Source organism: Amblyraja radiata, chromosome 11 (genome assembly GCF_010909765.2).
Source record: "Amblyraja radiata isolate CabotCenter1 chromosome 11, sAmbRad1.1.pri, whole genome shotgun sequence".
Lineage (NCBI taxonomy): Eukaryota > Metazoa > Chordata > Chondrichthyes > Rajiformes > Rajidae > Amblyraja > Amblyraja radiata.
In genome coordinates, this window is record NC_045966.1 from 65,066,159 (window position 1) to 65,202,881 (window position 136,723).

Here is a 136,723-nt window from a genome sequence, read left to right on the forward strand (position 1 = left end):
TTTGCGAGTTAAACTTCCAGAACGATTTATTCATAGACATTCCTTCTAGTTTTAAAACAAAAGTTAACGGAGAGTGGTCTGAGATCGCATTAGTGTGGTATTTAGGGTTCATAGTGTGCGGAATTAATTTTGTATCCACAAGAAAATAGTCTATCCGTGAGTATGTTTTATGCACCGTTGAATAAAACGAATAATCCCTTCCCGTCGGGTTTGCAATCCTCCACACATCTACTATATTTGTGTTTTCCATATATGTATGTAAAAGTTCACTGGTTTTAGATTTCCTATTACCTTTTTGTTTTTGCATCGATTTATCTAGATAAGGGTCTAAAACACAGTTAAAGTCTCCTCCAATTATAACATTTTGATAATTACATTCTGCAATTATATTCAGAATTTTATTTAAAAATTGAGGGTTATCAAAATTGGGCGCATATATGTTTACCAACGTAATTGGCATATTATTGATCTCATCTGCTACTATAAGGTATCTCCCTTCCTTATCTGAAATAATATTCTTTGATTTAAATGGAATTCCTTTACGAATAATGATAGCAGTACCTCTAGATTTGGAAGTAAATGAAGAGTGAAATGTTTGGCCTATCCAGTTCGCCCTCAGTCTCGTCTGATCTTGATGTTTAAGATGCGTTTCCTGTAGAAACGAAATATCCGTGTTGTATGATTTCAACTGAGCTAGTATCTTGCCCCTTTTAATAGGTTCATTAATACCCCTTATATTCCAACTACATAGTGTGATTCCTCCCATTTTCTTTTGATTGTCGTCATACATTTCTACCTATTTTGATGACCTTATTTATTATGGTGCATTCATACCTCAGGACTCTGGTTATTTTGGGAGCATTTATATTATAGACTTCCTTGGTAGTTCCCCTCTGCGATTGTCCTTGAAAAAAAAACACATAGATGTGACATATTGTGATTAAAAAAAAAAGTATATCAAATATATTTATGGTGTCTGAGTTTCGGACACCGTAGTGAGTGGCCCACTCGTCTGTGGGGTACGACATCGATATCGCTTCCGGCGTAGATGTTATAAGGTTAGCCCCGCTGCCTTTATTACCCAAAACCTAGGGGGTCGGTACCGTTTCCAAATCAGTTCTATTTCACCCAGTTGCAGTATATATATATATGTTTCATTCCGACTTATCAAATCTAATCATGCATTCAGTTACATATATTCCTCACTCTTTATCTCTTAACTATTTGTAATTGGTTTTAGTATTGTTAAAAGTGAGTTGTTCGCTGAAAGGGTTAACCGAAGTCAGGCTCCTGGAATTATGCCAGGTGCCCGAGTCTCCTCCCCTCCCCACTCGAGCTGCGGAACATATGTGATTACGGTTGTCTGCGTTATAAAGCAGGCAACACATTTTTATCAGTTTCAGTTGCTATTTCTATATTAGTATTGTTAATTATTAATTATTATTAATTCTCAATATTTTGTAAAACTATATAAGCCATGTGATGTTTTTCGCTCTCAGCTCAGCAGATTCACTCCTATGTTATCAGTCTTTCCTCATTTGAGCACAGAATGTCCTTGAGTTAGATTCCGCAATGTTCAAGGCGAGATAATAATGTCTAGACACGTCTCGTGGAAAATCTGTTGCGTGTAGTAATTTTTAAAGATTGGTGTTGTTCACTTATTTCACTTTTCTTGTGATATTCTTGTTGGGGGAATAAGCAAATTAATTTGTTCATGACGTCTTGGTGATCAATCTTCAATTGTTGCTGCCTTGGCCACGATTTCGTGAGCGTATTTAAGAGATTCTACCGAGTTAATGAATGTTTTTGAGATTCCCATGAAAGTAATACGCATTCTGGCCGGATAATACACTCCACATATGACACCCTTGACACCGTAAAGAGCTTCTCTGGTCTGTGAGAACTTTCTTCTCTTTTGCACAATCTCGTGAGGGTAGTCCCGTAGGAGTTTAATAGAATAATTTCTGTACATCATGTTCTCTCCGTATTTGATCTTTTTCATCAGCGCTTCCATTGTTGGGATATCCCGAAGTTTGATTATGATCTGTCGTGGGTAGGCATGTTCTCCTTGAGATCTTGGTTTAAATCTGGGTAGTCGATGTGCTTCTTCAATTACAGGTGCCTCAGGTAGATTGAGCACGTGTTTAATTAGGTTGGCAGTGTACTCACGAGCATTGTCCCCCTCAGCTCCCTCTTTTACTCCACGTATTCGTATATTTTGATGTCTTGAGCGAGCTTCTAGGTCAACATATTTATCAGAAACCTTTGTAAGTTGGCTCTTGAGGCTGTCTATTTCTAACTTAATCGTCTGCATCTCTCCAGCCATCTCTTCCACAACAGCTTTCATATCTTTCACTGCAGTTACATTTGCAGAAACAGTTTCATGCACAGCCTCAAACATCTTTGTGGTCTCTTCTGCCACCTTATAATTTTCCCCGTTAATTCTTCTTGCACATCATCAACTCTTTTTTGCAGAGCACCAATGCCCGCAAGTATTTTTTCATTACCGGCATTAATAGATTGCATGTTTTCCATCAAATTTAAGTTTCCAGCTTTCAAATCATTTTTCAAATCTCTTACCGAGTTCTTTAACTCCTCCATTTCGGTTTTCTCTTTTGTGGTCATCTCAGTCTTAGATCGTGTAGCCATTCCAGAGACCACTCCAGAGGTCAGTTTTGCAGTTTCTTGATGTTCCTGAGTCTTCAGCAGGTGTTTTGTAGCTTTCCTCTGTGGGCTCTGACCTGGAGACGTACTTTTCATTTTAAATGCCTTTCCCTCCGTTAAATTCACGGCGCTTACTGATGACGTCATCAGCACCACGACATGAGACTCCGGTAAGTTTTTAAAAACGGTCCCGACCTCCAGACCCGATTTTAACGCGAAAAATCGCGATTTTTTTCAGCGGAGCTAGAAAGTTTGCGACTGCTAACAAAGCATGTCGCCACCGGAAGACCGCATCCTCGCCATCTTCAACAGCTCTCTGGCCACTGGCACTGTACCTACCTGCTTCAAGCATGCGGTGGTCCAACCACGCCTGAAAAAACCTAACCTCGACCCCACCTTGCCAAGCAACTACAAACCCATTTCTAAACTGCCTTTCCTCTCAAAAGCCCTTGAAAAGGTAATTTTAAGTCAACTTATACCTTACCTTCACCAAAACACTATCCTGGAAACTTTCCAATCAGGTTTCAGGGCTCACCATAGCACAGAGTCTGCCTTGTTGAAGGTACACAATGACCTACTGCTCACCGTTGACTCCGGCGACTGTGCAATTCTGCTCCTTCTCGACCTCAGCGCAGCATTTGATACTGTCGACCACACCATCCTAATTGACCGTCTCCGGTATGGGGTTGGTATTGATGGCACTGCCCTGAGCTGGTTCATCTCCTACCTCACAGGTAGGAGTTTCTCGACTAACATAGGCAACTCATTCTCCTCCCCAGCTAATCTCTGCTGTGGGGTTCCACAAGGGTCCATCCTTGGCCACATTCTCTTCTCCCTGTATATGCTCCCATTAGGCCAAGTCATTGAATGGCACGGCATTTCCTTCCATTGCTACACAGACGATACCCAACTCTATCTCCCCCTGAAGCCCAAAAACCAATCAAATCTGTTTAACCTTACCTACTGCCTCGAGGATATAAAGTGTTGGATGGCCCAGAACTTCCTCCAACTAAACGAGAGTAAGTCTGAGGTCATCCTTCTCGGCCCCTCGGACTCAATCAAAATGATGGCAGGCAGCCTTGGAAGCCTTACCCCACTACTCAAACCTCACGTCAAAAACCTTGGCGTGATATTTGACTCAGCACTGAAATTTGACAAACAAATCAATGCCGTGGTAAAAGCTAGCTTCTTTCAGCTTCGGACGATAGCTAAAATAAAAAAATTCCTCCAGTTTGATGACCTGGAAAAGATCATCCACACATTCATCTCCTCCCACCTAGATTACTGCAACTCCCTTTACACAGGCATCAGCCAATCTTCCCTGTCCCGCCTACAACTGGTCCAAAACGCCGCAGCGAGGCTCCTGACGGGCACCCGAAAAAGGGACCACATCACCCCGATCCTGGCCTCTCTCCACTGGCTCCCTGTACGGTTCCGTATAAGCTTCAAGATTCTCCTCCATATCTACAAAGCCCTCAATGGGCTTGCCCCCACCTACATAAAAAGTCTTCTCACCCACCACTCCACCTCAGATCGGCCGACTTGGGGTTGCTGAATATCCCACGGTCTAGGCATAAGCTCAGGGGCGACCACGCCTTTGCGGTTGCAGCCCCTAGACTGTGGAACAGCATTCCCTTTCCCATCAGAACTGCCCCCTCCATCGACTCTTTTAAGTCAAGACTAAAGACTTATCTATACTCCCAAGCCTTTCCTGACGTCCTCTGAGTGAGGGCTATATGTATATATGTATGGAGTTTGTTTTGTTGTGCTATTCTTATAACAAATATAAAGCACTTTGGCCAACGAGAGTTGTTTTTTAAATGTGCTATATAAATAAATGTGACTTGACTTGACTAAAGCCCTCTAAACCCCTCTAAAGCCCTCTAAACACATCTAAAGCCCTCTAAACCCCCCCCCCCTAAACACCTCGAAACCACTTGAAACCCTTCCAAACCCCTCCAACCACTTCTAAACCCCTCTAATACCTCCAAATACCTCAAACCATTCTAAACCCCTCTAAACCCCTCTAAACGCCACTAAACTCCTATAACCCCCTCCAAACACCTCAAACCCATCAAAACCCCCCTGTAAACCCCTAAACCCCTAGAAGCCAATCTAACCCTCTCCAAACCCCCCCTCCAACCACCTCTAACCCCTCTAATCCATTCTAAACCTATCTAAATATTTCCAAACCCCTCAAAACCCCATAAAACCATCTAACCCTTTATACCTCTCCAAACCACTCTACACTCCACCAAACCCCTCTTTAGCCCTCTAAACCCCACTAAATCCCTCTAAACCCATCTAGACCCCACTAAACCCGATGTAACCCCCTGAAAACCCCTCTGAACCGATATAAACCCCTCTAAACCACTGTAAAACCCTCTAAGTGCCTCTACACCCCTGTAACCCACTCTAAAGCCCTTTAAATCCTCTAAATAATAATCCCCGCTAAATATCTCTAAACCCCTCTAAACCCCACCAAACACCTCCAAACACCTCCAAACCACCCCGCCAACCTCCTCTAAACCCCTCTAAACCCATCTAAATCCCTCTAAACCCCTCCAAACCACTCCAGACTCCTCTAAGCCATTCTAAACTACTCTAAACCCCTTCAAGTACCTCAAAACCTCTCTAAACCCCTATAAACACATCCAAATACCTCTAACCCCTTCCCAACCAAGTTCAGCACCTCAACACCCCTCCACACCACTTTAAACCACTCTAATCCCCAACAAACACCTCCAAACACCTCTAAATCCCTCTAAACCACTATAAACCCCTCCAAACCACTATAACCCCATCTAAACGCCAATTTTGGCCTCCCTTCACTGGCTCCCAGTGCACTTTCGAGTTCATTTTAAAATTATTTTATTTGTTTTTAAATCGTTGAATGGGCTCGCCCCGCCTTACCTCTCTGAGCTGCTCCACCTATATGCTCCTGCCCGGTGCCTCAGGTCAGCTGATCAGCTGCTCCTTGAGGTACCAAGCAAAAAGATTTGGCGCCAAATGGTTTTGGATTGGCGTCAAAAAAGAAATAAAGGGCTGGAACGGGAAGCAATAGCTCAGGGAAGAGCGAAGGAAAACAACTAGGGCAGTAAGGCTCACCGAGCACAGCTGGAGGCTAGGAGCGACGGTGTCAGCTTACCTGGAACGTTTTCCAGGGCTGTGCAGCCCACAGCCAGCCCCAGTAGCAGCCACAGATGTCGGGTGAGTGCCTAGTACCATGAAGGCCACAGACAGGTCCGTAAAAGCCACCGATGAAAGAGGACCGTGTAGCCCACGGCCAGCCCAAGTAGCAGCCACAGACATCAGGTGAGGGCCTCATACCGTGTCGGCTGACACAGCCCGGTCGCGGGAGACGGCCGAGAGTGGAGTAGGCCGACCACGAGAGAGGCACCGTCCTGACGCTTGGAGCAGCGGGGACCAGCAACAGAAACTAGCAGCGATTCACCTTCTGCAGAGTGTCCACGGGAGCCGAGCAGCGGGTCCAGTAGCATAGGGCTGTGGAGCCAGCAGGCAGGCAAGTGGGAGTCAACTTGGCAGCGAGCCAGCAGAGGCAACAGCAACGGCTGAGCCAGCTAAAGCAGCAGTGGAGGTCCGGTGAGGCCATCAGCAGAAGTACCGGTGGGGACACCTCGAGAGGTCGAGGATGCACCAGAGTCCACAGGCCGCAAGCTGGAGCAGTGAAAGCCTTCATAATAAAAGCCCTCTGTGAATGTAATGCATTGTCACAGTAATGTTGAGGATATCATATCCGGAAGTGGCGGCGCTGCCTTGCAGCTGCGGCTCGCATGCAGTCCGTTTGTCTTTTCTTTTTTTTGTTTTCTTTTGTCCCGTTGTTACAGTTTATTTTGTTTTATTTAGTTGTGGGGGGGTGGGTGTAACATGTTTTTTGACTTCATTTTTGGCGCGTTTGAGGGGGGGGGGGGGGCGCCGGGAGGGGGGGGGGGTTAAAACGGGGTTTTTTCCCGACCTGGTCCTGAATTACATTTGTTGCAGTGCAAGATGTTGCTAAAGAATCATTCCTACGGCCGTTCTGTGTGCTTTAAAAAAAAATTCACCCGTCAAGTTAAGCGCTGGAGTCATTTTAAAAGCAGCTTCTGAAGCCGTCAATGCCGACAACTGGGACGGATTTTATGGAGGACCAGGTAAAAGAAAGTAGTTTATTTTTATGTATAAAAGTGTTGCTTAAGATGTATTTAATTCACATTTTACGTTGCGAAACGGTGATTTCCCCCCCCCCCCCCCCCGAAGAGCCGGCAGTGTATTAGCTGCAGATATGGGGGTATAAATTCACCGCATCTGAACGTTCTAATTGGTCCCGTTCCAGTAAAACCCACTCGCAAGCTGATTTAAATGGCCATTAATTTACAGGTATTAAACATTAAATTCCTTCCATTTGGCCTATAAACCCATGACAATGAGATTTAAAAATTAGGTTATATTCTGAATTATTGTCTGAATGTTATTTGGACACTTAGGCTATTTAAAAATGTTAATCTATTCTTAAGAAATGGATAGATGTTTAGATCTAGTAATTGAATTTTGTAATTAGCTACAATTAGGTAACTAACTAATTATATGCTTTAATTTCAAGTCATCTAAGTAAGATTGTTTCATATTTGTTTCAGAATGCTTCAATCTATAATAACTGAAAATTTCTTTCAGTTCTCTTAAATTTTAAGAAAGTTATCGGCTTTTAAATGTTCTCGATCACAGCTTTTGTGTTAAGTCGATGAAAAAGCAATAGGGAACAAGATGCCAATTTCCGAGTATGAAAATGGCCATAACTTTTTTAATACTGAAGATATGAAAGTGAATTAGGTGTCAAATTAAACTTATTTGTATGCTTTATCTGATGGGATAAATTAAAGACTTTTATAATCTCAAAATTTTGTAACATTGCTATATTATGACATCGGTTGGAAGCTGCATACCAAATCTCGTTGCGCTTATGTGCAATGACAATGAAATATATTATTATTATTATTATTATTATTATTAAGAATAAGTGTTCGGCGCGGACTAGAAGGGCCGAGTTGGCCTGTTTCCGTGCTGTAATTGTTATATGGTTATTATTATTATTATTGAATCCAATCCAATCCAATAACGCCCCCATTCTCTGCCATTGGTTGCAGGGGATGTCAGTCACCGGAGATAACCATTTGCGGAGGTTGGAACTCTCGATGACGTTAGGGTGCGTATCCTCCCATTCGATCCCATTGGCGGTAATGAATGTCAATCCCCGGCGGATACCCAATAACAGGAGAACCTTCTGCATGACGTTTGGGAGGCGGGTCATAAAGGGCCTAATCGGCCCCCCATTGGTTGGGGGGGAATACCGATCACCGGGGAACAACCAATGGCGGAGTCCTGTCCTCCGATGACGGATGACGTGACGCGACCCGAGACAACAAACGTCACCTCCCCCCCACCCCAGCCGCGGATGCAACGCTTCCATTGGTCGCGGGGAACATCGATCACCGAGCGATAAGCAATGGCGACGAAGGAGAAGGGGGCGGAACATGGCCTCCCGCCAGATGCCGCCAACCGTCACTCCCTGCCGACCAAACATACCACGGGACGGGACGTAACTGCGAGCAAACGTGGCGCGGATGAAATAATCTCCTAGGAGAAGAGCAAGGGATCTTTGGAGAAAAGCCCGGGCGGTCGGAGAACCGCTATCCCCGCCGATTGATGAAGCGGCTCCCGCGGCCGCAAACGTCTGGTGAGTCCCCGAGTTTGTAGAGTGGGTGCGGCCATGATGGGTGTTGAGAGGATTTTTGAGGGGGTGGGGGAGGGTGATGAGAGGGTTCAGTGGGTGAGGAGGTCTTTTTCTGGCTTCACAGTTTACAGACCCAACATGTTTGAGAAGGAACTGCAGAAATCTGTCTACTTACAGACCCAACAATCTGTTTATCATCAGCCAGCGGTCGAGCTACTACCTTACAGTAGTAATGTTACAAAATTTTGAGATTTTAAAAATCAAGTCTGTAATTTATCCCATCAGATAAAGCATAAAAAGAAGTTTAATTTGACACCTAATTCACTTTCATATCTCAAGTATTAAAAATGTTATGGCCATTTTCATACTCGGAAATGAGCATCTTGTTCCCTATAGGGTGATTTCACGAAAGGTCACTGGAGCGTAAATCCCCACCCACGTGACCGAAAATTTTAACTGGGGGACAAGCGTCACTTCCGGTACATGTTAGTAGATGGGAAAACACGCACTTTCACACCCGTTAAAAACATCGAAAACGGCCCGGTTTTGAGCTGCAATTTACGGAGCCAGTCGGGGTGACCGTGAGGAACAGCTACCTAAATTTACAGTTTAAAAAAAAGATAGAAACTAAGGTAAATACAAGAGGGAGCTGAAGGTGTAAAAAAGGCGGGTTGATTGTAGCAATGTTACAAAATTTTGAGATTTAAAAAATCAAGTCTACAATTTATCCCATCAGATAAAGCATAAAAATAAGTTTAATTTGACACCTAATTCACTTTCATATCTCAAGTATTTAAAAAGTTATGGCCATTTTCATACTGGGAAATGAGCATCTTGTTCCCTATTGATTTTCTATGGACATAACAAAAAAGCTGTGATCGTGAACAGTCAAAAGCCCATAGCTTTCTTAAAAATTAAGAGAACTGAATGAAATTTTCAGTTATCATAGATTGAAGCATTCTGAAACAAATATAAAATTATCTTACTTGGATAACCTGAAATTAAAGCATATAATTAGTTAGTTACCTAATTGTAGCTAATTTCAGACTTCAATTACTAGATCTAAACATCTATCCATTTCTTAATAAATGATTAACATTTTTAAATAGCCTAAATGTCCAAATAATATTCACAAATAATTCACAATAAAACATGATTTTTAAATCTCATTTACATTAATTTATAGGCCAAATGGAAGGAATTTAGTGTTCAATTGCTGTAAATAAATGCCCATTTAAAATCAGCTTTCCAGTGGGTCCCTGTGGAACGCGCTGGTTTAGAACGTTCACATTGCGGTAGATTTGTGCCCCCAAATGCCCAGAAAAATACTGCGGGATATAATGGGCCCAAAATGAGCTACTCGCAATATTAAACTTTGTATAAAGGGATCTTAAGAAGCCCTTTTTAATGTAAAAATATACAGCCTACCTTCAGTTGTCTGCTTTATGAGACCCTGCGGTTGCTGGTGGTCGCGGGTTTATAGATTGATTTTTAAACTACTATAACTATTATTCAAGGCCTTTAAAACTAATAATAGCTTTTGCGACGGGGTCTTTCAGCGATTTTTCGTTAATAATTTACTAGGCTGAACATCTCCGATTGGAACAGCCTAGAGAAAATCGCGTTTTAAACCCGCCCCCTCTAAACGGCGCCAAAATCGCGCACACCCGCAGCGACAGATTTTCAGCGACGCTTCAGGTAGGCTTTGCAACATACCTACTTACAGCGCCAGAAACCCGGGTTCGATCCAACACACACATAGAACCATAGAAAATAGGTGCAGGTGTAGGCTATTCGGCTCTTCGAGCCTGCACCGCCATTCAATATGATCATGGCTGATCATCCAACTCCGTATCCTGTACCTGCCTTCTCTCCATACCCCCTGATCCCTTTAGCCACAAGGGCCACATCTAACTCCCTCTTACATATAGCCAATGAACTGGCCTCAACTACCTTCTGTGGCAGAGAATTCCACAGATTCACCACTCTCTGTGTGAAAAATGTTTTTCTCATCTCGGTCCTAAAAGACTTCCCCCTTATCCTTAAACTGTGACCCCTTGTTAGGGACTTCCCCAACATCGGGAACAATCTTCCTGCATCTAGCCTGTCCAACCCCTTAAGAATTGTGTACGTTTCAATCTTCTAAATTCTAGCGAGTACAAGCCGAGTCAGGACAATTTTACATCTTTATCAAGCCAATTACTCTACAAACCTGTAAGTCTTTGGAGTGAGGGAGGGAACCAAATATCTTGGAGAAAACCCACACAGGTCACGGGGAGAACGTGCAAACTCCGCGCAGATAGCACCCATAGTCGGGATCGAACTGGTCTCTGGCACTGTAAGTAACAATGTTACAAAATTTTGAGATTTAAAAAATCAAGTCTGCAGTTTATCCCATCAGATAAAGCATAAAAAGAAGTTTAATTTGACACCTAATTCACTTTCATATCTTCAGTATTAAAAAAAGGTTATGGTCATTATCATACTCTGAAATTAGCATCTTGTTCCCTATTGCTTTTCCATTGACTTAACACAAAAGCTGTGATCAAGGACAGTCAAAAGCCCATAACTTTCTTAAAAATTAAGAGAACTGAAAGAAATTTTCAGTTGTGATAGGGAGGTTTCACGGCAGTCGGGTCACGACCCATGACCCGTACTGTTTCTACGCTACGCCAAGTAGAGTACACGCGATGAACTGCAGGTAGGCACTTACCATTGTTTCCAACGTAGCGAGCCCGTTAAACCCGCCAAAATTGGCAATTTTTGCGCTGTAAATAATTATGGAAATCGGGATAAGCGTGAGAGACATTTCGCCTACTTCAGAATTCCAAAAGTGAGGAGAAATGATGGTAGATAGAAGCGAGAGCTGAAGGGACAACAACAGCCAGAGTGCTTGGCGAACATTGGCCGTTTGCTCACTGCATTTCATCAACTAAGGCATTATTTGTGTTTTTTCTTGATTCCTTTGGCATCTAAAAAGTTTCTGAAGTGATAAATCTGGCTGTAAAATTTTGAGATCGCCCATGGTTCTCAAGTGGGTTTTTACATACAAAAAGAAAACGCCTCGTAAGCAAAATTTACAGCCAGATTTATCACTTCTGAGACTTTTTAGATACCAAAGGAATCAAGAAAAACCACAAATAATGCCTTACTGTTGATGAAATGCAGTGAGCAAACGCGATAATTCCCAATATTTTCAATTACGACATCTGCACGGCCAATGTTCGCCAAGCACTTTAGCTGCTGGTGTCCCTTCAGTTCTCGCTTCTCTTTACCCTCATTTCGCTTCACTTTTGGAATTCTGAAGTTGGGTACATGTCTCTCACACTTACCCCGGCTTCCACAATTTTTTACAGCGCAAAAATTCAAAATTTTGGCGGTTTTTAACAGGTAGGAAAGTACGCGTTTTTTGCATTAATAACATATACCGGAAGTTACGGATGTCCTCCAAATGGATTGAGCGGCTCTATGACCCAGTGACCTTACGTGCAACCCCCATTATTGCTTTTCCATTGACTGAACACAAAAGCTGTGATCGAGGACAGTCTAAAGCCCATAACTTTCTTAAAAATTAAGAGAAGTGAAATACATTTTCAGTTATTATAGATTGTAGCATTCTGAAACAAATATGAAATAATCTTACTTGGATGACCTGAAATTAAATCATATAATTAGTTAGTTACCTAATTGTAGCTAATTACAAAATTCAATTACTAGATCTAAACATCTATCCATTTCTTAAGAAAAGATTAACATTTTTAAATAGCCTAAGTGTCCAAATAACATTCACACAAGAATTCACAATATAACATGTTTTTAAATCTCATTGTCATGAATTTATAGGTCAAATGGAAGGAAGTTAGTGTTTAATTCCCGTAAATTAATGGCCATTTAAGTCATCTTGCGAAGTCGCGCACACGGCCAGTGGCAGAACAACAGCGCCGCTGAAGGTAAGTTTTGTAACATACCTACTGTAAGGGAGAAACTACCTCTGCGACACTGTGCCGCCCTTATAACTGTGCCGCTCATTTAAACAGACTTTACATCAGCCTTCCCAATTACTCTCTATGCCTGCACACAATTTTATTTTCCGTCTGGCAGAACTTGCAGATCCCTTGGTATATTCTCATATTATTTAGATATTACATTGTTTCTTCCAAATTGGATAATATCGCAATGAACTACATTATTCTCTATCTGACATCTTCTTCTCCTGTTCTTGACCTATTTTATCCCTTTGTAGCTCTTTCTAACCTGAAGGTTTATGAAAGTGGCATATGGAATATTGTGCAGCAAACTGTGGAGTCATGCTTTTTGGTAGTAGTAATAAAGGCGTAGACTTTTTTCTAAATGGGGAGGGAATCCAAAAATCGTGGGTGCAAAGAGACTTGGGAGTGTAGGTGCATGTTTCCCAAAATGTTGAGCTGCCAGTCGAATCGGGAGTAAAGAAAACAAACTCAATGCTAGCATTTATTCTACCGCTCCCATCCATTCTGGGCATTTTCAACAAAAGATGGCTCTGAAAAACCTCCACCATTATAAAGGACTCCTTCCACCCCTCCCATGGACTCTTTACCCCTCTGCCGTCTGGCATGAGGTACCGGAGCATCAAGGCCAGCACCACCAACAGCTTCTTCCCCTGGCTGTTAGAATGATGAATACCCTGCTGCCCCCCAACGCACACACACACCTCACCCAAAAAACACACATACTCGCTGCACTAGCATCTTACATCAACATCAACCACTATGCACCTTGCATTTCGGCCCCGTGAGGAACGACATTTCATTCAAATGTATACTTATATGTTCGAATGACATATACATTATTATTATTATTCCAGAGGGCTTGTATATAAAATCAGGGATGTAATGCTGAGGCTCTATGAGGCGCTGCTAAGGCCGCATTTGGAATATTATGAGCAATTTTGGGCACCATATTTGAGGAAGGATATGCTGGCCCTGTAGAGGGCCCAGAGGAGGTTTACAAGAATGATCCCAGGAATTAGTAGGTGAACTTATAATGAGTGTTTGTCGGCATTGGGCGTGGAACGATTGCTGTGTAATCTTTCCTGCTGCTCAGGTAAGCTGTCACTGGCAACTGAGGAATCCTGAACTTTCAGCGACATTTTCTCAACATGAAGCAGCAATTCCAATGTTGCTTTTACCCCCACCAGTATAGAAGTTGGGGAAAAGGGGTTTCGGCCCGAAACGTTGCCTATTTCCTTCGCTCCATAGATGCTGCTGCACCCGCTGAGTTTCTCCAGCATTTTTGTGTACCTTAGAAGCTGGGAGGTCATGTTGCAGTTGTGCAAGACATTGGCTAGGGCGCATTTAGAGTATTGTGTGCAGTTCTGGGCACCATGTTATAAGAAAGATGTCAAGATGGAAACGGTACAGCAAAGATTTACTAGGATGTTGCCCAGCAGGACTAGAGGGTCTGAGCTATTGGGATAGGTTGAGTAGGCTTGGAGTCTATTCCTTGGAGCGCAGGAGGATGAGGAGTGATCTTATAGAGGTGTACAAAATGAGAGAATTCCAATGTTGCTTTTACCCCCACCAGGGTAGAGAGAGGCCCAGGGAGCCGTTGGTGCGAGGGGAGGAGTACCTGCGCTGTAAGTATAAAATACATCGCGGGGCTTGCTTTCACAGAGGCCCAGGGAGCCGTTGGTGCGAGGGGAGGAGTACCTGCGCTGTAAGTATAAAATACATCGCGGGGGTTGCTTTCACAGAGGCCCAGGGACCTGACACCAAAATCGGCAACGTTCCAGAGAAGGAGTCTGGTGGAAGCCGCTGATTGGTGGAAGAGGACCGGGTTTACATTTTTACATTTCTGCCTTCAGGTTAAGGATTCTGGGAGTTAAGGATTCTGGGAGTTAAGTGTACAGTATTTATTAGTATTTATTAGTAAAGTTTAAAGGATAAAGTTTTGTGTTTTTTAATATTTAATATAGAGTTAATTTGGGAGTAAGATATGTCAGTGGAGATTGGCCCCGTGGTTTGCTCAGCCTGCAACATGTGGGAGATCAGGGATATGGTCGGTGTCCCTGGTGACTACGTTTGCAGGAAGTGTGTACAGCTGCAGCTCCTGGCAGACCGCATTGAACGATTGGAACTGCGGCTGGATTCACACTGGAGCATCCATGATGCTGAGAAAGTCGTGGATAGCACGTACAGCGAGTTGGTCACACCGCAGGTAAAAGGTAAGAGGACAGAAAGAGAACGGGTGGCCAATAGCCAGCAAAGCAGTAGGCAGGTAGTGCAGGAGTCCCCTGTGGTCATCTCCCTCCTAAACAGGTATACCATTTTGGATACTGTTGAGGGAGATGGCTCATCAGGGGAATGCAGCAGCAGCCAAGTTCATGGCACCATGGGTGGCTCTGCGGCACATGAGGGGGGGAAAAAGAGTGGAAGGGCAATAGTAATAGGGGATTCAATTGTCAGGGGAATAGATAGGCGTTTCTGCGGCCGCAAACGAGACTCCAGGATGGTATGTTGCCTACCTGGTGCAAGGGTCAGGGATGTCACTGAACGGCTGCAGAACATTCTGGAGGGGGAGGGTGAACAGCCAGTTGTCATGGTGCATATTGGCACCAACGATATAGGTAAAAAAAGGGATGAGGTCCTACAAGATGAATTTAGGGAGCTAGGAGATAAACTTAAAAGTAGGACCTCAAAGGTAATAATCTCTGGATTACTACCAGTACCACGGGCCAGTCAGAGTAGAAATAGGAGGATATTGCAGATGAATACGTGGCTTGAAAAATGGTGCAAGGGGGAGGGATTCAAATTTTTAGGGCATTGGAATCAGTTCTGGGGGAGGTGGGACCAGTACAAACAGGACGGTCTGCACCTGGGCTGGAATGGAACCAATGTCCTTGGGGGAGTGTTTGCTAGTGCTGTCGGGGAGGATTTAAACTAATGTGGCAGGCGGATGGGTACAAGAGCAGAGAGGCAGGGGGGTGTAAAATGAGGGTAGAAGCAATAGGTAGCAAGGTGAAAAGTAAAAGTGGCAGGCAGACAAAACCAGGGCAAAAATAAAAAAGGGCCACTTTTCAACATAATTGTATAAGGGTTAAGAGCGTTGTAAAAACAAGCCTGAAGGCTTTGTGTCTCAATGCAAGGAGTATTCGTAATAAGGTGGATGAGTTGAACGTGCAGATAGCCATTAATGATTATGATATAGTTGGGATCACGGAGACATGGCTCCAGGGTGACCAAGGCTGGGAGCTGAACATCCAGGGATATTCAATATTCAGGAGGGATAGAGAGAAAGGAAAAGGAGGTGGGGTAGCGTTGCTGGTTAGAGAGGAGATTAACGCAATGGAAAGGAAGGACATTAGTTTGGAGGATGTGGAATCGGTATGGGTAGAGCTGCGAAACAGTAAGGGGCAGAAAACGCTGGTGGGTGTTGTGTACAGGCCACCTAACAGTAGTAGTGAAGTTGGAGATGGCATCAAACAGGAAATTAGAAATGCTTGCGACAAAGGCAAAACAGTTATAATGGGTGACTTCAATCTACATATAGATTGGGTGAATCAAATTGGCAGGGGTGCTGAGGAAGAGGATTTCTTGGAACGTATGCGGGATAGTTATCTAAATCAACATGTAGAGGAACCAACGAGAGAGCAGGCTATTTTAGACTGGGTATTGAGTAATGAGGAAGGGTTAGTTAGCAGTCTTGTTGTACGTGCCCCCTTGGGCAAGAGTGACCATAATATGGTTGAGTTCTTCATTAGGATGGAGAGTGACATTGTTAATTCAGAAACAATGGTTCTGAACTTAAAGAAAGGTAACTTTGAGGGTATGAGACGTGAATTGGCCAAGATTGACTGGCAATTAATTCTAAAAGGGTTGACGGTGGATATGCAATGGTAGACATTTAAAGACTGCATGGATGAACTACAAAAATTGTTCATCCCAGTTTGGCAAAAGAATAAATCAGGGAAGGTAATGCATCCGTGGATAACAAGGGAAATCAGGGATAGTATCAAAGCGAAGGATGATGCGTACAAATTAGCCAGAAAAAGCAGCATACCAGAGGACTGGGAGAAATTCAGAGACCAGCAGAGGAGGACAAAGGGCTTAATTAGGAAAGGAAAAATAGATTATGAAAGAAAACTGGCAGGGAACATAAAAACTGACTGCAAATTTTTTTATAGATATGTGAAAAGAAAGAGTAGTTAAAACAAATCTAGGTCCCTTGCAGTCAGAAACAGGTGAGTTGATCATGGGGAACAAGGATATGGCGGACCAATTGAATAACTACTTTGGTTCCGTCTTCACTAAGGAAGACATAAATAATCTGCCGGAAATAGCAGGGGTCAAAGGAGTTGGAGGAATTGAGTGAAATCCAGGTTAGTCGGGAAGTGGTGTTGGGTAAATTGAATGGATTAAAGGCCGATAAATCCCCAGGGCCAGATAGGCTGCATCCGAGAGTACTTAAGGAAGTAGCTCCAGAAATAGTGGATGCATTAGTAATAATCTTTCAAAACTCTTTAGATTCTGGAGTAGTTCCTGAGGATTGGCGGGTAGCAAACGTAACCCCACTTTTTAAGAAGGGAGGGAGAGAGAAAACGGGGAATTACAGACCAGTTAGTCTAACATCGGTAGTGGGGAAACTGCTAGAGTCAGTTATTAAAGATGGGATAGCAGCACATTTGGAAAGTGGTGAAATCATTGGACAAAGTCAGCATGGATTTACCAAAAGGTAAATCATGTCTGACGAATCTTATAGAATTTTTCGAGGATGTAACTAGTAGCGTGGATAGGGGAGAACCAGTGGATGTGGTGTATCTAGACTTCCAGAAGGCTTTCGACAAGGTCCCACATAAGAGATTAGTATACAAACTTAAAGCACACGGCATTGGGGGTTCAGTATTGATGTGGATAGAGAACTGGCTGGCAAACAGGAAGCAAAGAGTAGGAGTAAACGAGTCCTTTTCACAATGGCGGGCAGTGACTAGTGGGGTACCGCAAGGCTCAGTGCTGGGACCCCAGCTATTTACAATATATATTAATGATCTGGATGAGGGAATTGAAGGTAATATCTCCAAGTTTGCGGATGACACTAAGCTGGGGGGCAGTGTTAGCTGTGAGGAGGATGCTAGGAGACTGCAAGGTGACTTGGATAGGCTGGGTGAGTGGGCAAATGTTTGGCGGATGCAGTATAATGTGGATAAATGTGAGGTTATCCATTTTGGTGGCAAAAACAGGAAAGCAGACTATTATCTAAATGGTGGCCGATTAGGGAAAGGGGAGATGCAGCGAGACCTGGGTGTCATGGTACACCAGTCATTGAAAGTATGCATGCAGGTGCAGCAGGCAGTGAAGAAAGCGAATGGTATGTTAGCTTTCATAGCAAAAGGATTTGAGTATAGGAGCAGGGAGGTTCTACTGCAGTTGTACAGGGTCTTGGTGAGACCACACCTGGAGTATTGCGTACAGTTTTAGTCTCCAAATCTGAGGAAGGACATTATTGCCATAGAGGGAGTGCAGAGAAGGTTCACCAGACTGATTCCTGGGATGTCAGGACTGTCTTATGAAGAAACTGGATAGACTTGGTTTATACTCTCTAGAATTTAGGAGATTGAGAGGGGATCTTATAGAAACTTACAAAATTCTTAAGGGGTTGGACAGGCTAGATGCAGGAAGATTGTTCCCGATGTTGGGGAAGTTCAGGACAAGGGGTCACAGCTTAAGGATAAGGGGGAAATCCGAGATGAGAAAAACTTTTTTCACACAGAGAGTGGTGAATCTCTGGAACTCTCTGCCACAGAGGGTAGTTGAGGCCAGTTCATTGGCTATATTTAAGAGGGAGTTAGATGTGGCCCTTGTGGCTAAGGGGATCAGAGGGTATGGAGCGAAGGCAGGTACGGGATACTGAGTTGGATGATCAGCCATGATCATATTGAATGGCGGTCCAGGCTCGAAGGGCCGAATGGCCTACTCCTGCACCTAATTTCTATGTTTCTAATTAGATCGTGTAGATGCACAGAGTCTCTTGACCAGAGTAGGTGAATCGTGGACCAGAGGACATGGGTTTAAGCTGAAGGGGAAAACATTTAATAGGAATATGAGGGGTAACGTTTTCACACAAAGGGTGGTGGGTGCATGGAACAAACTGCAGAGAAGGTAGTTGAGGCTGGGACTATACCAACATTTAAGAAACAGTTAGACAGGAAGGGTTTCGGACCGAAACGTTGCCTATCTCCTTCGCTCCATAGATGCTGCTGCACCCGCTGAGTTTCCCCAGCATTTTTGTGTACCTTAGACAGGTACATAGGTAGGACAGGTTTGGAGAAATTTGGGCCAAACGTGGGCAGTTGGGACTCGTGTAGCTGGGACATGATGGCCGGTTTGGGCAAGTTGGACCGAAAGGCCTGTTTCCACGCTGTATCACTCTATGAACTAACGGGGTGACTGTGAGTGCTCCATTTAACTCATGCTTTGGATGTTGGAAGTGTTCTGCAGCTACTAAGTACTTGTTGATCAAGATCAAAAGAAGTGCAGAAGTTGCAAATCGTAAACGAGGTAAAGACAAATAGCTCTTCGATCAGACAGCATTAGTGGAAAGGACCAGCTCTGCTGAAGGGTCTGTATGGGAGGGAACGGCAGATACTGGTTTATACCGAAGACAGACACAGATTGAAGTAATAGGTGACGTTTTGGCTCGAAACCCTTCTTCAGACTCTTGTAGTCTCGGGCCGAAACGTCACCCATTCCTTATATCCAAAGATGCTGCCTGTTTGCTGAGTTACTCCAGCATTTTGTGGCGATCTGTTGAAGGGTCTGCCTTTCACCTGAAATGTTAACTGCTTCTCTCTTCAGATGTTGCCTGACATGCCAGCTTTCCATTTTCGTAAGGTCATAAAGAATAGTACAATTAGACTATTCGGCCCATCAAGTCTAATCCGCTAATCAATTGTGGCTGATCTATCTCTCCTTCCTAACCCCATTCTCCTGCCTTCTGCCCATAACCTCTGACACCAGTAGTAATCAAGAATCTATCTATCTCTGCCTTAATGTCCACTGACGGCCTCCACAGACTTGTGTGGCTAAGAATTTCACAGATTCACCACCCTGATTTCTCCTCATCTCCTTCCTAAAAGAACGTCCTTTAATTCTGAAGCTATGACCTCTAGTCCAAGACTCTCCCACTAGTGGAGACATCCTCTCCACGTCCACTCTATCCAAGCCTATTCAATATTCTATACGTTTCAATGAGCCCTCCCCCCTCCTCATTCTTCTATACTCCAGTGAGTATATGCCCAGTGCTGACAAATACTCATCATTGGTTAATTAACTCATTCCTGATGTTTCTCATGTTCTTTCATATAAAAACCTGCTGGTCACTGCTTCTATGGAGGAAAATGGTAGATAGCTGGGCTATGCAAGATCCCCCATTACAATGTTAATAATAACTAGATTATATGCTCAATTTATGAGTGTAAGGTTGTTTAAAAATGTTGGGGAATATTCTGTGTAACTGGCACTGATAGTGGAATTACTGAATGCACTGCGGTCTGGTGGGGTAAATGTAACATTGAAATTGCTGTTTCATGTTCTGAAAAATGTATCTGAATGATCAGGATTGCATTTTGTTGCAATGAAGCTCAGAGCAGGGATTGTTGACATTTTCTTTCAGTTTGTTTGTGGTGATCAACTTCCTCATTTGTCCCAGTAACAGCTTGCCTGAGCTGCAGTTCCTTCCCACACAGTGTGAAGGAATAGATCGGGTAGATGTGCAGAGTCTCTTGCTTAGAGTAGGTGAATTGAGGACCAGATGACATAGGTTTAAGGTGAAGGGGAAAAGATTTAGTAGGAATCTGAGGGGTAACTTATTTTACACAAAGGGTGGTGAAGGTATAGAACAAGGTGCCAGAGGAGGTAGATGAGGCAGGGACTATCCCAACATTCAAGAAACAGTTAGACAGGTACATGGATGGGACAGGCTTGGAGGGATATGGTCCAAACGCGGGCAAGTCGGACTAGTGTATCTGGGACATGTTGGCCGGTGTGGCAAAATGGCGAAGGGCCAGTTTCCACACCTATGATTCTATGGCAAGTGACTGAAATGTCCTTGAGTGAGCCTTTTTGGGCCAGCAATTACTGTTCTATTGGCTTTAATATGGTAAGAAGGGCCAGGTAGGTCAGGCGGACTGAGCGAAGGTGTTCAGCGAAACAAAACATTGGCGAGGCCAAATGTAGACTGGGCGATCGTTTCGCTGAACAACTTCACTCAGTCCACCTAAACCTACTTGAACTCCCTGTAGCTAAACACTTTAATTCTCCTTCCCTTTCCCACACTGATCTTTCTGTCCTAGGCCTCCTCCATTGTCAGTGAGGCTAAACGCAAATTGGAGGAACCGCATTTCATATTTCGCTTGGGCAGCTTAAAACCTAGTGGTATGAATATTGATTTCTCTAACCTCAATGTTCCCGATGTTGGGGAAGTCCAGAACAAGGGGTCACAGTTTAAGGATAAGGGGGAAATATTTTAGGACCGAGGTGAGAAAAACATTTTTCACACAGAGAGTGGTGAATCTCTGGAATTCTCTGCCACAGAAGGTAGTTGGAGCCAGTTCATTGGCTATATTTAAGAGGGAGTTAGATGTGGCCCTTGTGGCTAAAGGGATCAGGGGGTATGGAGAAAAGGCAGGTACGGGATACTGAGTTGGATGATCAGCCATGATCATATTGAATGGTGGTGCAGGCTCGAAGGGCCGAATGGCCTACTCCTGCACCTATTTTCTATGTTTCTCGTTTCCCTTTAAAGTGATTTTCAGTCTGAAGATGGGTCTCGATCCGAAATGTCACCCATTCCTTCTCTCCAGAGATGTTGCCTGTCCCGCTTAGTTTCTACAGCTTTTTGTGTCATTCTTCGGAGGATGTGGTGTTAAGCTTGTTATATCCTGTTGCTGTTATTTTCGGTGAGCCACTTCCTCCATTGCCTGAGTAACAGCCCGCATGAGCTATGCTGCCCTAATTTGACAAAAGGAAGCAACTGACAATTTTGTCAAAATTGAGTTATTGCTTGTTTTAGGGTATTTGAGATATGCGCTACACAATGGTAAACAAAATAAGTATTTTCTGAGTACAATTTGAAAATATTTATACCAGAGAAGTAATTCCATCACAGAGAGCTGAAAGAAAAACATGTTTTCCTCATTTACAAGAAAACTCCTTTCTGCTTCCTTTTGTCAAAAGTAGGGCAGTATAGGGAGTGTCACACATTTTTATCGCTCTCTGGCCACAGTTCCTCAGCAGGGAGTGTGATCAACGATTGGATGAACCAGAATTTTCTCCAATTAAACAAAGAAAAAACTGAAATAATTGTTTTTGGAGCCAAGGAAGAACGATTAAAAGTTAGCACCCAGCTTCAAATGGTAATGCTAAAAACAACAAACCAAGCCAGAAACGTAGGAGTAGTCATGGACTCAGACCTGAACTTCAACAGCCACATAAAAACAGTCACAAAGTCAGCCTACTATCACCTAAAGAATATATCAAGGATTAAAGGACTTGTGTCTCAGCAGGATTTGGAAAAACTTGTCCGTGCATTTATCTTCAGCAGGCTCGACTACTGTAACAGTGTCTTTACAGGTCTCCCTAAAAAGTCGATCAGACAGCTGCAGTTAATTCAGAACGCTGCTGCTCGAGTCCTCACTAAGACCAAAAAAGTAGATCACATTACTCCAGTTCTGAGGTCTTTACACTGGCTTCCTGTCTGTCAAGGAATTGATTTCAAAATACTACTGTTGGTTTACAAAGCACTGAATGGTTTAGGGCCAAAATACATTTCTGATCTTCTGCTTAGCTACGAGCCACCCAGACCTCTCAGATCGTCTGGGCCAGGTCTGCTCTGTGTCCCCAGAGTCAGAACTAAACATGGAGAGGCAACATTTAGTTTTTAAGCACCACATATCTGGAACAAACTCCCAGAAAACTGCTGGTCTGCTGCAACTCTCAGCTCTTTTAAATCTAGACTGAAGACTTTTCTGTTTGCCGCTGCCTTTCAGTAAACAATACAATTTATTAATTACCTATACTGCACTGTAACTTCTATTCCTGGTTTTATTCTATTTTTAATATTTTATTTGATTGCTTTTAATTTTGTAATTTTATCTGAATAATCTAATAATCGTTTTACATCTAAATGTCATTTTATATGTGTTTCTTTCAAATGCTTTAAATGTTTTATGTAAAGCACTTTGAATTACCTTGTTGTTGAAAGGTGCTATACAAATAAACTTGCCTTGCCTTGCCATAGGAGCAGGTGCGGCAGAACGATAGCATGAGGACTTTGAGGATTTGTGGTAAGGAATCCATTTTGAACGAGTCCGCACCGACCAGCGATCTTTGCACACTAGCACTATCCTACACACACCAGGGACAGTTTTACATTGATATTAAGCCAATTAACCTCCAAATCTGGACGTTTTTGGAGTGTGGGAGGAAGGAAGATCTTGGAGAAAATCCATGCGGTCACGGGGAGAATGTACAAACTCCGTATAGGCAGCACCCGTGGTCGGGATCGAACCCAGGTCTCTGGCACTGTAAGCGCTGTAAGACATCGTGCCGCAACCCCTAATAAAGAAGTGAGTAATTTTGAATAATGAAGTGAGGTCCATCGGGTAGGTGTGTGAGTGGAACTATGACTTTTGCCTAAATCTATAGACCACTTCAGGATAACGGATAAGTGTATTTTGCAACCAGTTAATACTTTTTGGGTATCAAAATTGAAAAAAGAACAACATTTGTGGAAAATCGGAAGGAAAAAGAGAAAATGCTGGAAGCACTCAGCAGGTCAGCCAGCATCTTTGACAGTCACAGCAGCACGGTGGCGCAGCGGTAGAGTTGCTGCCTTATTGCACTTACAGCTCCAGAGACCTGGTTTTGATCCTGACCACGGGTGCTGTCTGTATGGAGTTTGTAAGTTTTCCCTGTGACCGTGTGGGATTTCTCAGCGATCTTTGGTTTCCTCCCACACTCCAAAGACATACAGGTTTGTTGGTTAATTGTCTTGGTATAAATGTAAATTGTCCCTAATGTGTGTGTAATAGTGTGAAGGTGCGGGGCATCACTGGCCGGTGCGGACTCGGTAAGCCTGTTTCCACGCTGTATCTCCAAACAAAACTAAAAATAAGTTCTGATGAATAGTCTTCCAGTAATTCACTTTAAGACATTTCAGCATTTACAATTTTAATCTTTAAATACACTTTTTTTCCATTACCCTGTAGGAAGTATGGCAGTCATTTGTACTTGAGAGTTTGAACAGAGTGTAGCAGAAAGCAGAAGAGAGGAGAAGCAGCAGTTGAGCAGCATTGAATTGAATCCTTTATTTGTCATTCAGACCTTTCGGTCTGAACGAAATGCTGTTGCAGTGCTCAAAAGGCTAGCAGTTTGTGTGTCTTTCCTTTCAGTTTAAAAGCAGCGATAGAGTCTGAACAGAGGGCAGTTGTCCAGGACAGCTTAAGGTAAGAGGTAGACAAAATTTGTAGGAAGGAACTGCAGATGCTGATTTAAACCGAAGGTCGACACAAAATACTGGAGCAACTCAGCAGGACAGGTAGCATCTCTGGAGAGATGGAATGGGTGATGTTTCAGATCTGAAGAGGTTGTTTCGACATGAAACGTTGCCCATTCCTTTTTCTCCAGAGATGCTGCCAGTCCCGCCGAGTTACTCCAGCATTTTTTCCCTATCTAAGGTAAGAGGCAGGCCAATTTAAAGCTAATAAAGGCAGTTTAAAGGTAACCAACTTTTGAATTGGTTGCAGCATCAAATTAGTTAATTGAGCAGTAAGTAAAAATAAGGCAAGGTGAAGCAGAGTGGTTGTGATGGGTGAGAGGTTGTGTTGAGGATAAGTGTTGTGGAGCGGTAAAGTCTGAGTCTTTAGATCAGGCAAGGAGGCTCTCAGCAGCAGATAGTCAGAGTGAGCGTGGAAACAGGCCCTTTGGCCTGACTTGCCCACACCGGCCACCATGTCCCAGCTACACTAATCCCACCTGCCCATGTGTGGTCCGTATCCCTTCAAACTTGTCCCATCATATACCTGTCTAACTATTTTTTAAATATTGAGATAGTGCCTGCCTCAATTACCTCTGTTGGCAGCTTGTTCCATACGCCCACCACTCTTTGTATGAAAATGGTACCCCTCAGATTGGGGTTGGGGATGATCAGCCATGATCGCATTGAAAGGCGGTGCTGGCTCGATGGGCCGAATGGCCTACTCCTGCACCTATTGTCTAAATCTTTTTCCCTTCACCTTAAGCCTATATCATCTGGTCCTCGATTCACTTACTCTGGGCTAGAGACTCCATCTACCTCTTATGATTTTATACACTTCAATAAGATCACCCCTCATCTTCCTGTGCTCCAAGGAATAGAGTCCTAGCCTACTCAACCTCGCCCGGTGTATCAGACCCTCTAGCCCTGCCAAAACCCATGGAAATCTTCCCTGTACCCTTCCCAGCTTGACAACATATATTCTGTAACATGATGCCCAGGACTGAACACAATACTAGGCTCTTAATACTCTTAAAGCGTCCTCACCAACGTCCTATACAACTGCAACATGACCTCCCAATTTCTAAACTTGCCGACCGTTTCGCCGAACACCTCCGCTCGGTCCGCATTAAACAACCTGACCTCCCGGTGGCTCAGCACTTTAACTCCCCTTCCCATTCCGTATCCGACTGTCCTGGGCCTCCTCCACGGCCAGAGTGAGCAACACCGGAGGAACAGCACCTCATATTCTGCTTGGGGAGTCTGCATGCTGGTGGCATGAACATTGAATTCTCACAATTTTGGTAGCCCTTGCTGTCTCCTCCCCTTCCTACCTTTCCCTCAGCTCTCGGGCTCCTCCTCCTTTTTCCTTTCTTCTCCCCGCCCCCACCCCCCATCAGTCTGAAGAAGAAGGGTTTTGGCCCGAAACATTGCCTATTTCTTTCGATCCATAGATGCTGCTGCACCCGCTGAGTTTCTCCAGCATTTTTGTGTACCTTCTATACTCAATACTCTGACTGATGAAGGCCAATGTTTCTAATGCCTTTTTGACCACCCTATCTACCTGCAACTCCACCTTCAAGGAACCATGCACTTGTACTCCTAGATCCATCTGCTCTACACCCCTCCCCAGAGCCATGCCATTCACTAGTCTTCCCAAAATGCAACACCTAACATTGTTGTGTATTAAATTCCATCAACCATTCCCCGGCCCACCTGGCCAATTTTCATGATCCTGCTGCAATTTTTCACAACCAGCTAGGAGAAAAAGGTTCAATTTGCTCTGTGAGTATGTCTTGTTATTTAATTAGAGATTTGGCTGCAGTGGTCATGGCAGGCAAGTTGCTGCATTGCGTCTCCAGCAGTCAGGGGAACTGCTGGTTCCCCTGAAGACCACACCTGAGGGAATTGTTTCCAGGTGCAGTTCCTGAAGGACTGCGTTAGGGAACTGAACCAGCAGCTGGATGACCTCGGGGCCATCCGGGAAGATGAGAGCTTCCTGGACAGGGCCTACAGTGAGGTAGTGACACCGAGGGCACAGGAAGAGCAAAGGTGGGTGACAACAAGCAAGGAAATTAAACGTGGAGTGCAGGATACCCAGTGGCAGAACCTCTTCAAAACAGCTTCTTGGGAATCTGTAGGAAGGAACTGCAGATGCTGTTTTACACCAAAGATAGACACAAAATGCTGGAGTAACTCAGCGGGACAGGTAGCATCTCTGGAGAGAAGGAATGTGAAGTTTCGGGTCAAGACCCTACTTCAGACTAGAATCGGGGAAAGGAACTGTCAGACTCCAGTCTGAAGGTTCTCGTTGTTGCTCCATGTTGCTCCAGCTTTTTGTGTCTATCTTTGGTTTAAACCCGCATCTGCAATTTCTTACTACACATCTGTAGTTCCTTCCTACACACCCTCTTGAGAGCTGGAGAGAAGGAATGGGTGACGTTTCGAGTCGAGACCCTTTGTCAGGCTGGCAGTCGCAGGAAAGGGAAACGAAAGATGCAGACAATGATGTGGAGGGTTTTGCAGAACTCTCGTCGGAGAGAGGAGGAGAACTTCATCAAAGGAGGCATCCTTTGCTGAGATTTTGCAGTGGAGCAGACAAAATGTGTAGGAAGGAATTGCAGATGCTGGTTTAAACTGAACATAGACTGGAGTAACTGAGCGGGACAGTCAGCATCTCCGGAGAGAAGGAATGGGTGACATTCGGGTAGGTCTTGACCCAAAACGTCATCCATTCCTTCTCTCCAGAGATGCTGCCTGCCCTGCTGAGTAAAGGACCTGTCCCACTTTACGAGGTAATTCAAGAGTTCTCCCGAGTTTCCCCTGATTCAAACTCGGAGAATTACGGTAATAGCCATTTGTAGGTACTCGGGGCTCTCGTGGACATTTTTCACAGTGCTGAAAAAACTTCACGAGTTACCGTGTTTCTCGAGTACCTGCCGTTAGCATTACGGGCCGCTATGGGACATTCACGAGCTCCGACGTAGCTGCTACGTACTTACCACGAGTTTGATTTTTTAAAAACTCGGGAGAGCTCTTGAATTACCTCGTACAGTGGGACTGGCCCTTTACTCCAGCATTTTGTGTCTATATCCAGCTGTATGCAGGTGTGGACCTGGTCTCCCTGTACAGTCTAAGTATTACAAGCGATTCTGCTTTTCAGGCAACAGGAGCAAGTGGATAATGCATCGGACAGTGTCTGAGCTTGGAAGGGTATGTCCCAGGTGGTGTGTGACCCACGAGAGAGAGGGTCAAGAGTGTTTTATTGTCATATGTCCCAGATGAAACAATGAAATTCTTACTTGCAGCAGCACAACATAATATGTAAACATAGTACACTGTAATCAATATCATAAACAAGAGAGAGAAAAAAAGTTGTGTGTCTGTGTGTGTATATATGCACATATTCACAAATACGCATGTATATAGATCATATATATATATATATATATATCCATATACGTACACTCAAAAAAACAAACGATAATAGAGAGGAATAGAGAACAATAGAGAGGAAATTGCGGGAGCCCTGGTTTAAATTTATGTCGTCCATAAATGCAAGAGAGGTGCCGGAAGACTGGGGGGTGGCAAATGTTGTACCTCTTTTCAAGAAGGGCTACAGAGAAAATGCTACGAACTATAGGTCGGTGAGCTTAACAGCTGTAGTTGGTAAGTTACTGGAGAATATTCTGAGGGATAGGATATATAGGCGTTTGGGTGGGCAAGGGCTGATTAAGGATAGTCAGCATTGTTTTGTACGTGGGGAGGTCGTGTCTCACAAATCTGATTGATTTGTTTGTAAACGTGACCAAAAAGGTTGATGAGGGCAGGGCTGTAGATGGTGTGTACATGGACTTCAGTAAGGAGTTCGACAAGGTTCCGCATGGCAGGCTGCTCTGGAAGGTTAGATAGCATGGGATCCACGGAGAGATAGCTGAATGGATAGCAAATTGGCTCCATGGAAGGAAGCAGAGGGTAATGGTGGAAAGTTGCTTCTCAGAATGTAGGTCTGTGACTAGTGGTGTGCCTCAAAGTTTGGTGCTGGGCCTGTTACGTTTGTCGTCTACATCAATGATTTGGATAAGATTAGCAAATTTGCTGATGGTACAAAAGTTAGTGATTTGGCAGATAGTGAAGATGGTTGTGAACGATTGCAGCAGGATCCTGATCGATTGGCCAGGTGGGCGGAGGAATGGTTGATGGAATTTAATACAGAGAAGTATGAGGTGTTGCATTTTGCGACGTTGAACAAGGGCAGGACCTAAACCGTGAATGGTAGACCTCTGGGTAGTGTTGTAGAGCAGAGGGATCTAGGAGTACGAGTGCATGGTTCCTTGAAGGTCGAGTCGCAGATAGATAAGGTGGTCAAAAAGGCTTTTGGCACTTTAGCCTTCATCAGTCAGAGTATTGAATGTAGAAGTTGGGAGGTCATGTTGCAGTTGTATAAGACGTTGGTGAGACTGCGTTTAGAATATTGTGTTCAGTTCTGGGCACCATGTTATAGGAAAGGTATTGTCAAGCTTGAAAGGGTTCAGAAAAGATTTACAAGGATGTTGCCAGGACTAGAGGGTGTGAACTATAGGGAGAGGTTGAGTAGGATTGGGTCTCTATTTAATGGAGCACAGGTGGATGAGGGGAGATCTTATATAGGTGTACAAAATCACGAAAGGAATAGATTGGGTAGATGCACAGAGCCTTTTGCCCAAAGTAGGGGAACTGAGGACCAGAGGACATAGGTTCAAGGTGAAGGGGAAAAGATTTAATAAGAATCCGAGGGGTAAATTTCACACAAAGGATGGTGGGTGTATGGAACAAGTTGCCAGAGGAGGTAGTTGAGACTGGGACTATTCCATCGTTTAAGAAACAGTTGGACAAGTACATGGATAGGACAGGTTTGGAGGGATGTGAACCAAGCAGTTGGGACTGGTGTAGTTGGGACATTGTTGACCGGTGTGGGTGAGATGGGCTGTTTCCTCATTGTATCACTCTATGACTCTAATAGTCTATGTAATTCAGAGCTTATTTGAAGTTGTAGTGTTTAATAGCCGAATGGCTGTCGGGAAGAAGCTGTTCCTGAACCTGGACCTTACAGTTTTCAGGCTCCTGTACCTTCTTCTTGATGGCAGGGGTGAAATGAGTGTGTGGCCAGGGTGATGTGGGCCCTGATGATGCAGGCTGCCTTTTTGAGGAAGCGACTCCGGTAAATCCCTTCGATGTTGGGGAGGTCAGAAACCATGATGGACTGGGCAGTGTTCGCAACTTTTTGCAGTCTTCTTTGCTCCTGGTCATTCAATTTACCGAACCAGGCCGTGGTGCAACCAGTGAATCTGTTTGTCAACCAGTTTAACGCGATAAAATACAAGTGGCAGGCTTTCATGCCGATATTTCTTTCTGATGGCAGAGGTGAAATGCCAGGGTGGTGTAGGTCTCTGATGATGCTGGCTGCCTTTTTGAGGCAGTGACTGCGGTTAACCCCCTCGATGGTGGGGAGGACAGAGCTGGTGATGGACTGGATAGTGTTCACAACTGTTGCAGTCTTCTTCGCTCCTGGGCATTCAAGCGAACCAGGCTGTGATGCAACCAGTCAATATGCTTTCGACTGTGCCCCTGTAGAAGATCATGAGAATCCTCTCTGACATACCGAACCTCCGTATTCTTCTCAGGAAGTAGAGGGGCTTTATTTATAATTGCATCAGTATGCTGGACCCAGAGAGAGAGAGCCAGGACCATTGGATCTGACAACATGTATGCTGGTTCATAATGTTTTCCTTCATATTCAATTCCTGCCTGAAGCTTCTGTTAATATTGTGTATTGCAGAGCCACAGAGTTTGGAAACGCCTGTCGTCATCATGGCTGAAGGTGACGATTTGGACTGGGGTCCATCATGGGGAAAAAGAGGTTTGTGGAGCCTTCTGTGAAATGCCTTTCAGGCCTTTGAGCCTCAGATGGTGAAGATGATTGTGAAAAATGGCAGCAGGATCTTGAGTGATTGGCCAGGTGGGCTGAGGAATTGTTGATGGAATTTAATGGAGAGAAATGAGAGGTGTGGCATTTTGGGAAGTCTAACATGGAAATGGCCTGCACAGTGAATGGTAGGGCTCTGGGGAGTGTTTTCGATCAGAGGATTCGAGGAGTGCGGGTGCATGGTTCCTTGAAGGTGGAGTCACAGGAAAATAGAATATAGTCAAGTCAAGTCACTTTTATTTATATAGCACATTTATAAAACAACTCTCGTTGACCAAAGTGCTTTACATTGGTGGAGGTACTAACGTTATACAACAGTGGTCATAGATTAAGTACATACATATAGCCCTCCCTCAGAGGACGTCAAGAAAGGCTTGAGAGTAAATTCTCGACTTAAAAGAGTCGATGGAGGGGGCAGTTCTGATGGGAAAAGGGACGCTGTTCCACAGTCTAGGAGCTGCAACCGCAAAGGCGCGGTCGTCCCTGAGCTTGTGCCTAGACTGCGGGATGTTCAGTAACCCCAAGTCGGTCGATCTGAGGGACCTGGAGGTGGTGTGGTGGGTAAGCAGACGTTTGATGTAGGTGGGGTGGGTAACTTTTTCACACAAGGTTGATGTATGGAACAGTGTAGGAAGGAAGTGTAGGTCCTGGTTTAAATTGAAGATAGACACAAAATGCTAGTGTTACTCAGCGGGACAAGCAGCGTCTCTGGAGAGATGGAATGTATGGAACATCGAAAATAGGTGCAGGAGTAGGCCATTCGGCCCTTCGAGCCAGCACTGCCATTCAACATGATCATGGCTGATCATCCAAAATCAGTACCCTGTTCCTTCTTTCTCCACATATCCGTTGATTCAGTTAGCCCAAAGAGCTAAATCTATCTCATGTGAAAACATCCAGTGAATTGGCCTCCATTGCCTTCTATGGCAGAGAATTACACAGATTCACAACTCTCTGGGTGAAAATGTTTTTCCTTATCTCGGTTCTAAATGGCCTATCCCTTATTCTTAAACTGTGACCCCTGGTTCTGAACTCCCCCAACATCGCAACCATTTTTCCTGCATCTAGCCTAACCAATCCCTTAAGAACTTTATATGTTTCTATAAGATACCCTCTCATCCTTCTAAATTCCAGTGAATATAAGCCCAGTCGATGCATTCTGACATCGTATGTCAGTCCCGCCATCATGGGAATTAACCTGCTAAACCTACGCTGCACTCCCTCAATAGCAAGAATGTCCTTCCTCAAATTATGAGACAGGAACTGCACATAATACTCTAGGTGTGGTCTCACCAGGCCCCTGTACAACTGCAGTAGGACCTCCTAGCTCCTATACTCAAACCCTCTCGCTATGAAGGCCAACATGCCATTTGCTTTCTTCACTGCCTGCTATACCTGCATGCTTACTTTCAGTGACTGGTGTACATGGACTCCCATGTCTTGTTGCACCTCCCCTTTTCCTAATCTGACACCATTCAGATAATAATCTGTTGTCTTGTTCTTGCCACCAAAGTGGATAACCTCACATTTATCCACATTATACTGCATCTGACATACATCTGCCCACACCCAATTTATCCAAGTCACCCTGCAGCCTCATAGCATCCGCCTCGCAGCTCACAGTGCCACCCTGCTTTGTGTCATCCGCAAACTTGGAGATGTTGCATTTAATTCCCTCGTCTAAATCGTTAATATAAATTGTAAATAACAGGTACCTTGCGGCACCCCACTAGTCACTGCCTGCCGTTCTGAAAAGGACCCGTCAATTCCTACTCTTTGCTTCCTGTCTGTCAACCAGTTCTCTATCCATGTCAATACCCTACCCCCAATATCATGTGCTCTAATTTTGCACACTAATCTCTTGTGTGAGACCTTGTCAAAGGCTTTTTGAAAGTCCAGAAACACCACATCCACTGGCTCTCCTTATCCATTCTACTTGTTACATCCTCAAACATTCCAGAAGATTAGTCAAGTTTTCCCCTTCATAAATCCATGCTAACTTTGACTGATCCTGTCACAGCTTTCCAAATCCCCACATCTTTAATAATCTTCCACACCGCCGATGTAAGGCTAACTGGTCAATAATTCCCTGTTTTTCTCTCCCTCCTTTTTTTAAAATTGGGGTTACATTACCTAACCTCCTGTCCACAGGAACTGATCCAGAATCAAAAGAACATTGGAAAATGATCACCAATGCATCCACGATTTGTAGGGCCGCCTCCTTGATTACTCTGGGATGCAGACTCTCAGGCCCTGGGGATTTATCTGCCTTCGGTCCCAACTTCTTCCTTCTGCCTTCTTCCTAACACCATTTTCTGACTAATGTGGATTCCCTTCAGTTTCTCTCTTCCACTGGATCAGGGGTGTTTAAACTCTGGCCCGGGGCCACATCCTGCCCACCACAAGATTTTTTCCGGCTCGCAGCAAGCTCTGAACACGTTCTGTGCGGCGGCCTATTTAGTGGGTTCTGTGGTAACACGGGGTCAGTTTGCCGTAGGCCAGGGGTCGGCAACCTTGTTCTGCCTAGGGGCCAGGATCTATGTCTGTGAGCGGATGGAGGGCCACATCTTATCACCTCCAAAGCGCTGCAGGGGTTACGGATTGGTGGAAGGAGAGATTTTGCGAGGCGCTCGCTGGCTTAGTGGTGTGGAGCAGGATAGAGTCGGGTCTGTGCTGGTGCCAAGCCTTCCTTCCCTGGCTGTGCCTCCAGTGTCCCACCGGGGGATCAGCTCGGCAGCTGACAGAAACCCGAGAAGGAGGGGAGGGTGAAGAAGATATTTCAAACAAATTCCCCCTCCTCCACCTCGCCCCGAGAGAAGCCGGAGCCTCCCGCCTGGAGAAGCGAGTGATAGCAACCCTCCGGCCACCGTGCAAATCCCGCAATCGCTGTTGCCTTCGGTGTCTCACACACTCAGACCTCAATACACAGACACACATGCCACATGCACAGGGCTGGCTTCTGCTGCCCGAAGCAGGAGCCCACCTCCCAGGAAAAGCGCTTGTTGTGATTCCCGAGGCGGATCCCCTCGGGTAGACTGAACTTCGGGAGGGTTGTGTTTACAACGAGAACTGGAGGATTTCCCCACCACACACATGGGGCCCGGCCCCAGTCGGCAGCGCAACCACTGCCAAAATCAAAAAAGCAGTTCCATCCTTCCCATTAATGTGGTTGCATAAAAAGTTATGATTTTGTTGGTTAACTTTGATTGATGGCTACAAGTTAGGTTTTGAATTTCTTTCATTTGTTTTACTTGAGTTCTTTTTTGAGTTCATTAAGTTTATAAAACTGACATTTAATTATTTTTTCCTATGGCCCGCAAAAATGTGTCAAATATATAATGTGGCCCTCGTGCTGAAATGTTTGGAGGCCCCTGCACTAGATTTTCTGTCCCCCAATGTGAGATTGTTTGAGTCTTCCTTAGTGAAGACAGAACCAAAGGACTTGTTTAACTGGTCTGCCATTTCCTTGTTTGCCATTATAAATTCACCTGTTTCTTACTGAGGGACCGACATTTGTCTTCACTAATCTTTTCCTCTTCACATATCTAAAGAAGCTTTTACAGTCAGTTTTTATATTCCCCGCCAGCTTTCTTTCATACTCTTTTTTCCCACCTCTTAATTAACCCCTTTGTCCACCTATGTTGAATTCTAAATATCTCCCAGTTTTCTGGTTTGCTGCTTCCTCTGGCCAATTTATTAAATCCTTGGATTTAGCACTATCCTTAATTTACCTCTTTAGCCACGGTTGAACCGCCTTCCCAGTTTTATTTTTTCACCAAACAGGGGGGAACAATATTGTAGTTCATTCATGCGATCTTTAAACCTTTGCCATTTGTCCACCATCAACCCTTAGTATCATTTCCCAGTCTATCCTCCTAGCCAATTCCCGTCTCATACCGTCAAAGTCTCCTTTCTTGAAGTTCAGGAGCCTATTCCACCATATTATGGTCAATGTTGCCCAAGGGGCTTGGCACAACGATTGCTATCTAATCCTTCCTCATTACACAATACCCAGTCTAGGATGGCCTGCCCTCTAGTTGGTTCATCTACATATTGGCTAGAAAATCATCCCGTATACATTCCAGGAAATCCTCCTCCTCAGTGTTGGATGATGCTATCCCCAACCTCCCTACTGCTGTTTGGTGGTCTGTATACACAACTCCAACAAGTGTTTTCTGCCCATGGCTATTATTACAGTTCTACCCATACAGATTCCACAGCATCCAAGCTAATGTCTCTCCTTACTATTGCATTAATCTCCTCTTTAACCAACAATGCCACCCCACCTTTCTGTCTATCCTTCCTGAATATTGAATACCCCTGCATATTGAGCTCCCAGCCTTGGTCACCCTGGAGCCATATCTCCGTAATCCCAACTATATCATATCCGTCAACTACTAAATGCGCATTCAATTCATCCACATTAGTATGAATGCTCCTCGCAATATGGCACAAAGCTTTCAGGTTTGTCTTTCTTTTCTCCTTTCTGTCCTCATTTTACAGCCTTCTGTCTCCTTGCATTGGTTCCCATCCCCCGGCCCTTTTAGTTTAAAAGCGACCTTTCCTACATTATTTTCCCGTTAACTGCATGCATGCGTTTCCACGTTGTTGACCCCCCCCCCCCCCAGTATTTACTTTAAACCCACCCGTGTAGCACTAGTAAACCTGCCTGCCAGAATGTCGGTACCCCTCCAACTAAGGTGAATCCCGTTCCTTTTGTACAGGTCCCCCTGTCCCAGAAGAGATCCCTGTGGTCTAGAAATCTAAATCCCTGCCGCCTGCACCAACTTCTCAGCCACACATTCAGATCCCCGATCTCGCTGTTCCTACCCTCATTAGCATGAGGTACTGGAAGCAAACCAGAGATAACCACCCTAGATAACCACCCTGCTTTTCAGCCTCATATTTAGTTCTCTATACATGTTGCAGAACCTCCTTCCTCTTCTTATCCATGTCATTTGTGCCTACATGCACAACTACTTCTGGCTGCTCCCCTTCCCTCTCGAGGATGTCCTGAAGAGTTCAGGTTCATAAATTCTAGGTGCAGAATTAGATAAGTTTGCCTATCACGTCTACACCGCCGTTCAAACAATTCCCTCTCAACTCCATTCACCTGCCTTCTTCCCATAATCCCTGACACCCTTCCTAATCAAGAATCTGTTAATCTCCACCTCAAAAATATCCTTTGACGTGGCCTCCATAGCTGTCTCTGGCAATGAATTCCAGTTTTGTCACCCTCCAATTGAAGAAATTCATCCTCATCTCCTTTTTAAAGGTATGTCCTTTTATATTCTGGGGCTGTGGCCTCTGGTCCTAGACTCTCCCACTGGTGGAAACCTCTTCACTTTATCCAGGCCATTCGCAGTTTGTAAGTTTCAATGCAGATCCCCCTCATCCTTCTAAACTGCAGCAGATTCAGGCCCAGTGCCATCAAACGCTCATGTATTTATTCATTCGTTCCTGGGATCATTCGGGTACTGAGTGAAGGGCAAGGCAAGCTTAGAAGAGGAGAGAAAGTAAGGCTTTGGTCAGGAAAAAAGAGGCATGAGACAGGAATAGGAAGCTGGCATTGTGTACCCCTGGAAAAGATGGGATATCGGTGGGGCCTTGTAGCTGACAGAACCTCGTTGCGGTCGATGAGGACGAGGGGGAAACAATGGAGGACCCGGTGTGGGGGGACCGCTGTGAGGGAGAGGAAGAACAAGGAAGAATGGAGGACCTGCCGTGGGGGGAACCCTTCTTCAGTCTGAAGAAGGGTCTAGACCCGAAATGTTACCTGTTCCTTTTCTCCAGAGATGCTGTCTGACCCGCTGAGTTACTCCAGCTTTTGTGTCTACTGTTTAAAACAGCAAATGCAGTTCTTTCCTACACAATTGGGCAGGCTAGAAGACTGAGGGTGATCTTGTGGCGGTGTATAAAATCATGAGGGGAATAGATAGGATGAATGCAGAGTTTTTTTTTCACCGGGTTGAGGTAAATCAAGAACTAAAGGAAAGAGATTTAAGGTGAGATGAAAGATTTAATGGGAACTTGAGGGGTACCATTTTCACACAGGGTGATTGGTATATGGAACAAGATGCCAGAGGAGGTCACAGTGGTGCAGCGGTAGAGTTGCTGCCTGATAGAGAACGCATCGCCAGAGACCCGTGTTCGATCCCGACTACGGGTGCTGTCTGTACGGAGTTTGTACGTTTTCCCCGTGACTTGCATGGGTTTTCTCTTAGATCTTCGGTTTCCTCCCACAATCCAAAGACGTACAGATTTGTAGGTTAATTGGTTTGGTAAATATACTTAAAAAATTATCCCTAGTGGTGTGGGATCGTGTTGATGTGCGGGGATGGCTGGTTGGCGTCGACCCGGTGGACCGAAGGGCCTGTTACCGTGCTGTATCTCTAAACTAAACTAAACTGAGGTGAAATGGCTACAATAAAAAAACATTTAAAATATATTTGGGAAAGTACATGGGCAGGAAAGGTTCAGCGAGATATGGCCCAAACGCGGATGAACGGGACTAGCTTAGATGGACATTTTGGTTAGTGTTGACGAGTTGGTCTAAAGGGCCTATTTATAAGTCATAAAAGATACAAGCAGAATTAGGCCATTCGACCCATCAATTCTTCTCCGCCATTCAATCATGGCTGATCTATCTCCCTCTTAACTCCATTCTCCTACCTTCTCCCCATAACCTCTAACACCCATCTCAGTGATGGGATGGTGCGAAGAGCCTATTTCTGCTCTATCTCTGTGGGCACTCTTCTAAGATGGTGCCCAACCCAGGTGACATTTTGCATGCTAGCCACAGAAGCAGATCTGTAAACTTATATTGCAATCGCTCCACACTCTTAAGTCTTTACTGGCTATACTTTGCACTTATCGTGATTCCCTTATCATGTATCTGTATTCTGTAAATAGCTCAATTGTAATCATATACTATCTGCTCTACTGGATAACACGCAACCAAAGCTATTCATTCTACCTCGCTACACGTGACAACAAACTAAACTGAACTGAATTGACAATAAGTGAGTTCGGTATTCCCACTGCGCATGCACAAGTCATGGGTCGCTCGGGATATACACTCTCGGCGGCCGTGCCGCTGCATGGGTGCAGACCTGCGTCTTGTCCCTAACCAGCCGCCGCTGGGCTGTCCCTGTCCCCGTCCTCTCGAGCGACCAGGCCAGCGGGTGCGGGGGTGGGGGGGAGGGTCGGCTCCAACAAGCGGGGTGGCGGCCCGTCGTAGCGGTGGCCCAGGCCCGCAGGCGGCGCGGAAAAGAAGCACCATCTCCAGCTCAACCCCGCCCGTCCCGCCGGCAGAAACAGGCAGTCGAGCTGGGGCCAGCGCCTCTCCCCCCCCCCCCCCCCCCCCCCCCGCGTCCACGGACCTCAGGATAGAAGACCCTCTTTCAAACTTCCTACACATTAGACTTTTGCGCCATGGTTTAGGACAGATTACCTAAAGTTTGCTTTGAGTGAACTGAGCATTCTTCGCCGTACACGGGCATCTTGTGAGAGTGGCTGGATCCATTCTTTAACTCAGCCAACACACCGCCAACATCGGTCACATTATCCAGACAGGCGGCAGGGGATCAGGAGCTGATGTGAGGTATCGGCGATGCTCTGGAATCCTAGCCGGCCTCTGCCGAGCAGCGAGGTCGAGGAGGCAGCGCCCGACCCGGGGAGTAGAGGTGTCAGTTCTTCCAGCGGCATGTGGAAAGGCATCAGCTGTCGCGGGCCGCTCACCTGTCGGGCGCTGACTCCTCGATTCTGCTGCTCGACGGAGACTGACTAGGGCTGAGCTGAAGATGGGATCCAACCACTCTCACAAAATGCCGGTGTACAATGAGGACGGTAAGAGCACTCCGTTAACTCAACGCAAACTTTAGGTAATTTGTTCCTTGCGCCCGTGGAAATCTCCAGCTAGGTCGAGACGAGGGGGTTCTGAAGTTGCATTCTCTCGATTGAGGACATTTTCTCAACTCCTTGAGGCAACTAGCCATGTCTTTTACAAGTGGATGTCTGTCTAACTGAAACCTCTCCCCCTGGCTCCCACTCGCATCTACCCCCTCTCTCTCGCTGTTACACCCTGCTCTCCCCCGCTACCAGGCACTCCGTTCGCCTTCTTTATTCTCGAAAGACCTTTGAAAAATCCCATGATCCCTTGCGTTTTTCGGAATACCGAACTCTCTTATTACCCACTTTCTCCAGCTCACCGAGAACCACAACTCAAATGCGGCCAACTTTTCTGAATCATGTGGGAAGGAACTGCAGATGCTGGTTTAAACCAAAGATAGACTCAAAATGCTGGAGTAACTCAGTGGGTCAGGCAGCATCTCTGGATAGAAGGAATGAGTGACATCTGAAGAAGTGTCTTTACCTGAAACGTCACCTATTGTGTCTAACTTTTCTGAATGCGCGGTTTTCTAAATTTGAGATTGCTTTAACTGACAATTCATGATTTTTTTTTTTTCAGATGGGAAATTAACTCTTATAGGCAAGGTTTTCAAAAAGCTCCGGCCAGTCGTCACAGCACCAATACTAAAACAAGTTCAGACTGAGTGCAGAGTCCCTATTGAATGTGAACTACCTCATTCTGGAGGTAGTTGCATGGGAGATGCGGTTCTGGGCCCTGGAGCTGATGGAAGTCGAGAAATCCCTCCGGTCCAAGTTTCATCAGGCAAGGAGTCGCCAAGTCTCGGCCAAGCAAGAGGTGAGTGCAATGCGAGGAGGAGTGGGGGCTGGTGTGGGGAAGACAGGGAATGGGAGGGGAGAGTGAAAGTGAAAAGCTGGCCTGGAGGCACGAAACCAGAGAAGAAATTTTGACTCAGCGGTAGAGTTGCTGCCTCACAGAGCTTACAGCGCCAGGGACCCGGGTTCAATCCCGACTACGGGTGCTGTCTGTACGGAGTTGGTACGTTCTCTCTGTGACTTGCGCGGCTTTCTCCAAGATCTTCGGTTTCCTCCCACACTCCAAAGACGTACAGTTTTGCAGGTTAATTAGCTTTGTGGAATTGTAAAATTGTCCCATATATAACAATTACAGCACGGAAACAGGCCATCTCGACCCTTCTAGTCCGTGCCGAACACGTATTCTCCCCTAGTTCCATATACCTGCGCTCAGACCATAACCCTCCATTCCTTTCCCGTCCATATAACAATCCAATTTATTTTTAAATGATAAAAACGAACCTGCCTCCACCACCTTCACAAGAAGCTCATTCCACACAGCCACCACTCTCTGAGTAAAGAAGTTCCCCCTCATGTTACCCCTAAACTTCTGTCCCTTAATTCTCAAGTCATGTCCCCTTGTTTGAATCTTCCCTACTCTCAATGGGAAAAGCTTATCCACGTCAACTCTGTCTATCCCTCTCATCATTTTAAAGACCTCTATCAAGTCCCCCCTTAACCTTCTGCGCTCCAAAGAATAAAGCCCTAACTTGTTCAACCTTTCTCTGTAACTTAGTTGCTGAAACCCAGACAACATTCTAGTAAATCGCCTCTGTACTCTCTCTATTTTGTTGACGTCCTTCCTATAATTTGGCGACCAAAATTGTACACCATACTCCAGAATTGGCCTCACCAATGCCTTGTACAATTTTAACATTACATCCCAACTTCTATACTCAATGCTCTGATTTATAAAGGCCAGCACACCAAATGGGTGTAGGATAGTGTAAATGTGCAGGAATCACTGGTTGTTGTCAACTCTATCGCTGTGTCACCGTGCCGTCCCATTCCACCAGTGGGTGGGTGTAATGGGATGGGTGAGAGAATGGAAACATCATACCAGCTCTGGGAATTTTTAGGAAGTGCGTTCAAAGAAAGGCCGCACAGATGAAGGGAGTATTTCCCGGCGATGTTGCTGAAAGAGGGTATTTGGAGGGATCCTGTCCCTACTATACATTCAGAAACCAGAGAGAAAAATTCCAGTTGTGTAGCCGAGCTTTAAAATGTGCTTAGTTATCGAATCAGAGGAGGAGGAGGAGGAGGAGGTTTGTGAACAGTAGGTAAGTTTGAAGATGATAGAAATGTTTGGATTCGTACAGAGTGAGGAAGACTGCCATAAATAGAACACGGCACGGTGGCGCAGCGTGGGGTTGCTGCCTTGCAGGTGAATTGGCTTGGTATAAATAAATTGTCCCTAGTGTGTGTGGGATAGTGTTAATGTGTGGGGATCGCTGGTCGGCGTGGACTCCGTGGGCCGAAGGGTGTGTTTCCTCTCTGTACCTCAAAACTAAAGGAAACATTAGAGATCAGTAGGAAATACAGAAAAGTCAGAATGGCAGATTGACTGAATCCGAAGAAGAATGAGGGTTTGCACTTTGGTGCGGTCAAATGTAAGAGGATAATATGCAGTTAATGACAGGAATGGTTGATGTACAGAAGGCTGTTGGAATTGAAGGTCACAACTCCCTGAAAGTTGTATACGTTGGATGGGGTGATAAATAGACATAGCGTGTTTGCCTTCAGCGGGCAGGATGTTGAGTATACAAGCTGGCAAGTCGTGTTACAATTGTGTAAACATTTAGTCAGGCCACATGTGAAGTACTGGGTGCCGTTCTGGTCGCCTCAGGACAGGAAGGATGTGGACGCATTGGAGAGGGTGCGGCGGTTCACCAGGATGTTGTCTGGATTAGAGAGTGCGATTATCAGGAGAGGTTGGACATCTATGGATTGTTTTATCTGGAGCATTGAAGGCTGCGATCATGTTCATAGAGTGATAGAAGCAGAATTAGGCCATTCGGCCCATCAAGTCTAATACGCCATTCAATTGTGGCTGATCTATCTTTATCTCTTAACCCCATTCTCCTGCCTTCTCCCCATAACCTCTGGCACCCATACCAATCGGGAATCTATCTCTGTTTAAAAAATATCCATGGCCTTGGCCTCCACAGCCTTGTGTGGCAATGAATTCCACAGATTTTCTACCCTCTGATGAAAGAAATTCCTCCTTATCATCTTAAAGGAATGTCCTTTTATTCTGTGACTACTACCTCTGGCTCTTGACTCCCCCATTGGTGGAAACAGCTTCTCAACCAGGCACGGAAATCGATATCAAAGACACACACGCACGCACGCGCACACACACACACACACGCACACACACACACACACACACACACACACACACACACACATACACACACCCCCCCCCCCCCCCCCCCACACACACCCACACACCCCCCCCCCTACCTTCAGCGGCTCAATCCAGCGCTAAATGCAGCACAACTCTGCCTGTGTCTGCCTGTCTCTAACCTACAGCCCTGCTTCTCCATGCTGGCCATATTTCCTGCAAGCCCAGGCAGGTTCACCTGGCGGGACAGGCTGAGTTGAGCTGGGTTTAGCGCTGCTTCTCTGCGCTGGCTGTGGTCCGGGTGAGGGTGTTGTCTGTTGTCTGCAGGTCTGTGCCGAGAGTGCTTTGGCACGTCTCCCTCCTCCAATGATCGCGCTGAATCATCATGTCCCGCCCCCATTGCCTGCTGACCTACGTCTCTAGTACAATCGGCGTCCTCGGTCAGCAGTCCCACACCCACTGTCTTGCAGAAAGTGGAGATTTCAACAGGTTTTAAAATCTGGATTACAAAAACTTGGGGGGGGGGGTCCTCCACCTCTCAAAACAGAGGGGGGGATGTGTGTGTCCTGCCCCCTCCCAGGGTTTCCGCCCCTGTTCTCAACATCCACACTATCCAGGTTTCTCACTATTCGGTAAGTTTCAATGAGGTACCCCCTCATCCAGCGAGTAGAGGCCCAGTGCTGTCAAATGCTCATCATATGTTAACCCACTCATTCCTGGGATAATTCTTGTAAACCTCCTCTGGACCCTCTCCAATGCCAGCACATTCTTCCTCAGATATGGGACCCAAAATTGCTCACAATATTCCAAATGCCGTCTGACCAGCGCCTTAGTGTTGCATCCCTGGTCTTGTATTATAGCCCTCTCGAAATAAATGCTCGGCCACATTTCGGGTCTCAACCCAAAACGTTACCAATTCATTTTCTCCTGCAACTTTTTGTGTCTATCGTTGGTTTAATCCAGCATCTGAAGTTCCTTTCTACACATCCCTTCTGCAGAGTCCCTGCTTTCTGTACACTACCTGCCCTTCACCTATCTTTGTATCATCTGCAAACTTGGCCACAAAGCCCTCGACCCCCTCATCCTGAGTGGTGACCAGATCGAAGTATATAAAATAAGGGGTATCAAATGAATTGCTGCCTTCCCAGTGTGGAGAGGTCTATTACTGGAGGGCATGGGGTTAAGATGAGAGGGGGTAAATTTAAAGCGGACATACTGGACACGATTTTTTTCCACACAGAGTGGTAGGTTCCTGGAACTTGCTGCCAGAGGAGGTGGGCTGAAGAGCCTATTCCTGTGAAGTGCTATTCTATAGATAGACACTAAAAGTTGGAGTAACTCTGCTGGTAAGACAGCATCTCTGGAGAAAAGGACCAGGTGACGGTTTGGGTCGAGACCCTTCTTTAGACTAAGAGTCAGGGGAAAGGGAAACGAGCGATTATAGGTGGTGACATAGAACAAATGAATGAAAGATATGCAAAAATGTAACTATGATAAAGGAAACAGGCCATTGTTAGCTATGGGTTAGATGGAAACGAATTACAGACAATGAGGCTCAACTAGACACACCATCGCTCCCCCACCCAAGTCGAACTAGCTTCAAAATCAACTCGTAGAGTCTCATTGTAACTGGTTTTCACCTAGCCCACAGCCAACAATGGCCTGCTTCCTTTATAAGCATTACATTTTTGCATATCTTTCATTCATTTGTTCTAATCTCTCTATATCACCGTCTATATCTCTCATTTCCCCTTACCCTGACTCTCAGTCTGGTCTCAAACGAAACATCATCTGTTGCTTTTTCCAGAGATGCTGTGTCACTCCAGCTTTTTGTGTCTATTTTTGGTTTAAACCAGCATCTGCAGTTCCTACGCTGTGCTCTGCACACCAGGAAGGCAGGCTCCGTCCTGGGGGTGGGGTTGGATTCACTGGAGATGGTCATGGAGGGGAGGATGCTCCTTTCAGCTCACCCTTTCCATGGCACACTGGTCAACCTGAGAAGCACCTTCAGCAACAGACTGGTCCATCAGGCTGCAGCACAGAACACCACAGGAGATCCTTTTCCCCCGTGGCTATCATTTTACAACTCTGCCGTGAGGTAGATTGATTCCCACCCCTCCCCCCTGCCAATCTTTTCACATCCACAATCTTGGACTTTCCATTCCTCACTTTACTTTCATGTATCTTGTTGTGTTTTATGCCAGTTGGCAGACCAATTTCCCTCTGGTGCATAGTTCCGTGAAGGTGGTCGCAGGTCGATCGGATGGTCCACATTATCCATCACCAGAGTATAGATATTGGGAGGTCATCTTGCAGTTGTATAAGACATTGGTGAGGCCGCATTTGGAGTATTGTGTTCAGTTCTGGGCACCGTGTTGTAGGAAAAGATTTAAGGAACAGTTAGACAGGTACATGGACAGGATGGGTTTGGAGGGATATGGGCCAAATACTGGCAGGTAGGACTAGTGTAGCTGGGACTTGTTGGCAAGTTGGGCTGAAGGGCCTGGTTCCATACTATATCATTCTATAACTCCACTACAGAGCCTCAGAATTTGGGAATGCTGATCGACACCATGGCTGAAGTTACAAACAAGACCTGCACCCCCGGGACCTCCACATCAAGAGAGAACACGGGTATGTTGCAGAAATCTTTAAAGAGAGAGTTAGTGTCCACAGCCTGTGGTTGAATGTCTGTGTATGTCATTTTTTGCCCTTTGATTCGTTACTCCGCCAAAACCACACGCTTAAACGCCGAGATTTTTACCATTTCGCTAGCGATTTCACTTTTACATTCGCTCATCCACTCCAGTCAAATTTCATCATTTTTCTGTACACATTTTTAATAAAATCCTCCCCCCCCCCCCCCCACCACTCACTAATTTTTTCGCCTCCTGCTGGCCAGCGACCATAACGGCTGCTGCTGCCCGGCTCTCCTCCAAAAACGCCGAAACTTTTCCCATTACGCTAGCGATATCACTTCCTCCACTTCCCCCCCCCCCCCCCCGGCCCGGCTCTGTCACGCTGGCCGAAGCCAAAGATCACCTGCTCCCCTCGCCGCTTTTTGCCGTCCTCACTGGTTTGCACTCCGAAAATCCCGCGCGTCAACAGCCTGTCATCCCGCAGGCGCATTGAGGGCGTACGCAGCGTCTCGACGGGCGTACGCAGCGTCTTGACGTCGTACGCCTAGCGCGTGGCGTTGCGCCATGACGTCAGGTCTGCACTTGGTCTAGTTGAACTTTAAAGTAGCCCTTGCATTCGCTCTCTCTCCGTCCCTCCCCCACCCGTGTCATTGTACTGTTTGAATGTCGTCCTGTTGAACCTCATTGTCTGTAACCCGTTTTCACCCAGCCCACTGACTGAAGTCATCCATCTCAGTATCCTGTACCTGCCTTCTCTCCATTCCCCCTGATCCCTTTAACCACAAGGGCCACATCTAACTCCCTCTTAAATATAGCCAATGAACTGGCCTCAACCTGGACAAGCACAATTTGTGTTGCTACCCATGATATTGTAGATGGCGGAGAGGGGAGTTAAGATGGAGGTCCAGTATATTTCACTCCGTTTCTAATCATGGTGCACGGTGGCGCAGCGGTAGAGTTGCTGCCTTGCCCGTTGAGACACTTGTTCGATCGTGATTATGGGTGCTGTTTGTGGTAAAAGTGATGGAAATTGAACAGATTCTTGTTTAGACAAGCGTTATGAAGGTAGGAGAATGGGATTGAGAGGGAAAGCTAGATCAGCCAGGATTGAATGTTGTTGTGGACTGAATAGGACGAATGGCCTTATTCTGCTTCTACAACTTATGGAACTTATGAAAATTGTAAGTTGTCCCTAGTGTGTGTAGGATAGTGTTAGTGTGTGGGATCGCTGGTCGGCGCGGAATCGGGCCGAAGGGCCTGTTTTCATGCTGTATCTCTAAACAAAACTAAATCATTATGGCAGTGAAAAGGTTGCTGAACTGAAGGAGAAAGGCATTATTATGGAGAGCGAATGGTGAGAGTAGTTTAGTTTGGTTTATTGTCATGTGTTCCGAGGTACAGTGAAAAGCTTTTGTTGCATGCTAACCATTCAGCATAAAGACAATACATGATTACAATCGATCCATTTACAGTGTATTGATACATGATAAGGGAATAACATTTAGTGCGAGGTAAAGCCAACAAAGTCCGATCAAGGATAGTCCAGGGTCATCAAAAAAGTAGATAGTAGTTCAGCACTGTTCTCTGGTTGTGGTAGGATGATTCAGTTGCCTGATAACCGCTGGGAACAACCTGTCCCTGAATCTGGAGATGTGCATTGTCACACTTCTGTACCTTTTGCCTGATGGGAGAGGAGAGAAGAGGGAGTGCCCAGGTTGCAACTCGTCCTTGATTATGCTGCTGGCCTTGCCGAGGCAGCGCGAGGTGTAATTTGAGTCAAATGGAAGGGAGGGTGGTCCTTTGGGTATGAGGCGAGGGTTGAAAGTGGGACACATGAACCTACAAAGCTATTTTTAAAAAAAAATTTATGTTCAAACATCCAGAGTCTGCAGGAGCTGAGCTCTTGAAACGGTGTGACGATTACCAACTGTTCCAGTTGACAAATTTCTACCGAGAAAGACTAAAACCTGCGATGGAACAAGGCGTTGAAGAGCTCAGCATCATCATGAGAAAGGAGGGATATTTCAATAGACAAGAACATGAGGTGAGTGAGAGGAACAGTGAGTCCTGTTTATTGTCACAGAACTATGCGGCATGGTGGCACAGCGGCAGAGTTGCTTCCTTGCAGTGCGAGAGACCCCTGTTCGATCTTGACCAAGGGTGTAGCCTGTTCGGTGATTGTCCATTAGGTCACAAGTGATAGTAGTAGAATTAGGCAATTTGTCCCATCAAGTCTACACTGCCATTCAATCATGGCTGATTTATCTCTCCCTCTTAACCCCATTCTCCTACCTTCTCATAACCCCCGCCAGCCGTACTAATCAAAATCTATCTCTCTGCCTTAAAAAGGTGAATGTGGAGAGGATGTTTCCACTGGTGGGAGAGTAGGACCAGAGGTCATAGCCTCAGAATTAAAGGTCGCTCTTTTAGAAAGGAGCGTAGGAGGAACTTTGCTCAGAGAGGGTTGTTAATTTGTGGAACTCATTGCCACAGAAGGCTGGAGGCCAAGTCAGTGGATTTTTTTAAGGCAGCGATAGAAAATGTTTTGATTAGAATGGGTATCAAGGGTTATGGGGAGGCAGGAAAATGGGATAAGGAGGCCATGTTGGAATGGCGGTGGACACAATGGGCCGAATGGCCTAATTCTACTTTAACTTTTGAAATGCTGGAGTAACACAGTGGGACAGGTAGCATCTCACAAAATATCCACTGTTTTTGCACAGAAAGTCTCTGAGCTGGTGGAGAAGAGAAATCGGGCAGATGGTTCCAAGCTCTTCCTCAGTCTGGTGATGGAAAAAGGCTCGGGGTCCCGGAGAGTGATGTGGGAATCCTTTGTGAAAATGCGCAACGATTTCCATAAACTGGACAAAATATTAAAAGAAATCCAGGAGCTTGGTACGGTAAAGTCTTCAACAGAAAATCACATTGAAACATTCTGGACTTAACATTAGCAGTCAGATCGGGTTTCATGATACCTTGTTCATTACACAGGTCCTAATCCATACGAATACATGAACATCGTACAAAATCTGTGTGTTTTATCGTCACAACTGATGGGTGAGTGAAAATAAACAATTTACTAAATTACCGGACAGAAGGGCAGCAAGGTAGCGCAGCGGTAGAGTTACCACGCTTACAGCGTCAGAGACCCTGGTTCCATACCAGCTATGGGTGTTGTCTCTATAGAGTTTGTACCTTCTCCCCGTGACCTGCGCGCTTTTCTCCGAAATCTTCGGTTTCCTCCCACACTCTAAAGGTGCATAGGTTTGTAGTTTAATTGGCTTGGTGTAAATTGTCCCTCGTGCTCGAGTAGGAAAGTGTTAGTGTGCGGGGATCACTGGTTGGTGCAGACTTGGTGGGCCGAGGGGCCTGTTTCCGCGCAGTATCTCTAAAATAAAACTAATGTTTTGTCAACTGGATTTCCAGCTGTTACCAACCTCTGAACAAATAAATGAGTTCAATATCTATTCTATCTACAAAAGGACACAAATTGTGCAGGAAGGAATGCAGATTTCCTGTTTTAACTGAAGATAGACACAAAGTGCTGGAGTAACTCAGCAGGTTAGGTAGCATGTCTGGAGAACATGGATAGATGATGTTTCGGGTCAAGACCCTTCTTCAGTACCCGTAGTCTGAATTGAAATGGGTTGCACTGTAATACCCCTGCCCCACTTAGGAAACCTGAACGGAAACCTCTGGAGACTTTGCGCCCCACCCAAGGTTTCCTTGCGGTTCCCAGAGGTTTTTGTCAGTCTCCCTACCTGCTTCCACTACCTGCAACCACCTGCAAGTGGGGCATTAGGCAGCAACTCTACGAACGGTCCATGGATAATTTCTAAGTTCAAGTTCCAAATCAGCCAGTTCCTGGCACTTCATGCAAATGTCTAAATTCAAAATTTCATCCAAATCAACTGTGAGCTTTTTAAGGCCTCCACATCTGGCAGGGTGCAGATACAAAGAAACCTCATCAATTGGGGAGAAGACAGGAACGGGGTGCTGATTGGGGATGATCAGCCATGATCACATTGAATGGCGGTGCTGGTTCGAAGGGCCAAACGGCCTACTCCTGCTCCTATTGTCTAATTCATGTTCAAATGTTAGTTCATAAGTTCATAAGTTATAGGAGCATAATTAGGCCATTCAGCCCATCATAGAAACATAGAAAGTAGGTGCGAGAGTAGACCACCAGGTCCGTCGAGCCCGCACCGCCATTCGCTCATGGCTGAACACTAAACAGACACACTTACCCACAAACAGTAGACACAAGACACAGAACACAAGACACTACCCTCCCCTTTATACCACTATCACCCCTCTCCACCCCAAAAACCTCGTGATCTCCTGGGGGAGGCAAAAAAACGGATAAAAACCCAGGTCCAATTCGGGAAAAAAATCCGGGAAATTCCTCTCCGACCCCAATCCAGGCGATCGACACTTGTCCAGGAGATCACTCAGGTCTTACTATACTAACCATACCTAGGTCCATATCCCTGCCCTCTCCCCGTAGCCCCTTATCCCCTTGGCAGCTAAAAAACCATCTATTTTAGTCTTAAATATATTTAAAGTTTCTGCTTCCACTGCTCCCTGGGGCAGTGAATTCCATAAATTAACCACCCTCTGGGTGAAGAAGTTCTTCCTCATCTCAGTTTTAAAAGAGCCCCCCCTTATTCTGCAACTATGTCCCCTAGTTCTAGTTTCCCCGATCATTGGGAACATCCTCGGTGCATCCACCCGATCAAGGCCCCTCACGATCTTATATGTTTCAATGAGATCGCCTCTCATTCTTCTAAACTCCAAAGAGTAGAGTTCCAGCCTACTTAACCTTTCCTCATATGTCAATCCCCTCATTGCAGGAATTAATCTTGTAAACCTTCGCTGCACTGCCTCCAGGGCTAGTACATCCTTTCTTAAGTATGGACCCCAGAACTGTACACAGTATTCCAAATGTGGTCTCACTAATACTGTGTACAGCTGCAGCAAGACCTCCGTGTTTTTATACTCAATCCCCCTAGCAATAAAGGCCAAAACTCCATTGGCCTTCCTGATTGCTTGCTGCACCTGCATACTAACTTTTAGTGATTCATGTACTAATACCCCTAGATCCCTTTGCGTTGCATTACAACGCAGCTCCTCCTCATTTAGAAAATAACTTGCCCTATCATTTTTTTTCCCAAAGTGAATGACTTCACATTTATCACGTCTACTCCGCCATTCAATCAAGGCTTCTCAACCCCATTCTCCTGCTTTCTCCCCATGACACAAACAAATCAAGAATATATCAAGTGTTTAAGAAGGAACTGCAGATGCTGGAAAATCGAAGGTACACAAAAAAGTCTGAAGAAGGGTTTCGGCCCAAAACGTTGCCTATTTCCTTCGCTCCATAGGTGCTGCTGCACCCGCTGAGTTTCTCCAGCTTTTTTGTGTACCAAGAATATATCAATCTCCGCTGTAAAAAATATCCATTGACGATCCCCACAGCCTCTTGTGGCAATGAATTCCACAGATTCACTACCCTCTGACTAAAGAAATTGTTCGTCATCTCCTTTCTAAAGGTATGTTCCTTTTATTTTGAGGCTATGACCTCTGGTGCAAGACTCTCCCACTAGTGGAAAACTCCTTTTCACATACACTCTATCCAGGCCTTTCCCTGTTCGGTATGTTTCAATAAGGTCCTTCCTCATCCATCTAAACTGCAGCGGGTTCAGCGAGTAGAGGCCCAGTGCCGTTAAATGCTCGTCATATGTTAACCCAATCTTTCCTGGGGTTATTCTCGTAAACTTCCTCTGGACCCCCGCCAGTGCCAGCACATCCTACCTCCAATATGGGGTCCAAAACTGCTCACAATACTCCAATTGTGTTGCGAGGGGAGTCAACTTCAAGTGAGTCAGGGACAAGTGAACTGTCAGCAGAACCTCAGCTTCACAGTGCAGGTACTGTCAGGATACGAGTGTCTGATGATTTTCTCAGCCACAGCTCACTGTTGATCTATGAGTTTGTAACCCGGTTTCACTTTCTGCACTAAAATCCTTTGAATATTTAATTCAACAGCATTGAATTAATTCTTCAGTCTCTAACAATGATTTGGAATGAGAACATACACTGCAAGATTAGCAAGTTTGCAGATTATACAAAAGTGGGTGGTTTTGCAGATATTGAAGGTGGTTGTGAAAAATTGCAGCAGGGTCTTGATTGATTGGTCAGGCTGAGGAATGGCATTAGGCTGAGGAATGGTTGATGAAATTTAATAAGGAGAAATGTAAGGTGTTGTATTTTGGGAAGTCTAATATGGGTAGGACCTACCCAGTGAATGGTAGGGCTATGGGGAATGTTGTGGAACAGAGGGATCTAAGAGTGGAGGTTCATGGTTCCTTGAAGGTGGAGTCACAGGCAGATCGGGTGGTCAACAAGGCTTTTACACATTGGCCATCATCAGTCAGAGTATTGAGTATAGAAGTTGGGTGGTCATGTTGCAGTTGTATAAGATGTTGGTGAGGCCGTATTTCGAGAATTTCTGGACACCATGCTATGGGAATGATGTTGTCAAGCTGGAACAGGCACGGAGTCTCTTGCCCAGAGTAGGTGAATCGTGGACCAGAAGACATAGGTTCAAGGTGAAGGGGATAAGATTAAATAGGAATTTGTGGGGTAACTTTCTCACACAATGGATAGTGTATGTATGGAACAAGCTGCCAGAGGAGGTGGTTGAGGCTGGGACCTTGCCAACATTAAAGAAACAGTTAGACAGGTATATTGATAGGACAGATTTGGAGGGATATGGATGAAACGCGGGTCGGTGGGAAGAGGGTGGCTGGGACATGTTGGCCGATGTGGGCAAGTTGGGGTGAAGGGCCTGTTTCCACACTGTATCAGTCTATGACTCTATGTGAATCCTGAGTTTTGAGTTGAACCATCTAACATTTGAATCTTTTTTGTCTGTTCCCGTGGAAGACGTTCAACAGAAGCACAAGGAGACCCTGCAAGCACAAACTGAAACACTGACCGTGAAAACTATGCAGATGAAGAAGGAGAAGGTTGAGGTTTTCCAGCTGATTGATCGATACGCTGAGCTCACAGTCATCTCCACTATTCGAGATCGGAGACTGGTGGAACATGAGCTGCTGGCAAGAGGCCGGGACCATGAGGAGTGGAGAGAGAAATGCCTCCGGAGAGAGTTGGAAAAAATCCGAACTGACCAATTGTTCCAGAGTAGCTTTTCCCGGAGGAAATCCAAATTGGGAAGATCGGCCGTGGTGGCCGGAGTCGCGGGGATAGGAAAAACGACAATGGTGCAAAAGATTGTTTATGACTGGGCCACGGGGAAAATATACCAACACTTCCAGTTTGTCTTCATCTTCAAGTTCCGGGATTTAAACTCCATCAACTGCAGAATAAACCTGAGGGAATTGATTCTGGATTCGTATCCCTACTTTGTGAATATCCTGGGAGAGGTCTTGAAGAACCCGGAGGGATTGCTGTTTATATTCGATAGTTTGGATGAATTCAACGGCAGAATCGATGTTGCTGACAGTGGGAGAGGCACAGAATCTCAGCACAAGTGCCCAGATCCCGAATTCCGGTGTGAAGTATCTGACATTGTGTCCAGTCTAATCCAGCACCAGCTTCTCCCAGGGTGTTCAGTGCTCGTCACCACCCGCCCCACTGTGTTGCATTCGCTGGAAAAGGCTGAGATCAGCGTCTGGGCTGAAATCCTGGGGTTAGTCGGTGAGGAACGGAAAGATTATTTCACCCGTTTTTTTGACGATCAGGCGGTGGCAGCAGCGGTTTTCAAACACGTGGAGGAGAACTACATCCTGTCCACCATGAGCTACAACCCCTCCTACTGCTCGATCCTCTGTATGGCACTGGGCCCCTACTTTACGCAAAGGCACCGGGACCCGCAGCGAGTCCCCAAGACCATCACCCAACTGTACTCCTACTACATTTACAACATCTTGAAAAACCACGGGCGTGAGATTGAGAGCCCCCGTGAGGTGTTACTGAGGCTTGGTCAGATGGCCTTCATGGGAGTAGCCAAGAAAAAGATTGTGTTCACAGATGGAGATTTGATCAAGTACAACCTGCAGCCTTCCCAGTTCCTATCTGGGTTCCTGGTGGAATTTCTGGAGCGAGAGGATTGTGCCCGGAGCGTGGTGTACACCTTCCCGCACCTCACCATCCAAGAGTTTGTAGCCGCACTCGCACAATTCCTGATTCCACATCCCGGGGATATCCTGAAACTCCTCACTGAAGCCCACAGCACGACAGACGGACGATTTGAGATATTTCTCCGTTTTGTCGCTGGTCTCTCCTCCCCATTGTCAACTTGGGGTTTGACGGAGTTTCTGGGTCCATTTCCCCACCAAACAATCTGCCAGGTGATTGACTGGGTGAATGCAGAGGTTAAACGGCAGGCTGGAAACACATGGAGCGAGGCTGGTAAAAGGAGCTTCCTGAACACGCTGCACTACCTGTTTGAGTCTCATAATCCTGCACTGGCTCAGAAAGCTCTGGAATCGGTGGAAATGATTTCGTTGCGTCGATTGCGTCTGACCCCGATTGACTGCGCCGTCGTGTCTCATGTCATTAAACTCTCTGATACGACCAAACACCTTGATCTCTGGAACTGCTACATTCAGTGCGAAGGACTCCAGCGGCTCGGACCGGGGCTGCACAACTGTCAGGAATTGGGGTAACTGTTCTATTTGTCTCAGAGGCGGAATCACAAGTTCACTTGTTATATGAGTAGAATTTGGTCATTCGGCTCATGTCTACTCCGCCATTCAATCAAGGCTGATCTCTGCCTCCTAATCCCATTTTCCGATCTTCTCCCCATAACCCTTGACACCCGTTTAAATCAAGAATCTAAAAATATCCACTGACGGCCTCTGTGGCAATGAGTTCCACAGATTAATCCTCTGAGACTAAAGTTCCTCCTCGCCTCCTTTCTAAAAGAATGCCCTTTAATTCTGAGGCTAAGACCTATGGTCCTATCATCATTCTGTTAGTTTCAATGGGGTCCTCCCCTCAACCTTCTAATTTCCAGCAAGTACTAACCAACTCATTCTTGTAAAAACCTCTTTACATCTCTATTTTTGTATTCTAGTCTTCTTGATATAAATGCTGGCATTGAATTTGCCTTCCTTATTACCGATTCGACTTGCAAATTAACTTTTTGGGAGTCCTGCACCAGCACTCCCAAGTCCCTTTGCACCTCTCTCGATTTTCTCCACTTAGAAAATAATCGACACCTTTCATCTCATTATCAAAATGCATGACACTGCCCTTTTCATCTGCCACTTATCCTCCCACTCCCCAACCTATTCCAAGTCCTTCTGCAGAGTCCTTGCTTCCTCTACACTCAGGTGCCTGCCCCTCCACCTATCTTAGCATCATCTGCAAACTTGGCCACAAAGCCTTCAAACCCCTTGTCCATATCATTAATATACAACGTGAAGAGAAGCGACCCCCGGCACCGAGCCTTGCAGAACTCCATTAGTCACTGGCAGCCAACCTTTTATTGCAACTCTTTGCCTTCTAGCAACCAGCCAACCCGCTATCCATGATAGTATCTTCCCTTTAATACCATGGGCTCTCATCTTCCCTAGCTCCCTGACGTTTGGCACCTTATCGAATGCCTTCTGAAAATCTAGGGAAACAACATCTACAGCCTCCCCTCTGTCCTGCTATTAACCTCCTCAAAGAACTTCAGCACATTCATCAGGCAAGATCTTCTCACCACAAACCATGCTGACTTCAGCCTCTTTTATCATGATCTTTTATTTACTGCGTAACCTCATCCTTTATAATTGACTACAAAATCTTACCAATCATTAAATAGTTCCAAATTCCTTTTAGTTCTGCGGGACTTCACATCCTCTGTCCCCACTACCTTCCGCCCCACCTTCGTGCTTGGGGTACGCTGCAGTGCCCTCCTCCACTCTCCCCGTTTCCTCTACCACTTCTATCCCCTCTGCCCCCAAATCTCTCTCCCCATCACTCGCCCAAAATCTTTGGTTTCCTCCCACACTCCACAGACTAGGTAATTGACTTGGTATAATTGTAAATTAGACAATAGACAATAGGTGCAGGAGTAGGCCATTCGGCCCTTCGAGCCAGCACCGCCATTGTGATCATGAAATGTGATCATAGCTGATCATCCCCAATCATTTCCTGCTTTCTCCCCATATCCCCTGACTCCGTTATTTTTAAGAGCCCTATTTAGCTCTCTTGAAAGCATCCAGAGAACCTGCCTCCAACAGAGAATTCTCTGAGGCAGAGAATTCCACAGACTCACCACTCTGTGAGAAAAAGTGTTTCCTCGTCTCCATTCTTAATGGCTTACTCTTTATTCTTAAACTGTGGTCCCTGCTTCTGGACTCCCCCCAACAACGGGAACATGTTTCCTGCATCTAGCTTGTCCGTGTCCAAACCCTTAACAATCTTGTATGTTTCAATGAGATCCATTTGTCCCTAGTTGGTGCAGGATAGTGTTTGTGTGTGGGAATCGTTTGTAGGTGTGGACTCGGCGGGTTGAAGGGCCTGTTTCCGTGCTGTTTTTCTAAACTAAACTAGAGACAATTTACATTTATTCCAAGCCAATTCTCCAGTTTAGTTTAGATAGAAGGGCTTGGATACAGGTCTTTCGGCCCACCGAGTCTGCACCGACCAGCGATCCCCGCACACCAACACTATCCTACACACACGAGGAACAAATTTACATTTACACCAAGCCAATTAACCTACAAACCTGTACATCTTTGGATAGTGGGAGGAAACGAAAGATCTCTGAGAAAACCCACACAGGTCACGGGGAGAATGTACAAACTCCGTTTCATAACAAGAGGATTTCAGTATAGGAGTAAAGAGGTTCTTCTGCAGTTGTATAGGGCTATGGTGAGACCACATCTGGAGTATTGTGTACAGTTTTGGTCTCCTAATTTGAGGAAGGACATCCTTGTGATTGAGGCAGTGCAGCGTAGGTTCACGAGATTGATCCCTGGGATGGCGGGACTGTCATATGAGGAAAGATTGAAACGACTAGGCTTGTATTCATTGGAGTTTAGAAGGATGAGGGGTATCTTATAGAAACATATAAAACTCTAAAAGGACTGGACAAGCTGGATGTCAGAAAAATTTTCCCAATGTTGGGCGAGTCCAGAACCAGGGGCCACAGTCTTAGAATAAAGGGGAGGTCATTTAAGACTGAGGTGAGAAAAAAACTTTTTCACCCAGAGAGTTGTGAATTTATGGAATTCCCTGCCACAGAGGGCAGTGGAGGCCAGGTCACTGGATGGATTTAAGAGAGAGTTCGATAGAGCTCTAGGGGCTAGTGGAGTCGAGAGTTATGGGGAGAAGGCAGGCACGGGTTATTGATAGGGGACGATCAGCAATGATGACAATGAATGGCGGTGCTGGCTCGAAGGGCCGAATGGCCTCCTCCTGCACCTATTTACTATGTTTCCGTGCAGATAGCACCTGTAGTCAGGATCGAACCTGGGTCTCTGGCGCTGTAAGGCAGCAACTCTACTGCTGCGCCACTGTGCCCCCCCAGTACGTGGGATAGTGTTAGTGTGCAGAGATCGCTGGTCGGTGCGGACTCGTTGGGTTGAAGGGCCGTGCTATATCTCTAAATTAAAATAAAACTAAACCTGGATTCGCATTAGTTTGTTTCTCACTCTCTGTCTCTGTTTAGTCTGGACAGTAACAACCTGGGTGATCCTGGAGTGAAACTGATATCTGTGGCTCTGCGGAACCCAGCCTGTAAAATACAGAAACTGGGGTAAGTACCAGACTGCGAGAGATTGTGTTCACGGTCACTTGGTGCCTGACGCTAGATATTAATATGTTCAGTAATCATGAAGGAAGGAATATTTTTTAGCAGAAGGATTTGGAGGGGGATCAGCAAGAAAGGATGTTACAGAACCCTCGTCGAAGAGAACTTCTTCAAAATTCAGTAAACAATAGAATAAAGGAGAAAAAAAGTTTGGTGTGTACATATACACACCCATAAAAACACATTTATACAGACTATATATAGGGAGGCGGCATGCAGCGTCACACACTAACTATCTCCCGCCCCCCCCCCCCCCCCGCACTCGCGCTAATTACCCCCCTTGATATTATATTAATATTATTAATTTGCTCCTTTTACCCCATAACCACCCTATCTACTGATGCATAGCCCCCAACTTGCAGTCACATCTAGAGAGGGGGTGGGGCGGGTGGGGGTAGAGAGTGAGGGCAGAGAGAGAAGGGGCAGAGACAAAGAGAGACAGACACAGAGAGAGGGGCAAGAGGGATAGGGGGGTGGAGAGGAGGATAAGAGGGGATGGGTGAGGGGGGAAAGGTGGGGGGGGGGGAGGGGAGGAGAGAGAGAGGGAGGGGGTGCTGAGAGGGGGGTGAGGTGGGGAGCAGGGAGGGAAGAGGGGAGGGGAGAGAGAGGGTGTGCTGAGGGGGTGAGATGGGGAGGGAAGGTGGAGGGAAGGGGGTAGGGGTGTGTGGAGGGGAGGGGGGTTTAGGGGAGGGATGGTGGGGGAGGAAAAAGAATGGAGAGGGAGGGGGGGGGGGGAAGAGGAGAGGGCTGAATGGAATCTTGGGCTGGCAGCTCAGTCACTCTGGCCGGGCAGCTTAGTCACTCAGTCTGTTGTGCACGGAAGGGACTGGTTTCCAGAGGGCTAGTATGGACATTGTGGACTGAATGGATTTTTGGACTTGCAGTTCACTAAGTCATGGGTGGTGGGCTGGCACTTCAGTCACTTACAGCTGGTGGGCTGGCATCTCACTTAATCATGGCTGGTGGGCTGGCAGCCCAGTTACTCACAGCTGTGGTGGCAGTTCACTTAGTCACCCCTCTTCCCTTCTCCCCCCACTCTGCTCCATGCCATTCCCCTCCCCCACACACATTGAGTCTATATTCCCTCAATCTCCCCCCCATGCACTCTTTGCTCTCCGACAGCGCAACCATTCCTGCCTATTAGGTTACTATTGTGATGAAGAGCACGCAGGCATGGCAAGTGGAAAAAGGGTGTATTAAAGTTTAAAATGTGAATGACTTAAAATATAACAACAATTTAAATGTTAAAGATGAGATTCATTTTTTGTTGTGTCTCTTGCTGAGTTCTGCTGCTCACTGCCTCTTGATATTAAGAAAAAGACAATTTTAATATAGAGAGATGATTTTTGACAAAGAAATTCTGAGAATTCACCTCAAAAGTCATGGAGTGCAGGCCGCAAGCCCAACCTCCCAGCACTCCAAGCCAATCTCACAACACACACACACGCGCACGCACACACGCACACACACACCCCAACTCATACATACGCACGCACAGGCAGACGATGCGCACACACACTTTAGAAGCAATAGAGATACTATCTGCAAGCATTTTAGAACCAATAGACATTTTTTTGCAAGCTTTAGAACCAATAGACATTATTTTTGCACGGTTTAGAACCAATAGTCTTTTTTTTTGCAAGCTTTAGAACCAATAGGCGTTTTTTTTGCAAGCTTTAGAACCAATAGACATTTTTTTGCAAGCAATTTAGAACCAAAAAAGACACATTTTGCTAGCATTGTAGAACCTAAAGAGACACTTTTTGCAAACATTTTAGAACCAATAGACACATTCTGCAAGCATTTTAGAACCACTAAGGACACTTACATTTGAGTAGGCATGTGTTCAGTGTTATTCTCAGCTCAGAGAAACGTGACCCTCTGCCTTCCTCCATCTTGAAGAGACTGTGAGGGACACTACTTCCGGGTTTTATAGTCCCTCCCCCTCCCACCTTTGCAATCATTTTAGAACCAATAGACATTTTTTCTGCAAGCTTTAGAACCAATAGACATTTTTTGCAAGCTTTACAACCAATAGAGATACTTTTTGCAAGCTTTAGAACCAATAGACATTTTTTTGCAAGCTTTAGAACCAATAGACATTTTTTGCAAGCTTTAGAACCAATAGACATTTTTTGCAAGCTTTAGAACCTAGACATTTTTTGCAAGCTTTAGAACCTAGACATTTTTTGCAAGCTTTAGAACCAAGACATTTTTTTGCAAGCTTTAGAACCAATAGACATTTTTTTGCAAGCTTTAGAACCAATAGACATTTTTTGCAAGCTTTAGAACCAATAGACATTTTTTTGCAAGCATTTTAGAACCAAAAAAGACACATTCTGCAAGCATTGTAGAACCAAAAGAGACACTTTTTGCAAACATTTTAGAACCAATAGACACTTTTTGCAAACATTTTAGAACCAATAGACACATTCTGCAAGCATTTTAGAACCCCTAAGGACACTTACATTTGAGTAGACATGTGTTCAGTGTTATTCACAGCTCGGAGAAACGTGACCCTCTGCCTTCCTCCATCTTGAAGAGTGAGTGAGGCACACCACTTCCTTGTTTTATAGTCCCCCCTGCTGCCAGCGGGGTCAGCAGAGAGAATGGGGAATTTTGTAAAAACATTAATATCTCTCATTTTTCATCGCCGGGAAAAATCCTCGGCACACATGCGGCGGAGAGGGGCTCTGAGCAAGGTGGCCAAAAATGACGGCCGTAGGTGGCGTCGTTCTCTCGGAAATCGCAGCACAGATGGCCAAAACCGGTCAAGAACAGACTTTTAGTAATATAGATATATATATATTACATACACACGGGCGCACGCACTTACATATACGCAAGCACAATACGTAGACTCGCACACATTCTGTACATACAAAAAACAAACAAACAATAATAGTGCAATATCACCATTAATAGTAACATAGAAACATAGAAAATTTGTGCAGGAGGAGACCATTCGGCCCTTTGAGCCAGCACCGCAATTCATTGTGATAATAGCTGATCGTCCCGTATCAATAACCCATGCCTGCCTTCTCCCCATATCCCTTGACTCCACTAGCCCCTAGAGCTCTATCTAACTCTCTTAAGTTCATCCAGTGATTTGGCCTCCACTGCCCTCTGTGGCAGGGAATTACATAAATTCGCAACTCTCTAGTGATCTAGTCTGTAGTTCAGAGCTTATTTGATGTTATAGTGTTTATAGCCTAATGGCTGTAAGGAAGAAGCTGTTCCTGAACCTGGACAGTACAGTTTCGTGGTCCTGTACCTTCTTCCCCATGGCATGGGTGAAATGAGTGTGTGGCCAGGGTGATGAGGGTCTCTGATGAGGCTGGCTGCCTTCGAAGGTTGGGAACACTGGGGATTTGCACCGTCTCCTGCCTCTCTGTGTCCCTCACCCTCTCCCTCTCCTCTCCAGGCTGGGTTATAACGGTCTCTCGGAGTCTGGTGCCAAGGAACTTGCCTCTGCCCTGAGTGCAAACCGCTCACTGACAGATCTCAACCTGAGTGGTAATAAACTGGGAGATTCTGGAGTGAAACTAATATCCGCAGCTTTGAGACACTCGGACTGTAAAATACAGATACTACGGTAAGTTTTCGAATGTGAGCGATTGTATTTACTGGGTGTGATCACATGATCATATGTGAAAGGTTTATAATCAGGCCATTCGGCCCATCTAGTCAACGCTGCCATTCAATCATGGTTGATCTACCTACCTCCCAACCCCATTCTCCAGCCTTTCCCCCATAACCCCTGACACCAATACTAATCAAGAATTTATCTATCTCTGCCTTAAATATATCCACTGACTTTGCCTCCACAGTGGCGCAGCGGTAGAGTCGATGACTTACAGCGCCAGGGACATGGGTTCAATCCTGACTGCGGGTGTTGCCTGTGCGTTCTCCCCGTGATCGTGTAGGTTTTTCAAGCTTCGCAAGTTTCCTCCCGCACTCCAAAGACTTGTAAGTTGGTAGCATAGTGCAAGTGTATGGGGAGAGCTAGTCGGCACTGACTCGGTGGGCCGAAAAGCATGTTTCCATGCTGTATCTCTGAGGTCTAAAGTAAAGTTAAACGTCCCCCCCCACCCCACCCCTCTCCTTAGAGATATGCCCTCTAGTGCTGGGCATTTCTACCCTGGGAAATTTTCTGACTGTCTACCCCATCCATGCCTCACATCATTTTATATGCTGATGTTGAAAGACCCAAAGCACCTAATGACCCCAGGTTACATCACTGATGATATGTTCAGGGGCATCAATAGATGTATTTTTATCAATCACTTAAGGTCATGTGATGGGAGCAGAATTAGGCCATTCGGCCCATCAAATCCTTCATTCAATCATGGCTGATCTATCTGTCCCTCCTAAACCCATTCTCCTGCCTTCTCGCCATAACCTCTGCCACCCGTACTAATCAAGAATCTATCTCTGCCTTAAAAATATCCATTGATTTGCCTCCACAGCCTGCTGTGGCAAAGAATTCCACAGATTCACTGCCCTCCGACTAAGGAAATTCCTCCTCACCTCATTCCTAAAAGAACGTCCTTTAATTCTTATGCAATTAACTTTTCCCTAACGTCTCACCCATTTGTCGCACTCTTTTGTTTTTTGTATAAAAATCCAAAAATTCTGGAATGAAATATTTGAAATCTTCACAAAACTATTTAAAATAAAACTCGTACCAAAAGCCGAATGGATTATTTTTGGAATAACGGAAGGTAGCCCTGAACTAAACGTGTTTCAAAAGAATTGACTTAATTATGGGCTAATAATGGGGAAAAAGCTTATACTCAAATTCTGGAAAAATGCTCCTATACCAACAATAAAAATGTGGATTTCAAACATGTTCGAAACATTACATCTGGAAGATGTAATTTGGCAAGTAAGGTGAAAGTAAACCCAAAGGGTTTCTACAGCTATATTAATAGCAAAAGGATTACGAGGGATAAAATTGGACCATTAGAGAGTCAGAGTGGACAGCTATCTGCAGAGCCAAAGGAGATGGAGATATTGAACAATTTCTTTTCTTCGGTATTCACCAAGGAGACGGATATTGAATTATGTGAGGTAAGGGAAACAAGTAGAGTAGCTATGGAAACTATGAGATTCAAAGAAGAGGAAATACTGACACTTTGAGAAATGTAAAAGTGGATAAGTCTCCAGGTCCGGACAGGATATTCCCTAGGACATTGAGGGAAGTTAGTGTAGAAATAGCAGGGGCTATGACAGAAATATTTCAAATGTCATTAGAAACGGGAATAGTGCCGGAGGATTGGCGTACTGCGCATGTTGTTCCATTGTTTAAAAAGGGGTCTAAGAGTAAACCTAGCAATTATAGACCTGTTAGTTTGACGTCAGTGGTGGGCAAATTAATGGAAAGGATACTTAGAGATAATATATATAAGCATCTGGATAAACAGGGTCTGATTAGGAACAGTCAACATGGATTTGTGCCTGGAAGGTCATGTTTGACTAATCTTCTTGAATTTTTTGAAGAGGTTACTCGGGAAATTGATGAGGGTAAAGCAGTGGATGTTGTATATATGGACTTCAGTAAGGCCTTTGACAAGGTTCCTCATGGAAGGTTGGTTAAGAAGGTTCAATGGTTGGGTATTAATGGTGGAGTAGCAAGATGGATTCAACTGGCTGAATGGGAGATGCCAGAGAGTAATGGTGGATGGTTGTTTGTCAGGTTGGAGGCCAGTGACTAGTGGGGTGCCACAGGGATCTGTGTTGGGTCCACTGTTGTTTGTCATGTACATCAATGATCTGGATGATGGTGTGGTAAATTGGATTAGTAAGTATGCAGATGATACTAAGATAGGTGGGGTTGTGGATAATGAAGTAGATTTTCAAAGTCTACAGAGAGATTTATGCCAGTTGGAAGAGTGGACTGGACTTCCGGTTGGCGCCACGATGTGAGTGGAATCGCGCCATTACAGCTCCGAAAAAAACTGAATTTAAAACGGGGGTAAAAGGGTCAAACAAACGCACTTACCACAGGAGATCGATTGCGAACGGCTCCGGCAGCGTTTAAAAGGTGCGTGACGTCATCAGGCGCGCGATTTTAAGAAGAAATTATGACCCAGCGCTCCCCCACCCCCACCGCTGGAAAAAAATCTATGAGAAGGGAAACTGGCCTCAGCTCTGGAGCTGCTGCTGCTTCTGCTTCTCAAGAAGATATCTCACAGAGGAAAGCTGAAATGGAGGAACTTAAGACTACCATTCTAGGTGAGATAAAGAAGCAGAGGAAGGAGTATATGGAGGAGATAAAGAAGCAGAGGAAGGAGTATATGGAGGAGATAAAAAGTTTAAAAGCGGATATGCTGGTGTCTCACGAGAAAAATAAAGAAGATAAAGAAGACTTAATAAACAAGTTATAACGACGGTAAAAAGTATGATGGATGAGTGGAAGGAAAAGGCTAATGCCGAGTTACAAACTCAAATTGAGGATGTAAAGGAAATAGCTGCTGGGATGGAAAGAAAGCTGGATGACAAGATAGATCCTACTATAATTTCGCTAGACCAACAAGGCGAAGCAATTAAAGAGCTAACTAAAATTGCTGAAGTGAATACTAAGGAGACCGAAAAACTCCGTGCCGAGAACAAACGCCTCTTAGAATTATTACATAAAACAAACGAGAAATGTATCGATCTGGAGGGACGCCAACGCCGTAAAAATTTGCGTATAGTTGGTCTGAGCGAAGGTCGTGAGGGGAGTCAAGATCCTCGAAAATTTGTTGCAAAACTTTTAATGGATATTTTGAATTTGGATCATGAACCCCTGTTGAGTCGTGCACATAGGGCTCTAAGACGGGCCCCTGGGATAGGTTCACCGCCCAGACAAATGATTGTAAAAGTGGCCTTTGACCATGTCTTCGAAGAAATGATGAAGATAATAATAAAAAAGAGAAACCTGAAATACGAGGGAGACAACATCAGTATTTTTAGAGACTTCCCTGCAGAAGTGGCCAAGAAAAGAGCTCTATTTAAAGAAACAAAAGGTATTCTGAGGAATGTACAGAATACTAAGAATCTGAGATATGGCTTGATGTACCCAGCAATACTGAGAGTAACTTATGATGACAAGGAATATCGTTTCGTTAAGCATACTGAAGCATTGAAATTCGCCCGAGGCATACAGCAGAAGCCAGAAGATGAAGAGAGAGAAGATGCGGAGGAAGAACCCGAGGGAGAAGGAGAGGACTGAACTTTTATCATCGACCTGTGGTTATGAAATACTCACTTAGAAGGAAGTGGAATAATGGGCATTTAGTAGTAGTTCTGTATTAATTATTAGAAAATATTTGATTATTCCATGATAATAGTATTACATATTATAGTATTAAATACAATTGATATTAGTAATTAGCAAATAGTAATATGAATAATAGAAATAATTACTAAGTACTAAGTATATAAAGTTAGTACCCCACCCCAATATATATAGCATTTGAGATAGGAGCTGGTATAATCAACATCTTTTTTTATTAAAAAAACGGAAGTCTTTAGATTAATGGCCACGTTAGTGTGGCTTTCACCTTCACATACTACACACTATACAAGTGTAGTTTCTTTTTTTTCTGAGCACCCTATTAACACCCTTTACTTTTTTTTATTATTGATATTTCTTATTGTTTTTGTTTTTATTGATCTTATATTATATATTATTTGAATGTAGATGTGAAGGATATTGTGTATTTAGTTTAAGAAGACATAGATGTGGATTAAGGTGGAAAGAAATTCTCATTGGATTGATGTCCGGGTGCAACGGGGAGCTGGGTGAGTCAAGAAGGCTACTCCAAAAAAAGCCGCCCTAATAGTAAAATGCATGATATAAAGGTGAAGACTGGGGGTGATGGAGTAACCTTCTGCAGTTGGAATGTAAAAGGCATTAATGAACCAATTAAAAGGGGAAAGGTATTAGCTCAGTTGAACAGATTGAAGACAGATGTCATTTCCTTCAAGAGACTCATCTTAAAAAAGATGCTCAACATAGATTAACAGCTAAATGGATTTCTAAGGTGTAACAGTCTACATTATTCATAAATCTAGAGGAGTTGCAATAATTATTCGCAAAGGTATACCTTTCATACAAAGTTCTATTATAGAGGATAAAGAAGGCAGATATGTAATAATTACAGGGGAATTATATTCAAAAAAGGTAATTTTAATGAATATATATGCCCCTAATTTTGATAATTCATTATTTTTTAAGAAAATATTTAATAATATTCCTATATCCACTCAACACAATTAATAATTGGAGGTGATTTAAATTGTACTTTAGATAATTATCTAGATAGATCATCCGCAAAAAGGAAAGCTGCCTCGAAATCAAGTAAATTCATAAATGCTTTTATCAATACATCTAATATTAAAGACATCTGGAGGTTAGATAACCCATCCGGACGAGAATATTCTTTTTTCTCGCCCGTACATGGAACCTATTCGAGGATAGATTATTTTTTAATAGATTCTAAATTACTTCCCTTTACGTATGATGCAAAATATCATAATATTATCATCTCGGATCATGCGCCATTAACATTTAAGATAAAATTAAAAGATATATCTAATAAAACTACTACCTGGAGATTTAACCCTCAGATATTAAAGGACAATGACTGTTGTAAATATGTGATGGATCAGATTAAATTATTTTTTGAAACTAATGATAATCCTGAAACTTCTCCATCACTATTTTGGGACACATTTAAGGCATTCATGCGTGGCGCAATAATATCCGCACAAGCACATCTCAATAAAGAAAATCGAAAAATAGAACAAAATTTAGAAAATGAGATAAAACGTCTAGATAATGAAAATATAAAACAGCCTTCCAAAGAGTTAAGTAATAAAATTGCATCAGTAAAATATAGATTAAATAAAATATATTCTAATCAAGTGATTAAACTTTTTCAACAAACTAAGCAAGTGTATTTTGAATTTGGAGATAAGCCACAAAAATTACTAGCACGACAGCTTAGAAAATTAGAAGATGAGAAGATGATACACGGAATTAGATCTGAGTATGGAAATATATTAATTACTCCAAAAGATATTAATGATAGATTTTTACAATATTATAAAAATCTTTATTCGTCAAAACTAACAGGACAAACAGATAGTATGGAAATATTTTTACAAGAATGTCAAATCAATAGCTTAGATCAGGAAGGTAGAGAATTGTTAAATGCTGAAATAACAGTAAAAGATATTATAGAATCAATTAGTTCGCTTAAGAACGGAAAAGCAGCGGGCCCAGATGGCCTGAGTGCAGAATTTTATAAAAAATTTCAAGATCTGATTTCCCCAAGATTACAAATAATGTATAGATATGCATATGACCAAGGAAAATTACCAGAATCTTTAAATGAATCCACAATTACACTCATCCCTAAAGTAGATAAGGATTTGGAAGATCCTGGATCATATAGAGCGATTGCCCTTTTAAATACAGACCAAAAAATATTAACTAAGGTCTTATCTAGGAGATTAAGTTTAGTGATCTCTAAATTAATACATTATGATCAAACAGGTTTTATCCCAAAACGTTACTCATCCCATAATCTCAGACGTTTGTTTAATATTATATATTCAAAAAGAATACGAGATACGGAACTAGCGGTTATATCACTAGATGCAGAAAAAGCGTTTGATCAGGTGGAATGGATGTATTTATTTAATATAATGGAAAAGTTTCAATTGGGGGATAGATTTTGTAAATGGGTAAGAATTTTATACTCGAATCCTATGGCAAGAATTTTGACTAACCAAATTTTATCAGCCAAATTCAAACTCTCTAGGGGATGCAGACAGGGATGTCCGTTATCACCCTTATTGTTCGCATTGGTGATAGAACCATTGGCGGAAAAAATTAGATCTGAACCTGAAATATATGGCTATAATACTGATACAACAATTAATAAAATTTCTTTATATGCAGATGATGTTTTGATTTATATTACAAAACCGGAAATTAGTATTCCCAACCTGCTAAACATTATAACTAAGTTTGGTGCATTTTCTGGGTATAGGATTAATTGGGATAAAAGCGAGATTATGCCAATAACAGGAATAAATCTTAATACATTACAACAATACCCATTAAAAGTAGTTACAGACAAACTTAAATATTTAGGGATTAACGTAACTAAAACTCATAACTCATTAATAAAATCCAACTATCCTCAACTATTAGATAAACTTAGAAAAAATATTTTATATTGGAAAACACTGCCTATATCCATGATTGGTAGAATAAGTGCCATAAAGATGGTATTTCTACCGCAGTTGTTATATTTGTTTCAGGCTATTCCTTTTTTTCTTCCGAAAACTTTTTTAAAAAAAATTGATAATATTGTCAATAGCTTTATTTGGGATTATAAAAATCACAGAATAAATAAAAAACATCTATGCAAAGCTAAGATAAATGGAGGATTAGCACTTCCCAACTTTTTATATTATTTTTGGGCTGTTCAGATTAAGAATATGAATTTCTGGTGGGTAAATATGGATCATGAACCGACATGGTTAAATATAGAAAAGGAGGACTGTCTACCTTTCAATGTAGGTTCGATAATTTTTGCACCAACGGAAGTACAAAAAAAATATTATAAAGACAACCTAATAATATATAATAATAGACGTATTTGGAAACAAATAGTTAAGACTCTACACTTGGATAATCTCTCATTTAGATTACCAATTATGAATAATCCATCGTTTAAACCTGCTATATTAGATGGGGGGTTTAAACAATGGGATGATTTAGGAATTACAAGGATAGAACATCTGTATAGAAAAGGAAAATTTCTTTTATTCCAGGAGTTACAAGATATTTATGGATTGTCTCCACAACATTTGTTTAGGTATTTACAAATTAGAGATTATATTAAATCCAATACACAAGATTATAAAAATAAAGAAGCAGGATTGTTAGATGAACTGTTTAATTTATATCCAAATACAGAAAAATTAATAGCCTATATATATAACATCATTTTGGATAAGGAGAATCCAATAACGGAAATATATCGTCAAGCATGGGAAAATGAAATGGGATTGGCTATAACAAAAGAAAACTGGGAAGAAAGTCTACAACGAATACACCGGTGTTCATTAAACGCCAGACATATACTGATACAATTTAAAGTATTATATAGGTTACATTATTCGAAAACTAAATTAAATAGTATTTTTCCGAATCTCTCCGCTATTTGTGATAAGTGCAAGAAAGCAGAGGCAAATTTAATACATAGTTTCGTTACATGTCCTAAATTGAATTATTACTGGACAGAAATCTTTAAAGTTATTTCTGAAGTCATCAAAGTTAAATTGGACCCTAACCCAAAGCTAATAATATTTGGAATTCCGGATTTACATCTATCACTTACAGTAAATCAAAGAAATTTCTTTGATTACTGTTTAATAATTGGAAAAAAAATCATATTGAAATTTTGGAAGGGAACATTATCCCCCACAACCAAAATGTGGGCAACAGAGATGATGGAGACGTTACATCTGGAAAGAATTAGATTTGTCCTATTGGACAAGTATAATTCTTTTGAACAGATATGGTCTCCATATATACAGTATTTAGAGAAGTAGCTGTTCTTGGCAACACAGCTCGACGTGCACCCTGCGGGATTTGGTGAGAATAATTCATTTTTATATTGGAATTACATATATGTCTTTATTGATACTATCACTTGTAGTAGTGTTATTAATAATACATATTGTGGTTACTAAAAATGTTTTTTTTTTTTTGTTTTTTTTTTTTTCGTTTCTCTTTTATTTGCTATATATAATCAAATTATTATTTAATCACTCTCTTAATGATTTATTCTTTCTCTATTCTTTCTCTATCATTATTTCTAAAAAAACAGTAGATAAGTATTACTAGTGTTTTACTTAATGCAAATTGAATTAATTTGATATAAAGTTGTTTGAAGCATTGTAATTGATTACCTTTAATAAAAAAAATATATTACGGAAGAGTGGACTGAAAGATGGCAGATGGAGTTTAATGCTGATAAGTGAGGTGCTACATCTTGGCAGGACAAATCAAAATAGGACGTACATGGTAAATGGTAGGGAATTGAAGAATGCAGGTGAACAGAGGGATCTGGGAATAACTGTGCACAGTTCCCTGAAAGTGGAATCTCATGTAGATAGGATGGTAAAGAAAGCTTTTGGTGTGCTGGCCTTTATAAATCAGAGCATTGAGTATAGAAGTTGGGATGTAATGTTAAAATTGTACAAGGCATTGGTGAGGCCAATTCTGGAATATGGGGTACAATTTTGGTCGCCTAATTATAGGAAGGATGTCAACAAAATAGAGAGAGTACAGAGGAGATTTACTAGAATGTTGCCTGGGTTTCAGCAACTAAGTTACAGAGAAAGGTTGAACAAGTTAGGGCTTTATTCTTTGGAGCGCAGAAGGTTAAGGGGGGACTTGATAGAGGTCTTTAAAATGATGAGAGGGATAGACACAGTTGACGTGGATAAGCTTTTCCCACTGAGAGTAGGGAAGATTCAAACAAGGGGACATGACTTGAGAATTAAGGGACAGAAGTTTAGGGGTAACATGAGGGGGAACTTCTTTACTCAGAGAGTGGTGGCTGTGTGGAATGAGCTTCCAGTGAAGGTGGTGGAGGCAGGATCGTTTTTATCATTTAAAAATAAATTGGATAGTTATATGGACGGGAAAGGAATGGAGGGTTATGGTCTGAGCGCAGGTATATGGGACTAGGGGAGAATACGTGTTCGGCACGGACTAGAAGGGTCGAGATGGCCTGTTTCCGTGCTGTAATTGTTATATGGTGTTAGGCGCTCCCCCCCCCTGGTGAATGCTATGTACTTACCTCTCTGTTTCTCTCCCAAGCACAGGCCTCGTGGCTGTGAGTCTGGAATCGAGGGGTTAAAGGCTCCTGTACCCGATTGGCCCAGCTGCGTCAGGTGACGGGTGACTCATCTGAAGTATAAATACGAGAGCTTCCCAGGATCCTTCTCTTCGTCGTAGACTCTGACTGATGAGCAGACTGTTGGTGGGGGCCGAGGCAGCCTGACCACATGGCATAGAACTTTGTGTATTTTCACCATTCCTTGTTAACATATATTGAATTGGGACGGATAAGGGCTGACCTTAGAGTTTTCGTGTATTTTGGTTTCAGGGTTGTATCTCTTTGGGCAGGTTTTGGAATCTCCGGTTCGACGGCCCATGGCGTGGCTGGCTGGAGCATTGTTAAATTGTTTGTCGGTTTATCCATATCCCTGACTAGGTTGTAAAAACCAGGTTCAGGTTCAAAAAACAGTTTTAATTATTCATTGGAACACAAAACTCAAACCTGATTTAAACAACCCAGTCAGGGATATGGATAAACCGACAAACAATTTAACAATGCTCCAGCCAGCCACGCCATGGGCCGTCGAACCGGAGATTCCAAAACCTGCCGAAAGAGATACAACCCTGAAACCAAAATACACGAAAACTCTAAGGTCAGCCCTTATCCGTCCCAATTCAATATATGTTAACAAGGAATGGTGAAAATACACAAAGTTCTATGCCATGTGGTCAGGCTGCCTCGGCCCCCACCAACAGTCTGCTCATCAGTCAGAGTCTACGACGAAGAGAAGGATCCTGGGAAGCTCTCGTATTTATACTTCAGATGAGTCACCCGTCACCTGACGCAGCTGGGCCAATCGGGTACAGGAGCCTTTAACCCCTCGATTCCAGACTCACAGCCACGAGGCCTGTGCTTGGGAGAGAAACAGAGAGGTAAGTACATAGCATTCACCAGGGGGGGGAGCGCCTAACATATGGTTATAAGAGATGAGACTCCTCCTAGCAGGCAAAGCAGACCACTTCCAAAAGACGTGGTCTGCATTCATGGACTTATTACAAGCATAAGGTGCAATAGTAATTTAAAAAATAAAAGGTGCCAAGATCTGGTAACGGGGGGTGAAAAATACGGTTGGTATATCCCTTTTTGCGGAGTTTTAAAAAAATAATAGAGCGATTGTTACTCTTTCTTTCTTTTCTAGGGTCTATTTCTTAACTTTCTTCTCGAACTCCTTTTCTAATGGGCTTTCTTTTCCCAACACTTTCCTGCACCTTCATGACTCTTTCTCACTTTCCTTACTTCCTTTATTTCTATCTTTTTTAAAGTTCAAAAAATGAAGGGGTACAACAAATATAATGAGATATATGTGGTGTGTATTACTGCAACTTATTGTACTTCTAATAAAAATTTAAAAATAAATAAATTAAAATAAATAAATAAATATTCTTATGCAATGACCTCTCGTCCTAGACTCCCCCGCCAGTGGGAACATCCTATCCACATCCACTCTATCCAAGCCTTCTATCTAGTCTCCCCTCAGCCTCTGACACTCCAGAGAAAACAGCAATTTTAACTCGCCTCTTTGTAGCTGAAACCCTCAAATTCAGACAACATATTGGCAAACCACCTCGAGTCTTCACATCCTTATAGAGTCATAGAGTGACACAGTGGGAAAATAGGCCCAATTTACCCACACTGGCCAGCATGTCCCAGCTACACTAGTCCCACCTGCCCCTGTTTGGTCCATATCCCTCCAAACCTGTCCACTGCATGATCCTGTCTAACTGTTTCTTAAATGTTGGGGTAATTTCTGTCTCAACTACCTCCTCTGGCAGCTTGTTCCATACACCCACCACCCTTTGTGTGAAAAGGTTACCCCTCAGAATCCTATTTCCCCTTTTTTTCCCCCCTTCACCTTAAACCTATGGCTTCTGGTCCTCGATTCACCTACTCAGGGCAAGAGATTCTGTGCATCCATCTGATCTATTCTACTCATAACTTTATACACTTGAATAAGATCATTGCTCACCCCCCTGCGCTCCAAGGAATAGAGTCCCAGCCTACCCAACCTTTGTCTACAGCTCAGACCCTCTAGCCCTGGCAACATCCGTGTAAATCTTCTCTGTGCCCTTTCCAGCTTCACAACGTCTTTCCTATAACATGTTGCCCAGAGCTGAGCACAATACTCTAAATGCCAACGTCTTATACAACAGCAACATGACCTCCTATCTTGTATAATCAATACTTTGACTGATGAAGGCTAATGAGCAAAACGCCTTTTTGACCCCCTGCAACTCCACCTTCAAGAAACCATGCACCTGCCCTCCTATATCCCTCTGCTCTACAATACCTACGGGGGCTCTACCATTCACTGGGTACGTCCTGCCCATGTTAGACTTTCCAAAATGCCACACCTCACATTTCTCTGCATTAAATTCCATCATGCTCTGCATAATAATTTTGTGACTCTTATACACAATGCTGCCTTTACCACCCTATCTACATGCGCTGCCACCTTCAGTGGGCTATGGAATGGGACGTAAACATCCTTCTGCACATTAATGCTATTCAGGGTCTTGCCATTAACAGTATACTCTCCCCTTATGCTGAACCTCCCAAAGTGCAACACCTCACTCTTGCTCGTATTAACCTCTCTCTCTGTCACACTGAAGTTTTGAGGTGCAATATTGCAGGTAGCTCTAAGAATAAATGTCGGCATGGTGGAGTGGCGGTAGAGTTGCTGCCTTGCAGCACCTGCTGTGGCAGAGCCCCGGGTTCGATCCCGACCACGTGTGCTATCTGTGTGGAGTTTGTACATTCTTCCCGTGACCGCCTGGGTTTTCTCCGAGACCTCCAACACTCTGAAGACGTACAGGTTTGTTGGATAATTGGCTTGGTATAAAAATGTAAATTGTCCCTAGTGCATGTAGGGTAGTGTTAATGTGCAGGGATCGCTGGTCGGCGCGGACTCGGTGATCCGATGGGCTTGTTTCTGCGCTGTATCTCCAAACTAAACTGAGCTAATCTGGAATCTTATTCTAGTCCTGCTCACTGGCACACAGTGGAGATGTTGCAAGGGAAACCTTTGTTACAGTGCAGCCTGTACAGCTAGTGAGAAACTGTTGAACTGGATTGGATTCGTAACAGAAATAGCTTCCATTTCACATTAATTAATACCACTGTTCTCTGAAAGAAAGTGGAAGCTGCAGTAATTTTCATATAAGTGCACCAAAGAGCAGCTACTCAAAAAAGTCTACGTCTTTGCAATGTGGGAGGAAATCGGAGCACTAGGAGAATGTACAAACTCCGTACAGACAGCACCCGTAGTCAGAATCGAACCCGGGTCTCTGGTGTTGCAAGGCAGCAACACTACCATGTGCCACCATGCTGCCTCGGTGTGTAGGATAGTGGTGGTGTGCGGGGATCTCTGTTCGGTGCGGACTCATTGGGCCGAAGGGCCTGTTTCCACACCGTATAACCAAACTAAATCTCACTCTTTCTCGGATTAACCTCTTATCTGTCTCACTGAACATTTGAGGTGCAAGATTGCAGGTAGCTCTAAGAATAATTGGGTCATCATGGGTGATTTTTAACTGTCCTTAACCTCCAGGCTGGATAATGTCGGACTCACACGTTCTGGTGTTGAGGACCTCATCTCCGTTCTCGGTACAAACCGCTCGCTGACGATCTTGGAACTGTGCAGCAATAATTTGGAGGATTCCAGAGTGAAACTGGCATGTGAGGCCCTGAGAAACCCGGACTGTAAAATACAAAGACTGGGGTAAGTCCTGGACTGAGAGCATGATTACATGCACAGAGTCATAGAGTGATACAGTGTGGAAACAGGCACTTCGGCCCAACCTGCCCACACTGGCCAAGAATAACCCAGCTACACTAGTCCCACCTGCTCGGGTTTGGCCCATATCCATCCTGAACACCCTAGAACATAAGGCGCTGGTCAGACTGCGCAAATGTGGGATCTATATCTGAGGAAGGATGTTCTGGCTATGGAAAGGGCCCCGGGAACATTTCACAAGAGTGATTCCAGGAATAAATGGGTTAGCATATGATGAGCGCTTGACAGCACTGGGCCTGTACTCGCTGGAGTTTAGAAGGTTGAGGGGAGACCTCATTGAAACAAACAGAATAATGAAAGGCATAGATAGATTGGATGAGGAAAGGATGTTTCCACTAGTGGGCGAGCCTAAGACCAGAGATCATAGCGACATAATTAAAGGACTTACCTTTAGGAAGGAGATGAGGAGGAAAATCTTTGAATAGAGGGTAGTTATTCTGTGGAACATTGCCACAGTGGGCTGTTGAGGCCAAGTCAGTGGATATTTGTAAGGCAGAGATAGACAAATTCTTGATTAGTACGGGTGTCAAGTGTTATGGGGAGAAGGCAGGAAAATTGGATTAGGAGGCAATGATCAGCCATGATTGAATGGAGGAGTAGCCTTGATTGGCATAATGGCATAATTCTACTTACGAGTAGAGCTTGTGAAACCTGTCCTATCCATGTACCTGTCCAACTGTTTCTTAAATATTGGGATAGGCCCTGCCTCAACTACCTCCTCTGGCAGCCTGTTCCATACACCCACCAACCTTTCTTTTTAAAAGTTACCCCTCCGATTCCTATTCAATCTTTTCCCTTTCTCCTTAAACCAATGTCCTCTGGTCCTCAATTCTACTACTCTGGGCAAGAGACACTGCATCTACCCGATCTATTCCTCTCGTTAATTTATACACCTCTATAAGATCACACCTCATCCTCCTGCATTCATAGAAACATAGAAACATAGAAAATAGGTGCATTAGTAGGCCATTCGGCCCTTCGAGCCTGCACCGCCATTCAATATGATCATGGCTGATCATCCAACTCAGTATCCTGTACCTGCCTTCTCTCCATACCCCCTGATCCCTTTAGCCACAAGGGCCACATCTAACTCCCTCTTAAATATAGCCAATGAACTGGCCTCAACTACCTTCTGCGGCAGAGAATTCCAGAGATTCACCACTCTCTGTGTGAAAAAAGTTTTCCTTATCTCGGTCCAAAAAGAATTCCCCCTTATCCTTAAACTGTGACCCCTTGTTCTGGACTTCCCCAACATCAGGAACAATCTTCCTGCATCTAGCCTGTCCAACCCCTTAAGAATTTTGTAAGTTTCTATAAGATCCCCCCTCAATCTTCTAAATTCTAGCAAGTACAAACCGAGTCTATCTAGTCTTTCTTCATATGAAAGTCCTGACATCCCAGGAATCAGTCTGGTGAACCTTCTCTGTACTCCCTCTATGGCAAGAATGTCTTTCCTCAGATTAGGAGACCAAAACTGTACGCAATACTCCAGGTGTGGTCTCACCAAGACCCTGTACAACTGCAGTAGAACCTCCTTGCTCCTATACTCAAATCCTTTTGCTATGAATGCTAACATACCGTTCGCCTTCTTCACTGCCTGCTGCACCTGCATGCCTACTTTTAATGACTGGTGTACCATGACACCCAGGTCTCGTTGCATTTCCCACTTTCCTAATCGGCCACCATTCAGATAATAATCTACTTTCCTGTTTTTGCCACCAAAGTGGATAACCTCACATTTATCCACATTATACTGCATCTGCCATGCATTTGCCCACTCACCCAGCCTATCCAAGTCACCTTGCAGTCTCCTGGCATCCTCCTCACAGCTAACACTGCCCCCCAGCTTCGTGTCATCCGCAAACTTGGAGATGTTGTATTCAATTCCCTCGTCCAAATCATTAATATATATCATAAATAGCTGGGGTCCCAGAACTGAGCCTTGCGGTATCCCACTAGTCACTGCCTGCCATTGTGCAAAGGACCCGTTTACTCCTACTCTTTGCTTCCTGTCTGCCAGCCAGTTCTCTATCCATATCAATACTGAAACCCCAATACCGTGTGCTTTAAGTTTGTATACTAATATCATATGTGGGACCTTGTCGAAAGCCTTCTGAAGTCTAGATATAACACATCTACTCGGTTCTCCCTTATCCACTCTACTAGTTACATCCTCGAAAAATTCTATAAGATTCGTCAGACATGATTTACCCTTCATAAATCCATGATGACTTTGTCCAATGATTTCACCACTTTCCAAATGTGCTGCTATCCCATCTTTAATAACTGATTCTAGCAGTTTCCCCACTACCGACGTTAGACTAACTGGTCTGTAATTCCCCGTTTTCTCTCTCCCTTCCTTTTTAAAAAGTGGTGTTACATTAGCTACCCTCCAATCCTCAGGAACTACTCCAGAATCTAAAGAGTTTTGAAAATTCCAGCCTGCTTGACCTCTCCCAATAGCTCAGACCCTCTAGCCCTGGCAACATCCTCATAAAATTTATCTGTACCCTTGTACCAGTGCCTGACACTAAACATGAATATGATCAGCATTAAGTATAGAAGTTGGGAGGTCATGTTGCAATCGTGTAAGACGTCGGTGAGGCCGCGTTTCGAGTATTGTATTCAGTTCTGGGTACCATGTTGTAGAAAAGGTGTCAAGCTGGAAAGGGTGCATAGAAGATTTACTGAGCTTGCTGCCAGGACACGAGGGCATGAGCCATAGTGAATCGTTGAACAGGTAATTGTATTCCTTGGAGCGCAGAAGAATGGGGCGATCTTGTAGAACTGTGCAAAATCATAAGAGAAACAGATCGGGGAGACGCGCAGTTAGTTATCCTGAGTAAGGGAATCGCAAACCAGAAGACATGGATTTAAGGTGAGGTCGGGGAAGATTTAATAGGAATCTGAGGGGCAACGTTCACGCAAAGAGTGGGAGGTGTAGGAAGGATCAGTCGGAGGAGGTTGTTGAGGTAGGTACTATCGCAATGTTTTAGCAACATTTAGAGAGGTACCTGAATAGGACAGGTTTGGAGGGATATGGACCAAACGTGGGTAGGTGAGACTAGTGTGGATGGGCCATGTTGGCCGGTGTGGGCAAGTTGGTCCGAAGGACCTGTTTTCACGATGTAAGGGTAGCACAGTGGCGCAGCGGAGGCGTTGCTTCAATGGACAATAGGTGCAGGAGTAGGCCATTCGGCCCTTCGAGCCAACACCGCCATTCAATGTGATCATGGCTGATCATCCCCAATCAGTACCCCATTCCTGCCTTCTCCCCATATCCCCTGACTCCGCTATTTTTAAGAGCCCTATGTAGCTCTTCCTTGAAAGCATCCAGAGAGCCTGAGGCAGAGAATTCCACAGACTCACCACTCTCGGAGAAAAAAGTGTTTCCTCGTCTCCGTTCTAAATGGCTTACTCCTTATTCTTAAACTCTGGCCCCTGGTTCTGGACTCCCCTAACATCGGGAACATGTTTCTAGCCTCTAGCGTGTCCATACCCTTAACAATCTTATATGTTTCAATGAGATCGCCTCTCATCCTTCTAAACTCCAGAGTGTACAAGGTCAGCTGCTCCATTCTCTCAGCATATGACAGCCCCGCCATCCCGCGAATTAACCTTGTAAACCTGTGCTGCACTCCCTCATTAGCAAGAATGTCCTTCCTCAAATTAGGGTGTGTGTGTGTTCCCCCCCCCCCCCCCCCCCCCCCCCCCAATGTATGCTACTCGCGTATGTGCGGCTCTCTCTATCACACGCAATAGGGGGCGGCGGTTCAGCTCAACATCTCTACGGGAAAAAAGGGTCAATTTGACTGTCATTGTGTGGCTGATAAACACTGGCGATTTGCGTTACCTATGTTTCCATCTCCGTCACTCTCTTTCTCTCTGATCTCCAGGCTGTGGGATGTCGGTCTCACAGATTCTGATATCGAGGATATCGTCTCTTCTCCCACAACAAACCAGTCGCTGACAGAGCTGAACCTGGGGAAAAATGTCTTGACAGACCGCTCTCTCCCCGCTCTCCGTTGCCTCATACAGTCACTCCCGAGTCTGGCGTCGATAGAGTGAGTGTTTGTGTCAATAGAAACATAGAAAATAGGTGCAGGAGTAGGCCATTTGGCCCTTCGAGCCTGCACCGCCATTCAATATGATTATGGCTGATCATCCAACTCAGTATCCTGTACCTGCCTTCTCTCCATACCCCCTGATCCCTTTAGCCACAAGGGCCACATCTAACTCCCTCTTGAATATAGCCAATGAACTGGCCTCAACTACCTTCTGCGGCAGAGAATTCCAGAGATTCACCACTCTCTGTGTGAAAAAAGGTTTCCTCATCTCGGTCCTAAAAGATTTCCCCCTTATCCTTAAACTGTGACCCCTTGTTCTGGACTTCCCCAACATCGGGAACAATCTTCCTGCATCTAGCCTGTCCAACCCGTTAAGAATTTTGTAAGTTTCTATAAGATCCCCCCTCAATCCTCTAAATTCTAGCGCGTACAAGCCGAGTCTATCCAGTCTTTCTTCATATGAAAGTCCTGACATCCCAGGAATCAGTCTGGTGAACCTTCTCTGTACTCCCTCTATGGCAAGAATGTGTCGTTAAGAGTGTTTTATTGTCATATGTCACGGATTGAGTCGAGAAGTTGGGAGGACATGTTGCAGTCCATACGGTCATATGTGATAGGGGTAGAATTGGGTCATTCAACCCATCAAATCTGCTCTGCCATTCAATTAGAGCTAATTTATCCAACCCCATTCTCCTGCCTTCTCCCCATAACCTCTGCCACCTGTACTAATCAAGAATCTATCTATCTCTGCATGATCCACCGACTTGGCCTCCACAACCTTCTGGGGCAAAGAATTTCACAGATTCACCACCCTCTGACTAAAGAAATTTCTCCTCAACTCCTTCTGAAAAGAACGTCCTTTAATTCTGAGGCTATGACCTTTAGTCCTAGACTCTCCCACTAGAGGAAACATCCTCTCTGCATCCACTATTGCATCCACATTTCACTATTCTGCATCCACTATTCAATGATGTCCCTCATCTAAACTCCAGTGAGTACTGGCCCAGTGCCGACAAACGCTCATCATGGTTGTAGAATATGTTGGTCAGGCCACATTTAGAGTATTGTGTTCAGTTCTGGGCACAATGTGACAGGAAGGATGTTGGAGAGATAAGTTTTTTTGCCTTCCATCACAGCGCTGTGATGGATGTATGTGTAAATTGTGTTGTGTCTCGGGTCTTTTTCGTTTTGTAATGTATGGCTGCAGAAACGACATTTCGTTTGGACCTCAACGGGGTCCAAATGACAAATAAATTGTATTGTATTGTATTGTATTGTCAAGCTGGACTGAGTACAGGGAAGATTTACGAGGCTGTTGCCAGGGATAGAGGGTCTGAGCTGTAGGGAGAGGTTTAGTAAGCTGGGACTCTATTCCTTGGAGCACAGGAGGATGAGGGATGTCCTCATTGAGGTGTACAAAGTTATGAGAGGAATAGATCGGGTGGATGCACAGAATCTCTTGCCCATCATAGGTGAATCACAGGTTTAAAGTGAAGGGAAAACGAATTGATAGGAATCTGAGGTGTAACTTTTTTTACACAAAGGGTGGTGAGTGTATGGACCAAGCTGCCACAGGAGGTAGTTAGGGCAGGGACTATACCCAATTTAAGAAACAGACAGGTACATGGATCGGACAGGTTTGGAGGGATATGGACCGAACGCGGGACGAGTGTTGCTGGGACATGCTGGCCGATGTGGGCAAGTTGGGCTGAAGGGCCTGTTTTCACACTGTATCACTCTATAGAACAATGAAATTCTTAATTGCAACAGCACAACAGACTAAGGAAACATTGTACACTATAAACAATATATAAAAACGAGAAAAAAATCAAAACGAACCCATTCCTTCTCATATATATATATATATATATTTATTATACACCCCCGTTGGGTCTGAACCCCCAACGTGTTGTTGTGGGGGGGGAGGCGGCATGTAGCGTCACACACACTAACTACCGCCCCCACCCCCCCCCCCGCGCACTCACGCTAATTACCCCCCCTTGATATTATATTAATATTATTAATTTGCTCCTTTTACCCCATAACCACCCTATCTACTGACGCATAGCCCCCAACTTGCAGTCACATCTAGAGAGGGGGGGGGGGCGGGGGTAGAGAGTGAGGGCAGAGAGAGAAGGGGCAGAGACAGAGACACAGAGAGAGGGGCAAGAGGGAGAGGGGGGTGGAGAGGAGGAGAAGAGGGAGGGTGGGTGAGGGGGGAAATGTGGGGGAGGACGGGAGGAGAGAGAGAGGGTGAGGGGGTTCTGAGAGAGGGGTGGGGAGCAGGGAGGGGGAGGGAGGGTGGAGGGTAGGGGGTTTAGGGGAGGGTGGGGGAGGGGAGAGAGAGGGGGAGGAGAGAGCGGGGGGGGAGAGGGTGTGCTAAGAGGGGAGGGGGAGGGGAGGGGGGGATAAGAGGAGAGAGGGGGGATGGGGAGAGGAGAGGGGGGATGGGGAGGAGAGGGGGGCTGGGGAGAGAGAGAGAGAGGGGTAGAGAGAGGCAAGAGGGAGAGGAGGAGAAGAGGGAGGGTGGGTGAGGGGGAAAGGTGGGGGAGAGAGGGGGTGCTGAGAGGTGGGGAGCAGGGAGGGAGGGGGAGGGTGGGGGAGGGGGAGGGGAGAGGGAGGGGGAGAGAGAGGGTGTGCTGAGAGGGGAGATGGGGAGCAGGGAGGGTGTGTGGAGGGGAGAGGAGAGGGGGATGGGGAGAGGAGGGGGGTGGTGGGGTGAGAGAGGGGGGAGAGAGAGGGTGTGCTGAGAGGGGAGTTGGGGAACAGGGAGGGTGGAGGGAAGGGGGTAGGGTGTGTGGAGGGGAAAGGGGGGGGGAGAGAGGAGGGGGGGGGAGGAGAGGAGAGGGGGGGAGAGAGAGAGAGTGCCTTCTTCAACCCAAACCCCTCAAACAACCATTTGCAGGCAGGGCTTTTTTACTTCAAACTAACCTTAACCATATAATTTTCAAACCAAATTAAGGGTACTCACAGTTGTGTTCAGTGTCATTCAGAGCTCAGACCTCCATTTTGTAGAGACTGATTGAGGCACACCACTTCCTGGTTTTATGGTCCCTCCCTCCAGCAGGGGCAGCAGAGAAAATGGTGATTTTTAAAAAAAACATTAATTTCTCCCTGATTTTTCATCGATGGCAAAAATACTCTGGTCCAGGAAGGCAGACGTGGGCTCTGAACAAGGTGGCCAAAAATGACGGCCGCGGGTGGTGGCGTTCTCTCGGAAATCGCAGCACAGTGGGCCAAAAGCGGTCAAGATCAGAGTCTTAGTAATATAGATCTCTCCCTCTCCCTCTCCCTCCCCCGGTTCTTCCGGTTTGCTCTTTGTACTTGCGCAAAAACGGTACGTGATAGCGTTACAATTTTCCGTCCGCTCACTCGGCATTCTGTGTGCTGCGAGTACACCAAGTTGTGTTCTGATCGGTAGCATAATGTAAAAGTTAGCGAAGTTTAAAAACCTTAAAATCTTATAAAAATGCCGTCCCTGTCCCCAACTGCAGGACACCCCCCCCACTGGCACCTGATAGCCCCCGACTGAATACGTCCCCCTCCCCCCCCCCCCCCCTCACCCCATGGCCCATGACAGCACCTGCCTGAAGCCACCCCCCTCCCCCGGCTGCAAGACGCTCTCCGCCCACCGGCCCCTGCCTGAAGCCGTCCCCAGCTGCATTCTGTCCATATCGCTCCAAACCTGTCCTATCCATGTACCTGTCTAACTGTTTCTTAAATGTTGGGATAGTCCCAGCTTCAACGACCTCCTCTGGCAGCTCGTTCCGTACACCCACCACCCTTGTGTGAAAAGGTTACCCCTCAGATTCCGGCTTCCGAGACCACAGGCCCCGCTGAACGGATCTCCAACCATGGCGATCCCCGGCAAGGGATCGCCCTGTTCCACGATGTTAAAGGCAGCGCCGCACCTGCGGCGAAAAGCTCTGCAGACTGCTGCTCCACAATGTTAAAGTCAGCAGGCCCAACACTCCAGAGCTCCAACACTGGCGATCCCTGGCAAGGGTTCGCTTCGCTCCGCGATGGCAATTCCGCGCTGCGCCTGCTGCTGAAGCTCTGGGCCGGTCTCCAGTAGGAAAGGCTGCGTCAATCCAGTTGGTAGGCCACGAAGGGGGGGGAGCGAAGATGTAAAGACGCATCTCCGCCCAGGTAAGTGACTGAGAAACGGTTTCCCCCTATTCCTCCCCACCAACTCCCACATAAGACATACCGAGAAATATTAATACATACATTTAGACACTAAAAATAACAAAAAGGGTGAAACGACTAACGAGCTATTGGCGAGGCAGCCACTGCGGCGGCGCTACCCGATCAGCAATTACATGGTGGGCTGAAGAGCATGTTTCCATGCTGTATCTCTAAACCTTTAAAGGGTTGTTGAAATGTTAATCCCATCCTTGTTATTGACACCAATCTGTTTATTTCCTTTTTGTTCCTCAATCTGTTTCAGGCTTGGGTGGAATTCATTCAGTTCAGAAGGAAAGAATCAGCTGAAGACTCTGCAGCAAACCAGGCCCGGATTGATTATAAGCTGTGAAAATCGCAATGAGTAAACCAGGGGTCGGCAACCTACAGCCCACGATGCGGGACCACTGATGTAATAGTGCAGTTGCAGCGGCTGCGGTGCCTGGTACTCAGCGCACCCCGGGACCATCTATCCCCGCGCTTCATCCGGGGGAGGGTCAGGGCCAGGGCCATCCTCCTCAAAGATGGCAGCGTTGCTGGACGTTGGTTCGTGTGGACGCGGTGGACAGGAATCCAGCGGTAAATGGATGGGACTAGACCTTGGAGAGGGAGGTGGGGAGGGAGGGGATGGGAGAAAGGGAAAGAGGTGTAGAGGGAATGGGGAGAGAGGAGGAGGAAGGACAGGTGGAGAGAGGAGGAGGAAGGAGAGGTGGGGGGAGGAGAGGGGGAGTGGGGCGGAGAGGTGGAGGAGAAGGGGTAGGAGAGTATTGGGATGTGAGAAGAGGGAAGGGGGAGGAGAGTGGGGAGGGGGAGAGAGAGTGAATGGGGGGAGGGGGAGAGAGGGTAACAGGGTCTGCATGAAGTTTAGGACAGGGTTGAGGGTAGTTTCAACACCAGTATCTCAAACTAACTGCTATGTTCAGTAGATATAATATTACTTAAATGTATAACTATGTCAATGTTTAGTTAGTATGTATGTTAAAATTGGTCAAGGCATTGGGGAGGCCAATTCTGGAGTATGGTGTACAATTTTGGTCGCCAAATTATAGGAAAGATGTCAACAAAATAGAGAGAGTGCAGAGGAGATTTACTAGAATGTTGCCTGGGTTTCAGCACCTAAGTTACAGAGAAAGGTTGAACAAGTTAGGTCTTTTATCTTTGGAGAGCAGAAGGTTAAGGGGGATCTTGATAGCGGTCTTTAAAATGATGAGAGGGAATAGACAGAGTTGACGTGGATAAGCTTTTTCCATTGAGAGTGGAGAGAAGATTCAAACAAGACGTCTATTTATTTATTTATTTATTTATTTGATTATTTATTTCGAACATAATAAAAGAATAAAAAGCAAGTGTGAAACAGCATACAAAAAACAAAACAATATTTATAAAGTGTCATAAACAATATCTATAAATAAATGGAATCGTATGTGTCCGAAAAGGAGCAGGAAAAAGCCAAAGCTTATTAATTCCCACCCCTTATTCAACTGCTTATAATTATCTTATACAAATTTAGCAGCTATATGTACACCATATGTACATCAGCAGCTATATGTACACCAAATTATTTACATTTATACACTAATCAAATATTTACAAAGCCATACAAAAAAGAGAGAGAAAAATACAAAAGAAAAAGCTATACAGTATCTTAATCATATATACAACCCATCACCCTATAATCACCCTTCCCAATACAATCAGTATAACAAATATCCCACTGACAATCACCTATCCTCATCCCAATATCCTTTTTAAATCGTTTATTTATTAGAAGTTCGTTTTATCATTTAAAAATAAATTGGATAGTTATATGGACGGGAAAGGAATGGAGGGTTATGGTCTGAGCGCAGGTATATGGGACTAGGGGAGAATAAGTGTTCGGCACGGACTAGAAGGGTCGAGATGGCCTGTTTCCGTGCTGTAATTGTTATATGGTTAAGTACAGTAAGTTACAGTAGTACAAGCCACTTATATCTTATTACATTTATTGTACCCCTTCATTTTTTAAGCTTTAAGGAAAGGTAGAAATAAAGAAAGTAAATAAAGAGAGAGAGTCGTGTTAGTGTAAAAGAGTGATCAAAAAGAAAAACCCATTAAACAAAGAATTAGAGAAGAAAGTTAAGAAATAGGCCATAGAGAGAAAAAAAAAGAAACAAAAGCTCTATTATAAATACCGCGCAAAAAGGGATATACCAACTTCATATTTTTCATCCCCCCCTTACCTGAACCTGATACCATTTCTTTTTTAAAGTATTGTTGCACCTTATACTTGTAGTAAGTCGATAAATGCAGACCACGTCTTTTGGACGTGGTCTGATTTGCCTGCAAGGAGGAGTCTCATATCTTCCATGTGTAATGTTTCAAACATATTTGAGATCCACATATTTATTGTTGGAATAGGAGCGTTTTTCCAGAATTTTTTACCGTTATTAACCCATAATTAAATAAATTCCTTTGAAATACATTTAGTTTAGAGCTACCTTCCATTGTTCCAAAGAGATTCCATTCTGCTTGTGGTATCAGTTTTATTTTAAATAATTTTGTGAAGATTTCAAAAATTTCAGTCCAGAATTTTTTAATTTTTATACAAAAAACAAAATGAGTGCGCTATAGTAGCTTCTTGAGATCGGCATTTATCACAAATAGGTGAGACGTTGGGAAAAGGTTTATTTATTTTGGTTTTTGAATAGTATAATCTATGCCATGATCATATTGAATGGCGGTGCAGGCTCGAAGGGCCGAATGGCCTACTCCTGCACCTAATTTCTATGTTTCTATGTAAGATTTTAAATTGAATTAGAATGTGTCTTACGTTAATCGAGCATTTATGCACATATAGTAAATGTTTATCCCACCTCTCTTTTGAAATTTTTATAGCTAGTTCTTGTTCCCAGTCTCTTCTAATACCGTCGGTTGATGGAATTTCTATATTAAGAATGATGTTATACAAGTATGATATTAAATTTGCTGATTCGGCCTTTGTCTTCATTGCTTCGTCCAGTAAGTCTGGTGGCATATTATAATAATCTTGTGTATATTTTTTCAAATAATCACATATTTGAAAATATTTAAAATTGTGATTATTTCTCAAATTATATTTTAATTGTAATTGTTGGAATGATAATAATTTTCCAGTTTCATACAAGTCTCCGAGCGTTTTAATTCCTATTCTTTCCCATTGTGTGAATGATTTGTCTATAATAGAGGGTTTAAACGACGGGTTATTAACTATTGAAGATAAAAGAGATACATTTCTTAATTTTAGATTATACTTTATTTGTTTCCAAGTTCTAATTGTACTATGTATAATTGGATTTTTATTGTATTTTTGTGTTATTCAGGTTCATTGGTGAGAGGAGGATCGCTCCAACATTGCACGGGGAGCAGTCCTCTCTCTCCAATACAATACAATCCACCTGTTGGGCAGAATTGTCCAGCAGGTGAATAATATTTTTGTTATTTACTGCCCAATAATAGTACATAAGGTTAGGGAGTGCTAAACCGCCCAATTCTTTGGGTTTGCTCAAGTGTGTTCTTTGTATTCTGTGGGATTTATAGTCCCATATAAAATTTGTAATGTCTGAGTCCAGTTTTTTTTTTTTTTTACTTTCTTGGTAGGTATATAGGAATTGATTGGAATAGGTATAGAATTTGTGGTAGAAAGATCATTTTTATAACATTTATTCGACCTAATAAAGACATTGGAAGCGTTTTCCAGAATTTGATTAAAGTATTTAATTTCTTAAGTAGGGGACTATAATGTACATTAAACATAGCTTGATATTTTCTAGTGATTTCAATTCCCATATATTTAAATTTTTCTGTAGCTATTTTAAAAGGGAATTTTAAGAGGTGCGTTGATTCTCAGTTTTATTGACATAATTTCACTTTTATTCCAATTTATTCTGTAGCCTGAGAAAGACACGGTTGGTATATCCTTTTTTGCGGAGTTTTGTGTTATAATAGAGCGATTGTTTCTCCTTTTTTTTCTTCTCTTTCTAGGGTCTATTTCCTTTCTTTACTTCCTTCTCTAACTTCTCTAAGGGGCTTTCCTTTCCCAACACTTTCCTGCACCTTCACGACTCTTGCTCACTTTCCTTACTTCTTTTATTTCTACCTTTTTTAAAGCTCGAAAAATGAAGTGGTACAACAAATGTAATAAGATATATGTGATGTGTATTACTGTAATTTACTGTACTTCTAATTAAAAAAAAATATATAATAATTTTATCCATGAAATGATTCTCTCCCATTTGGAAATTTTTGCAGTACTTTAACCATGTAGTCCCATTCCACTTGATCGAATGCTTTTTCTGCATCCAATGAAATAATTGATAACTCTTGTTCTTCAATTTTATGTGAGTGCATTATATTGAGCAAACGTCTAAGATTATTAGATGATTGTCTCTTGGGTATGAACCCCGTTTGGTCCGCATTTATTCATTTACTAACGTACTTAGTCTTTTAGCTAGTGTTTTTGCTAATATTTTTTCATCTGTATTTAACAATGCAATAGCTCTGTATGATCCGGGTTCTTCTGTATCTTTATCTTTTTTAAGTATTAAAGTAATCGTTGATTCTGCTAGTGTTTCAGATAAGGTTTGTTCTTTAAAAACGTATGTATACATTTTCTGTAAACGTGGTGTAATTATGTCGTAAAAACTTTTATAAAATTCATTACTAAATCGATCTGGTGCTGGTGTTTTTCCATTCTTTAATGAGTTTATTGTGTCTTCTATTTCCTTAATTGAGATTTGTGCTCCCAATTCCTCTTGTTCCTTCAACTCTAGTTTTGGGAGATTACAATTAACCAAGAACTCTGTAACTTTATTATTGTCTGTTAACGTTTTGGATGTGTACAAATTCTGATAAAATTGAGCGAATCTTTTATTAATATAATTAGGTAATGTTAATAATTCCCCTCTATCTGATTTAATCTTTAAAATCGTGTGTGTCTTTTTCTCGTTTTTTCAGTTGGCGTGCCAAAAGTTTGTGGCGTTTATCCCCGAATTCAAAATGTTCCTGTTTTGTGATTTGGAATAGTCTTATAACTTTTGCTGATAGTAATTTATTTTATTTAAAGTTCAATATTAATATTTTATTATGTTTATCCGTAGTTGGATCTTTAGCGTTATCTATATCCAGTTGTCTGATTTGTTCTTCTGTCTTTGTTCGTTCTTACTCTTTTTATTTGGAAAGCTTGGTATGAAATTATGATTCCTCTAATAAATGCTTTGAAGGATTCCCATAGTAAAGTTGGCGATATATCTGGTGTATCATTTGTTTAAAAAAATAAGTCCATTTGTTGTTTTAGATATATACCCCCTTGCGGGTCATTTAAAATTGGCGGATTAAACCTCCAGAACGATTTATTCTTAGACATTCCTTCCAATTTAAAAAATAAAGTGATCTGAAATAGTATTGGTGTGATATTTTGGATTCATAGTATAGGGGATTAATTTTGTATCCACTAGGAAATAGTCTATACGTGAGTATGTTTTGTGTCCCATTGAATAAAACGAGTATTCCCTTCCAGCCGGATTCGCGATCCTCCAAACATCTGTTATATTTGTGTTTTTTATGTATGTACTTATGAGTTTGCTAGTTTTGGATTTCGTGTTACCTCTGTGTTTTTGCCTAGATTTATCTAAATACAGATCTAGAACGCAATTGAAGTCACCTCCAATTATAACATTTTGGTAATTAAACTCTGCAATTATATTCAAGATTTTATTGAAAAAATGGGGATTATCAAAATTGGGCGCATATATATATTTACCAAGGTGATTGGCGTAGCGTGGATCTCTCCGGTAACTATAAGATATCTCCCTTCCTTATCTGTTATGATATTCTTTGATTTAAATGGTATGCCTTTACGAATAATAATTGCCGTGCCTCTGGATTTCGAGGTATATGAAGAATGATATATTTGGCCTATCTAATTCGCCATCAGTCTAGCCTGATCTTGGGATTTGAGATGAGTTTCTTGTAGGAAAATAATGTCTGAGTTGTACGATTTCAGCTGAGCTAGTATCTTACCCCTTTTAATAGATTCATTAACACCCCTTATGTTCCAACTGCAGAATGTGATTCCTCCCGATTTCTTTTGTTTATCGTCTTGCATTTTAAAGGTTTTTAATACCCTTGAGTCTTATGGTGCATCCCATACCTCAGGTCTCTGGATATTGGGGGAACGTTATCTCCTGTTCCAGACCATTCCACAGATTGCTATGCACATACATTTAAGAGCTGTTCTGACATTGAGTTTTTTAAATTATGTTCCCCTCTCAAATTATACCCACCATGTCTTTCCATAAACAGTTTTTGTATATTTCTTGGAAGTAAATTATTTCTTGCTTTGTACATGATTTGCGCAGTCTTAAATTTAACCAGATCGGTGAACTTCAGTGTATGTGACTTTAAGAATAATAAATTGGTATGTTCAAGATATCCAACGTTATTGAGAATGAAGGGACAGAAGTTGAGGGGCAACATGAGGGGGAACTTCTTTACTCAGAGTGGTAGCTGTGTGGAATGAGCTTCCAGTGAAAGTGGTGGAGGCAGGTTCGATTTTATCATTTAAAAATAAATTGGATATGTATATGGACGGGAAAAGAATCGAGGGTTATGATCTGAGTGCAGGTAGATGGGACTAGGTGAGAGTAAATGTTCGGCACGGACTAGAAGGCCCGAGATGTCCTGTTTCCGTGCTGTAATTATTATATGGTTACTACCTCCATTTATTAACTATGGCGATAGATGTGGCCCGCCATCCGCTCACAGACATGGGTCCTGGCCCCTATGCAGAACAAAGTTGCCTTCCCATGGTGTAAATGTTACCACCGAGTGGATGTGAATGTTTAAAGCTAATAAACATTTCCCGCCTTCCCCGGGAAATTACAATTTTAGGTAACTAACTGGGAATATAGATGGAATATAGTGTAGCAAAGGGTGGAGTCATGAATTTTGGTAGTAGGAATAAAGGCGTAGACTATTTTCTAAATGGGGAGAGAATCTAGAAATTGGAGGTGCAAATGGAGTTGGGAGTGCTGGTGCAACATTCTTAAGAAGTTCATCTGCGAGTCGAATCGGTGGTAAAAAGCGCAATAACATTTACTTTGAGAGGGCTACAAGACAAAAACAGATATCTAATGCTGAGGCTCTATTAATAATAATAATAATAAATTTTATTTGTTGGGCGCCTTTCAGACATCTCAAGGACACCTTACATAGATTAACAGGAATATAAACATAATCAGAGTAAAATAAATAATAAAGACATCACAGAGACACAAACTAAAAACAGAATTCAGTCCAAAAACAGAAAATCAAAAACACAATGTGAAGAGAGAGCAGCGGCAGCCAAAGCGCGCCAGCGTCCACTCTCCGTCCACGGCAGCCATCTTGGACAAAGACTAACAGGATTACGTAGAGACAGAAAATCATCCCCCCACAATGGTTACCACTGTGGGGGAAGGCACAATGTCCAGTCCCCAACCCGAAGTTCACCCAAAGTCAGGCCTATTGAGGCCACCGCAGTTGCCTCTACGGAGGCCCGATGTTCCTGGCCGTTCTCACCGGGTGGTCTTGCCCCGGCGTCGGGAGAGTCCTCTCAGCGGCTGGGCCACCTGGAACAGCCGCTTCCATGCTGTAGACCGCGGCTTCCGAAGCCGACAAGGCCGCGCCGGTTTGGAGCTCCCAGGCTCCCGATGTTGAAATCGGCGCCGCCCGCTCCGCTCCGCAGACCCGCAGCCCGGAGGTGTTGCTCTCGGCGGTCACAGCTCACCGGAGCTCCACCGCGTCGCTCCAGCGCGGCGACCCAGGCAAGGCATCGCCCGCTCCGCTCCACGATAGCGCTCCAGCGCTGTGCCGCCACCGAGGCCGAGGTGCTGGGCGGTCCCCGCCAGGAAACGGCGCTCCAAGCCCGCTGGTAGGCCGCGAGGACGGGTCGACGGGCAGCCCGGAGAAAAAGCTGCCTCACCGACCAGGTAGGGACCTAGAAATAAAATTGCCCCCTACCCCCCACATTAAAAAGTCAATTTCTCCAAACGGACGAGACAGGACTAACTAAAAAACTTTTTTAAAAAGCGAGTTTAACGGACGGCTGCTGGTTAGCAGCCGTTCCTCCAAGATGGCTCCTCCTCCTCCTCCTCCTCCTCCTCCTCCTCCTCCTATTAGGTGCTGGATAGGCTGCATTTGGAATATTGTGAACAATTCTGGGCACCATATCTGAGGAATGATGTGCTAGCTTTGGCGAAGGTCCAGAGGAGGGTTTACAAGAATGATCCCTGGAATGAGTAGGTAAACATAAGATGAGTGTTTGACAGCACTGGGCCTATATATTTGCTGTAGTTTTGAAAAATGAGGGGGGACCTCTTTGAAATGTCATGAATAGTGAAAGGCTTCCACGAGTGAGAGAGTAATGCACGTTCTTTTTTCGGAAGGCGATTGTGAGGAAAGAGTTAACAGACATGGTTGATTTAGACTAGGGATAGAAAAATAACTTAGAAAGAAATAAGGTGTCAGCAGAAGCCAGACTGTTAGTAGAATAGAAAGTAACGATATACAGAACAGAGAGAAATTCTAGATAAAAAGTAGCAATAGAAATACTTCAGCAGGAGTTTTGAAAGAAGTAAGTGAAAGGGAGAAAGTACATAAGGTCAAACAGATCTGCGCAGGCCTGATGAGATTATATGAATATGTACTCACGCCCACTATGACAAGATGCCTAATTTAAATGCACATGCGATGCATGATAGGGGAGGTGCCTTTGACGTTGGGTGGGCGTTCCACGACGTTCTACATGGTAAATGGTAGGGAATTGAAGAATGTAGGTGAACAGAGGGATCTGGGAATAACTGTGCACAGTTCCCTGAAAGTGGAATCTCATGTAGATAGGGTGGTAAAGAAAGCTTTTGGTGTGCTGGCCTTTATAAATCAGAGCATTGAGTATAGAAGTTGGGATGTAATGTTAAAATTGTACAAGGCATTGGTGAGGCCAATTCTGGAGTATGGTGTACAATTTTGGTCGCCTTAGGAAGGATGTCAACAAAATAGAGAGAGTACAGAGGAGATTTACTAGAATGTTGCCTGGGTTTCAGCAACTAAGTTACAGAGAAAGGTTGAACAAGTTAGGGCTTTATTCTTTGGAGCGCAGAAGGTTAAAGGGGGACTTGATAGAGGTTTTTAAAATGATGAGAGGGATAGACAGAGTTGACGTGGAAAAGCTTTTCCCACTGAGAGTAGGGAAGATTCAAACAAGGGGACATGACTTGAGAATTAAGGGACTGAAGTTTAGGGGTAACATGAGGGGGAACTTCTTTACTCAGAGAGTGGTAGCTGTGTGGAATGAGCTTCCAGTGAAGGTGGTGGAGGCAGGTTCGTTTTTATCATTTAAAAATAAATTGGATAGTTATATGGATGGGAAAGGAATGGAGGGTTATGGTCTGAGCGCAGGTATATGGGACATGGGGAGATTATGTGTTCGGCACGGACTAGAAGGATCGAGATGGCCTGTTTCCGTGCTGTAATTGTTATATGGTTATATGGTTCTCGTGGGAATCTGGGCTTTATGTTATGATTGGAAGAAGCTTAATGGGGAGAGATGAGAATGATAATAATGAAAATAAATGTATAAAGATAGAAGATCCTCGGTGTGCCTCTAGGGGACATCAGTGGAGAGGCACCTATTCTGCAGAATATGAAATTAATAAAAACACTTCTTTGTCTGAATTTGTCTCAAGAGCATTTATGATTTTTGAATCTCACAACTTGGGGGCTCGTTTCCGAGATCCAATACTCTGGACAGCTGACGGGAGTAGACGGACGAAGGGAAGGTGCACCCTGCTGAGTTCAGCGGTCTCAGACTCCTTGCTTGCCGTCAGCTGTTTAAGCAGTAGTATCCGGACCACACAGAGACTCGACAAAGAAGTGGGAGTAGTTGGAAATCGCGAAAAATCAATCGTGCAATTCCAGTGCATGGAACCCAGGTAGGAAAATGACTATTAAGTACTTCCTGGGCTATTGAGAATGATGAACACGGTACGATGAACACGGTATTAAGAATATAAGACCTTGTGGTTAACGCCCTGAAGGATTCAGGGGGCTGCAAGGCAAACCCAGAAGGGAGGGGAAAAGGCTGTGGGCCAAATCCCCGCATTCTGCCCAATAGTCCTTTGGGGCAAATGCTGGACCCTGGAGGGCAGGAAATACCCAGGGGTTGGAAAAGCTAACAATGATAAGGTATAGTCAGTTGGGGAAAATGCAGAGCTGCATATGAACAGGAGATACCCACAGAAAATGTAGAGCCGGAGGGGGCCAAAATACCCAAGGGAAAGAGAACACAGGGGCCGGGGTGGACGAAGATCACCCGGCCAACAGGACGGGGAGTCAAAGGGCAGAAGGGGAAGATAAGAAGTTCGGTAGAAATTAGACCCCTGAGGGAGGTACCTAGGAGAGGACCCTGAGGGAGAAGGGAGTTTGCCTCCTTGAAGATTCATTAGGTCTGACGAAAACAGTTAGATCAATTCCTGAGAGACAGGAACATTCCTGAGACAGGATGATAAGGGAGTTACTCCCGAAAGTAGCAGATAAGACGGCAGAGGCCGCGAAAGGGGGATGTTTGTAACAAATGGTTGAAATGAGCAAGTTGTAAAATTGAACACAGACGCCCCGTGGCGGAGGTGGGAATTCCCACTGTGTTTGGGCCGTAGGGGATTGCGAACAAGCTGCAAAAATGAACTCTTTGTATCCTGGTAACCTGAAAAAGAGAAGTTGTAAGTTCTTGATGTTCTTTTAGATTTCTTGTCAGTAAAGTTAACTGGAAATAAGTTAATTGATGAAACATGACCAGCTTTTATGTTGTTTTATGGTAGACATACAAGTTGAGAAACACAGAGAGAGAGAGAGAGAGAGAGAGAGAGAGAGAGACACAGAGAGAGACAGAGAGAGAGAGAGAGAGAGAGAGAGAGAGAGAGAGAGAGAGAGAGAGAGAGAGACAGACACAGAGACAGAGAGAGAGAGATGTTATTTATTTAGCGAATGCAAAGTCCTTTAGCCAAGCAGTTGCCTCTTAATCTGCTGTATGAAGGGTGACAAGTCCTCCTTTGAGTCTTTGTTGAAGGCATGCTTCAATGATGTACAATACAATACAATACAATTCGGTGGGCGGCGCGACTTTCGTCAGCAGCGGCCTCTGCAGTCCGTCTGCGTTTTTATTATTTTATGTCTATGTTTTTATGTAGTTTTTGTTATTTTTTGTTGGGGTATGTGTGTGGGGGGGTGGTGTGGGGGGGAGGGGGTAACTTTTAAATCTCTCCCTGCACGGGAGACCCGACCTTTTCTTTGTCGGGTCTCCGTTGTCGTTGGGGCTGCAACGAGGAGCGGCCTCCAACAGGAAGACCGGGGGCTGTGGTGCTGACTACTCACCTCACCGTCGCGGAGCTGGCCGAGTCCAGAGCGGGTGGAGCTGTGGTGGACGCTGCTGCGGCCCGACCTCCGGAGATTCGGTTACTGCAACTGCGGGTTTGGCGGACGGCGGCACCGGGAGCCCGCGGGTCCCTGGAGGGAGACCGCTTTTCGGGGCTCCCGCAACGGCGACTTCTCCCGCCCGAGTTGCGGGGTTGAAGAGCTCCTGGAGCGGGGCCTTACATCATCGCTCCGCGCGGCTTGGAATGGCCGCGGGACTGCGAGCGCACGCCAGGGGCTCTAACATCAAGACCCGGTGTGCGACATTGCATCACCCGGCGTGGCTTTAATGGCCGCGGGACAATCGCCATCGCCCGCCGGGGGCTTTGACTTTGACTCTGACATCGGGGGGGAGAGTGCAGTGGAGAGATAGGTTTTTTGGCCTTCCATCACAGCAATGTGATGGATGTTTATGTAAATTATGTTGTGTCTTGGGTCTATTTGTTTGTAATGTATGGCTGCAGAAACGACATTTCGTTTGGACCTCAAGGGGTCCAAATGACAATAAATTGAATTGTATTGTATTTTATGTAGAAAGAGAAGGATGCCTTCTGGAGCTGTCCGCTGGCAACAGAGAGTAGAGACTTATTCGCCTTTGAGTGGGAAAACCTAAAAACCGGGCGAAAGCAACAATTCCGGTCGGCGGTGCTCCCTCAAGGTTTTACAGAATCACCAAATTTATTCGGCCAAATTTTAGAGCAGGTATTGGAGGATTTCCCAGGTCACGGGGAAACGCAACTATTACAGTATGTGGATGACCTCCTTTTGTCAGGAGAGAGAGAAGATGAAGTAAGGGACGCCACAATAAGCCTGTTAAACTTCTTGGGAAGGAAGGGGTTAAGAGTGTCTCGTAACAAGCTTCAATTTGTGAAACAAGAGGTAAAATATCTGGGACATCTGATAAGTGGAGGAAAGAGACGAATCAACCCTGAAAGGATAGCTGGGATCACGGGAGTACCACTACCATAGAATAAGAAAGAGATCCGAAAATTCCCGGGATTGATAGGATACTGTCGACTGTGGATAGATGATTACTCCAGACAAGTGAAATTCCTGTATGATAAATTGGGAGAAGAAAAAGACAAAGTTCAGTGGACCCCAGAACAGGAGGTGGAATTTGGGAAATTAAAGAACAGTTTGATTACTGCTCCCGTGTTGGCTCTGCCCTCAGTAGAACAACCTTTCCACCTGTTTGTAAATTCAGACAAGGGGGTGGCACTAGGGGTACTCACCCAGAAAAGAGGGGGAAATCGACAGCCAGTGGCCTTCCTCTCGAAAATATTAGATCCAGTCTCCAGGGGATGGGCGGGATGCATACAAGCGGTAGCAGCTACCGCAATATTGGTGGAAGAGAGTAGGAAATTAACCTTTGGAGGCACTCTGGTTGTTTCTACACCACACACAGTAAGAACCATACTCACTCAGAAATCCAACAGATGGTTAACAGACTCTAGACTTTTGAAGTATGAGGCCATCCTGATGGAAAAAGACGATTTGATGATAATTACGGATAAGAACCTTAACCCGTCCCAATTCCTGTATCCAGCGGAGAAACAGGGTGACAAGGAAGAGGGCCCAGTACACTGCTGTAGTGAAATAATAGATTTTCAGACAAAAAGTAGAGAAGACTTAGAAGAGCAACCTCTGGCTGAGGGCAGCCGGTGGTTTATAGATGGATCCTCCAGGTGCATAGGTGGAAAAAGACATAGTGGGTACGGTATAGTGAACGGGGAAACTATGGAGGAAATTGAAAGCGGCAGGCTGCCTGGTAGTTGGTCAGCTCAATCTTGTGAATTATATGCATTAATGAGAGCTTTAGAATTATTGGAGGGAAAGGAAGGAACAGTATATACCGATTCAAAATACGCTTTTGGAGTAGTACACACCTTTGGGAAGATCTGGAAAGAGCGAGGAATGATAACAACTCGAGGTAAAGAACTAGCGCATGAGCAATTGGTAGGACAGACACTGGAAGCCTTGCAAAAACCAGAATGAATAGCCATAGCACATGTGGCAGGGAATCAGAAGGGTAACACCCTGGAGACCAGAGGAAATAGGGCAGTGGATGAGGTTGCAAAAAGAGCAGCCACAGAACAGATGGTAGAAATGAAGTCACTAATACCTTTAAGGGAACCAGAGGAAAAGATACCTATCTTTAGTGAGAAAGAACAGGAAAACATGAAAGAAATGGGGGCTCAGTGTACTTCAAATGGGAAATGGTGGACACCAAATGGAAAGCAGCTATTGAACAAAGAAATAATGAGGGAGTTATTAGGGAGATTACATGGACAAAGCCATTGGGAAACACAAGCCCTCTGTGACACCCTCCTCAGAACCTACGCTTGCTGTGGGATGTTTACCATGGCCAAACAAGTCATAAGGGGCTGTGTAATATGTCAGCGAATAAATAAGGAAATCATGAGAGCAGTCCCAGGAGGAGGACAACCATTAGCAGTTAGGCCCTTCCAAAGAATACAGATAGATTTTACCGAGCTGCCCCGGGTACGAACATGGAAGTACCTGTTAGTGGTAGTGGACCATTTCACCAGATGGGTAGAGGCATTCCCCACGGCAACTGCCACCTCACAGGCGGTAGCCAAGATATTATTAGAACAAATTATACCCAGATATGGGATTGTGGAAACAATAGACTCAGATAGAAGGACCCATTTTGCCTCCAAAACACATGAAATGATATGTGAAGCACTGGGAATAGAATGGAAATTGCATACACCATGGCATCCCCAGAGCTCAGGAAAGGTGGAAAGAATGAATGGCACCTTAAAGACCCAAATCACCAAGTTGATAGAGGAAACGAGAGTCCCCTGGACTAAGTGCCTTCCGATAGCCCTGTTGAGAATCCGAACGGCACTTCGAAAAGACATAGGGATATCACCATATGAAATGTTATTCGGGCTCCCTTACTTAGGGAAGATAGAAGGAGTCCCAACAATACAAGGGAACGATGTGTTCCTGAGGAACTATTTACTGGCAGTGTCCCAATCTCTTGCAGAACTAAAAATTAAAGGATTGCTGGCCCAGAGCCCACCACTGGACTTTCCGATTCACTCAGTCAAGGCTGGAGACTGGGTATTAATAAAAACGTGGAAAGAAGAAAAGCTGCAAGCTAAGTGGACTGGACCCTACTTGGTATTACTAATCACGGAGACAGCAGTACGAACAAATGAGAAAGGGTGGACTCACGCAAGTCGAGTTAAGGGTCCTGTGGAGGCCCCACCAGACGATATCAGCCCGTGGACTGTGCGCAAAGGAGAAGAACCATTGACTTTAACATTTACCAAGAACCCGCAGGAAAAATGAAGATTTCATGTTGGATCGTGTGTTGGGTGGTTACCCAACTTGTAAGTAATGTAACATGCATAAAAATCACAATACCACAGAATAGAAGGTCCACCACCATCCCATTTAATGCATGTAAAGGAAAATGGTGGTGCGGCTATAGAATGTATGTATGCACCCATCCCTGTAAAGATTGGCACGCGGTGTTTACTTCATCAAAATATGGGTGGCATCGGACCACCTATCAAACTGATAGGTGGAGAGTATATCAAAACCCGAACGAGAAATTGCCAGGACGCGTATATGTGAGCATACAGAGTGTCCAAATACAGGAAAGTGGTAGGTATTGGATATGTGCAGATACAATAGGGAAGGACGCATGTCTGAAGTTTGAGATAGAAGTAAAGTGAGATGGGAAGATGGGAAGATACGAGGATAGGGGAGAGGTGTTCAAGATAGATGACAGTCAGAATAGGGATCCCGGGGCAACACCAGCACCACCAGTAGTCAGCAATGTCATCAGGGAAAATGAGTCGAAGGATCTGAAGATAATGATAGTAGCAGGAGAAACAGGATTAAGGCAGTTATATAAGAAAGGAATACCAACAGGGGAAAAAGGAGCCAACACCTGGCTTGCCTGGATGATGTACACAGCCAGAGGTATGCAACGAACCAATTGTTACGCCTGCGCCGGAGCTAGGCCTCAGCTGGTCCCAGTACCATTTCCCCTGAATTGGGATAGAACACCTAGGGCTATGACATGTATACTACAGCTATTCACGAATCCCCTCTTACCAAAGAATGTGATATGCCAGAGTTATCATTACCTATTTCCGGCCAGCAACAACAATACAAAGGGCCAAAGGGAAGACCCTCGACCTCCTCCATTTACCATTCCATTTGGGGAGGAGGGGTTTGAGTGATATACAAGAAATAACCCAGAGGGACAGGACATGGGGGAGGTGCTCAACTGCAATAAGACGTATAACATAACGGTTGAGGAACAGGGGCCACTGTTCAATAGCTCCTGGCTGAAAAAGCAGATAGTCAGTAGAGCCGATGTCTGGTGGTGGTGCGGGGAGAATACCCTGTGGCCCCGGTTACTGGGGTCATGGACGGGAACCTGTACCCTCATACAACTGATGATGCCCTTCACCATAGCAGCAGAACATGCTGTAGAACTCGATAAAGGAAGCCGACGACAAAAGAGAAAGGTGAGAGGATCATTCGACACACACATCTATATAGATGTGATAGGGGTGCCAAGAGGGGTACCCGATGAATTTAAAGCCAGAAATCAGATAGCTACGGGCTTTGAGTCCATACTCTTCTGGTGGTCCACAATTAATAAAAATGTGGACTGGATCAACTACTTATACTACAATCAACAACGCTTTATAAATTACACTCGAGATGCAGTTGAAGGATTAGCGGAACAACTGACAGCTACCAGCCAAATGGCCTGGCAAAATCGCATGGCCTTGGACATGCTACTGGCTGAGAAGGGAAGGGTGTATGTAATGTTTGGTGAACAATGTTGCACATTCATCCCCAACAACACTGCTCCAGATGGGTCAGTGTCAAGAGCCTTAGCAGGTCTCATCTCTCTGTCTATCGAATTGGGTGAGAACTCTGGAGTAGACACCTCCTGGACCGGGTTTCTAGACTCCTGGTTTTGGAAATGGAAGCACATCTTTACATCAGCCCTAACATCAGTGATAGTCATGGTGGGGTTACTGTGTTTGTTCGGATGTTGTATCACTCCCTGCGTACGGGGATTGGCTCAGCGATTGATAGAAACAGCCCTGACAAAGAACAGCGCTGCCACCATAATGGCCTTCAGAACACAGTATGACCAACGAGAGGGGGATAGGGAAGTGAAGAATCTGCTGCTAGCATTAGAAAAGGAGGAGATAGTATAAATCAAGGTTGCGTAGCAAAAAGAAAAGGATGGATTGTGAGGAAAGAGTTAATAGACATGGTTGATTTAGACTAGGGATAGAAACATATAACTTAGAAAGAAATAAGATGTCAGCAGAAGCCAGACTGCTAGTAGAATAGAAAGTAACGATATACAGAACAGAGAGAAATTCTAGATAAAAAGTAGCAATAGAAATACTTCAGCAGGAGTTTTGAAAGAAGTAAGTGAAAGGGAGAAAGTACATAAGGTCAAACAGATCTGCGCAGGCCTGATGAGATTATATGAATATGTACTCACGCCCACTATGACAAGATGCCTAATTTAAATGCACATGCGATGCATGATAGGGGAGGTGCCTTTGACGTTGGGTGGGCGTTCCACGACGTTCTCGTGGGAATCTGGGCTTTATGTTATGATTGGAAGAAGCTCAATGAGGAGAGATGAGAATGTGATAATAATGAAAAGAAATGTATAAAGATAGAAGACATCCCGATCCTCGGTGTGCCTCTAGGGGACATCAGTGGAGAGGCACCTATTCTGCAGAATATGAAATTAATAAAAACACTTCTTTGTCTGAATTTGTCTCAAGAGCATTTGTGATTTTTGAATCACAGCGATGAGAAATTATTTAGTCAGAGGGTAGTGAATCTGGAATTCTTTGCCATATTTCAGGCAGAAATAGGTAGATTCTTGATTAGTACACCTACTCCTTTTCTCCAGAGATGCTGCCTGTCCTGCTGAGATACTACAGCTTTTTGTGTCTATCTTTGGTTTAAACCAGCATCTGCAGTTCTACACATTCATCCTTTCTATACACCAGGCAACTGGTACTGTTGCATCAAGGCCACCTATCACATTGAGAATTTACTGAGCAGTAATAATTAATTTTAATTTCTAATTTAATTTCTTTATTTATATAGCACATTTTTAGTCAACTTGCATTGACCCCAAAGTGCTTCACATAATTACATCCACACACACAGGCAAAGGTGGGTGAAGTGTCTTGCCCAAGGACACACACAGGCAAAGGTAGGTGAAGTGTCTTGCCCAAGGACACAACGACAGTATGCACTCCAAGCGGGATTCGAACCAGCTACCTTCCGGTTGCCAGCCGAACACTTAGCCCATTGTGCCATCTGTCGTCCCACAATAGACACAAAATGCTGAAGAAAAGCAGATATAAATTGTAGTCTGAGACAGTAAGACTGGTCAGAGAACTGGGAAAGGGGAGGGATGGAGAGAGAGGGAAAGGTTACTTGAAATTAGAGGTTAATGTTCATACCACTAGGGTGGAAGCTGCCCAGGCAAAATATGAGGTGCTTTTCCTCCTGACTGAAAGCTCAGTGTGGGAATGGGAGGGGGTGTTAAAGTGTTTAGCAACCGGGAGATCAGGTAGGTTGAGGCGGACTGAGCGGAGGTGTTCAGCGAAACTATCGCCGAGCCTGCACTTGGTCTTGCCGTTGATATGTAGTTACTAAATGTGGTCTCTCAGATTCTTGCCAAAGGGCTATCAGACTTCGTTAAGCCGGTATCACTGGCTTTAGCTCATCAATTTTGTTGTTATTTAAACTGAAATGTTGTAAATAGATTTTGAATAAATGTGTAATGAATTGTCAGTTTTTAATTTTATTGTGTTACCTTCCTTAGTGGGATATGCAACCCCCTACTCTGAATAATGCTTTTTATTTACAGGGGGCACGAGGGATGAATTTATGAACCAAAGGGGCGGTGAATTAATGTGAAGGGGAAATGATTTAATAGGAATCCGAGGGGTAACCTTCTCAAACAAAATGTGGTGGGTATATGGAACAAGCTGCCAGAGGAGGTAGTTGAGGCAGAAACTATCCCAACATTTAAGAAAAAGTTAGATTGGTACATGTTTGGAGGGGTATGGGCCAAACATGGGCAAGTGGGACTTGTGTAGCTGGGGCATGTTGGCCGGTGTGGGCAAGTGGGCCGAAGGGCCTGTTTCCACATTGTATCACTCTGTGACTCTATCTTGTATCCTACATTTGTAATGGGCAGGTTGGGCTGAAGGGCCTGTATCCTATGACTCTACGATGCTAAACTTAATAAGCCATTGTCATTTCCTGACCTGGTTCTGAGCTCGGGTAATTTAGAAACATGACCCACACGGCATCACAATGGGTCCAGATGCACTGAAAAAGCGACCCAGAGTGTCCATCACAAGCTGTACAACTCCATTACTGGGCAGCACAATGGGGCAGTCATAGAGTTGTTGCCCTGCAGCGCCAGAGACCCAGGTTCGAACCTGACTTTCAGAGTTTTGACATCTCCCTGTGACCACATGGGTTTTCTCCTGTGCTCTGCTCTCCCACATTCCAAACACGTGCAGTTTGTAGGTTAGAGCTAGTGTATGGGTGATTGGTGGTGGCAAGGACACGGTGGGCAGAAGGGCCTGATTCCATGATGCATCTCTAAATTTACGAATAAAGTCGTAGATTAATTTCTAAATAGGGTGAGAATCCAGAAATCAGAGATGCAAAGGGACTTCGGAGTGCTGGTGCAGGATTCCCAAAATGTTAATCTGCATGTTGGTTCAGTAGTAAAGAAAGCAAATGCAATGCTAGCATTTATTTTGCGAGGGTTTGTATACAAAAACAGGGATGTAATGCTGAGGGTCGATAAGGTGCTGGTCAGGCAATATCTGAGGAAGGATGTCCTGACTCTGGAGAGGGTCCAGAGGAGAGTTTACAAGTATCATCCCAGGAATGAGTAGGTTAACATATGATGAGTGTTCAAGAAGGAACTGCAGATGCTGTCTCCTCCCCTTCCTCAGCCCTCGGGTTGTCTCCTCCCCCCCGGGCTCCTCCTTTTTCCTTCTTTCTCCCCGCCACTCCCTATCAGTCTGAAGAAGGGTTTCGGCCCGAGTTTGCCTATTTCCTTCGCTCACATTGACGTCTTCAACATATATAACTTTTTATTATGCAAATAATTGCAAATACTAAGCACACGATATAACACCAATCCACGTGCATTCAGTTCACAGTTCCAATCTCTTCAACATTGTCGAATTTTTCAATGTGTCCCCGACGTCTCCGCCATGCTGCTGAATAGCGTTAGAAGTCGGGACCATTCATGAACGACCATCTCAGCCTCCATCATCAGTGCCTACCAATCAGCATGGAACTGGGATATTGGCAGGAGTTTTCTTGCAATATATATCTTGGATGATTTAGCTGAGATAACTATAGTTTTTTCTGATGCTATGCTATCAAATCTTCATCCAATGTGAGCATGAATTATTTGTTTCTCATACTGCTCTGTTTCGTGAGGCCCTGGATTATGCGATTATGATGGGTACAGTACAATCAAATAGTTATTCTTGTTACATAATTTAGCAGAGATAGCGACAGGATATATTCAGTGTGATATAGCAACAGACACAATTGAGGTATTAGTTTTTTATACGTTAATTGCAAGCTTACAATGTTATGATATGCAGATCCACATTCATAGTCAACTGCATTTACAATCTCTTCTGGGAAGGCCCGGTGCTCCTCTGGTTGATAAAATGTGTCCAATCTGATACCCCTTGTTTCTTCATCAATGACTGTCTCAGTCCCCCCGATATCCGATGAAGGCGGCCGGCGGGAGAGCCTCGAGCGTCTGCCCGCGGTCGGCGCTCCCGAGGCAGCGGGCAATGCTCCTCTAGTATCTTTGGTGTAATCCGTTCCAAAGATTGATCTGCTCTATCATCTTTGGTTTCAGTGTTGTAGGGAACAGTGTTTTATACAGCATCGATCACTTCACATATTTAGTTAATATTATTGTACATTTAATTAATATTATTGTAAATTGCAGCCCAATAAAATGGCGTCAACAATCACCCATGTCATACTACGCTTTTTCGCAGAGTGGCGCATCTTGCTCTGCTCTATAATCTTTGGTTGCAATAAACACCAAAGATCTTATAGCGGAGCTATAGGATCTTTGATAAACACCGCACACCTGTTCTCCAGGAACACGTTTTTGGTCTCTTCCTTCGGGGGATGCGACTTATTTTGTCGTATCCCCCGTCTCCGCCTGCGCCGAGGCCTAATGGCGGAGCTGGCGGCCTCGGAGCGGGGACAGCGGCAGCGGCGACCAGAACTCTGAGCTGGGCAGCGACAGCGTCGGCCTGGCCTCGGAGCGGGGACAGCGGCAGCGGCCGCCCGGCATCAGATCTGGGACGGCGGCAGCAGCAGCGACAGCGGCGACCTGGCCTCGGAGCTGGGGCGGCGACCTGGCCTCGGAGCTGGGACAGCGGCATCGCAGCTGGAGCAGCGGCAGCGGCGACCTAGCCTCGGAGTTGGGACAACGGCGACCAGAACTCACAGCTCCAGGTAACCCCAACGGCTCCCCGGGCCTCTGTAGAAGCAAGCCCCGCGCTGTTTTTATACTCACAGCTCCAGGTAACCCCTCCTCGCTCCAACGGCTCCCCGGGCCTCTTAATTTTATTTAAAAAATGTATCCAACAATTTTTTTGCGCCCCTAAAAATTTAGCGCCCGGGGTTACCGCCCCTCTGCCCCCCTCCCCTCCCCCACGCTACGCCACTGCGCTCAGCTGTCCTAATTGTTCCATGTGTTTTTAGAACTTTTCAAAGTAAATGCTCCGTTAAGAGATACCGGACTAATTCATTCGTAGGTTCAGAATACCGTACCGAAATGCCCGACCCGCGAGGTCATGCATCAGACAAATGTGTTATAGTATGGGGAATAAGGGTTACATTTTACATAGAAACATAGAAATTAGGTGCAGGAGTAGGCCATTCGGCCCTTCGAGCCTGCACCGCCATTCAATATGATCATGGCTGATCATCCAACTCAGTATCCCGTACCTGCCTTCTCTCCATACCCTCTGATCCCCTTAGCCACAAGGGCCACATCTAACTCCCTCTTAAATATAGCCAATGAACTGGCCTCGACTACCCTCTGTGGCAGGGAGTTCCAGAGATTCACCACTCTCTGTGTGAAAAAAGTTCTTCTCATCTCGGTTTTAAAGGATTTCCCCCTTATCCTTAAGCTGTGACCCCTTGTCCTGGACTTCCCCAACATCGGGAGCAATCTTCCTGCATCTAGCCTGTCCAACCCCTTAAGAATTGTGTAAGTTTCTATAAGATCTCCTCTCAATCTCCTAAATTCTAGAGAGTATAAACCAAGTCTATCCAGTCTTTCTTCATAAGACAGTCCTGACATCCCAGGAATCAGTCTGGTGAACCTTCTCTGCACTCCCTCTATGGCAATAATGTCCTTCCTCAGATTTGGAGACCAAAACTGTACGCAATACTCCAGGTGTGGTCTCACCAAGACCCTGTACAACTGCAGTAGAACCTCCCTGCTCCTATACTCAAATCCTTTTGCTATGAAAGCTAACATACCATTCGCTTTCTTCACTGCCTGCTGCACCTGCATGCCCACTTTCAATGACTGGTGTACCATGACACCCAGGTCTCGCTGCATCTCCCCTTTTCCTAGTCGGCCACCATTTTCTACTGTCTGGGTCATTACTCATTATCCACAAGCTTAATATTCGCATCACACAGGGCCGGGGTCTCTGAGGTGCTGAATAGAGGAGAATAAATGAAACAATCAAATAATCAAACCATGCATTCAAGAAGGAACTGCAGATGCTGGAAAATCGAAGATACACAAAAAAGCTGGAGAAACTCAGCGGGTGCAGCAGCATCTATGGAGCGAAGGAAATAGGCAATGATTCGGGCCGAAACCCTTCTTCAGACTGATAGGGGGTGGCAGGGAGAAGGAAGGAAAAAGGAGGAGGAGGAGCCCGAGGGCTGGGGGATGGGAGGAGACAGTCTGAGGGCTGAGGAAGGGGAGGAGACAGCAAGGGCTAACAAAATTGAGAGAATTCAACGTTTATGCCCGCAGGATGCAGATTCCCCAAGGTGCTGTTCCTCCAATTTCCAGTGTTGCTCGCTCTGGCCATGGAGGAGACCCAGGACAGAGGTCGGATTCGGAGTGGTCGGGGGAGTTGAAGTGCTGAACCACCAGGAGGTCAGGTAGGTTCTTGCGGACCGAGCGGAGGTGTTCGGCGAAACGATCGCCCAACCTCCGCTTGGTCTCACCGATGTAGATCAGCTGACATCTAGAGCAGCGGATGCAGTAGATGAGGTTGGAGGAGATACAGGTGAACCTCTGTTGCACCTGGAACGACTGCTTGGGTCCTTGAATGGAGTCGAGGGGGGAGGTAAAGGGAAAGGTGTTGCATTTCTTGCGGTTGCAACGGAAAGTGCCCGGGGATGGTGTGGTACGGGAGGGGAGGGAAGAATTGACAAGGGAGTTGCGGAGGGAGTGGTCTTTGTGGAAGGCAGACATGGGGGGAGATGGGAAGATGTGGCGAGTGGTGGGGTCATGTTGGAGGTGGCGAAAATGACGGAGGATTATTTGTTGTATGTGACGGCTGGTGGGTTGAAAGATGAGGACTAGGGGGACTGTGCCCTTGTTGCGAGTGCGGGGATGGGGAGAGAGAGCAGTGTTGCGGGGTATGGAAGAGACCCTGGTGCGAGCCTCATCTATGGTGGAGGAGGGGAACCCCCGGTCCCTGAAGAATGAGGACATTTCAGATGCCCTGGTGTGGAACGCCTCATCCTGGGAGCAGATGCGGCGTAGAAGGAGGAATTGGGAGTAGGGAATGGAGTCCTTACAGGAGGCAGGGTGGGAAGAAGTGTAGTCCAGATAGCCATGGGAGTCAGTGGGTTTATAGTGGATGTCGGTCAGAAGTCTATCACCTGCGCTGGAGATAGTGAGGTCAAGGAATCAAACATAGAAACATAGAAAATAGGTGCAGGAGTAGGCCATTCGGCCCTTCGAGCCTGCACATCAAAGTAATAATCTGTACATCGGAGCTGGGATAAAAATGGTGGAATCCTTCAGTGGCGAGTTGTCATCGTATAAATTGTGCGAAATATAAATGTAAACGACTGCATACACTCAGCACGTCATAAAGTATCAGCGGAACCGGAAGCTGAGACATTTCAGGCGGTGGTCAGGCAAATTAGGATTGATATAATACAAGTTACTGCGATGTTGCAAGGTTTGTGGGGCACTTTGCCCGGATAAATCCATCGTTAGTTGGGGACAATTATGTTATCTGGTGGAGGACTTATTTGGCTAATTAGGTGAGCATGTATGTCGCTCACAGAGGCCATGAAATAACAACGCGTAGAGAGTAAAGTGGCTTTTTCACGGGGCGACTTGACGCAAGAGTGAACCAGAGTTTAACATCGTGGGAACCTCGTGCGATAACAGTACGGCATTCGTGGACCACCGTGGCGCTAACGGCAGGTAATCGTGTATCTTGGTCACTCGGGAGAAAATTCAAGAAAGTTTGAATTTCTCCAAGAGTGACTTGTACACTTGTGGGTAAGCATTGCAACATTGTATGAACATAGTGGCCAGTGCGATATCCGTAATAACGCTTGCGGGTACTGTGGGAACTCCTGCGAACGGCGAGTAACTGAGCAGTTTGAATGTTACAAAATTTTGAGATTTTAAAAATCAAGTCTGCAATTTATCCCATCAAATAAAGCATAAAAATAAGTTTAATTTGACACCTAATTCACTTTCATATCTCAAGTATTTAAAATGTTATGGCCATTTTCATACTCGGAAATTAGCATCTTGTTCCCTATTGATTTTCTATGGACATAACAAAAAAGCTGTGATCGTGGACAGTCAAAAGCCCATAACTTTCTTAAAAATTAAGAGAACTGAATGAAATTTTCAGTTATCATAGATTGAAGCATTCTGAAACAAATATAAAACAATCTTACTTGGATGACCTGAAATTAAAGCATATATTAGTTAGTTACCCAATTGTAGCTAATTTCAAACTTCAATTACTAGATCTAAACATCTATCCATTTCTTAATAAATGATTAACATTTTTAAATAGCCTAAGTGTCCAAATAATATTCACAAATAATTCACTATAAAACATGATTTTAAAATCTCATTTACATTAATTCATAGGCCAAATGGAAGGAATTTAGTGTTATTAATTAACTAGGCTGAAAAACCTCGATTTGAACAGCCTAGGGAAAATCGCGTTTTAAACCCGCCCCCCTCTAAACGGCGCCAAAATCGCGCACACGGGCTGGGACAGATTTTCAGCGATCTTCAGGTAGGCTTTGCAACATACCTACTGTGCGATATCCGTAATAACTCTTGCGGGTACCGTGGGAACTCCTGCGAACGGCGAGTAACTGAGCAGTTTGATTGTCAGTGCTTGTTTTACCTCATTGTTAAATAAATATATTTTTTACTATCAGATTGATGTCTGCAATTCTTCATTAACACATCACTACAAGACGAATGTCTCTAATGTTATAATCCCTCTCATGCTGAAACACAAAATAGTTGAAGGGAGGTGAAATAATCACATTTTCATTCTTTTTCATTTTTGAGTGTTCAGGTACCTCACTTGCTGAGCTATTTTACTCCAGCAGTTTGTGTCTCTTTTTGTCTAAAGCAGTTTCTACGACTGTAGGAACTCCGCGGGCCATGCAGCATCTACGGAGGGAAATGGACAGGCGACCCTTTCTTCAGGCTGCCTTATCTCTCTTCCCCCCCCCCTCCCCCCTACTCCCACCCACACACACAAATTCTGGAGAAACTCAGCGGGTGCAGCAGCATCTATGGAACGAAGGAAATAGGCAACGTTTCGGCCCGAAACTTTGCCTACTTCCTTCGCTCCATAGATGCTGCTGCACCCGCTGAGTTTCTCCAGCATTATTGTGTACCTTCGATTTTCCAGCATCTGCAGTTCCTTCTTAAACACAAATGCACCGAGTTCCTCCAGCATTTCATGTTTTGCTCAGTATTCCAGCATCCGCTGTCTCCCGCGTCTCCAATAAAACAAAACTACTGTCAAAAGGGTGAAGAATAGGGGCAGAGATAGATACATTCCTGATTAGTGCGGCTGTCAGGAGGTTATGGGGAGAAGGCAAGAGAATGTGGTTGAGAGGGAGAGATAGATCAGCCGCGATTGAATGGCGTAGTGGACTTAATGGACCAAATGGCCTAATTTTGCTCCTATAACAAACAAAGATAGTAATTGTTAGGGAAATGTAGTTATTAAAGACGAGGGGGAGCAGAAATGGGCAGTCTGGGATGGCTCGCGAGATACTTGCATAGAGGCACAAAAGTTAAAGAAAGGGCAGATAAACAGAGAGGGGGGGGGACTTCCCTCAGTGTCCATCTGTTACCATTAATTGGACAGTTCGGTCTGTGAAACGCAACACGCCAGCCCCGACATCCAGCCCGGTGGTCAGTCCTTTGAAGATAGACACCAGTTGCTTGGAGCAACTCAGCCGGACAGGCAGCAACTCTGGAAGAAGGAACGGATGGTGTTTCGGGTCGAGAGCCTTCTTCAGACTGAGGTCAATCCCCTGCATGGATAACAGGAGTCCCAGCCAACACGACAATCGCCCGCTGCACAGTCTCGGAGCTTCCACTGCGAAAACGGTGCCTACATTTGAGCACTTATGTAACCGAACCATCCTAACACCAACCACAGAGCATTCCTGAACTACTACCTACCTCATTCGAGACCCTCGGACTATCTTAGATCGTATACTCACTGGCTTTATCGAGTTACAGTGTGGAAACCGGCCCTTCGGCTCAACTTGCCCATACCGGCCAAAATGTCCCATCGAAACTTGTCCCATCTGCCTGCGTCTGGTCCATATCCCTCCCAACCTGTCTTATCCATATACCTGTCTAAATGTTTCTTAAATGTAGGGATGAACCCAGCCTCAACTACCTCCTCTGGCAGCTTGTTCCATACACCCACCACCCTTTGTGCGAAAATGTTACCCCTCACTCAGATCCCTATTAGATCTTCCCCCCTCACCTTGAACCTATGCCCTCTGGTCCTCGAATCCCCTCTGTGGGCAAAGGACATATATTACCCTGGACTCTGTCTATTTCCCTGCCTGTTCGTCTCATGGTTTTGTACACCTCTCAGCCTCTGTCCACAGTGTGGAGTTAAGGGCTTGTTTATGGGCGCCCTGGGCTGAGAACTCTGGAGGATGGGTTTTAGACTTTATCGGGAATCGAGATAGACCCCGTAATGCAGGAGCAAAGAATCGCAGACGCTAATCTGCATTGGAAAGACACAATATGCGGGAGTAACTCAGCGCTGAAGAAGAGTCCCGACCCGAAACATCATCTATCCATGTTGTCTAGCGATGCTGCCTGACCCGCTGAGTTGCTCCAGCGCTTTGTGTCTTTCCACTAGACCTGTAATAAGTCTCGGCTGGGTGTTTACTGGGATCTCTGGTGTTTAATAGACGTCCTGATGTTGTTTTTGATCGGGTTTACTACTGACAGTATTTAATCAGATCCATATTAAATAATTTCCCCTTCACCTTAAACCTATGTAATCTGGTCCTCGATTCGCCTACTCTGGGCAAGAGATTGTGCATCTACCCGATCGATTCCTCGCATGATTTTAAACATTATCTTGCACACAGCGTTGTTCCCTTCACCTTGTATACACCATTTATGGCTCGATTGTTACTATTTATTGTCTGTCTACTGACTGGTTAAACGTTTGAAAGTTTCACCTCTCAGTAGATAATAAAATAAGACAACCATCACGGTCAATGTGAGACAAAGTCTTTATTCCTATTTGACAAAATAAAAAGACGACCTTGCACATACTGAGAGAAGGTGCATCACACCAACCAACATTTGTCTGAAAAAAAACAGATTATTCTTCAGCTCATTAAAGAGCTCGGGTGAAATTCTGACAAAGTTTGTGAATGCACTTTTGAATTGAATTGAATTGAATCCTTTATTTGTCATTCAGACCTTTCGGTCTGAACGAAATGCTGTTGCCTGCAGCCATACATGTAATAATAACAAAACACAATAAACACAAATTAACATCCACCACAGTGAGTTCACCAAACACCTCCTCACTGTGATGGAGGCAAAAGTCTTAGAGTTACTGTCTCTTCCCTCTCCCTCTCCCTCTGCGCACAGCACATTAAGCAGCTGATCATATTGTCCAAATTGAGGTCTCCGTTGAAAGATGGGCTTCACCCAGTGAGACTTCCTCTTAATTCTCTTTTTAATTAATCTCACCCTTCTGCCTTCACGCAAGTGTTCTCGATGCACATAGTGGGCTGCTGCATACAGCGCGTCAATGAAAATAACCACCATCCGGTACTCGAAAATACTTAGTATAGGCATGTCTCCAAATGAGCCAATTCAACCAAGGGATATAGTGTGTGAAAAACCCCAATATAGTGTGTGAAAACAAAGTAACATCATTTGTGCCACGTGATTAACAACACTACAGTTCACGATGTTCATTCAAGATTAACGGGAAAGCTCGGGAGACGGACAAGTCACTCGCACAAATAACAGAAATGCCGAGTACCGTGGGAACTCCTTATCTACCCCCCGTTATATCGTGCGAGACTCGTGCTGGACCACGACCACTTCACTCTGGTGACATCTTGCGTCAACTCGCCCCGTGAAAAAGCCGCTTAATGCAACGTAAGCTGAGTCTCACGTTGCGAGTTGACACAAGAGGTACCCCTAGTTAAAACTCGTGGTAATAACGTACGATTAACGTACGTAACTCGTGAACGCAACTTAGAGACTCGTGGCGCTAACGGCAGGTAATCGTGAAACTTGTCAACTCTTGCAAAAAATTAAACATGTTTAAAATTTTCCACGAGTCAATTTTACTCTTGTGGTTAAGAATTGAAACATTTTAACTCGTTGTAAGAACGTAGTGGCCCGAGCGTTTACCTTAGTGTATCGTGAGTATCTTTAACTCAGCGGGCAGGCAGCAGCAGATTGTCGCTCCCTTCAGTTTCCTAGCGACAATCACCTGCCACGCGAGAGAGATCATGCACTGTTGTAGGTCTCCTTTGCACGTCGGTGTTTCTGTCTTTCTCCACTCATTGTTGGCTTATCTGTCACCACCCCCACCTACACCCCTCTGCTTCCCGGCTGAGTGCGACCCCTTCCCTCCCGTCTCCACCTCCCCTCTCCAGCTCCCCACCCATTGCACCGGCGCGGGGGCTTTGCACTGTCTTCACGTCGGCGATGCCAGCAGGTCAGTGCCAGACGCCCCGGGGCAGTCGCTCCCTTCAGTTTCCCAGGGGCACGGGACGGGACTGGAGTTGGGAGGGAAAGGTGGTGGGGGGGGGGGGGGGTGAGGGGGTTGGGTGAGCAGGAGAGTGGGGTTGTTTGCAGTTGCAGAGGGAGGGGGCAAGGGCGGTACAGTTCAGTCTCAGCTCCTGTCCAGGGGGGTGGCCGGAGACGTCAGGACCAACGGGACACCGACCCCCAGGCCCACCAGCTGCGCCCCCTCATCTCGGGCTGTGGGCGAACTGCCACTTGTCGCCGTAGCGGCCCATCGGGGAGTGGGTTCCTCTGGAGTTGGAGCGGGGCTGGGCTGGAGTTGCTGTTGGCTGTCGGTCTCCGTGTTTGCAGTGGGCCTGGGGGTCGAGTCCCGCCCCGACCCCCTGGGAAACTGAAGGGAGCGACTGCCCCGGGGCGACTGGCACTGACCTGCTGGCATCGTCGACGTGAAGGCAGTGCAAAGCCACCGCGCCGGTGCAATGGGCGGGGAGCTGGAGAGGGGAGGGAAGGGTCCACACACATGGCCGGGAAGCAGAGGGGTGTAGGTGGGGGTGGTGACAGATAGAGCCAACAATGAGTGGAGAAAGACAGAAACACCGACGTGCAAAGGAGACCTACAACAGTACATGATCTCGCTCGCGATATGGCAGGTGGTTGTCGCCTGCCCGCTGTTCCTGACGCTAAATCCTTGGGATCATTGCCCTTCGTGTTGGCGTGGAGGCGGAGGGGGGTATTGTGCTGTTTGGTTGCCCCCTGCTATCCCAGGGACCGGGAGACACAACGGCTGTTGAGACTGGTGGGCAATCACTTCCAAAGTGTCTGCCCACACAGTCAGCACACCTCTCCTACACTTGTCTCCCGCACCAAGATCATCCCGCAGAGAATGATCCCAGCCTAAACCAAGAGCCATGTCACCCCAGACAGATTAATGACGCCCCCCCCCCCCCAACCTCTCTCCACCTCAACTCACGCCCGGGCACCAAAGCAGCTCAGGAGGCGAACCATGAGCTCCGTCTCACCTGGATGACGTCAAAAAGGGATGGAGCGCGCTAACCTTCTACCGGAAGATTCACAAACACGGTCGAGGGCGGCTCTTGCTGTGGGTCGGGGGCAACCCGGCTGTGGGGCAGGACGGTGGGGCCCGCGGGCGCAGTCAACGCTCCGGCTGTGGGCCATCCCGAGGTATGCCGAGGTGTGCAAGGAGACCAACGTAAAAGCTGCAGGACGGACGAGGTACAGACCAGTCACGCCGACCAGCAGGGGAACGTGTCTTGAGAAAGACATCGGCAACAATGCAAATATAACAAGAAGAAACTAATAGCAATATTAAGCTGGGTGATTACACTATACAATGAAATAAAACAAACTACAGTGAGCAAACTGCACAGATACATCAATGTCCAAAGTGGTCAGGTGCTGAAAGTTCTGTGGTTCAAATCAAGCCGGGTACGACAGGAAACCAAAGTTCCAACAGTCCAATGGAGGATAAGTAGAAGGTTCACAAAAATGCTGGAGAAACTCAGCGGGTGCAGCAGCATCTATGGAGCGAAGGATATAGGCAACGTTTCGGGCTGAAACCCTTCTTCAGACTGATGGGGGGTGGCGGGGAGAAGAAAGGAAAAAGGAGGAGGAGAAGCCCGAGGGCTGAGGGATGGGAGGAGACAGCCCGAGGGCTGAGGAAGGGGAGGAGACAGCAAGGGCTAACAAAACTGGGAGAATTCAATGTTCATGCCCGCAGGATGCAGACTCCCCAAGCGAAATATGAGGTGCTGTTCCTCCAATTTCCAGTGTTGCTCGCTTTGGCCATGGAGGAGACCCAGGATAGAGAGGTCGGATACGGAATGAAAGGGGGTTGAAGTGCTGAGCCACTGGGAGGTCAGGTTGGTTAAGGCGGACTGAGCGGAGGTGTTCGGTGAAACCATCGCCAAGCCTACGATTGGTCTCACCGATGTAGATCAGCTGACATCTAGAGCAGCGGATGCAATAGATGAGGTTGGAGGAGATGCAGGTGAACCTCTGTCGCACCTGGAACGACTGCTTGGGTCCTTGAATGGAGTCAAGGGGGGAGGTGAAGGGACAAGTGTTGCATCTCTTGCGGTTGCAACGGAAAGTGCCCGGGGAGGGGGTGGTACGGGAGGGAAGGGAAGAATTGACAAGGTCTTAGCGGAAGGCAGACATGGGGGGAGATGGGAAGATGTGGCGAGTGGTGGGGTCATGTTGGAGGTGGCAAAACTGACGGAGGATAACTTGTTGAAAGATGGTTGGCTGGTGCTCATCAGTGGGGTCATGGTCCAGGGCTAAGTAGGTGGAGGTGTCCGATAGTTGGCGCGTGGCCTCAGCTTTGTAGAGATCGACGTGCCAGACTACCACGGCACCTCCCTTGTCGGCTGGTTTCAGAACCCAATCTGGGTTGTTGTGGAGTAAGTCGATGGCAGTACGTTCAGGGGGGGAGAGATTGGAATGAGACAGGGGAGTGGAGAAGTTGAGGCGGTTGATGTCGCGACAGCAGTTTTGAATAAAGCGTTCTAAAGCCGGGGGGCCACGAGGGGGGTTCCACGAGGAGGGGGTGCATTGGAGACGGGAAAAGGGGTCGTCACTGGGGGGCGAGGACTCATTGAGGTGGGAACAGAGGGGGACAAAGGAGAGACCTCTGATGAGGACAGACCGTTCGGTGTGGGAGAGGGGGAGGTCGGGGGGATGGTTAACACAAGGCAGGGATGGGGGTTGGGGCCGGAGGAAGGCAGGTGGGTGCACTGGGGACGAGGCGATGTGTGGTGGGGGGGTGATGGGTGGTCAGGGGGTGGGGGGGTGAGAGGGCTGTGGTGTGGGTGGGGAGGAGGAGGGGTCACATAGTTAGAGGGGGATGGGGAGGACTCAGTGGAACTGAGGATAAGAAGCTGTGCTTGAAACTGGAGGCTGTAGTGACACCAACCGCCCAGAGATGGCGCTACTGACGGTGGTCAGAGGAGGCGGCCATTTTTGTAGTTCAGCTGCGGCCATTTTTTGTAGTACACTAGCAGCCTTTTTTGTAGTCAATTTGCGGCCATTTTTGTAGACGCTGCGGCGGCCATCTTTGTAGTTCCCTTCGGGGCAGCCATTTTTGTAGGCATTTGGCGGCCATTTTTGTAGTGTTGCTGTGGTCAGGTGACAGGGGGCCGCGGCGGCCATTTTGTCGGCGGGCTGAGGCAAGGACGGGCCTCGCCCCACCCATCCACCGCTGCAGGTTGGGACTGGCTCCACCCACCGGCACCGGGGCCGCGCCCTCCCGCCCTCCCCCGGTGGAGACTGGAAACTGCCGGGGAGTCGACCTGTGGCGGCATCGACCCATCCACCGAGCGCCGGCTGACGAGCGGCCGAGGCTCCTCCACCCCGATGCTGGGCCGAGCGGACGGACGGGCAGCAGCGGCCGGGGATCGTCGACATCGGCGGCGCCGGTGAGTGAGTGAGGGGCAGAAGGACGTGTTGGGCCGGGGGCGGGGAGTCGGGAGCTGACGGTCCGGCCGCTGACAGGGCGATGGGCGGCGGTGACGGTGATGCTGGGGCCGGGGGGGCGGGGCTGACACGGGGGGGGACTTGGACTTCATCCAAGCAATTATCACACGCTTCATGCAAAACGTCTTAAATGACCACCTAAACTGTCATTTGGCAACCTAAAAAGCTGTCAAGGTTGCCCGGCTGGCAACAGGGAAAAAAAGTTAAGCGAGAGCCCTGTTTTACACACAGCGCTAAGGTCACAGCACTATTGGTCACAGACTGTTCGGGTAGGGAGAAGGAGGGAGGGAGGGAATAAGAGAGGGAGGGAGAAAAAAAGGAAGGGGAGAGGGAGGAAGGGAGAGGGAGGGAAAGAGAGGAAGGAGGGAGAGAGAGAGAGTGCGAGGGAGGGAGAGGGAGGCTTCCAAAATGGCTTCTGCATCATCATCTGGTGCTAAAAGCAGGAAGCAGCCGTCGAAGTATACAAAGAGATGGCAATGAATGCACTGTCAAGTAAGGTGCGTGGAAGACGAGTCAATTGGTAGCAAAGTTGTGCATTCTTGTACTCTTACATGGCACATAAAAAATAACATTTTTTTCAACAAAACGGCACCGCGTAAAAATACTATTTTCCACAGCAAAATGCTGATTTTCAGGTACTAGAATACTGAAATGCACTGACAAAACGTGGCAGCTTGGTACAGCGGCTTGCGTTGGGGTTTCACGGCTGGCGTTGATGCATAGCTGCTGGCGTTGGGGCATAGATGTTGGGGTTTCAGGGCTGGCGTTGGGGTTTAGCTACTGGCGGGGTTTAGAGGCTGGCGTTGGGGTTTAGCGCTTGGCGTGGGGTTTAGCTACTGGCATTGGGGTTTAGCTACTGGCGTTGGGGTTTAGCTACTGGCGTTGGAGTTTAGCTACTGGCGTTGGGGTTTAGCTTCTGGCGTTGGGGTTTAGCTACTGGCATTGGGGTTTAGCTACTGGCGTTGGGGTTTAGCTACTGGCGGGGTTTAACGCTTGGCGGGATTAGCTACTGGCATTGGGGTTTCGCTACTGGCATTGGAGTTTAGCTACTGGCGCCGGGATTTAGCTACTGGCGTTGGGGTTTAGCTACTGGCGTTGGGGTTTGGAGGCTGGCGTTGGGGTTTCTCAGCTGGCGTTGGGATTTAGCGGCTGGCGTTGGGCTTTAGAGGCTGACGTTGGGGGTTAGCTACGAGCATTGGGGCTTAGCCACTGGCGTTGGGGCTTAGCCACTGGCGTTGGTGTTTAGCTACTGGCGTTGGTGTTTAGAGGCTGGCGTCGGGGTTTAGAGGTTGGCGTTGGGGTTTCTCAGCTGCCGTTGGTATTTAACGGCTGGCGTTGGTGTTTAGCGGCTGGCATTGGGGTTTTGCAGCTGGCGGGGTTTAACGGCTGGTGTTGGGGTTTAGCAGGGCTACCAAGTAGTACGGATTTTCCGTATTTTGTACGGAAATCTGATAGATCTTGCTGCTGAAAAAAATGCAAGAATATTAAAAGTCATACTATTATTATTTTAAATTTCAAGATCTGGATGATTATTTTTGTAAGCTTTGATCTACCTGTCCCGCTACAGGTTTAAGCAGCGCTGTCAGTTTAGCGCGTGGGAATTTAAACAAACAGCGCTATGGGTTCCAATTATAACGCTACCAACTGGAGCGCTATTGTCTTTACACATAGTGCTATGGGCTTTACACACAGCGCTAAGGTCTGGGGTTTAGCTACTGGCTTTGGAGTTTAGCTACTGGCGTTGGGGTTTAGCGGCTGGCGTTGGGGTTTGCCTACTGGCGTTGGGGTTTACCTACTGGCATTGGTGTTTAGCTACTGGCGGGGTTTAGCGCTTGGCGGGTTTAGCTACTGGTGTTGGGGTTTAGCTACTGGCGTTGCGGTTTACCTACTGGCGTTGGGGTTTCGCTACTGGCGTTGGGGTTTATCTACTGGCGTTAGGGTTTATTTACTGGTGTTGGGGTTTAGCTACTGGCGTTGGGGTTTAGCTACTGGCGGGGTTTAGCACTTGGCGGGTTTATCTACTGGCATTGGGGTTTAGCTACTGGGGGTATAGCTACTGACGTTGGGGTTTAGCTACTGGCATTGGGATTTAGCTTCTGGCGTTGGGGTTTAGCTACTAGTGTTGGGCTTTAGCTACTGGCGTTGGGGTTTAGAGGATGGCATTGGGGTTTCGCGGCTGGCATTGGGGTTCTGCGGCTGGCGTTGGGGTTTAGCGGCTGGCGTTGGGGTTTAGCGCTTTGCATTGGGTTTAGCTACTGGCATAGGGGTTTCGCTACTGGCATTGGGGTTTAGCTACTGGCGTTGGGGTTTAGCTTCTGGCGTTGCGGTTTACCTACTGGCGTTGGGGTTTCGCTACTAGCATTGGGGTTTACCTACTGGCGTTGGGGTTTAGCGGCTGGCATTGGGGTTTAGCTACTGCCGATGGGGTTTAGCTACTGGCGTGGGGGTTTAGCTACTGGCGTGGGGGTTTAGCTACTGGCGTTGGGGTTTAGCTACTGCCGATGGGGTTTAGCTACTGGCGTTGGGTATTAGCTACGAGCATTGGGGCTTAGCCACTGGCATTGGGGTTTAGCTACTGGGGGTATAGCTACTGACGTTGGGGTTTAGCTACTGGCATTGGGATTTAGCTTCTGGCGTTGGGGTTTAGCGGCTGGCGTTGGGGTTTAGCTACTGCCGTTGGGGTTTAGCTTTTGGTGTTTAGCTACTGGCGAGGTTCAGCGCTTGCCGGGTTTAGCTACTGGTGTTGGGGTTTAGCTTCTGGCGTTGCGGTTTATCTACTGGCGTTGGGGTTTCGCTACTAGCATTGGGGTTTACCTACTGGCGTTGGGGTTTAGCTGCTGGCGTTGGGGTTTAGCTACTGGCGTTGGGGTTTAGCTACTGGCGTTGGGGTTTAGCGGCTGGCATTGGGGTTTAGCTACTGCCGATGGGGTTTAGCTACTGGCGTTGGGTATTAGCTACGAGCATTGGGGCTTAGCCACTGGCGTTGGGGCTTAGCCACTGGCGTTGGTGTTTAGCTACTGGCGTTGGTGTTTAGAGGCTGGCATCGGGGTTTAGAGGTTGGCGTTGGGGTTTCTCAGCTGCCGTTGGTATTTAACGGCTGGCGTTGGGGTTTAGCGGCTGGCATTGGGGTTTTGCAGCTGGCGGGGTTTAACGGCTGGTGTTGGGGTTTAGCAGGGCTACCTAGTAGTACGGATTTTCCGTATTTTGTACGGAAATCTGATAAGATCTTGCTGCTGAAAAAATGCAAGGATATTAAAAGTCATACTATTATTATTTTAAATTTCAAGATCTGGATGATTATTTTTGTAAGCTTTGATCTACCTGTCCCGCTACAGGTTTAAGCAGCACTGTCAGTTTAGCGCGTGGGAATTTAAACAAACAGCGCTATGGGTTCCAATTATAACGCTACCAACTGGAGCGCTATTGTCTTTACACATAGTGCTATGGGCTTTACACACAGCGCTAAGGTCTGGGGTTTAGCTACTGGCGTTGGGGTTTAGCGGCTGGCGTTGGGGTTTGCCTACTGGCGTTGGGGTTTACCTACTGGCATTGGTGTTTAGCTACTGGCGGGGTTTAGCTCTTGGCGGGTTTAGCTACTGGCGTTGGGCTTCAGCTAATGGCGTTGGGGTTTATCTACTGGCGTTAGGGTTTATCTACTGGTGTTGGGGTTTAGCTACTGGCGTTGCGGTTTAGCTACTGGCGGGGTTTAGCACTTGGCGGGTTTATCTACTGGCATTGGGGTTTAGCTACTGGGGGTATAGCTACTGACGTTGGGGTTTAGCTACTGGCATTGGGATTTAGCTTCTGGCGTTGGGGTTTAGCTACTGGTGTTGGGGTTTAGCTACTGGCGTTGGGGTTTAGAGGATGGCATTGGGGTTTTGCGGCTGGCATTGGGGTTCTGCGGCTGGCGTTGGGGTTTAGCGGCTGGCGTTGGGGTTTCGCGCTTGGCGTTGGGTTTAGCTACTGGCATAGGGGTTTCGCTACTGGCATTGGGGTTTAGCTACTGGCGTTGGGGTTTAGCTTCTGGCGTTGCGGTTTACCTACTGGCGTTGGGGTTTCGCTACTGGCGGGGTTTAGCACTTGGCGGGTTTATCTACTGGCATTGGGGTTTAGCTACTGGGGGTATAGCTACTGACGTTGGGGTTTAGCTACTGGCATTGCGGTTTAGCGGCTGGCATTGGGGTTTCGCTACTGCCGATGGGGTTTAGCTACTGGCGTTGAGGGTTAGCTACGAGCATTGGGGCTTAGCCACTGGCGTTGGGGCTTAGCCACTGGCGTTGGTGTTTAGCTACTGGCGTTGGTGTTTAGAGGCTGGCGTCGGGGTTTAGAGGTTGGCGTTGGGGTTTCTCAGCTGCCGTTGGTATTTAACGGCTGGCGTTGGGGTTTAGCGGCTGGCATTGGGGTTTTGCAGCTGGCGGGGTTTAACGGCTGGTGTTGGGGTTTAGCAGGGCTACCAAGTAGTACGGATTTTCCGTATTTTGTACGGAAATCTGATAAGATCTTGCTGCTGAAAAAATGCAAGGATATTAAAAGTCATACTATTATTATTTTAAATTTCAAGATCTGGATTATTTTTGTAAGCTTTGATCTACCTGTCCCGCTACTGGTTTAAGCAGCGCTGTCTGTTTAGCGCGTGGGAATTTAAACAAACAGCGCTATGGGTTCCAATTATAACGCTACCAACTGGAGCGCTATTGTCTTTACACATAGTGCTATGGGCTTTACACACAGCGCTAAGGTCTGGGGTTTAGCTACTGGCGTTGGGGTTTAGCGGCTGGCGTTGGGGTTTGCCTACTGGCGTTGGGGTTTACCTACTGGCATTGGTGTTTAGCTACTGGCGGGGTTTAGCTCTTGGCGGGTTTAGCTACTGGCGTTGGGCTTCAGCTAATGGCGTTGGGGTTTATCTACTGGCGTTAGGGTTTATCTACTGGTGTTGGGGTTTAGCTACTGGCGTTGCGGTTTAGCTACTGGCGGGGTTTAGCACTTGGCGGGTTTATCTACTGGCATTGGGGTTTAGCTACTGGGGGTATAGCTACTGACGTTGGGGTTTAGCTACTGGCATTGGGATTTAGCTTCTGGCGTTGGGGTTTAGCTACTGGTGTTGGGGTTTAGCTACTGGCGTTGGGGTTTAGAGGATGGCATTGGGGTTTTGCGGCTGGCATTGGGGTTCTGCGGCTGGCGTTGGGGTTTAGCGGCTGGCGTTGGGGTTTCGCGCTTGGCGTTGGGTTTAGCTACTGGCATAGGGGTTTCGCTACTGGCATTGGGGTTTAGCTACTGGCGTTGGGGTTTAGCTTCTGGCGTTGCGGTTTACCTACTGGCGTTGGGGTTTCGCTACTGGCGGGGTTTAGCACTTGGCGGGTTTATCTACTGGCATTGGGGTTTAGCTACTGGGGGTATAGCTACTGACGTTGGGGTTTAGCTACTGGCATTGCGGTTTAGCGGCTGGCATTGGGGTTTCGCTACTGCCGATGGGGTTTAGCTACTGGCGTTGAGGGTTAGCTACGAGCATTGGGGCTTAGCCACTGGCGTTGGGGCTTAGCCACTGGCGTTGGTGTTTAGCTACTGGCGTTGGTGTTTAGAGGCTGGCGTCGGGGTTTAGAGGTTGGCGTTGGGGTTTCTCAGCTGCCGTTGGTATTTAACGGCTGGCGTTGGGGTTTAGCGGCTGGCATTGGGGTTTTGCAGCTGGCGGGGTTTAACGGCTGGTGTTGGGGTTTAGCAGGGCTACCAAGTAGTACGGATTTTCCGTATTTTGTACGGAAATCTGATAAGATCTTGCTGCTGAAAAAATGCAAGGATATTAAAAGTCATACTATTATTATTTTAAATTTCAAGATCTGGATTATTTTTGTAAGCTTTGATCTACCTGTCCCGCTACTGGTTTAAGCAGCGCTGTCTGTTTAGCGCGTGGGAATTTAAACAAACAGCGCTATGGGTTCCAATTATAACGCTACCAACTGGAGCGCTATTGTCTTTACACATAGTGCTATGGGCTTTACACACAGCGCTAAGGTCTGGGGTTTAGCTACTGGCTTTGGGGTTTAGCTACTGGCGTTGGGGTTTAGCTACTAGTGTTGGGGTTTAGCTACTGGCGTTGGGGTTTACCTACTGGCATTGGTGTTTAGCTACTGGCGGGGTTTAGCGCTTGGCGGGTTTAGCTACTGGCGTTGGGGTTTAGCTAATGGCGTTGGGGTTTAGCTACTGGCGTTAGGGTTTATCTACTGGTGTTGGGGTTTAGCTACTGGGGGTATAGCTACTGACGTTGGGGTTTAGCTACTGGCGTTGGGATTTAGCTTCTGGCGTTGGGGTTTAGCTACTGGTGTTGGGGTTTAGCTACTGGCGTTGGGGTTTAGAGGATGGCATTGGGGTTTCGCGGCTGACATTGGGGTTCTGCGGCTGGCGTTGGGGTTTAGCGGCTGGCGTTGGGGTTTAGCGGCTGGCGTTGGGGTTTAGCGCTTGGCGTTGGGTTTAGCTACTGGCATAGGGGTTTCGCTACTGGCATTGGGGTTTAGCTACTGGCGGGGTTTAGCTACTGGCGTTGGGGTTTAGCTTCTGGCGTTGGTGTTTAGCTACTGGCGTGGTTCAGCGCTTGGCGGGTTTAGCTACTGGTGTTGGGGTTTGGCTACTGGCGTTGCGGTTTACCTACTGGCGTTGGGGTTTCGCTACTAGCATTGGGGTTTAGCTGCTGGCGTTGGGGTTTAGCTGCTGGCGTTGGGGTTTAGCTACTGGCGTTGGCGTTTAGCTACTGGCGTGGGGGTTTAGCTACTGGCGTTGGTGTTTAGAGGCTGGCGTTGGGGTTTAGAGGCTGGCGTTGGGGTTTCTCAGCTGCCGTTGGTATTTAGCGGCTGGCGTTGGGGTTTAGCGGCTGGCATTGGGGTTTTGCAGCTGGCGCGGTTTAACGGCTGGTGTTGGGGTTTAGCAGGGCTACCAAGTAGTACGGATTTTCCGTATTTTGTACGGAAATCTGATAAGATCTTGCTGCTGAAAAAATGCAAGAATATTAAAAGTCATACTATTATTATTTTAAATTTCAAGACCTGGATGATTATTTTTGTGAGCTTTGATCTACCTGTCCCGCTACAGGTTTAAGCAGCGCTGTCAATTTAGCGCGTGGGAATTTAAACAAACAGCGCTATGGGTTCCAATTATAACGCTACCAACTGGAGCGATATTGTCTTTACACATAGTGCTTTGGGCTTTACACACAGCGCTAAGGTCTGGGGTTTAGCCACTGGCTTTGGGGTTTAGCTACTGGCGTTGAGGTTTAGCGGCTGGCGTTGGGATTTACCTACTGGCGTTGGTGTTTAGCCACTGGCGGGGTTTAGCGCTTGGCGGGTTTAGCTAATGGCGTTGGGGTTTAGCTAATGGCGTTGGGGTTTAGCTAATGGCGTTGGGGTTTAGCTACTGGCGTTGGGGTTTAGCTACATGGCGTTGGGGTTTAGCTACTGGCGTTGGGATATAGCTACTGGCGTTGGGGTTTAGCGGCTGGTGTTGGGGTTTAGCTACTGGTGTTGGGGTTTAGAGGCTGGCGGGGTTTAGAGGATGGCGTTGGGGTTTAGCTACTGGCGTTGGGGTTTCGCGGCTGGCGTTGGGGTTTAGCGGCTGGCGTTGGGGTTTAGCGCTTGGCGTTGGGTTTAGCTACTGGCGTATGGGTTTCGCTACTGGCGTTGGGGTTTAGCTACTGGCGTTGGGGTTTAGCTACTGGCGTTGGGGTTTAGCTACTGGCGTTGGGGTTTAGCTACTGGCGTTGGGGTTTCGCTACTAGCATTGGGGTTTTGCGGCTGGCTTTGGGGTTTCGCGGCTGGCATTGGGGTTTAGTTACTGGCGTTGGGGTTTAGTTACTGGCGTTGGGGTTTAGCTCCTGGGGTTGGGGATTAGCGGCTGGCGTTGGGGTTTAGCCAATTATAATGCTACCAACTGGAGCGCTATTGTCTTTACACATAGTGCTATGGGCTTTACACACAGCGCTAAGGTCACAGCACTATTGGTCACAGGCTGTTCGGGGAGGGATAAGGAGGGAGGAAAAGGGGAAGAGAGAGAGAGGGAGGGAGGGAGAGGGAGGGAAAGAGAGGAAGGAGGGAGAGAGAGCGAGGGAGGGAGAGGACAACTTCCAAAATTATTTCATTGGGGTTTAGCTCTTGGCATTGGGTTTAGCTGCTGGCGTTGAGGTTTCGCTACTGGCGTTGGGGATTAGCTACTGGCGTTGGGGTTTATCTACTGCCGTTTGGGTTTAGCAGCTGACGTTGGGGTTTATCTACTGGCGTTAGGGTTTAACTACTGGCGGGGTTTATCTGAATGGTGGCCGATTAGGAAAGGGGGAGATGCAACGAGACCTGGATGTCATGGTACACCAGTCATTAAAAGTAGGCATGCAGGTGCAGCAGGCAGTGAAGAAGGCGAATGGTATGTTAGCATTCATAGCAAAAGGATTTGAGTATAGGAGCAGGGAGGTTCTACTGCAGTTGTACAGGGTCTTGGTGAGACCACACCTGGAGTATTGCATACAGTTTTGGTCTCCTAATCTGAGGAAAGACATTCTTGCCATAGAAGGTACAGAGAAGGTTCACCAGACTGATTTCTGGGATGTCAGGACTTTCATTTGAAGAAAGACTGGATAGACTCGGTTTGTACTCGCTAGAATTTAGAAGATTGAGGGGGGATCTTATAGAAACTTACAAAATTCTTAAGGGGTTGGACAGGCTAGATGCAGGAAGATTGTTCCCGATGTTGGGGAAGTCCAGAACAAGGGGTCACAGTTTAAGGATAAAGGGGAAATCTTTTAGGACCGAGATGAGGAAAACTTTTTTCACACAGAGAGTGGTGAATCTCTGGAATTCTCTGCCGCAGAAGATAGTTGAGGCCAGATCATTGGCTATATTTAAGAGGGAGTTAGATGTGGCCCTTGTGGCTAAAGGGATCAGGGGGTATGGAGAGAAGGCAGGAACAAGATACTGAGTTGGATGATCAGCCATGATCATATTGAATGGCGGTGCAGGCTCGAAGGGCCGAATGGCCTACTCCTGCACCTATTTTCTATGTTTCTATGTTTATCGGCTGGCGTTGGGTTTAGCTACTGGCGTTGGGGTTTAGCTACTGGCGTTGGGGTTTAGCTACTGGCGTTGGGGTTTAGCTAATGGCGTTGGGGTTTAGCTAATGGCGTTGGGGTTTAGCTACTGGCGTTGGGGTTTAGCTACTGGCGTTGGGGTTTAGCTACTGGCGTTGGGATATAGCTACTGGCGTTGGGGTTTAGCGGCTGGTGTTGGGGTTTAGCTACTGGTGTTGGGGTTTAGCTACTGGCGTTGGGGTTTAGAGGCTGGCGGGGTTTAGAGGATGGCGTTGGGGTTTAGCTACTGGCGTTGGGGTTTCGCGGCTGGCATTGGGGTTCCGCGGCTGGCGTTGGGGTTTAGCGGCTGGCGTTGGGGTTTAGCGCTTGGCGTTGGGTTTAGCTACTGGCGTATGGGTTTCGCTACTGACGTTGGGGTTTAGCTACTGGCGTTGGGGTTTAGCTACTGGCGTTGGGGTTTAGCTACTGGCGTTGGGGTTTAGCTACTGGCGTTGGGGTTTAGCTACTGGCGTTGGGGTTTCGCTACTAGCATTGGGGTTTTGCGGCTGGCTTTGGGGTTTCGCGGCTGGCATTGGGGTTTAGTTACTGGCGTTGGGGTTTAGTTACTGCCGTTGGGGTTTAGCTCCTGGGGTTGGGGATTAGCGGCTGGCGTTGGGGTTTAGCCAATTATAATGCTACCAACTGGAGCGCTATTGTCTTTACACATAGTGCTATGGGCTTTACACACAGCGCTAAGGTCACAGCACTATTGGTCACAGGCTGTTCGGGGAGGGATAAGGAGGGAGGAAAAGGGGAAGAGAGAGAGAGGGAGGGAGGGAGAGGGAGGGAAAGAGAGGAAAAGAGAGGAAGGAGGGAGAGAGAGCGAGGGAGGGAGAGGACAACTTCCAAAATTATTTCATTGGGGTTTAGCTCTTGGCATTGGGTTTAGCTGCTGGCGTTGAGGTTTCGCTACTGGCGTTGGGGATTAGCTACTGGCGTTGGGGTTTATCTACTGCCGTTTGGGTTTAGCAGCTGACGTTGGGGTTTATCTACTGGCGTTAGGGTTTAACTACTGGCGGGGTTTATCTGAATGGTGGCCGATTAGGAAAGGGGGAGATGCAACGAGACCTGGATGTCATGGTACACCAGTCATTAAAAGTAGGCATGCAGGTGCAGCAGGCAGTGAAGAAGGCGAATGGTATGTTAGCATTCATAGCAAAAGGATTTGAGTATAGGAGCAGGGAGGTTCTACTGCAGTTGTACAGGGTCTTGGTGAGACCACACCTGGAGTATTGCATACAGTTTTCGTCTCCTAATCTGAGGAAAGACATTCTTGCCATAGAAGGTACAGAGAAGGTTCACCAGACTGATTTCTGGGATGTCAGGACTTTCATTTGAAGAAAGACTGGATAGACTCGGTTTGTACTCGCTAGAATTTAGAAGATTGAGGGGGGATCTTATAGAAACTTACAAAATTCTTAAGGGGTTGGACAGGCTAGATGCTGGAAGATTGTTCCCGATGTTGGGGAAGTCCAGAACAAGGGGTCACAGTTTAAGGATAAAGGGGAAATCTTTTAGGACCGAGATGAGGAAAACTTTTTTCACACAGAGAGTGGTGAATCTCTGGAATTCTCTGCCGCAGAAGATAGTTGAGGCCAGATCATTGGCTATATTTAAGAGGGAGTTAGATGTGGCCCTTGTGGCTAAAGGGATCAGGGGGTATGGAGAGAAGGCAGGAACAAGATACTGAGTTGGATGATCAGCCATGATCATATTGAATGGCGGTGCAGGCTCGAAGGGCCGAATGGCCTACTCCTGCACCTATTTTCTATGTTTCTATGTTTATCGGCTGGCGTTGGGTTTAGCTACTGGCGTTGGGGTTTAGCTACTGGCGTTGGGGTTTAGCTACTGGCGTTGGGGTTTAGCTACTGGCGTTGGGGTTTAGCTACTGGCGTTGGGGTTTAGCGGCTGGATTTGGGGTTTAACTACTGGCGTTGGGGTTTAGCGGCTGGCGGGGTTTCGCGGCTGGCGTTGGGGTTTAGCTACTGGCTTTCGGGTTTAGCTATTGGCATTGGGGTTTAGCGGCTGGCGTTGAGATTTAGCCACGCGTTGGGTTTAGCGGCTGGCGTTGGGGTTCAGCTACTGGCATTGGGGTTTCGCGGCTGGCATTGGGGTATAGCTACTGGCGTTGGGGTTTAGCAGCTGGCTTTGGGGTTTCGCGGCTGGCTTTGGGGTTTAGCGGCTGGCATTGGGGTTTTGCAACTGTCGTTGGGGTTTAGCTACTGGCGTTGGGATTTAGCTACTGCCGTTTAGTTTTAGCTACTGGCGTTGGGGCATAGCTGCTGGCGTTGGGGCATAGCTGCTGACGTTGGGGTTTCACAGCTGGCGTTGGGGTTAGCTGCTGGCGTTGGGGTATCACGGCTGGCGTTGGGGCATAGCTGCTGGCGTTGGGGCATAGCTTCTGGCGTTGAGGTTAGCGTCTGGCATTGGGGTTAATGGCTGGCATTGGGGTTTAGCGGCTGGCATTGGGGTTTAGCGGCTGGCGTTGGGGTTAGCGGCTGGCGTTGGGGTTTCGCGGCTGGCGTTGGGGTTTCGCTGCTGACGTTGGGGTTTAGCTACTGGCGTTGGGGTTTAGCTACTGGCGTTGGGGTTAGCTACTGGCGTTGGGGTTTAGCTACTGGCGTTGGGTTTTAGCTACTGGCGTTGGGTTTTAGCGGCTGGATTTGGGGTTTAACTACTAGCGTTGGGGTTTAGCGGCTGGCGTTGGGGTTTAGCTACTGGCGTTGGGGTTTAGCTATTGGCATTGGGGTTTAGCGGCTGGCGTTGAGGTTTAGCCACGCGTTGGGTTTAGTGGCTGGCGTTGGGGTTTAGCCACTGGCGTTGGGGTTTCGCGGCTGGCGTTGGGTTTTAGCTACTGGCGTTGGGTTTAGCGGCTGGCTTTGGGGTTTCGTGGCTGGCTTTGGGGTTTCGCGGCTGGCATTGGGGTTTCGCAACTGTCGTTGGGGTTTAGCTACTGGCGTTGGGATTTGGCTACTGCCGTTTAGTTTTAGCTACTGGCGTTGGGGCATAGCTGCTGGCGTTGGGGTTTCACGGCTGGCGTTGGGGTTAGCGGCTGGCGTTGGGATATCACGGCTGGCGTTGGGTCATAGCTGCTGGCGTTGGGGCATAGCTTCTGGCGTTGGGGTTAGCGGTTGGCGTTGGGGTTAATGGCTGGCATTGGGGTTAATGGCTGGCGTTGGGGTTAATGGCTGGCGTTGGGGTTTAGCGGCTGGCGTTGGGGTTTTGTAGCTGGCATTGGGGTTTAGCTACTGCCATTGGGATTTAGCTACTGGCGGGGTTTAGCTACTGGCGTTGGGGTTTAGCTACTGGCGTTGGGGTTTAGCTAATCTTTAGCTTTCCTTAATCTGTTTTAGTACCAACTGATCCTGTATGTTTTTATGTTTTTTCTCCAATTCTTTCAGTTTTTCTACTTTATGTTCATACGTAGCTAGCCGGGCCTTTTTTTGTGATGATGTCAGAGCGATCAGCTTTCCACGTATAACTGCCTTCATAGCATCCCACAATATTACAGGATCCACATCCCCGTTATCATTCTCTTCTATGTACCTTTTATCTCTTCCCTTATTTGTTCCACATTTGCCTTATTATTCAAAATAGCAACATTGAGCCTCCAAACAGTATTTATTTTTCTACTATTCAGGTGTACTGTCAAGCTGATCGCACTGTGATCAGATACATCTGCCACCCCAATTTTACACTCTGTGATCCTGTGACTTTCACCCGTATTCATTAAAAAGTAGTCAATCTGAAAAAGAGACTGAAAAAGAGACTGAAGAGACTCCATCTGTCTCCTCAGATCCTGGTGAACTTCTACCACTGCACCATCGAGAGCATCCTTACCAACTGTATCACAGTATGGTATGGCAACTGCTCTGTCTCCGACCGGAAGGGTTTGCAGAGGGTGGTGAAAATTGCCCAACGCATCACCGGTTCCTCGCTCCCCTCCATTGAGTCTGTCCAAAGCAAGCGTTGTCTGCGGAGGGCGCTCAGCATCGCCAAGGACTGCTCTCACCCCAACCATGGACTGTTTACCCTCCTACCATCCGGGAGGCGCTACAGGTCTCTCCGTTGCCGGACCAGCAGGTCCAGGAACAGCTTCTTCCCGGCGGCTGTCACTCTACTCAACAACGTACCTCGGTGACTGCCAATCACCCCCCCCCCCGGACACTCCTCCCACAGGAAAAACACTGTCTGTATATATGCTAATGTAAATATTTATTCAAATCATATGCTATGTCGCTCTTCCAGGGTCTCTGTACTGTACATGGACAATGACAATCAAAGTTGAATCTGAATCTGAATCCTGGAGTAGACTGAGTGAGGCACTGAATAGTGTGTGTAGTCCCTTTCTAAAGAGTGAAGTTCTCTCCAAACATCAATTTGGCCCATTTCCTGTACTGATGTGTTAATAAACTTGGTCAGATGCACCTTGGGTTTTTTTAGGCTTGTTGTATCCAAATTATGATTCATGACCACATTGAAGTCCCCTCCACATATCAAAATACCTTCAGTCTCTAAAGCAATAATGTCAAACAGAGTTTTGAAAAAACATTTGGTACTCTCTGGGGGGGCATATACATTGATCAGTGTCACAACTTTGTTTTCCAACTTTCCTTTAACTAATACATATCTTCCCTCTTTGTCCGTAACTTCTTTATGGCATTCAAATTGGACTGCATTTGTAATAAGGATAGCCACTCCCCTCTTTTGGCTAGTTTTATAGGAACTATAAAATGCATTTCTAAAGCCAAAGCGTTTTAGTTTCTCATGTACACAAAATTGCTGGAGGAACTCAGCGGGTGCAGCAGCATCTATGGAGCGAAGGAAATAGGCGACGTTTCGGGCCGAAACCCTTCTTCAGACTGATGGGGGGTGGGGAAAGAAAGAAGGAAAAAGGGGGGAGGAGGAGCCCGAGGGCGGGCGGATGGGAGGGTGGGAGGAGACAGCTAGAGGGTGAAGGAAGGGGAGGGGACAGCACAGGCTAGCCAAATTGGGGGAATTCAATGTTGATGTCATAAGGGCGCAAGGACCCCAGACGGAATATGAGGTGCTGTTCCTCCAATTTCCGCTGTTGCTCACTCTGGCAATGGAGGAGACCCAGGACAGAGAGGTCGGATTGGGAATGGGAGGGGGAGTTGAAGTGCTGAGCCACCGGGAGGTCAGGTAGGTTAAGGCGGACTGAGCGGAGGTGTTCGGCGAAACGGTCGCCCAACCTACGCTTGGTCTCACCGATGTAAATTAGCTGACATCTAGAGCAGCGGATGCAGTAGATGAGGTTGGAGGAGATACAGGTGAACCTTTGTCGCACCTGGAACGACTGCTTGGGACCTTGAATGGAGTCGAGGGGGGAGGTGAAGGGACAGGTGTTGCATTTCTTGCGGTTGCAACGGAAAGTGCCCGGGGAGGGGGTGGTGCGGGAGGGAAGGGAAGAATTGACGAGGGAGTTGCGGAGGGAGCGGTCTTTGCGGAAGGCAGACATGGGGGGAGATGGGAAGATGTGGCGAGTGGTGGGGTCACGTTGGAGGTGGCGGAAATGGCGGAGGATTATGTGTTGTATTTGCCGGCTGGTGGGGTGAAAGGTGAGGACCAGAGGGACTCTGCCCTTGTTGCGTGTGCGGGGATGGGGAGAGAGAGCAGTGTTACGGGGTATGGATGAGACCCTGGTGTGAGCCTCATCTATGGTGGCGGAGGGGAATCCCCGTTCCCTGAAGAACGAGGACATTTCCGATGCCCTGGTATGAAATGTCTCATCCTGGGAACAGATGCGGCGTAGGCGGAGGAATTGGGAGTAGGGGATGGAGTTTCTCATGTTCTTGTTGAGGCAGGTGGGTTTCTTGTAAAAAATAGTACCTGGGCCTTTTCTTTTTTCAGTTTAGCCAGGACCTTGCTCCTTTTAACTGGATTATTCATCCCATTTACATTGAGTGACACCAATTTGATAGTATTACGTGACATTTAATTTACCTACTCCTCATGTTCTTGTTGAGGCAGGTAGGTTTCTTGTAAAAAATAGTACCTGGGCCTTTTCTTTTTTCAGTTTAGCCAGGACCTTGCTCCTTTTAACTGGATTATTCATCCCATTTACATTGAGTGACACCAATTTGATAGTATTACGTGACATTTAATTTACCTACTCCTGTCTTGCATTCATAAATCTCCAGATAACTTGAAACTGTGCAGGTCTGAACATCTGGACAACATGAGCCAAATAATAAAAAAAAGAAAAGAAAAGAAAAAACAGTTGACTTCCAAGTAAGGGTGATTCCTTTCCACCCTGAGTCCCCGTTGGCAGGTATAGGGGAAAGCCTCCTCCCAGAGGCCCCTCACTAGAGGTGAAACACTCCATTTCACGCATCCTAGTATTGTCCAACGTCATCCGATAGCACTTATTATTTAGTCCAAAAGAATTTGTGACACAATAAAAGCTAGTTGGATGGGGTCTGCTCAGACTCCTGTAGTCACTCTCTTGCTGTCTCACTCTCATCTTTGCTCCTCTTTCCAACTCTCTGCCATGTCAAAGCCTGGAGAAGACGCTCCATCTCTGGGTCCGCCAGCTCCTCAGCGCTGTAATCAGGTGTCTCCACGGAGTAGCCTCTCCTCCTCAATTCCTGCGCTGCGTCTTGTGCACTATGATATGTGCATGTTCCTGAGTCCCAGTGAATACGCATCTTGTCCAGTGGGGTCTGGAAGCGGACACCTCTCTCCTTCAGGGCCCTCTTTATTCCCTTATATGCCTTGCGCTTCTGGACAACCTCCGTTGCATAGTCGTGGTCAAATGATAGACGTCGCCCGTCAATCATTATCTTCTTTCCCCAGGCCTTTTTCAATACCATTTCTTTGGTATTAAACTCCAGGAAATTTACCACTATAGACCTAGGTGGTGAATTACCTTCCGGTTTGCGAGCCAAAGCTCTGTGCGCACGCAGGATCCGTACGTTGGTGTCCGTTGTTATTACGAGTTCAGTTTTTAAAAGTTGCCCCACAAATTCAGACATAGATTTGCCTTCTTTCTCTTCAGGTACGCCGTAGATGCGAATGTTATTTCGTCTAGACCATCCTTCCAAATCAGTCAGTTTTTCTTGCATGGCTTTCTGTTTTTTCATAATTTAAACAGCACATTTTTCACAGCCATGTTAATTGTCTCAGCCTTTTCAATTCATGCTTCAGCTTTGTTTAGTCTAGTTTCATGGGCGTGGATTTGTTTGGAGTTTGCAGAAAGTTTATGATAAATTTCTTGCTTCAGTACTCTGAGTTCGGTTTTCATGTCTTCTTTGATTTCTTCTTTAAATTTATGTAAGCACTTTATATTCAGTCCTGAAGTCATGTATTTCCTTACTGATATTGTGTAGCATTGAGCGCACGGTTTCTGCTGAGTCATCTTTGGAGCTTTGAGCTTTGTCCATCTCCGGTGAATTCTTTCTTTCTCGTCCGTCATGTTTCTTTTGACTTCTAGTTGTCGCTCCCCCACTCATTCCAAAACAGAAAACTGTGAATTATGTAGCAATTAGTGAATTAAGGGAGGCTAGTTTTTAAACTTGCTATCGGGAGCTCGAAATTAAGCAACCATGTGCTCGCGTCGCCACCGGAAGTCCCCGCCTCAGGCATTTTCATAGTGCCTGCTGGGCTTAGCCAGCCATGGTTCCCACTGATGTGGGGAATGATAAAACCATATGGTTATTTCTAGACACAAAAGTGCTGGTTTAGCCGTGATGCGGGAAACCATCCTCAGCATGATATAATCAATTCATTGACTTACAGATTCTGAGAAGACCGTTCCTGCGGCTCGGGTTGTTAAACCAACCATGAACATGCTCGCTGCAGATCGCAGGGATAGCACCAAAAAATACAATATTTCCTCATAAGGAGATAGGAGGTATTTGTTTTATGATTATATTACATAATTCGGCACGGATGACTGACGTCTTGTAGTTCAGGCTCATATGAGGGCTTGACAATCATTATGTTTAAAGTGCCATCTACTATGTTTAAAGCGCTTTTCATCATACTGGCTGGGAGGAGAAGAATCCACTCTGTCGGGTCTCACCCTCTGAGTTCTAGATTATGAAGGATATCTGTAACTCGAAAACTCCCAGGCCTAAGGACGCAGAGATATGGGGTATTAACGTTGTGCTACGTCGCTTTGCTGAAGGGCTCCAGCTACATCCCTGTCCTTGGTCTAACTCACTTATAAGTGGTTATGCTCATAGCGCTGCATGCAGCACAACGGGTCCAGTCATTGCATAAACGTTGACTGGACAGGATGATTATATCTGCAGGCTGAATAACACTTATGTTTATGACTTAGTCAAGCAGAATAGACCAGGGGCACCAGGTCTCAAACTAGATGTTCACATATCCCATGAACCTTCGATTGTGTATGGTCACACATCTACACCAGAATGTTAGATCACTAGAGCCTTAGAGACTCTGAACTAGCAATATTGTTAGTTTCATCTTGCCTCAAAAGAAGGTATCACTACAGACCATCTCCAGGTGGTTATGGGTCTGGCTTATACAGGAGTAAATACTGACATTTCAAGTCACTCCACCAAGGCTGCAACAACCTCAGCAGCAGGGTTATGGCAGTTAGAGGGACCACATCCTAGCATGTGCAGGATGGTCAATCTAGCAATTTTCCACACATTTAGTACTAACCCATTGCCAGATCAGGGGTATTTACGAACTCTATGTTAAGTTCTGTTCATAGGTGAGGGAGGTTACTATTTCATTATTCATGTCTGAATACGATAACATACTTCCTCCTTTGGTCAACTACGGCAGTGAGTGAGGCATGGACTCGTTCCACGGCATGAAATCACAGATCTTTAAAATCTTCACGTAAAATAGTAAGATTAAACGAGAACTTACCAGTTTGAAGTTTGATCTTTATTTATGAGGAGTTACGTCGAGGGATTACATGCCCTCCATGCCTACCCTCTATCATAAAGGTCAACTGGTATTCTAGTTCTTCTTATCTTACAATGTTTATTTCATCTACTGTTGACTGTGATTTCACACCGCTGCTTTGAAGAATGTCGTGCATGCGTGCTGGCAGGGTCTTCACGTAATCCCTCGACATAACGCCTCATAAAATAAAGATCAAACTTCAAACTGGTAAGTTCTCGTTTAATATTACTAACTTAAAGCACATGGTATTGGGGGTTCAGTATTGATGTGGATAGAGAACTGGCTGGCAGACAGGAAGCAAAGAGTAGGAGTAAACGAGTCCTTTTCAGAATGGCAGGCAGTGACTAGTGGGGTACTGCAAGGCTCAGTGCTGGGACCCCAGCTATTTACAATATATATTAATGATCTGGATGAGGGAATTGAATGCAACATCTCCAAGTTTGCGGATGACACAAAGCTGGGGGGCAGTGTTAGCTGTGAGGAGGATGCTAGGAGGCTGCAAGGTGACTTGGATAGGTTTGGTGAGTGGGCAAATGCATGGCAGATGCAGTATAATGTGGATAAATGTGAGGTTATCCACTTTGGTGGCAAAAACAGGAAAGTAGACTATTATCTGAATGGTGGCCGATTAGGAAAGGGGAGATGCAACGAGACCTGGGTGTCATGGTGCACCAGTCATTGAAAGTAGGCATGCAGGTGCAGCAGGCAGTGAAGAAAGCGAATGGTATGTTAGCATTCATAGCAGATTTCCGGTGGCGACATGCTTTGTTAGCAGTCGCAAACTTTCTAGCTCCGCTGAAAAAATCGCGATTTTTCGCGTTAAAATCGGGTCTGGAGGTCGGGACCGTTTTAAAAAACTTACCGGAGTCTCATGTCGCGGTGCTGATGACGTCATCAGTAAGCGCCGTGAATTTAACGGAGGGAAAGGCATTTTAAATGAAAAGTACGTCTCCAGGTCAGAGCCCACAGAGGAAAGCTACAAAACACCTGCTGAAGACTCAGGAACATCAAGAAACTGCAAAACTGACCTCTGGAGTGGTCTCTGGAATGGCTACACGATCTAAGACTGAGATTACCACAAAAGAGAAAACCGAAATGGAGGAGTTAAAGAACTCGGTAAGAGATTTGAAAAATGATTTGAAAGCTGGAAACTTAAATTTGATGGAAAACATGCAATCTATTAATGCCGGTAATGAAAAAATACTTGCGGGCATTGGTGCTCTGCAAAAAAGAGTTGATGATGTGCAAGAAGAATTAACGGGGAAAATTAATAAGGTGGCAGAAGAGTCCACAAAGATGTTTGAGGCTGTGCATGAAACTGTTTCTGCAAATGTAACTGCAGTGAAAGATATGAAAGCTGTTGTGGAAGAGATGGCTGGAGAGATGCAGACGATGAAGTTAGAAATAGACAGCCTCAAGAGCCAACTTACAAAGGTTTCTGATAAATATGTTGACCTAGAAGCTCGCTCAAGACGTCAAAATATACGAATACGTGGAGTAAAAGAGAGAGCTGAGGGGGACAATGCTCGTGAGTACACTGCCAACCTAATTAAACACGTGCTCAATCTACCTGAGGCACCTGTAATTGAAGAAGCACATCGACTACCCAGATTTAAACCAAGATCTCAAGGAGAACATGCCTACCCACGACAGATCATAATCAAACTTCAGGATATCCCAACAATGGAAGTGCTGATGAAAAAGATCAAATACGGAGAGAACATGATGTACAGAAATGATTCTATTAAACTCCTACGGGACTACCCTCACGAGATTGTGCAAAAGAGAAGAAAGTTCTCACAGACCAGAGAAGCTCTTTACGGTGTCAAGGGTGTCATATGTGGAGTGTATTATCCGGCCAGAATGCGTATTACTTTCATGGGAATCTCAAAAACATTCATTAACTCGGTAGAATCTCTTAAATACGCTCAAGAAATTGTGGCCAAGGCAGCAACAATTGAAGATTGATCACCAAGACGTCATGAACAAATTAATTTGCTTATTCCCCCAACAAGAATATCACAAGAAAAGTGAAATAAGTGAACAACACCAATCTTTATAAATTACTACACGCAACAGATTTTCCACGAGACGTGTCTAGACATTATTATCTCGCCTTGAACATTGCGGAATCTAACTCAAGGACATTCTGTGCTCAAATGAGGAAAGACTGATAACATCGGAGTGAATCTGCTGAGCTGAGAGCGAAAAACATCACATGGCTTATATAGTTTTACAAAATATTGAGAATTAATAATTATTTATTAATAATTAACAATACTAATATAGAAATAGCAACTGAAACTGATAAAAATGTGTTGCCTGCTTTATAACGCAGACAACCGTAATCACATATGTTCTGCAGCTCGAGTGGGGAGGGGAGGAGACTCGGGCACCTGGCATAATTCCAGGAGCTTGACTTCGGTTAACCCTTTCAGCGAACAACTCACTTTTAACAATACTAAAACCAATTACAAATAGTTAAGAGATAAAGAGTGAGGAATATATGTAACTGAATACATGATTAGATTTGATAAGTCGGAATGAAACATATATATATATACTGCAACTGGGTGAAATAGAACTGATTTGGAAACGGTACCGACCCCCTAGGTTTTGGGTAATAAAGGCAGCGGGGCTAACCTTATAACATCTACGCCGGAAGCGATATCGATGTCGTACCCCACAGACGAGTGGGCCACTCACTACGGTGTCCGAAACTCAGACACCGTAAATTTATTTGATATACTTTTTTTTTTTATCACAATATGTCACATCTATGTGTTTTTTTTTCAAGGACAATCGCAGAGGGGAACTACCAAGGAAGTCTATAATATAAATGCTCCCAAAATAACCAGAGTCCTGAGGTATGAATGCACCATAATAAATAAGGTCATCAAAATAGGTAGAAATGTATGACGACAATCAAAAGAAAATGGGAGGAATCACACTATGTAGTTGGAATATAAGGGGTATTAATGAACCTATTAAAAGGGGCAAGATACAAGCTCAGTTGAAATCATACAACACGGATATTTCGTTTCTACAGGAAACGCATCTTAAACATCAAGATCAGACGAGACTGAGGGCGAACTGGATAGGCCAAACATTTCACTCTTCATTTACTTCCAAATCTAGAGGTACTGCTATCATTATTCGTAAAGGAATTCCATTTAAATCAAAGAATATTATTTCAGATAAGGAAGGGAGATACCTTATAGTAGCAGGAGAGATCAATAATATGCCAATTACGTTGGTAAACATATATGCGCCCAATTTTGATAACCCTCAATTTTTTAATAAAATTCTGAATATAATTGCAGAATGTAATTATCAAAATGTTATAATTGGAGGAGACTTTAACTGTGTTTTAGACCCTTATCTAGATAAATCGATGCAAAAACAAAAAGGTAATAGGAAATCTAAAACCAGTGAACTTTTACATACATATATGGAAAACACAAATATAGTAGATGTGTGGAGGATTGCAAACCCGACGGGAAGGGATTATTCGTTTTATTCAACGGTGCATAAAACATACTCACGGATAGACTATTTTCTTGTGGATACAAAATTAATTCCGCACACTGTGAACCCTAAATACCACACTAATGCGATCTCAGACCACTCTCCGTTAACTTTTGTTTTAAAACTAGAAGGAATGTCTATGAATAAATTGTTCTGGAGGTTTAACTCGCAAATTTTAAAAGACCCACAAGGGAGTATATATCTAAAAAAACAGATGGACCTATTTTTTGAGATAAATGATACACCAGATATATCCCCCACGCTATTATGGGAATCCTTCAAAACATTTATTAGAGGAGTCATTATTTCATTTCAAGCTTATCAAAATAAAAAGAATAAGAATGAACAAAGACATTTAGAAGAACAAATAAAACAATTAGATACAGATAATGCTAAAGATCCAACTATGGATAAACATAATAAAATCCTACTATTGAAATTCAAGCTAAATAAATTACTGTCAGAGAAAGTTATAACATTATTTCAAATCACAAAACAAGAACACTTCGAATTCGGGGATAAACCCCACAAACTTTTAGCACGCCAACTGAAAAAACGGGAAAAAGAGAATGCAATATTAAAGATTAAATCAGATAGAGGGGAATTATTAACATTACCCAAGGATATCAATAAAAGATTTGCTCAATTTTACCAGAATCTATACACATCTAAAACGTTAATAGACAATAATAAAATTTCAGAATTTCTAGATAACTGTAACCTACCACAATTAGAACTGAGGGAACAAGAGGAACTGGGAGCACAAATTACTTCTAAGGAGATAGAAGACACAATAAAAACACTAAAGAATGGAAAAACACCAGGACCAGATGGATTCAGTAATGAATTTTATAAATCTTTTTATGACATAGTTACTCCACAATTACAGAAAATGTATACATATGCTTTTAAAGAGCAAAGCTTACCTGAAACACTAGCAGAATCATCGATCATATTAATACTTAAAAAAGATAAAAATATAGAAGAACCAGGTTCATATAGAGCTATCGCTTTGTTAAATACGGATCAAAAAATAATAGCGAAAACACTAGCCAGTAGACTAAGCAGGTATGTTAGTAGACTAATAAATGAGGATCAAACAGGATTTATACCTAAGAGACATTCATTCAATAACTTGAGACGTTTGCTTAACATAATGCACTCACATAAATCTCACGACCAAGAGTTAGCTATCATCTCACTGGACGCAGAAAAAGCGTTTGATCAAGTAGTATGGGATTATATGATTAAAGTATTGCAAAAATTCCAATTGGGAGAGAACTTCATTGCATGGATAAAACTATTATATAACAAACCTACGGCTAGAATACTAACTAATAATATATTATCCTCGAAATCTGAACTATCAAGGGGCAATAGACAAGGTTGTTCATTATCTCCGCTGTTATTTGCTTTGGTAATTGAACCCCTTGCTGAAAAAATAAGAACACACCTGGATATTTACGGTTATAATACAAAATATTCAAATAACAAAATATCCCTATATGCCGATGATGTACTACTGTACATCACAAAACCACAAATTAGTATACCGAATATATTAAATTTAATTGAGGACTTTGGATCCTTTTCAGGATATAGAATAAATTGGAACAAAAGTGAAATTATGTCGATAAAACCAAAAGACTCAACACACCTCAGGAAATTCCCCTTTAAAATAGCTACAGAAAAATTCAAATATTTGGGAATTGAAATTACTAGAAATTACCAGGATATGTTTAAAGCCAATTATAATCCCTTACTTAAGAAATTAAATAATTTGATTAAATTCTGGAAAACACTTCCGATGTCCTTAATAGGCAGAATAAACGCTATAAAAATGATTTTCTTACCACAAATTCTATACCTATTTCAATCAATACCTATATATCTCCCAAAAAAGTTTTTCAAAAAATTGGACTCAGACATTACAAATTTCATATGGGATTATAAACCCCATAGAATACAAAGAACACACCTTAATAAACGAAAAGAGTGGGGGGGTCTAGCGCTCCCTAACTTTATGTATTATAATTGGGCAGTAAATATTAAAAATATGATTCACCTGCTGGACAATTCTGCCCAGCAGGCGGACTGGATTGTAATGGAAAAAGGGGACTGCTCCCCGAGTAATATAGGAGCGATTATCCTCTCACCAATAAATCTGAATAATAAAAATTATAATAAAAACCCAATTATACATAGCACAATTAGAACATGGAAACAAATAAAACAGAATCTAAAATTAAGAAACCTATCTCTCTCAATACCAATAGTCAATAACCCATCGTTTAAACCATCAATCATAGACAAATCATTTATACAATGGGAAAGAATGGGAATCAAAACGCTCGAAGATCTGTATGAAGTGGGAAAATTACTATCATTTCAACAACTACAACTGAAATATAATTTGAAAAATAACCAATATTTTAAATATCTTCAAATTTGTGATTATCTGAAAAAATACACAAAAGACTATCATAATATGCCTTCCGACTTACTGGATGAAGCAAT

The 136,723-nt window shown here is 45.3% G+C and overlaps 1 protein-coding gene across 2 annotated transcripts; it reads left to right on the forward strand.

Annotated features, from left to right (window-relative positions):
• Positions 1–8,182: 8,182 nt before the first annotated feature.
• LOC116978721 (NACHT, LRR and PYD domains-containing protein 3-like) lies at positions 8,183–80,999 on the forward strand. 2 transcript variants are annotated; one of them, XM_033030043.1, is made up of 13 exons: positions 8,183–8,395; positions 29,718–29,798; positions 38,335–38,571; positions 43,477–43,569; positions 45,458–45,618; positions 46,298–46,469; positions 46,566–46,631; positions 50,523–52,263; positions 55,267–55,353; positions 58,832–59,002; positions 71,872–72,042; positions 76,014–76,181; positions 80,635–80,999. In XM_033030043.1, the coding sequence occupies exons 1-13, from the start codon at positions 8,365–8,367 to the stop codon at positions 80,735–80,737; spliced, it is 3,282 nt and encodes a 1,093-aa protein (XP_032885934.1). In that variant the 5' UTR covers positions 8,183–8,364; the 3' UTR covers positions 80,738–80,999. The 2 variants fall into 2 exon arrangements, with proteins under 2 accessions (XP_032885934.1, XP_032885935.1); XM_033030044.1 differs by lacking the exon at positions 43,477–43,569.
• Positions 81,000–136,723: the final 55,724 nt, after the last annotated feature.

Coding starts and splice junctions, on each gene's coding strand:
- LOC116978721 (XM_033030043.1), top strand. CDS start 8,365: ATGAAGCGGCTCCCGCGGCCGCAAACGTCTG. Junction 55,354..58,831: donor TGTAAAATACAGAAACTGGG/GTAAGTACCAGA, acceptor TCTCCTCTCCAG/GCTGGGTTATAACGGTCTCT. Junction 59,003..71,871: donor TGTAAAATACAGATACTACG/GTAAGTTTTCGA, acceptor CTTAACCTCCAG/GCTGGATAATGTCGGACTCA.